This window comes from Ptychodera flava, unplaced genomic scaffold, assembly GCF_041260155.1.
Source record: "Ptychodera flava strain L36383 unplaced genomic scaffold, AS_Pfla_20210202 Scaffold_53__1_contigs__length_892398_pilon, whole genome shotgun sequence".
Lineage (NCBI taxonomy): Eukaryota > Metazoa > Hemichordata > Enteropneusta > Ptychoderidae > Ptychodera > Ptychodera flava.
In genome coordinates, this window is record NW_027248375.1 from 81,571 (window position 1) to 214,806 (window position 133,236).

General features: G+C 37.1%; 3 protein-coding genes and 1 long non-coding RNA gene across 8 annotated transcripts; all 4 read right to left on the minus strand.

Moving 5' to 3' along the window:
- Nucleotides 1-29,121: 29,121 nt before the first annotated feature.
- LOC139128437 (juvenile hormone acid O-methyltransferase-like) lies at nucleotides 29,122-86,994 on the minus strand. 4 transcript variants are annotated; one of them, XR_011551299.1, is made up of 6 exons: nucleotides 86,880-86,977; nucleotides 84,439-84,656; nucleotides 80,127-80,437; nucleotides 36,390-36,525; nucleotides 29,530-29,707; nucleotides 29,122-29,266 (listed from the first exon to the last, which is right to left on the minus strand). XR_011551299.1 is itself a non-coding variant. In XM_070694207.1 (5 exons), the coding sequence occupies exons 2-5, from the start codon at nucleotides 84,611-84,613 to the stop codon at nucleotides 29,613-29,615; spliced, it is 717 nt and encodes a 238-aa protein (XP_070550308.1). In that variant the 5' UTR covers nucleotides 84,614-84,656; nucleotides 86,880-86,977; the 3' UTR covers nucleotides 29,309-29,612. The 4 variants fall into 4 exon arrangements, 2 of the variants coding, with proteins under 2 accessions (XP_070550308.1, XP_070550307.1); XR_011551300.1 differs by having other exon boundaries at nucleotides 29,530-29,732; XM_070694207.1 differs by lacking the exon at nucleotides 29,122-29,266 and having other exon boundaries at nucleotides 29,309-29,707.
- Nucleotides 39,750-42,842, minus strand: LOC139128420 (uncharacterized). The gene is made up of 3 exons (XR_011551296.1): nucleotides 41,936-42,842; nucleotides 40,797-40,928; nucleotides 39,750-40,468 (listed from the first exon to the last, which is right to left on the minus strand). It is a non-coding gene; the product is annotated as an uncharacterized lncRNA (long non-coding RNA).
- LOC139128430 (juvenile hormone acid O-methyltransferase-like) lies at nucleotides 56,175-68,757 on the minus strand. Of its 2 annotated transcripts, none has more exons than XM_070694199.1 (3): nucleotides 68,665-68,757; nucleotides 62,013-62,213; nucleotides 56,175-57,016 (listed from the first exon to the last, which is right to left on the minus strand). In XM_070694199.1, exons 2-3 carry the CDS (start codon nucleotides 62,185-62,187, stop codon nucleotides 56,649-56,651), a joined length of 543 nt encoding a protein of 180 aa, XP_070550300.1. In that variant the 5' UTR covers nucleotides 62,188-62,213; nucleotides 68,665-68,757; the 3' UTR covers nucleotides 56,175-56,648. The 2 variants fall into 2 exon arrangements, with proteins under 2 accessions (XP_070550300.1, XP_070550299.1); XM_070694198.1 differs by having other exon boundaries at nucleotides 62,013-62,230.
- An 11,345-nt stretch (nucleotides 86,995-98,339) lies between the features above and the next one.
- LOC139128423 (juvenile hormone acid O-methyltransferase-like) lies at nucleotides 98,340-109,007 on the minus strand. The gene is made up of 4 exons (XM_070694193.1): nucleotides 108,833-109,007; nucleotides 106,302-106,612; nucleotides 102,344-102,479; nucleotides 98,340-98,500 (listed from the first exon to the last, which is right to left on the minus strand). Exons 1-4 carry the CDS (start codon nucleotides 109,005-109,007, stop codon nucleotides 98,340-98,342), a joined length of 783 nt encoding a protein of 260 aa, XP_070550294.1.
- Between the last annotated feature and the right edge of the window lie 24,229 nt (nucleotides 109,008-133,236).

Below are 133,236 nucleotides of genomic sequence, written 5' to 3' on the forward strand. Positions count from 1 at the left end.
ATATGGCTACCTTTGCCCATATTTCCATCCTGGGGTGTAATTGATGAAAACTACCTGCTTTAGAGGGGGCGCTGTATGTGTTGCTTTATTTCACATGTGTCCGGGCCGAATTTCAGCCGTATTGGCCACCTTTGCCCATATTTCCGTCCTGGAGTGTAATTGATGAAAACTACCTGCTTTAGAGGGGGCACTGTATGTGTTGCTTTATTTCACATGTGTCCGGGCCGAATTTCAGCCGTATTAGCCACCTTTGCCCATATTTCAATCCTGGGATGTAATTGATGAAAAGTACCTTCTTTAGAGGGGGCGCTGTATGTGTTGCTTTATTTAACATGTGTCTTGGCCAAATTTCAGCCCTATATGGCCACCTTTGCCCATATTTCCATCCTGGTGTGTAATTAATGAAAACAACCTGCTTTAGAGGGGGCGCTGTATGTGTTGCTTTACTTGACATGTGTCCGGGCCGAATTTCAGCCGTATATGGCGACCTTTGCCCATATTTCCGTCCTTGGGTGTAATTGATGAAAAATACCTTCTTTAGAGGGGGCGCTGTATGTGTTACTTTATTTCACATGTGTCCGGGACGAATTTCAGCCGTATAAGGCCACCTTTGCCCATATTTCCGTCCTTGGGTGTAATTGATGAAAACCACCTGCTTTATAGGGGGCGCTGTATGTGTTGCTTTATTTCACGTTTGTGTGGGCGTAATATCAACCGTATATGGCCACCTTGCCCTGTGTGTTTATTGTTTGAAGATATGTCCCTTTGCTTAGAGGGAAATGTAATTAGATATATGCACATATAAAGCCTTGGTAAAGCAGTGAATTATCAGAGTAAACATAGATATTTACATATACTGTGACGCTGATATCGAATGCGCATGCGGAAATTTGTGAGCTGTGTCATCCATGTCAAAGGTCTGTGTCAGGCGCATATGTGAACAAAGATTTAGGAAGTATGATGTCGTCAAACTTGGAAAGTTGACTACCTTTACCTTTAGGTACTTTACCTACCCGTTCAAATCTGCTTTTTGGTAGAGTGTCCGGAGAGATGTCAAAGGCTATTTTATTAAAAAATCCTGATAGATATAGTTTGAGAGATATTCAGATAATTAGATCGTCAAACAAACAGATAGACAAAATTTTTGAATTACTCTTAAACTCAGAGTACTTTCTTCTCAACTTCATCTTGGATTTTAATGTATGATTATTCCAGTTCTGTTTACATCATTGATATTTTATCTAATTTTTTTCGACACCTATTTTATCCAATATTCCTTATCTAGGTTGTATTTTCATATGTTTTTTTCATTAGTGTAACCCTACATTAATAGAATCTCACACCCCAAGGACGAGTTGGGGATATTTTGTCTCACACGAGCCGCATGCGAGTGTGAGACAAAATATCCCCAACGAGTGTGAGAAATCTGATCCCAGGTCCTTGGTGTGTGAGATTCTTTTTCTCACATGACCGCAAAATGCATTAAATTCACATTAGACATGTACAACTTTGTCCAAAATCGTGACAAGTCTGTCGTCTGCCACTGTACTTTGACCTGCTTACTTTGTAGTTCTGGTCTGTCTGTTACTCGTCATGCCATTAGATAACATTTTGCGCGTGGAACAATACAGACTTTTTATCATCCAATCAGAGCTCGTGTAATATTTACTGCAGAGTGTGGGACGGTTTCTGAGAGTGTGGAATCGATTTTTCCCCACACTGTCCATCCCGCACTCCCAGCGGCCAGGAATGTGAGAAAGTAATTATCAACATGACTTCCGAGGCTATATAGTTTCTTCCCTCAAGTTTTTCAAGTCCATCTCTCAAGTTTCACGCCCACTCAAGAGGAGTATGTGACGCAGCATGTAGTATGATATGTGAAAGTGTCCAAAATTATCTGTCATAGGCACATTCATTTTGATGAACTATAGTCTCTTTGCATTCTTTAAAAGAGTGCATAGGCAGCCTGAGCGAGATTCAACCTGTACAGCAATGCGTAGATCGCTGGTTCACAGAAATAGCAACAGCTAACCAATACCCATAATCCAAATTCAGTATAGCCTAAATGATTCGTGACATCATGTTTATTTATTTATGTATTTCACCAGATACAAATGATGCGAAAGTTACAAATGCAGTTAACATGAGAAAAACACAAAATAATGCAAACATGATACAAATACAATATTAGCATCCGAGCAATGAAACTAGTAATAATAAATTAGACATGCGAAATCCGATGAAAATCAAAAAGGTAGTTCTTCAAGAACTAATTACTCCTTGGCGCAGACAACAAATTAAATCACAAATAGAGTACAACAGTCTGAATATATACAAGAAGAACATAAACTAGAAATGAAGGCTATGGTAGATTAATAGATATAAAATTGACATAAATAGATTCAGTACAAAACAAACACAATCACTCAGCAAAAAGAGTATTAGACTCTGCCAAGTAAGAATCTATTAAGGGCCAGCTTAAAATATTTTCTAGACCTGACGGACTAAATGAAAACCAGTACATCATTCCAGTCTTTCGCCAGCTAGCTAAGGCTGAAACTAATAAATGTAAGCAGTTTTACTGCAGTTCACTGCAGTAGCTTCGCTGTCTTATACTGAAAATGGTTGTATTATGAATATATAACCACAATGTATACTAATGAGACCGCCAAGTCATCGTTGGGTGTGCTGGACAGTGGTTGACACTCTGTTGACAATGATCGACATGAAATTTGGAAAACTGACAGACGTAGATATGTATAAATTGATTGCAAAAGGCATAGCAGGATGCGTGTAAGTAACTCTGGCTTGTGGTTTTAAAACATTGCGATGTACAAAGTAATGAATGATGACGTCATCACTCAGTTCTGGAAAAAAAATCAGAGAACGAATGATTTCAAAATTTGAAATATGATATGCAACGATCTGGCAACATGGCTTAAAAATGAGACGCTTGACGAGATGGAAACAATGGCATGAGATCTATTCCAGCCCCCTTCCCGGTATTTTTGAAAGTACCTTTTCAAAAGATATTTTCGCTATTTCAAACAGGACAAAATGGTTTACTTTTGTAAAGTTTCTTCCTTCATTATTTCCTAACGACAGCGTAAATAAGAGGCCCTGCTGTCACGAGTCCTTGCTCGTTTCTAGGGCAGTATCCCACAAATATTTGAGCGCATCTTCAACATATTCGCCCCTTCTATCTTCTGGAATTCTTTCGAGCTGACCCATAAAGTTTGGGAAAAAGTCTGCAATTGAGATCAAAGTTACCTTCTGTAAATCATAATTATTATTATTATTATTATTATTATTATTATTATTATTAAAGTTTATTTCAGACAATGTGTCCATATCAGCATTACACAAACAAAAGGAACATTAAATTGAAATGATCAAAAACAAGAAAAAACGCAGAAGAACAGAGAGAATGAGAAACACTTGCGAAAGAAAGACTTAAATTGTGTACAACTGCTTCCTCCAGAGACGGAAAATCTTACTGTGGCAATTCCAGTCTGAATTACATATAACAGAAATCAAAAAATGCTTTTGAAGATCTATCAATTCTGCATTTACAGTTGTAAATACTTTGTCGGATAACTTCCCGAGAGACATAATATTGTTATACACAAACATATTTGAAGCACTGCTACTGAACATGCTTTACAAATTTCTGCTGTAATCCAAGATAACAATCATTATGTATCGTGACTTTCATTCATGGCAGTTGCATGTAATGACATTTGCGTAATCAATAGATATTAGACACTTGCAATGGAGTAAAATGCGTTTCATCAAAAGTGCTAGGAAATCTGTCAGTCTTTTGCTTCGAACTTTTTAATCTCCACGGCAATGTATTAAGTATCAGTTACACGCCAACAAAGTTTTTTTTTTGAAATCTGATATAGGAAAGAGAGTGTTCAATTGTTGACCACTGTTTTTGAAATATCGTCAGCTTCATCAACGATACCAGCGTTCCATTTATGCATCGATCAAAGTGAGAAAATATGAGTAAAAGCCCGTTCTGGTATTTCCCCCTTTCCATACACCCGACGACTTTTTGTCCGGTTGTGGGCTAGTGATAAAGATACGATTACCACAATACATGTGTTTGCGAAGCCTCTTGCTAGGAGACTATTTGCCAATGAACCATGGGCCATCATCAAGCGCGAAGCCCATGTATTCCAAAATAATTGGTCCATAATTATATATTATAATACATCTAGACCTTCCATCGAGAAAGATAGAATTTTCAAATCGTCAGAATATTGCTCGATAGCGGCACAAGAAATTAAAACCGGTGCTGCTGTTGTTGTTGTTGTTCCTTTATTACTCCTCAACTTTTGAGAAGAGTTACATCAACACATTAAATTACAGAGGTATTAAGGGAAGAAAGTTACCCAAAAACCCAAAAAAAACCACTAAATTATACAAGTAAGCTTCTGACAGAAAGCAGTTCACGGTACTAAGTTCAGTTCTCAAGGCACATTTGCACAAAGTCTAGCACAATTTCTTGAAGAGTTGCTTGTTCACCAGACTGCTGGTAGTTAATCGTGAAAATACTTTCTCCTAAAATATTACTAATGAAGTCAAGGTCATTGAAGTTGTAAAGTGTTGCAGAAACAGTAATGCTCATTTTGTCGAAAAGACAGTTCCAAAGAGAGTCTCTTGCTATTGTTGTATGACAACAGGAAGTTACCAAATGAGTCAAAACATCATCAACTGAATTTTGACACTTTAAAACAGACTTCATTTCTAGGAAAAGTGAGAAGTTTCATAATACTGTAAACAGTTTCATGGCGCTCAGAAAAATTGCGTAAATATGTGTACAAGTGAAATGGAGCTAACTTAGTGTGCAATCGAGAGTAAACCAGCATATCATCTCTACTTTCCAATCTTTGTCTCCAGCAATTGTTTTCATTCTCATGATTGCATCATTCACAATTGTTTTCCAAATAGGTTTCGGTGGGAAATAGCCAGTGGTGCAAAATTCATCAAGAAAGCATGTCAGATCGTAATTTGAAATGATCTTAACAGTATCAGCAATAAATCCTAAAGATTTCTCTGTAGAAGACAGTTTGAATGCAAAAAGACGATGTAAAAAAATACATTTTCTTGTTGAAAGAATATTACAGTTGCAAAGATTTCAAAAAAATAACAGTTTACATTTGTCAATGTAGGCTTCAATTGAAATTAGACCTAAAGCACTTAAAGCGAAGTCAGTGGCAGTTCTGATGGGGAAACCCTGTATGATTTAAGCAGCATAACGCTGACTTTTCTCAAGCATAATCAGCTCAGTTTTGTGAAAGACCAACGCTAACATCCATGAAAAGCAGCTGGAAGGCACACACGTTTCCAGACTTCACAGCTAAGAATTGGATTTAGACCATGCGGTCCAATACCCACACTGCGAAGCGAGTTTATCAATCTCCTGGTTTTTTTACAGTCAGATAATGTGCGATCTATCGAAGATAGTGTATTTGTAATTTGCATGCCAACAATAGTGATAGAGTCAACTTCTGTGACAGGAGAATTATGTAACAAAAGATTGTGTTGGTGGTGGCGTTCTCGCTTTGTTTCTCCGAAAACTAAAAGTTTACTCTTTGATGGAGAAAGTTGCAGTCTCCAATTTGAACAATAAGCACAAACTATATCAAGTAATTTCTGGCAAGTAGCGCGAGTTGGCGCTAAAATTGAAATATCATCCGCTAAGGAGGGCGGGCTACAAACGAGGAGCCAATATAACAACCCACATTACTGTTTTCCAGTTCTTTGAAAAGGTCATGTACATAAAGTAGGAATAAAGAAGTGGAGAGAACACTTCCCTGACGCACACCTTGTTGAAAACAGGGTATTTGTGTGAAACATACATTCCCAAGGCAATTTGACATTCTTGGCCATAGAACATGGTTCACAGAATCCTCCAAACTTTTGAGTTAAGGTCATCAGAATACAATTTATGAAAAAGTCCGTTCCACCATACTGAATCGAATGCTTTATGAACATCTAAACTACACAGAAAAATTTGCTGCGTCTTTCTACATGGTAATAAATTGTTTCTAGTATGCAGAAAGCTGTCGTGATATTGCTTTGACGGCTTGTAAGGGATGCGGAATTTGTTTTTTCTGGAAGCCAGGGCTGTAAACGCTGTGAAATGCAAAGTTCAAAAAGTTTCTGCAGTGAAGAAAGCAAGGAAATGCCTCTATAATTTGAAGCAACGAAACGATTTTTGTCACCACCCTTGAAAATTGGAACAAGGAAAGCAGTTTTGAACGACAAGGGAACATATTCAACGGTGATGATTGAATTGAACAGGTGTAACAAAGAATTCACGAGTGAAGGCCCTCCAAAGATAATATGCTCATACGTTAAATTATCAGGGCCATCTGCCTTACCACGTTTTAGTTTCCCTATAGCACGCGTGATTTCATCAGCTGACAAAGGTTTACAAAGAATGGTGTCAGTATTACGTTGACTGCCGTTAACCAATTTACGAATTTCGTTATCGATCTGGTATTTAAAACGAGCTGAGAACACTTCATCTTCAGACGGTTCATAAAGTTGCTTGAAGTGGTGTGCGAATGCATTTACAACACAGTCGGGATCAGAAATTTTCACGCCATTAACTTTCAGAACTGGGAAAGCGTCAGATTTGTTTTTTCTGCGAAGGTTGATGCTACGCCAAAAGAGAGACTGATCAAGTTCTAAACAGTTTTCAATTAAGTCATACTTTTCCCTTTTAGCTTGGCGTTGTCGTTTTCTTAATTCTCTCCTAAATTCACGTTTAGAATCTTTGTACTTGCGAAAGGATTCATGTTGTAGGCCACGAGGTCTCCCTGCTTGAATCCACTTATTTCTAAGCTCCCAAGCTTGTTTGTGAAATTGTTTGATATCCTTCCAATAGGGCTTCAAATAGGTTTAAACGAGAAGCTGGAATACATTGCTGTGCAGTATCGCTCATAACATTGACCAGTTTATCTGTGAAGCGATCAATGTCGGGGGGGGGGGACAAGAAAGCATCTCTCTGTTAGCTGCGTTAAGGGCAAGCCGATCTAAATTTTCAGAGAGCGACTTGGTATATGAATCTTTGATACGGTCAGGGTCGAGTTTCGACCAAGCCAGACGTGTTTTATGTGAAATAATGGGCTGACTGTGCGAAATTTGCAGAGTCAAGTTGCATAGAATAGGAAAGTGGTCTGAAAGGTTTAAAGCAGAGTCATCGAGAACTCGGCATGACTTTATCCCTTCTGCAAGATTTGACGGTACAAGTATACAGTCTATTGTTGACATACTCTGTCCACTGAACGACCAAAATGATTCTATCGGACCTGTGCAAACATTCAGTAAATTTGTTGGCAGAAGATCGCATGAAGTAACAAACTGTTGAAGAGCTTTATCTCGTGTTGAAGTTGGAAGACCAGGGCGGCGAGGCCCGAATAAATTTGCAGTGAAGTCGCCAAGAAAAATAAATGACGTCACCATCAGGCGAGTACGTTGAATAGAGGTCATCTAGAAAGGTAATGTAATCTATATAATCATCAACTGCATAATTAACAGTTGGCAAGTAAACAGCAAAAATAAAAGCACATTTAGCAGGCGCGTAATCAATTTTGATGCAAATAACTCGGTCATCACCCAGATCTAAAAAGTCAACACATGAAAGTAAGGTTTTTCTTACGAGGAAGGCAACTCCCCCTTGTCCCCGAAGAGAAACAATATTGCGTTGTCTTCCAACGCTCTATCAACAACACCAAATGAGGTGAAGTTGAGGTCGATAGAATTTAGAAAATTAATTGAATGCGGAACAACCAATGCTCACTTATAGCTAGAATATCAATGTTGTGAAGCATTGTCGTCAAGTATGGAACAGTAGACATCACCCCACAAACATTCCAACAGCCAACCCGTAATGTGTTACATTCAGAATGAGAATGCATTAAAGATGAAAAACAGAGTATAGCAAACGCAAAGGTAAGATAACTAGTCATCTGTGCTTTGAATGTTAGGTTGTTGTCCTGCTTGTGTATTTTGATTTCGTCTAAAACTCGAATGTTCTGAAAATTTTTGTTCTCCCAACCACCTTCTGCAAAATACATTGCGGGGCCAAAGTTTGTGGTAAGGAGAGCATCTACATACTTTAAACGTACATTAATCTTAGCCGCCACGGCTCCTATACGTTTGCTAGCAATAATTCTTACCATCATAAATTCGATATTGTGTTTCTTTAAATGATTCTCAATTTGCTCACGGGAGGTGCCGGCTTTGATGCTGCCAACGTACATTCTCTGTGTTCGAGGCCTTTGAGAAATACCTTCAAAACCAAAGTCAGTGTCACTACGAGAGTTAGCAATTGCTGAGTGATATGGATAATTACCAGATTGCAATTTCTCTGGGATCGGCTCCTGCGTCAACTGCGCTGTATCAAGTGCGGGCTGCAGATTTTCAAATACATCAGATGTAGCGGCTGAAGTCGATATCACGGATGGAGTTGTAACTCGTCGTGTTACAACACTTGAAATGCTTGACTGTTCTCCAGTCTTTTGTGGCAACGTGGTTTTTTGTTCCAAATACCTGAAATAGACTTTGGGTCTTCGGAATGCGTATCTCGTTCTCTTGTATTAATTCGAGGCACTGTATTGGTAGAAACTGGTTCATCCTGGACAAGCACACTGTCATCTTCATTATCGTAGTTTTATCTGGCAACTCATAATTCTTACCATGCTCGCAGGTCAAAGCGACGTCACGATAGGATGGCTTGGGAAATGGCACTGTATGATTGGTATTTCGCGCGGTGAATACATGTTGACCAGAAGGGCGTTTATTCATTTTCTTTTCGAGGATATTCGGATATTCAGCTTTGACAACAGTTGACCATTCCTGTCGGATTGGTTCTCCAAATTAGACAGTATCCCCTTTACTTGCTGATTCAAGAGTTTTAACTGAGATTTCGAATTGGCTTCAAAAGCCACAGTTTCACTTCGTACTGCATCTACAGTTTTCACAAACTGTTGATTTCGTGTTCTCCAAATCTGCAATAGTTTTAGAGGATGACTTTTTAAGAATTTCTATTTCTTTGCGCAGACTACTACGTCAGATTCATGTTCCTCTTTCATGGCAAGGATATCAGCCATTATGGATGCCACGTTGTCTTTCAAAGACATGTCCGTGTGGTTCGCGATGGTATTTTGAAGTTCGACATCCTCTTCATTTTCATCGAGCAGAATATAGGAGATTCATAGTGTGACTGTTAGAGAAGTATCCTTGCTTCAACAGCGGTGTAATAATTGAAGGATTTTTTTCGTCAATAAACCTGCAAAGTTCATAGCAGTCTTCCAACAGCTTTTCACCAACTGATGCTCTCGCGTTTCTACGATTTAGTCTGCGCGCCAAAACACCATCTGGACAGACAGGTATTTGCTTCGCTAACTTGAAAAGTTCATTATGTAATCGATGGATTTCATTAATGTCATCATTTGTTTTTGAACGTATTTCAGCAATCCAGTTATCTCTTGGCAATTTATCAAATTTTTCAAGTGAGATTTTCGTATACGGTGTCTCATGCCTGTCTTGATTCAATGCCATAACATGTTCGTCGTCTCGATCTTCGTCTGACAAAGAATCAGAATCTCCACTCACCGCAATATGCCCAGCCTTGTCAGGAATTGTGATGCAAATGAATGCAGTTACCATTCATGAAGCTTGGGTCTCGAACTTAGTCGAAAATGTTCAAAAAAAAATCTTTGAGCTGACATGAAATCTCCATAAAGAGGAGATGGTCCGTACCTCTAACACTTCACAGTGCCTTCAGCAAAAAGGGTAGACTGCAGAAAGTTATTACAGGCAGGTAGGGAGGAAAACCATGGAGCGAATAGAACACGCTTGCACGAAGTTCACACATGTATGCAATCATATTTACCTAATCAATTAATATTAGGCACTCGGGGTACAATGCATGTCATCAAAGGTGTCAGTGCAAAAATTGTCCAGAAATCTGTCAGTTTTTTGCTTCGAACTTTTTTATCTCCACAGCAATGTATCATGTATAATTTACACGCCGACAAAGTTTTTTTCAAATCTGATGTAGTAAATAGAGCGTTCAATTGTTGACCACTGATTTTGAAATATCGTCAGCTCCATCAACGACACCAATGTTCCATTTATGCATTGGTCAAAGTGAGAAAATATGAGTAAAAGCATGTATGGTATTTTCCCCTTTCCAAACACCGAAGACTTTTTTCCGGTTGTGGGCTAGTGATAAAGATACGATTACCACAATACATGTGTTTGCGAAGCCTCTTGCTAGGAGACTATTTGTCAATGAACCATGGGCAATCATCAAGCGCGAAGCCCATGTATTCCAAAAATAATTGGTCCATAATTATATATTATAATACATCTAGACCTTCATCAAGAAAGATAGAATTTTCAAATTGTCAGAATATTGCTCGATAGCGGCACAAGAAATTAAAACCGGTGCAGAGTGCCCAAAAAGTGATTAAGTTCGGTTCCGTCAACGGGCACGTATCTTCATTTCTCTGGTGCCCCATCCATGGTTTGCAGTATTATCGTAAAAATCTCATGATACTATCTCCTACAATATTGGGACTCATGGATGATCGTTTATAAATAAATTCACTGGACACTAAGTCGCAAAGTACAAGTTAAGGCTTTCAGTTCTAAAATGACTTTACTGCTGAATGGAAAGCTATCAATGTGGACTATTCATATGTTACCTTTTGCCTCTTCATATTTGATCGGATACCGGGCAATTTTCTGTGTACATTCGATATCCTTAAAACCAATACTAGTCAGCATTTGTTTGTAATCATCAATACTTCCCTTGAAAGGGTAGTAGGCAGGCTCATAACCCTATAAAATTAAGCAAAACAAACGTATGTGAATGCTTGTGCGTGTGTGCAAACAAACCCGTGCTATTATTTTGCCATATAATATCATGTAAATCCAAATCATACGGCGTGAATTGGAAGTAGAGGCCTGGAAGATCGCATTCAACTCTCGCGCTTTGCAGAAGGTAATCAGGTTGCGTTTTTAAATGCAATGCTGCAATCAACATTGAGTTGCAGTTGTAAGCCTCTTCCTTGCCGATTAACGACTTTTGAACGCGATCTCATGGCAGTACTAGCTCAAATGTAGTGAGGCGATTAGCAGCTAATGAAAACGGCAAAGATTGAAACGTCAAAATATCTACATCTGACTTAATCATTGGACATTTATCGAATCCATCAACTCGTGGCGATAAACGTGCCATGTGGCCCAAGTATCACTGGTTTTGGACAGGATTTTCACTAACAAGAACGTAAAATGTATTCATTAAATCGTCATCTGTCAAAATACATGCCTTTTTGCATCAATATCGCTCTTTGTGCATTTTGTGCATGATAAAACAACAGAAAAAAGTAAAAAAATAAAGCTATTGCCAAGTGCTGATGAACTCAGTAAACCCACTGTTGAACAACAAAGGTCTCTCCATTGAACTTCAACTTTTATAGCCTCAGTACCAGTGTCCCGAAATATTTCCAACAATGGTCAAGCAACAACCTTTCAAGGTCTCCAACAGTCTACCAACACTTATGAAATTTGATCCGAAGGTATTTGCCTAATTTACAAGTCAAGTCAACTTGAGTATAGCTAAAGTTGGCCTTCTCTGATTTTTCAAATCACAGTTACTTGTCCTTAGTATTGTTGCGCTCGTAGTTAGGGGAATTACGAGTTGAGAGGTACCAGCCTGGATCGTAATGCTTTCAGTAACTGAAGCCGACACACCAAGATATAGATTTAACACAACCTTGTACTTTATTGCAAGATGGCGACCGTGTCGTTCACTGTCAACGGTCTGATCTCAAGTCTCCGTCTAAACTCTCTACAAAGTTAAATACATCTTCAAACTTACATAATTACAAAAGTTATCACGTGGTAATTTTCCCGCCAGTCTTTGATTGTTTCTTAAGATTAAATAAGATCACACCATGGAATATCCCATTCTCGATTGTTCTCAATGAAATCTTAACCAATAATTAATTAAACTATCACACTATCTCTTATCTGCTTCTCGTACGATCTGAGTCAATGAACTTCACACGCCTTGGCCACGTGAGGGACGCTTCAAGATACAATCTCTACAGGGAGGGGCGTTACACTCTCCCACCTTTTTTATAACCAGCGTCCTCGCTGGTCAAAACGAGTGACGAAGCATGGCGATAGTTGACAATTGCAATCTACTTAAAATAAGAAAAATACATTAATCGTAAGGCAGTGTGGTTAAAATACGCATAAATCACATATTTTACAAGTTAGCATAAAGTCATTATTCGTGCACCTACAAAATTACAGACTAACATTAACGCATCTAAAATACTTACAAAATACTAATAAAATCACTAAAATACATCCAACTACAAACTCAAAGTTCAACTATTCTACATAAAATACAGAAAATCGACGAAAATCATTCGAAAATCGTAACATGTATCAATGATAATTTTTTTTTAATTTGTGTGCAAGGGTGGGTTAGCTGGAAGGGGGTGGACATTGAGAAGGATGACGTAATTTTGATTGGTGTATTCTGATATCATGGTCAAAGGTTCAGGATAACCATAGTAACGACCGTTAGGCATCACTAGACTGTAGCAAATAGCAACTCCTGTGCCAATATTCGGGGCTCTTTCTATCTCCAAAAATCTTCATAAAACATAAAACAACAAAACATCAACACAAAACCTCCACAACAACGTCAAAAACTCAAAAAAACGCGATAAACCTCACTATCGCTCTATCTCCAAAAACTCAATTCCTCAGGCCATCGGTCAAAACTAAGGACCATTGTATCACTTACGGATCACTAGCACTGGCATTCCTAGCCAACTGAGGGGAGATACACAACAAAACATCCACAACTCCTTACACTTACTTCTTCAACAACAACATAACTTCAACTTCATCAAACAAAACAAAACAACACTTCAAAAAGAAAGACGACTCGTTTACGTACAAGTCCAGAGTATTATCCTAATAAAAGAGTGGTTTTCAATATACCAGAAAATTCACCAAAAACAAAAAAAATCATGCATGCTTATTTGCGTTGCTGTCGGACCTTATAAGTGGGTTTACCTATAGTGGGGACTGGATTTGACTTCAAACTTTCCAAAGCTGCGTCATTCAGATTCTCCTCCGGTTCCCATGTGTTATGTTTCGCGTCGTATCCATGCCATTTTATCAAATATTCGCGTTTCCATTTCGATATCTACATTTTTCAATTTTCTCTATACCAAAGTACTTATTCTTATTATTATCATCACACTCATCATCAGTTTGTGATACAGAAAGCTAACTTAATCGTTCTTCGGCGCGCTCACAAATTTCGTGGCGACATTGTTTGTTTCTTTGATGATTATCAGATGACTCAAGGGGCGTTTCACTGGCACTAAAGTAAATGTCGGTATCTGACTCTAAGTGGTAATCTACAGTTGCTGGGTGTGGCCTGTTGTGTACGTCGTCGTTTGTCTCACTATCATCAGCGCTGTACTGACTCGATTGCGAATCTAACAGTCGGCGTGGTCTCAGATGGGCGTGTTTCAATCGATTAACGTGAACAACATTTTTGTACTGCTTTACATTTCCTATTGGTTGTAAACGGTACTTTACTGGGGATACTTGTGCGCTGATTGTGTATGGGCCTCATAGGGATGGGCGAACTTTGGACTTTTTCCGACTGCCACTGCTGGATAGTGTAAATAGACTGTATTGCCTACTTTAAACTTGACAATCTTGCCCAATTTTCTGTCGTGTCTTTCCTTCATAACATTTTGCGCTCTGTGTATGTTTTCTTTGGCTAACCAACCGCTATGTTTCGTTTCTGCGCAATGTCTTTCAAATGGAAATCTATATTTCTTGATCTTGACTGTTGTGGTAAAATTTCTACATCCACCGGAAGTTTCGCTTCATATCCGAACATTGCCATGAAAGGACTGACACCAGTCGTCTCATGCGGACTTGATCGATACGCAAACATCACGGAAGCTAATATTGATCCCAATCATCTTCTCTTTCAGACACATACATAGACAACATACTCAGAAGACTCTGATTCATACGTTCCATGGCCCCATTTGAGCTCGGGTGATAAGGACTGGTAAAACGTTTTGTAATTTCAAAATAACGACAAACTTCTTTAACAATTTGTGACGTAAATGCTGGTCCTTGATCTGAGATTAAAATACTGGGGAAACCGAACATACAAAGGATTTGCTCAAACATAATCTTAGCAACTGTCTCAGCCTTCATATCAGGGGTTGCAAATGCCCAACTAAATTTCGTCAAATATTCCGTAAACAACAAAACGTACTTATTGCCTTGTTTTGTTTCTTTCAAGGGACCTAGAAAATCAACTCCAACTCGTTGCATAACTGAGGACACGGGGATGGGGAGCAAAGGGGCTTTACCTCGAGGACCGCGCTTACGCGAGTGACATACGGATAGTTTTCAATCGTATTAGACATTTCACACATGAATGTACGTAATCAGTAACATCCTTGATCATTGTTTTCCAGAAATAACGCAATCTTATAGTCTCCAAAGTATGGCGTACGCTTGATGACCAGCTGTAATATCATCATGCAATCTCTGAAGGATATAAAGTTGCAATGATTGGGGAACCACAACCTGTCTAATGCATTTCTCTTTATTTGCAGCCTTACCTGTTGCATTCCAGTAATGATATAACACACCGTCAATGATTGCATAGTTATCACTATCACATGTCACGTATCGCGCCAATTATCATCATTCGGTAATTCGCCTTTCTCGATAAAATTAAACCAATGTTTTAACTGACTATCTTTTCTCTGCAAATTCTTAATCCGTGTCAACGCCTCATCTTCCTCTACTATTTGATCAGTACTACTCGAGTCACGGCGACTAATCTCTAGATTGCCATCGTCAACATCATCACTAGATTGTAATTCCGTGCCTGTTTTAGATTCAGTCTCCGTATACAATTGTCGTACATCCGTTACAACATCATCATCGGAGGGGATACCTATTTTATTTACTGGGACCACCGATTCGCTACTTTGAATTTCCGTAGACATACCTGTATCATTACCTTCATGTGATTTTGTCGCGTCGAAATCAATATCTACTTCCGATTTCTCATCATCAATAAAATCTCTACCGCTGAAATCGGAACTATTGTCACAAACTTCCGAGTATTTCCTATGAGACAATCCGTCCGCATGCGCAATAGACTTCCCATGTTTATGAACAATTTCAAAATCATAACCCTGTACTTTAAGTATTCAACGAGCGATTCTACCTGAAGATTTCTTAATTCTGAACAAATACGGGAGATTTGCGTGATCTGTAATAATTTGAAATTTCGTTGAACGTAAGTAAGGGTCGCATTGGGCCAGACCATGTATAACCGCGATAGCCTCTCTCTCTGTAGTTGTGTATTGCTGTTGCGCTGCGCTGAGGGAACGCCCACCATAAACGATAGGTCTCTCTACTCCGTCTTGCTCTTGTGTCAATACAAAACAACGCTATAGGCCGATGCATCTGTGTATAATTTGAAAGGTTCGCCGAAACGTGGAAATCCTAGAACTGGGGCAGTAATAAGGGCTTGTTTAAGAGTATCAAATGCTTCCTGACACTTATCATTCCAATAAAATTTAACCTCCTTCTTCAACAATTTATAAAGGGGACCAGCAATCTTTGCAAAATCTTTGATAAAACGACGATAAAAGCCAACACATCCTAAAAATGCACGTAATTCGGAAACATTCCTGGGGACAGGGAAATCTCGAACAGCACTCACCTTTTTCGAATCAACAGAAATTCCATCTTTGTTGAGGATATGACCAAGAAATTTCACCTGTTTCTTACCAAAAGAACACTTCTGAGGACGAAGTTTCAATCCAGCCTCACGGAGGCGAGACAAAACCGCGTCGAGATGTTGTAAGTGTTCTTCAAACGTCCTTGAGAAGACAATCAAATCATCAATATACACCAACACATAATGCCATAACATATTCCTGAAAATAAACTGCATAGTACGTTGAAAAGAATTAGCTGAATTTCTCATACCTTGGGGAAGTCGATTAAATTCATACAAACCATCATGACAGACAAAGGCCGTTTTGTGGGTGTCTCGTTCGTCAATGGCAATTTGCCAAAAACCGGACATCATGTCTAAAGTCGAAAAGTACTGGGGATTTTGATCACCGATCATTTCAAGAGACTCTGTAAGGTTTGGGATAGGAAATACATTCGGTTTAGTAAGAGAATTTACTCGTCTATAATCTAAACAGAATCTATATTCGTTCGATGATGATGATTTCTTCACGAGCACGACCGGGGAAGAGAACTGAGAAGTGCTTGGGGAAATTATACCTTGGGCCAGCAAATTATCAACTTCCTTCTCAATGACCTTGCGCTTTTCTGGGTCAACTCTATAGGGCGGCATTTTAACAGGTTGAGCCCCCGGGACTAATTCAATTCTATGCTTTATGACATCACAGTAACCCAACTTCTTATCATCACCAACAAATGCTTGTCGATTTTTCCATAATATTTCTTGCAAACTCTTTCTTTGTTGATCACTCAAAAATGAATCACTAAAATCAAACTGACTCAGAAATCGTTGACGGGCGGTTTCATTTACTTGCTCATTCACATTCGTACCAACATCAATATCCAAATTATGAACAGTGGCACCCCCGGGAAGAAAACGGATAACCCCAGTTTTGTCCCCTTTCTTATGTATACATCCCTTTCGGTCGTATTAACTAATCTTACCGGAACTTCGTTCGTCTTTGTCATCGATAAAACACGTGCTGCCACGACTCCCAAATGGCTCAAAGTTTTGGTGTTTTCTGTATGTCCCAGAATTCCATCGGGCATATGACCATTAAATTTACCGGAAATTTCTAATTCTGATCGAGGTGGAACAGTGAAGCCCTCGGTAGCCTTGACAACCAAAGCCGAACGAAGCTTTAATCTCTTACTAGCAATATCAATTACAGCTCTATACTTTGTAAGAAAATCAACACCAATAATTAACTTTTGTTTCAAATTTTCAACTAAATGAATCGACATCATAACTTTCTTACCAGCAATATTAACACGTGCATTTACAACACCCTTAATTGCAATTTAACGATCATCTGCTAATTTGATTGCGTTGTAATTTGACTTGTGAATTCTTTGATTATGCAGTTTGGGAATTTCAGATAACAAACTCACTGGAGCAACCGTAATGGCAGCACCTGTATCAACAATTGCTGGGACACTCTGATTCGTTATACTTACATTGATAACACTAATACCTTGTACACAATTATCATCAATATTCAAATTACACACGCTCTTAACATTAGCAAATATCCCCTTATCTGGCCATTCACAGGTACCATCCCCTTGATTTCCCAAGATTTCCTCTGGCTGTGAGTTAAACCAACACTCAGCCTCATCAGTCAGTAGCAAACCAAAGACATCACGGATATTGTTTGGCTGTAATTGTCTCAAGTGTACGTACAGTTCAAACTTCCTCATCCATTTCTGAGGGCAGTCGCTCTCTCGCCCAGTGAACCTAGGCTGCATGATATTTGCACTAATAGTCAATTGTCAACGTGCCTACCTAGAGCATCCATTTCGGCTTGTCGGGCTTCTTGCCCTCGGTCTCGCAAACCCTGCACCTGTTGAAGTATCTCTCCGATGCGCTGCTGGAGGTTGTCATATCGCTCATCCTGCTGCTGGTTCAGTGGTACAGCTACTGGTATTTCTGCTTGTTCTGCCATGTCTGGTTCTTGTCGCCTGATGATTCTACCAGATCTAAGAATCATATATTCGTCCTGCTTCAGTATACCCGGATTCTCCACCAAATTGTTGCGCTCGTAGTTAGGGGAATTACGAGTTGAGAGGTACCAGTCTGGATCGTAATGCTTTCAGTAACTGAAGCTGACACACCAAGATGTAGATTTAACACAACCTTGTACTTTATTGCAAGATGGCGACCGTGTCGTTCACTGTCAACGGTCTGATCTCAAGTCTCCGTCTAAACTCTCTACAAAGTTAAATACATCTTCAAACTTACATAATTACAAAAGTTATCACGTGGAATTTTCCCGCCAGCCTTTGATTGTTTCTTAAGATTAAATAAGATCACACCATGGAATATCCCATTCTCGATTGTTCTCAATGAAATCTTAACCAATAATTAATTAAACTATCACACTATCTCTTATCTGCTTCTCGTACGATCTGAGTCAATGAACTTCACACGCCTTGGCCACGTGAGGGACGCTTCAAGATACAATCTCTACAGGGAGGGGCGTTACACTATGGCATATCATCACTTTTATTTATTCTTTATATTTTACAAGTCCGATAATCGACATGTAAATGAGTGGCTAATTTTATTAAAGGGCCAGTATTGCTAACTTTTGATGATTCTTTTTCTTATTTGTATTCATTATGTCAACAGCAACTTCTTATTCTCCCCCAAAAAGAATGTTGAAACACCTACTATTTGGCTTATCAACATAGCGTCTATATGTGTGAAATACATTGTTATTGTTCAACACTTTATTCTAGTCCAGACCAGAATTCACTTTTTTCAACAACTGCAATGCAGTTTACACATGCACTGGCTGAGTTGCCCAGCTGACTACTGTGCATCTCAACGTGCCTTTGAGAGTAGAACAATAAATTATTGTTGACATCAAGACGAAAATGGTGAAATTATCAAAAGTTAATCTTTACAGTCCTGATACGGCTTTGCGGCCCGAGGTCGTACGGCGGAAGGGCCCAAGCGTGCGAGGACCCGTACGCCGTACGACCAAGGGCCGCAAAAGCCGTATCAGGGCCGTAAAGGTTTTATCATATACCTTATGGAATGATAAATATGTAGTTTACATAATATTCAACATTGTTTTGGAGATAAAAATGCGTGCGATATCAAAATTCATCGCCATTTGTGTCAGTTTTTCATAAATACGATGGCCGCATTCCGTCGCGGATTGACATACATAATGACGTCATTTGTTTACCTGCAGAATTCTAGAATGCGCAAAGCAATATGCGTACTATTACGTGATCAACAGAGATCAAGGCTGAAATCGAGGTGTAAGAAGGACAAAAGTGTGATGTCAGTTTCTTGTAATTTATACTGAACAGGCACGCACTTAGTACCAGTGTTCGAAATAACGCCTGTCCGGCAGTCCGAGACTGGCTATTTTTCCACCGGACTGGTAAAATAAAAAAGTTACCAGTCCGTCGGACAGGCAGAATTCAGCGTGGGGTCGACAATTAACCTTTGGCGATCATACTTCATAGACCGTGATGTGACACTGGCCGTCCTAGATAGCGCCACCAGCGGTATCTTTTGGCTCCTCCTCATTCATGTATTGCAGTAAGGAACACGCCGATTCGACAGAGTGACGCATGACCTTGATAATCAACCAATCATAGTAGATTTTGCATGAGTTTCAAAGTACTGAGTCAATCAACAATAACACGGAATTGTGCGGTGGTGGGTTTTGAAGAATTATGCTCCGCAATTCTCGACCTACAAACTCTCTCGGCTAAACGAAGAACACTGGAGGAAACCTTACGGGCAAACAGGGAGTATGATGCCACTAAACATAAGAGAACAACTGTTCAGGCATGGAATATTGAATTAAAAGATTGGTTAGTCACCGACGATAGTGCCCGCGAGCAGAAGTTGCACTGCAAATTATGCAGAACTGTGTACACGCCCATTGCCTAAAAACAACAACATGCTGGCAAGTACAAAAATACTCGAATGGTTCATTCGTGAGAGGCTCTACAGATCTCAGACACAAAACTCTGAAAACACATGAAACTTCAGAGGGTCATAAATATGCCATGCAATATCATAGGGGATTCGATCTCCGATGATGACGATGATGATGATGATTAAATATTTGAAAATGAAGAAAAATAAAAATATATTTGGACTCAGTAAATTTGTTGTCGTTGTTATTGTTGTTGTTGATAGTATTTGCAGAAAAGAACAAAGTATGCACTGCAAATTCAATACAGCCAAACTATACACATGCACTGCAATTTGTGCAAAATTCAATACAGCCTTTATACTATATACACATGCGCTCCAAATTCAGTACAGCTGTATTGAATTTGGAGCGCATGTGTATAGCATGGAGGTAGCTTACCTCCATGTGTACAGTGAGGCTGTATTGAATTTTGCAGCACATAATTTGTCCTTTTCTGCAAATACTATCAACTACAACAACAACAATAACAACAACAACAACAACTTTACTGAGTCCAAATATATTTTTATTTTTCTTCATTTTTAAATGTTTAATCATCATCATCGTCATCATAGGAGATCGAATCCCCTATGGCAATATATGCAAAAAATATGCAAAATGCTGCTCCAGGTGACTCAGTAGCGTAAAGGACACTGCAGTCGATGAACACTGCAACATTTGATAAGCTGTGTAAACTATTCAGAAACGCTCATGCTCATGAATAACTGTGTACATTGTGTACCTGTTTTCTCCCAGACTCATGACTTTAAATATATGATTGTATTCTGTTATACATGGAAACTGACAGTACGCATTGTGAATACAAAGTAAAGTACTCACGTATTGTGCAGTATATGTACCTTGCAATTTATGTTCGTTTACAAATAAAGGTTATTTAAAGAGAAAGATGATTCCATCCCATCTCCATTTGTTCACAGACAAGGTAATAGCCTATTACAGTATGGGTAACTCTTAGGTGTACTTGATTACTTTTAATTGCAAGGCATAATATCAGGACTGGGAAGTTTTTGGCAGGACAGGCAACTTTTTAAAGTTACCAGTCCTGTTGACTGGTTGATATTTTCCACGAATTTCGAACACTGCTTAGTACACACAGGATTTCACTAGAATTTAGAAATAAAAGCCGATGTTACCGGCGCGGCTCCACTGTCGCCACGCGCAACTACGATCTGAGCGAGCAGACGTTTTCCAAATCTCGCGCTGGCTTTGTGTACGAAAGGAACGTTTGCGTATAGCAACGCGCGTAGTAACCAGAATCGAGATAGTGCAGAAATGCACGCGATTGCCCATATTTGGGCATCGGCCGGGCGTGATACGTAAAAAATGCATGGATCTGAGGGCGCTTTCCCCCATAGCTTTACACAGGCACGTGAATGTAGGTATATGATAATAGCATTTCTAGCCCTTTAATCCGCGGTTCTGCCTTAATGTTATTTTGATGCACATTATTATGTATATTAATAATCGACACATTCACCACTTTTGACCTGTTTTGGTACTGGCGTTCTTAAAATACATAAAAACATGTAGCTGCAAACAAGGTATTACCTTCAGGAAAGTTTCCCACTTTGGACTCGTGTAGTTGCTGAGAACTGTGAACGTGTCATTTACGACAGGATTATCCTGCCCCGTATTCATGAACACTGACCACCTGGTTTCAAACTCTGGTATATACCTTCCAAGGCAGTCTTGGAATCCTTCATCAAGTGTAAGACAAGGTGTGTGACGGCTTTGTCAAACGAATTTCTGTACTCTTCATATGTGGACAGCTTTGTAGCATCACCGAATTTGTAGGTTATGTTCTCAGCTTTGGAGATTTCCTTGGCTTCTTCGATCATCTCAGGGGAGATGTCAAAGGCTTTATATAAAAATCCAGATAGACAGTTTGACAGTCAGTTAGATAGATCAGATAGATAGATAGATAGATAGATAGATAGATAGATAGATAGATAAGGGGTATGGATAAATATGCAGATAGGTAAGCAGCAGACAGGAAGGCAGGCAGTTAGTGGGTTTGGTAGGTAGGAAGGTAGCCTACTAGGTTAATACACATATCCATTAACACAGATACATAGAGACATACAGACCTGCCTACCTACCTACTTACATAAACACATACATGCGTGAGTACACTATCCACATGGACGAGTAAAATCACACGGCGTTATTATTAAGGTCACGTAAAACAATAAATAAAAGAAAGCAACAGGATTACTTTGTGCTCTATCACATTTGCTTAAATTTATTTGTGGCTAAACACGTAGCCACTGTTTTGATAAGTGTTTCTTGAAAAACATATTTTTGTCGTCCACGCTAGTGACCTTTACCGCTCAATTCAACATGCATTTTTATATACTAACTTTGGTCACTCCCAGTCAGTAGGGTTGCAACAAGGGGTCTTAAAACCATTCCCGTGCCACGGCTGTGTGAATACTAGTTTCCATACAAAGTGAAATATCTACATGGATTCTTCTAGTAGAATGCACAAAAAATACATTTTTGTACCTAAAAATGGATATGATTATCACGATATTCATCTCCTTATAATTATAGGGACATTAGCTGTAACTTTTGACTAATTTTTCACTTCTCTGTTTCAATTTTTCAACTACAGAATCTTACTATAATCCGATCATCATGACCAATGCCCAGTGTCCTGCTTGCCAACACAGCCTGTGTATGTGAAATGATAATCTTTACGGCCCTGATAGGGGTTTTGCGGACCGAGGTTGTACAGCGGAAGGGCCCGAGCGTGCGAGGGCCCGTACGCCGTACGACCGAGGTCCGCAAAACCCGTATCTGGCCGTAAAGGTTTTATCATATACCTTATTGAACGGTTGTGATATGTTTCAGTATTTATCAATAAAATTTTGTTAAAGTTATGGGCGTAAATTAAAAAAAACATGAGCCACGCAACTTTGCGGATTAATATGTACTATGTTGTCATTTGTTCTGTTGTGGAACGCGTCGCGAGCTTGTTCTATGCGAACGCCAATGTCACTACAGAATGAGCACAGATGAGTAGTTGATCCTGCTCGTTAAAATACACTTTCTCAGCAAAACATTGAAAGGAGACTATCAAGCACTTGTTTTAAACCAATTTTGATCGGAATAAGATTCGAACTGTCTACATTTGCTTCAAAACTACGAGCGAAGCGCCGAGAAACGGGTTCGAATCTCGCGCTGACGTGCTTTCGATTGGAATGTACGTGGATAGCAACGCGCGTAGCAACGACCACGAAATAGTTCGAAAATGCGCGCACACTAACTTATTTGGGCAAAGTGTGCCTGGGCGTGATACGGCAACTTATTACACACCTGTAAGAGCGCCTTTTCCCATAGGTTTACATGGATACATGAATCTAGGTATATGATAACCATTGTTATTGTTGATAAATGTATTCTAGTCCGGACCTGAATACAAAATTTAAACAATAACAATGCAGATTACTCTCACATCAGGTATATTTATAAGCTGAATATTAGGAATTTCTCCATGATTCAGGGATACAAACCAGAACTGCAGATGATACACAGAACAAAAAAAATTAAAAAATGACGAAAGTTACAGCTAAAGAATCTTTAAGGTACAATTTGTAATTGATTACACAAACCCTGGCTATAGCTCAGTGTGACCCAATCTACTTCACATCTCTTATGTAAACATCGATTATTTTGTCGATGAAAACCCAAGATCAATATTCAATTTTACCTGTTACTCTTCCGACACGCTTCGACAAAAGTATTGTGAGTGCGCCTAACTCACAACCAACGTCTACCAAATCATCAGACAGATCCAATGGCAGCAAATTAGAGATTTTTCCACATAACGCACGGCATCTTTACTTGTCCTAGGAGAATACGTCTTCAACAAGTTAAATTCATCGTGTCAGTCGCATGTCCGTGATGCCACGTAACTTGGTGTCTTCTGTCTGAATTGCCAGTAATAAACAGGGAAAGCGAAGAAACACGAAAAAGCCAATCAAAACTCAAATTGTGTTTAAATTGACGGGTATTAAGATAAACAACGTCTCCAATAATAAACCATCCATAACTTGATCTAACAGTTGTACGCACCACAATTATTATCAAGAGTTACTAAAATAATAAGTGGTACTACTCCGCCGTTTATTGAAATGATTTATCGTTTATTTATTTGTGTATCCGGTAAATCAAGCTAACTTTACATAACTTTTAAATTAATTGATAACAATTTTCATCAACAATACAAACAACTACTTAAAAGCATAAAATGGAAATGTTAAAAGAACAAAACAAATGAAGGAGGCTGCAAACCAGCAAACTGCATTGGGAGATGGATTTCTTTTACAAGGCTTACACAATGCGCCTAATGGAACTCTACGTTTTCTTTGCCGACCGATTTACTGCAATTATTATAAGTTACAGTTTGTTATTATTCACGTCTGGATGGCGATACATTTGGCTCCTACTTAAAAACATATTCATAATTGGAAAACCTGCCGTAAAACGCTATGAACATTTTACCGACACAGCACTCTCGTAGACTAGCCGTCAACCAGCGGTGAGAGTGTTCGAAACTATGTATTCAAAGCACATAGAGGCAATTTGTTGAAATCTCATTCGGTTTCGAATTCACAACATACAGCACCAAATCACCTTGCGAAGACAGTCAAAACCGCTCGGCTAAATCATCACAATTAAAAACTACTGGTTCAAGAAGAGAAGCGACGTTGTTACAATTGTCTGACCGATAATTTGAGAAATGTCCTGCCAGAATATAGCCGGAAGACTGGCAGGGCTAAAGGTCACAGCAAGTTTTCTAGGCTTCAAAAGTTGTACTTGTATGTGAAGACTTGAAGCTGTGAACATAACTGAGATTGCCCACCTTTGGGGTTTCTGTACGTTCTGAGGACTGGAACGTTACCGTCGATTTCTGTTGAGCTTTTAACGCCGTAAAGGTTTATGACATACCCGGGACTTTACGTCCGGGTCTTTTAGGCATTACGTGGAACTAGTGTCATTAGGGTTGACCTGGATAAAGGCTATATGGAACACAGTTGCTAGAGGGCGCTGTTCAAATGACATTTTATCTCTGTGACTACATTGTCTCTACAACTTTGTTGCCTTACTTGGTTTTACACCAATCACTTTGCTTGAATCGTGGGGTATGATCATCTTTACATGGAATAAATTAAGAATATCGGTGTAGACAAGTAATTATCACGGATTAAAGACTCAAGTAAACTTTGCAAGCAGAACTCGTTACAGAGTGTACAGAGAAAAAAAGAAAATCAGACACATCTCTATCCGATACACTTGGTTACACAATGAAGAATGAAGTATACATATCATTGAGAATTGAACGCCACTAAAACGAAATGTACTGAAAACGACGATGAGAGAAGGAAGGCTCGGCATTACTAGTTTTTGTGGACACAAAATGGTAATGTCTACGTTGAGACAGCTCAAGGTACTACATCCGTTCTTAACCATAATGAAACAGACTTGATCACCTGATTGTACGTATCTGTTTTTGGCACTATGAACATTCACTTTGGGACCTAAACACTTCCCAAAGGCGTCTAAACTCAAGATCTTCAATAGCAAGATTATTAAACTGAGTTAAGCTGTATGAAGAATATGATTAGTATAATCAAATCGCATAATAAAAGGGTAATCACCGGAGATCAACGTAAGGATCAACCAGCTGACCGTAATTGCCGGAACAAGTCTACACGTGCCCCTTGAAGGGTAACTTGTCAAGTTATGCAATAGTTTCGTAACGACAAATACAGCAATAGGACAGAATTTCACAGTTTGTACGGAACTTAAAAAACAAGGACAGAGTCTTTGATAACTTGTGGTATATTATTGCACAGTCCGGGACTGTGATTATTGACAAGGCATCGAGTTACCCTAACAAAAGCAAGAGATGCAATCTTTGTATATCAGAAAAGCTGCACATTATCAATGCTGATAATTCTACGTTATTAAACAAACGCTCTGAGTTGGTTTAAAAATGTCGCCACCAAAAGAAATATTATCTATCAAATTTAAGCACCATTTAGTATGTCCTAAACATAAAAATGAGAGTGTAGAGCTAAGAATCATTTGACTGCCGTCTGAAAATTGTAGGAAACATGAAACAAATATTACTATTTTGTACTTGGAACTAATTTGTATATATATATATATATATATATATATATATATATATATATATATATATATATATATATATATATATATATATATATATATATATATATGTGTGTGTGTGTGTGTGTGTGTCTGTGTCTGTGTCTGTGTCTGTGTCTCTGTGTGTGTCTGTGTGTGTGTGTGTGTTATTTTGTACGTTTTAAATATTGTCAATTTTTTGTTTTAATGAAATTTTTGACATATCAACTGTAAGATAGGAATTTCAAAATTTCAAAAACATAATGACCCCCGTCACCAAATTCATAAACAGGGTGAACCACATGAATCCACCGCTACCGCCACCCCCTCAACGAAAAAAAACTGACCTTTACCAGAGACACATATTTTTTAATAATACTTTTTCATTGTTAGATTTTACTGATTAATATTGAACTAAGGGCAACACTCTTTCACTTTCGCACATCAATACCAGGTTGCTTAACAACAACTTTTAGAAATTTAAATAGTTTTTTAGACTTCATTGAGAACAACTTTAAGTTGATTGCCTTCAGAGAAATTTTGCAAGTCAAAAACAAAGACATAGTTATTATATTAGATTACTCACTAGAAATTATCTGTAGAGAATGTGCTAAAGTGGGGTGCTGTAAGTGTTTAGAAGTCTATGTGGTACAATATTCTCAGTAATATCAGTATACCAAATGCAGAGACAATTTGGCTTGATTTAGGAGAAAGGACACATCTTCTGTTGTAAACATTATTTACAGACCTCCGAATACATATGAAAGGGTTTCGATAGAAGAGCTTGACTTGAAGATGCTTTAAATTATATCAATAACAATCATTATGGTTGCATCTTAGTTAGTGATTTTAACACAGACCTGAAGAAGCTTTCCAATATTTCTCGAGCTTAAAGATTGGTCTTTCCGGCTCTAATTTGGAGCAAATTTTAAAAAATCAAAAGCGTATTGAAACTTCTTCGACTCTAATTGATCACAGCTTCACAAATTATGTGATAAGCACGTCGACTCTGGTGTTGTCCTTGCTGACATCTCTGATGGTGACGTACAAAAATTATTGATGCAGTTTTTCATTTTTTCAATAATTTTCGTACGTCACCATCGGACACTTTGCGTTTTCTTTCCAGGAATTACTTAAATTAAAAGAAAGAGCATTTCATAATTTACCTCAAGCAGAAATATTAAGTGACGTTGTGGACAGCCGAGAGGATGTAACTCTTGCGGACAGAAATTGTAGTAAAAAATTTATCGATATTTCCTCAAATATGCATCGATTCTAACTACAACTCAAGTTTAGGATCGACAGAAACAAGGCACAGTGGCGACCGGTACAAATCCAAATATGGTTAAATTTGTTTAAACTACTAAAGATTAGAACTATTGGGTGGTTGACTAAAAACTAATTTTCTTTTTCGTAATGAAATGCTAACAAGTTATTTGGTCAGGGCGATAAAACCGTCTGCAGATATACAAATCAGAGAAGAGGATTAGAGAGGGTAATTGGTAGATATAGACTGTTTTCTTTGAAATACTCTACAGACATAGCAAGGATAAAGTTATGACAACTCACACGACACGAGAAGGCTTGTATAATAAAAATAGTGAAATATGTATTTATTTATCGTAGCTCCTAGCCTGCAATGCCCTGAGGTATGGTTATAAAGTTAAATCGCACACATTACCTACCTTCTATGTGCTAACTTGACTGGCGATTCCTTTACGGAACACAGTATATAGTACAGCTTGAATTTCGCCCAAAGCAACACTATTGTGCACTGCGAGAGATCATTTTAGTTCGACTCATTCGAGTGTTGATATACCGGTCAAAGAGGTCACCGATCTTTACAAGTGTTAATTTGTCTAGCAATTACTTCTTGTATATACCTACACTTTGATTTTCTTCAACACTTTGATTTTCTTCAAAATAACGAAACATAATGATTTTATTTTTATTTGAAGCGATTTGAGAGAACAAGCTGTAAAAATTGCAGTGGACAGGGTCAGGGAGGGGAGGATAATTTTGGTGACATCATTGAAGAAATGGGGTTCTAGTGTGGATTGTTTCATAACGAAAGATCTTCAATTTCAGGTTAAGTTAATGAGCTATGACACAATTTAAGATGCAATAACAAGATGACTTTATAACAAATCAAATTTTAAGGTAATGCCATCCAGGTTTTCCATATTATATAACCCACTCTTTGTTTGAATGTGCTGACAATCTTGCTGAGCCATAGCTAGTAATTCAGCCGGCTGATATAAGAGTTGCATGTTGATGAGCGAGGAAGTGAAGAACCTCAACATGAAATATATTTAGCTGTTAGCGATGGCGAGAAGTTGGAACGGGAAAAGCTTGAAGTTGTGAAGGAAATTTGAAAGAAACCATAAAAGCATTTGATGTTCCAGGACTATCCAACGTATTTTAAAATAGTATGGTGCCATTGTGGCTAATAAGAAACAGCATTATTACATTCATCCGACTAATGAGGATTTTTGAAGTAATACTTTATTAGTATGAACAGTTGTTGACTTATTCTTTGTCTCGGCAAAGAATTATATCTTAAAGTTCTAAAAAGTTGTCATCCATCGTGGATTTACTGAAAGGATTCCAGTTACATTTTATGATAATTTCCTTATTTTGTCATTTTACAATTAATAACATTAGAAAATTCACATAAACGTAATAAAGAATGCAGAGAAAAATTATAACATTCATGTCAGGAAGATTTCTTACATTACAAGTTTCTATTTACGACCCAAAATCCGCATAGCTAAATAGCAACCTTCAAAATGATGCATTGAAATATACAAAAAAACATGTGCGAGGATATAACAATGGATCAAAGATATCCTTATGAATACTTGGGAAGCTTCCCAAACTTTGAAGAAACTAGACTTACTACCGAAAACAATATACATTATGAACTTGTCATTAGCGGAAATGTTTACGTGTAGATGTAGAATTCCATAGATAAATAAGTAGGCGAGAATATCACAATTGGTATATTCAAAGTGACATCCTTTATTTGGCAAACGTATGTTAGAATTTAAGATGAAGATATAACCACGCTGTACATTAAAAGGACCGCCAAGCCATCGTTATGTATGCAGGACAGTGGTGGAGACTCTGCTGACAATGATCGACATCAAATTTGAATAATTGACAGCGTAGACATGTGTAAATTTATTGCAAAAGGCATATCAGGGTGTGTGTCAGTAACGCCGGTTTGTAGTTTGAAATCATTGCGATGTAATGAAAGGTGATGTCATCACTCAGTTCTGGAAACAAAATCAGACAATGAATAATTTGAAATTTGATTTGCAACTATCAGGTCATAGGGCTTTGATACGAGTGACGAGATGGAAACGATGGAATGAGATAACTATTGCAGCGCCCTTCACGGCATGTGTTGAAAGTTACCTTTTCAAAGAAATATTTTCGACAAAACGTAAAAACTATGGTAGACAAATCAATGATCGTAAAAACATGAAAATAATTGAATCCACGGTTTGCCTATTTCAAATAGGAGGAGACGGTTTACCTTTGTTTAGGAAGTTTTTACTTCGTTATTTCCTTACGACCGCGAAAATAAGAGTCCCTGTGACCAAATATCTTTGATCGTCTCTAGGGCCAGTATCCCACAAGCACCTCTTCTACGTATTCGTCCCTTCTATCTTCTGGAATTCTTCCCAGCTGGCCCATAAAGTTTGGGTAATAGTCTGCAATCGAGATCACAGTTACCTCCTGTAAATTAGCATAAATATGTTTGTAATGGCTTTGATTTTCAATTCAGTACACATTTCAGTTAATCCAAGATAAAAATAGTTTTGTATGGCGACTTTCATTCATGGTAGTTGCATTTAATCACATTTGCCTAATCAATTAATATTAGACACTCGTGGTAAAATGCATTTCATCAAAAGTGTTAGTGCAAAAAATGTTCGGAAATCTGTCAGTCTTTTACTTCGAACTTGTTACCTTCACGGCAATGTATCAGGTATCAGTAAGACGCTGACAAGATTTTTTTGAAATCTGATGTAGGAAAGAGCGTTCAATTTTGACCAATGTTTTTGAAAAATCGTCAGCTTCATCAACGACACCTATGTTCCATTTATGCATTCATCAAAGTGAGGAAATATAAGTAAAAGCATGTTCGGGTATTTCCCCCTTTCCATACCCCGACGACTTTTTCCGGTTGTGGGCTAGTGATAGAAATACGATTACCTGACATGTGTTGGCTAACCCTCGTAGCAGGAGAATATTTGCCAATGAACACCGGACATGGGTCATCTGTTCTCTGGCGTGAAACCCATGTATTCCGAAATAGGTCAATAATCATATATTATAGTTCATATAGACCTTCCATCGAGCATGATAGAATTTTCAAATTGTCAGAATATTTCTCAATAGCTGCACTCAGGATATCAAAACTGGTGGAGAGCGCACATGAATTGATTAAGCCTACCTTCCGGTTCTGTCCGCTGGTGTGAGTAGTAAAGGAAATGTGTATATTTGGGATACATGTAAAAAATTTCCCCGAAATGGTTAAAACCTCCCCTCCTTCCTCAAAATACCGCTATCACACCTCTGTAGGCAATGGCGCAACTCAAAATGGCTACATGACGTGTTGCGACAGCCCTCCGGCACATCTGCTGCATTGTGCGCATGTCACGTATGAAGTGATATTGCGAAATGGCTATACTGATACAGCTGAGAGGTTAGCTCTCATTTTTCCCACGCTGGCTGTAAAAGACGGACTATACATGCCTGGCTGCAAGAGACTACTAACTGTAAGTATTAACCTGCCGTGTTAGTACCGTACCTCGTTTCTCCTCCACCACGCATAGATTATATTCGTCTAGCTGCCCTATGCATACATGAATTCTTGCTTGCGCACTTGCGCAAAAGGCTTGCATAATAGTGACCTAGGTTCAGGCTCTCCTGGGCACTCCGTTCGATCTGCATCGGCCACACCACTTCTCAGTTTTCTCAAATTCTCGTTCTGAATTCTGTAAAGCGTTATTTTTGTTCTCTCCTTTTTATTTTTGTAGAGATCATGATAACATTCAATAAAGTGGTAGTTACTCAAATCGAGAAGTATCTGCTCCTCAATTTTTAAAACCATGCGCTTGATTAAATTTTTTTCAACATTTTGAACTTCTCGGTTATTTTTTTTATTTTTATTACTACAGGATCAAAAACCAAATAAAAGTATACAGAATTAAAACTACTCCGCTTTCAAACTTTGGACACCGTATGTAGAGCATCTCACCTGGCTGTGCCTGACTTGGATTGTGAGTTACCACATGATGGGTCCTTTCTGCGTTTGTTCCCTGTGGTTTTCGGCTGATGTAAATTGGTCAATGATCCAGCATACGACATTTTATTTTTCGTATCTTGTATATAGTAAGTCAGAAGAAAAAACTCGCATCTCTACATAAATATGTCTATCTGACTGAAATATAAAGGGCTTACCCGTGATGCGAATAAGTCGAGGAACCGAATATTCTTCGAGGTGATGAACCTCCAGATTATCTTTGAATCCTGGAATATAGCTCTGAATTATAGACGCCTAAAGCAGTTAGTCTTTTGGCATTCCTTGATGAAAGCTAACATGTTATGATAGAGGATATCATCTTTGAGTCTAATACCTGGATTTGCCCTAAGGACATGACGATTCACCCGCCGGAGTTTACACCATTCCAATTCGACAGAGAAACCAAAGAGGTCTTTATTTTTAGAAAGAAACTTTGCAATATACGTTTCGCCAAACATGATGGAGGGGCCGCACTGTCGTATATTAATACATTATTTCATTTATCATGACTAATGTTAAACCTGTCAAAAATATCCATAGTTGTTCTCCAATGAATCCAACCACGGATGCTGTTTTTATAGAAAACTGACAAGGGAGCCGACTAGGCCCAGTATTGTACGTGACAACACTTTTCGCGGCAAGGGTTTTTAACCATTCGCCAAACTGCTTTACAATTTTCTTGGCCTTTGTATATACTTTGCGTGGGCCTGAGCCTGCTGACCCCATTCCTGTGGAGCCACCAGCCGATCACCTCCTTTCGTCACAGCCAGGGCAATCGTTGATATTTTCATGCTAAGGGCTGTCAGTAATAATGCAGCGATTGCTATACCATTCGCATTCCAGTTGAATAACTCAGCTTGAGTGTCAAGTCTTGATCAGAAGTTACATCACGAAGAGACCTAGTCGGTGCCAGTCTTTCACATGCCTCATTGATCGTATCATGTTCATTTTCATTTTGATAGTTAAATTTAGCTTTTCTTGTTTTCAGTTCAGCCAATAGTTTTTCGGCTTTTCCTTTTTCTTTGGTGTCAGTTTCAGGAATTTCCTCTAACTGTTTTTTTCACTTCTCTTTCGTCTAGCATTATTTTAACTCTTTCACTGTTAACGCTCATTAAGAGGGATATCTGCAATCCTTACTTCATCAACAAAACTTTTATAGTTGGGTTTAGATTGTTCCATTCATCGATCCTATTTTCGATAGCTTGTATGTCATGTGCATTACCCCTAGCATCATGTCGTAAGAGTGTTAGTTTATCTCTGAGTCGTCCCATGTCACTAGGTGTCAGCTCCTCGACCCGTCCATCTTCAGAACTCCCACAGTCGGGCTCTGCCACCCCCCCCCCCCCCCTCCAACTGATTCATAAGCTCCCGGACTTTTTTAATATGGTTATCGCTAAAAATCCACCTCCTCTAGCTTTTGACAGCCTGAAGTTTTTATAATACACAGGGTTTTACATGACGCGCATTTCTGCGTCCTTTACGCATAAAACCGGACGCAGGACCCCTCAAAAACTAAACCACGCGTCCCTTGGGACGCAGCAATATCTGTTGCTGGTGTACACCTCGCGAAGCTGCTGAACACGTAAAACACATCCCAGTAAACCTTACTGACCCCGTACTTTAATGGAATGCTCCATAGTGCATTGGCCTCCACTGTTTCATAACCAATGGTAACCGCGGAAACAAATTCTATTGCTGTAAAAAGTTACTTTCAAAATGTAAACTGATTCTTAATTGGTCGATTTCTTGTTTGTGTTGATTAACACATGTTTATGCATCAGGGCGGGTCGTGTCAAAACAGGCCGATCTGCGAAAGTTTTTCGGCGGCCGCAGCAACCAGCACCATGCAGGTTTGGTCGAGGCCGAAATGGCAGCTACGCCATGCGATACTGATAATCAGGTCCCCCGGCCAAGTCAGCAAAATTACGAACATTCAACAGAAGTTGACTCAATAGATTTACTATAAATGGCTTCGATATTCTGAAGAGCGAAACGTCATGGAGTGCGGTGTATGTTTGAAAGCAAATGTTACATGCCCGTTCATGGAAGGTTTTTGTAATTTTCAACATTCAACTCTCACTCGTCATCAGGACTCGAAAAGTCGTCTCACAAGCGTTAAAATCCTAAGCATGAGGACCGGCAGTTGCAGGGTAAGAGCACAGTTACGAGTGGAGTGATACGTAGCGGTAAGAGTAACGAACTCGAGGCGTACGCTGCACAATTACGTACTGTTTACCTGATCGCTAAACGTGACCTTCCATGCGATGTATTCACTGACATCATTCATCTGCAGAATCTGAACGGCTTAGACATTGAATATTACAAACGTCCTCAGATAGTTATGGAGTTTGAAGAGTGTATTCAACGTGCGATCGAGAAGTCCCTGATTGATAGCATACATGCAAGTGACGTCATCGGTATAATGTTGGATGAGACTTGTGTTGTGACATTTCATTCATAAGAAACTTGCAATATATGTTCGATATATTCAGAATGGCGAGGCGAATGTTTCTTTCCTCTGTAACCAGTAAATTACAGATGCCACTGCTGCAGAGATCGAAAACGCCTTGATTGAATTTTTGACTAGGAAAGAAATCTGTGACGAGCCGTGAACAAAATATGGACTAGGAACAGACGGGGTGGCCGTAATGACCGGCCGTTTGAACGGGGTGGGTGCTGCACCGTGCAAAATTAAAAGCCAGAAATCCCAACCTTGTTCAAGTGCATTGTGTTGCACATCGATTGAATCTTGCTGCTTCCCAAGCAGGCAGAGATATTGAATATTGCAAAGAATATCATAATATAATCCATTCATTGTATAAATACTTCATTGACTCTAGTGTGAGATATGACAAACTTAGGGAAATTCAAACTCTGTTGAATGGGAAAGCAAAACGAATTACTGAGGCTACATCTGTTCGCTGGCTGTCGGTCGAATCAGCTGTCAAGATGGTTTTCATCAGTTTTGAGCCAATTGCCTTGGCACTTGCAAGTGACAAAAAAGGGGGAAAGGCTAATGAGCTGTTGAAATTTATCTCTAATTCATTGTGTCTGCTATTCACTGCCTTATTGATTGATGTTCTTACTGTCATTGGAATTTTGAGCCTTACATTTCAGAAAGATTCTGTCACCTCTTATATCAAAAAAAGTGTTCAGTCTACTAGGGACACATTGAATAGAATGACTAATGATTCACACACTGTCAGAGACGTCTTTAATGATTTGGGTGATGTTCCTGTGAACTAGAATTTTCATGTAGGAATTATTTTAAGAAATATGCAACTATTTGCTGTGTGTTTTAATACTAATTGAACACAGTGAAGACCATGGCATTGATAAACTATAAAATATTTTTGTTAAATAAATTGGGACCCCCATATTTTGATGTAGGACTCCCATTTTCTAACACCAGGAGTCCCAGGGACTCTCAAAAGTAAAAAGTGATGTAAAACCCTGTAATACAGCTTTCCATCCTCCTAATCTTAGCATTCCTAATCATTTCTCCTCGTGCTGCGGGATTAGTTATATTATTCTCCTCTAAGAATTGGACAGCCATTTGCGTTGTGAGTTCTACTCTCTGTCCAGTCAAATGATCTACCGCGGGCTATCGCATGAGCTGTCAGCCTGGAAAGGGTCGGCTTCTGCAGGGGAATTATTGATTAAGGATGTTTCAGCAACATCAGTATCATCATCCAAATTAGTTTTAAATTCGTCGAGTTCCTGGAGTGGTATATCTTCTCCTCTTCCTCCTTCTGCCATATTGTGTCTCTATATTAATTCAATTACTTTTTATCATCCCTTAAATACACGGTAGAAAAATGCACATCTCAGTCATCATAAGTGTTGAACAGTTGGCTGACTACATTGAAAGAACTATTGCTGCGTATCGGCGCAGTTGTAAATTGATGGCCGAATTGATATGGGTCTCAATATAACTAAGGGAATTCTTGTAGTTCTGCTGTCACAGCAGCCCTTTTGACAGTTCCAGTACTGATAGCCTTAACTCCTATACCAGGTGTTATCAATGATATAATACAAGGAAAAAACAGGCGTAGCAAAGAGAAGAGAGACGTATAAACATTACTATGTTCGATATAAACAATTGCTTACACTAATACAAGAAAAAGCCACAACAACAGATAACGCTTCAGACTTTATTAAGGACATATTTCATCAGGCTCTAGAAATTCAAAAACAGGAAGGATTTAGTCCCCCTCTCGAGCTTTACTTGAGGCTTTATGGATTAAATGGTTATGAAAGTTGAATTTTTTGAGCTCAGGGAAAATTTCTAAAATTGCTGCATAGTGTTAAACCTATGTCATGATGTCACAGGTCGCTATTGTGCAAGCGGCTATCGCACAAACGAGGTTACTGGTGATACAGGTACACCTGCTATTGCGCAAGCAACTATGGCATAAGCGAGTAGAGAGTTGACACGAATAGAGTGCCTATAGGGGAACCTGAACTTAGGTCATTATCCTGCAAGCCTATTCCGCAAGCACGCAAGCGAGATCTAATGTACGCACATAGACAAATATAATCTATGCACAGTGGAGAAAAAACTAGCGATATATATTACAGTTAGTAGTTCGTCTCTTGCAGCCAGACATGTATAGTCCATCTTTTACAGCCAACCTGGGACAAATGAGAGCTTACCTCTCACAATATAACCATTTTGCAATATCACTTCATACGTGACACGTCGCACAATGCAGCAGATGTGCCAGAGGGCTGTCGCAACATGTCATGTAGCCATTTTGGGTTGCGCAATAGCCTACAGAGGTGTGATAGCGGTATTTTGAGGGAGAGGGAGGTTTTTGTATCCATTTCGGGGAAATTTTTGACATGTATCCCAAATATAAACATTTCCTTTACTACTGGCGTGCATCTTTATTTCTGTGGTGTCCCTGCTTGTGCATATTTTGCAGTACTCATAATACTATCTCCTACAATATTGAGACTCATGGGATGATTGGTTATTAATAAATTCACTGGACACTATGACCAAGTTAAAGCTTTCAGTTCTAAATTGTCCTTAATGTTTGAAGGAAAGTTATCAATATGGACTATTATAAATACGTTACCTTTTGCCTCTTCATATGTGAATGGATACCGGGCAATTTCCTGTGTACATTCGATATCCTTAAAACCAATACTAGTCAGCATTTGTTTGTAATCATCAATACTTCCCTTGAAAGGGTAGTAGGCAGGCTCATAACCCTGTAAAATTAAGCAAAACAAACGTATTGATTGCGTGACTGTGTGAGTGCACACGAACCGTTGCTATTATTTTGTCATATAATATCATGTGAATCCAAATCATACTGTGTGAATTGGAAGTAGAGGCCTGGAAGATCACGTTCAAATCCCGCACTCTGCCTAAGCCGATCAGATCGCGTTTTTATACAATGTTGCAATTAGTGGCAGTTGTAAGCCTCTTTCTGGGCGATTTGGAAGTTTTGAATCCGATCTCCTGGCAGTACTGGCTCCGATGTAGCGAGGCGACTAGCAGCTAACAAAAACAGCAAGGATTAAGATTGAAACGTTTTTTTTTTTCAATTTCGGGGTGTAAACCACACAACCTCTGTCTTCCCGTCATTAAGAGCCAACTTATTGGACATCATCCAATTACGAATTTCATCTACGCATGCCTCTATGCGCTCAACAATGGTGGAGCTGGCATGGATGTCACAAGCAATGTACAATCCAGAATCATCTGCATATATAACGGAATATAAGCCATGACATGTGATGATATCCTCAATCGGAGTCATGTACAAAGCAAACAAGACAGGACCCAATACTGAACCCTGAGGTACACCATACTTTAAAATGCATTTGTTAGATAACATCGACTTGACAGAGACCTGTTGTGTTCTACTTTCAGAAAGGATTCAGACCATTTTAAAGCAACCTTACCCCTTGAATGCCAAAACGTAACCTCCCGTACGAAAGCTACCAGGTTGTGACAAGATAATGGTGCAAGTTTGCAACATTATTTGTCTTACAACTTTGTTACCAGGAGGTTACTAGGATGGTATTCAAGGTTGGTATTCATTGTTGACATGGGAATGGCTAGAACTGGGGCCAACTTTGTAAGAAGCTTGTAGACTTTACCTTGTCTGAACCTTGGAGACTCCCCTTATCACTTATGGCAATCTTTGTACAGAGATTGGATAATGTTACATAACAGTTCTACATATCCTCCTTCCCCCCCCCCTCCCCTTTCCATTATGTTACGTGCAGAGAAAACGAACAAAAGGGTGAACTCAGCAGTTAACGTTTAAACAAAATTTATTACGAAAATAAAACTAATTGCTAAGTCAGGGATAGAGTACAAGCTTTAAAAGTGTACAGACTACTTATCTCAGCTGGGACGGCAAAGCTCCAGTCTCAGAGTTGTAACAGTCAGTTGGATGAATGAACAGTCCTTGCAGGCTTGAAGCTGCACAAAGTCCACAGTATAAATCCAGCGTTGGCAGTGAAGGTCTTGAAAAGTCTTGAGAATGACTACTGCTGGAGTTTAGTAACACACAAGAGACACGATTCCAAAAGTCTGACTGGAGCTGTGCACGTCCCTTTTATAAAGGCATATAAGAACAATCTAGAACTTTTATTGACATGCTAATTACTGTTCTAAAATTATCTCCCTTACACAACTAATCAACTTTCCAGAACATTCCAAACATGACTAATTGAATTCAAGGTTGTGAGGTCATCAAGGGCAGTGACCTTGAGAATGTTCTAGACTAATTGAACTCAGGTCATGATGAGTGTGGGGGGAATGACCTACATAACACACCCCCTCTTCAAAAAAGAAAATTTTTCAAAGAAAAATCTTTCTTTTACAAATGTAATCTTGAAAAGGATTTAAGTACTCAAATTTTGTTTTACTCTAAAGTAAAGTTTCTTGAAAGTGAACAACAATAAAATTTCTTGAAAGTGAACAACAATAAACTCTAAATACGAGAGAGACAGTCTGCAATTAAATTGTCTCTGCCTTTGATATGTCTAATGTCAAGATTAAACTCCTGTAACATTAAACTCCATCTTAGCAATCTCTGATTTTTGCCTTTAAATTTCTGCAGAAAAACAAGAGGGTTGTGATCAAGGTCATCCATAAATTCGTCTGGCTTAAATTCCGCCATGATTGAATTTCGCTGAGTTCACAGTGTAAAGTAGTTTTGAAAAGGTAGGCAAAATGTTGTCAAACGGCTCAAAATATTCGTACTCCCGGACGAGCCCCCAATTTTGTTACGTGCAGAGAAAACGAACAAAAGGGTGAACTCAGCAGTTAACGTTTAAACAAAATTTATTACGAAAATAAAACTAATTGCTAAGTCAGGGATAGAGTACAAGCTTTAAAAGTGTACAGACTACTTATCTCAGCTGGGACGGCAAAGCTCCAGTCTCAGAGTTGTAACAGTCAGTTGGATGAATGAACAGTCCTTGCAGGCTTGAAGCTGCACAAAGTCCACAGTATAAATCCAGCGTTGGCAGTGAAGGTCTTGAAAAGTCTTGAGAATGACTACTGCTGGAGTTTAGTAACACACAAGAGACACGATCCCAAAAGTCTGACGGAAGCTGTGCACGTCCCTTTTATAAAGGCATATAAGAACAATCTAGAACTTTATTGACATGCTAATTACTGTTCTAAAATTATCTCCCTTACACAACTAATCAACTTTCCAGAACATTCCAAACATGACTAATTGAATTCAAGGTTGTGAGGTCATCAAGGGCAGTGACCTTGAGAATGTTCTAGACTAATTGAACTCAGGTCATGATGAGTGTGGGGGGAATGACCTACATAACAATTAATTTGGGGATAATACCAATATTCCTGCAGGCATTTTAGCAGTATCTTGAACCATCACAAGTGCATCCTCATCTTCTTTCCTTTACAAAACTGTAGTGATAGTTATACTTGCACATTAATACTGCACAGGTGTATGCATAAGTATGTTTGAAAACTCTTACCACTTAGGGACAGTGTCACTCATACATTCCACAACAGTCAAGTACAAGTTCTTAATCATGAACCAGATAAGACCTAATGTAGGATGAAAGAACTTATTTATTGCTAAAATGAAAAGGAATAGCAGTGTAAGTGAATAACACTACAAAAATGAGAGACAAAGCTTATATTGAAACTTGAAATAACTTTTGTCAATTGTCCACCCTTACAATATGCTCAAAAGTGAAGGGTATTCAGGACCAACTTGTCAATACATGAAAAAACCTGACATACTTTCCTTTTACACATGATAAATATATATGTATGAATGCAGTACATTATAAAGTGAAGGATAGGTTTATATTGATTACATCATGGAAATGTAAAAATTATTGTTAATAGGAAAGGTTAATCATACTCATCTCGTTTTTGAAACACGAGTTGGTAACAGCAATTACATTTTGTGAATGTAAAATGCCCAATGTATAAAAATTATGAAGCCTTCTTCATCATAAAATTTCTATCATTTAGATATTTGTTGCATGCACTTGTTTCTATGTTCCTGGAAAAATTTGAGATGCCTCTATTTCATAATTATATTAATTTTAGAAATTAAACTCAGAATTCTAACTATCAATGTCATACAGTTATCAACATTAGGTTGAAGTAATTATATTAGGTTGGTGTTTGGATCAATTCTTAATATCTTACTATCATATCATTGTCAGCTACAAAAATATTTCTTCATGTAAACTATGCAACTGCAATATCAAAATTTGTGGCAGTATGACTCGTAATGTAAATTACCTTTGCAAATAAAAAAATGAATACAAAGCATAAAAACAGTGCTTTTCTCGTTAGTTAAAAAACCTATCATTACAAAGCAACTTAGTAAGCTAGAAGTTATAATGACAGCACAAAATTGTAGACAAAATCTGTGAATTATGCAAAGCTTTCATTTTATGCCAGTGATGTAGCTTGTCATGATTGAAGTCAAATTGACTGAAATAAAACACTCGGTACAGTAGCGTCAAAAGTCCCATAGATCTACAAATTACTGAAATTTTTCCTCAGTGGAATTATGGCTCACCAATTTATATGTTTTTCTCTTTCTGCATTGTCTTGCTTGAGCACATTAATCGTTGATGACATCGTTGAAATTTGGTACACTGAGTCTGTCAGTTTGATATTTTTTGTGACTGAAAGCTGAAACGACAGAAATTTGGAACGTATATGATGAGTAATAAAACCTTTGTCCAGTGCAGGAGTACACGGAACAACCTCTGCTTTTTCATCTTGACTAAAGCCACTGTTTGTTTAAAATTTGAAAATAGTAAGTTGAACTTACTATGCCTATTAATATTCATACATTGATTTAGAACCCCACAAAATTGGTCCCCTATCTAGATCTACGTACATGTACAATCATTGTATGAGCTGCAGTATTTCTTTCAAAGGCATTTGCGATGTGGTGATTTGCACTGTTTCTTGGGCTTCATGATTTTACTTTGGCCTTTAGCACTCCATTTCTTACCAGTTTTCACAGGCAGTGTGATTCCTTGATTGGTGTAAGACTGGTTTGGTTTTGGTGACCTTCGACCTCTGCCCATGTGTGACATTGATTCATTGCTATTTGAGGTTGCCTCATTCAGAGTTTTCCTGTCTCCTGAAAAAAAATGAAATCATGCATGAAACATAAACCCTTGATAATTTAAAAAAAACAGTATTCAAGTGTCAGAGTCCTAAAATTTTTTGCAGTTGAAAGAATTTACAATACAACTGGCAGTCCCCATGGTAATTAAATGAGCACAATTTTTTGGTCAGGTTTTCACAAACAACCATGCATATTTAAACAACCTTCCCTCTAGGTCTTCATAGTGTTGCAATAATATACACAGTCTGAAAGATTTGTATTACTACCAAGATTACTTATTTTCAAAATTCATCATGGCTCAATTGGTTTTTGATTAAAAAATAAAGAAAGAGCATTTTTCACAAGTTAACAAAAATGATAAATAGAAATCTTTTTTCTTTGAAGTTTACAATAGTAAGCTGACAGTCTTTTCACTTCACAACCGTAGACGAGCAGTCATAAATGCAAGGTTAGTTTGTAGGTGACTGTTACATAATACCAGGTGGATATGTGTTCTCAGATTTGGAAGGAGATAATATTCCTCAGCTCACAAAGTGCAATGGTATAAATTACGTTGAGAAATACATAATTCACTAATGACTTGCAGAAAGTTTTCTGCATAATGAAATTTTGGAAGACACACAGTATGAATTCTCAACCATACTGATTAACGCAACATTCAGAAAATATGAATGAAATGATCATGCTTGAAATGTGGAGAATTGTAAGCTGACCTTCACAATGATCTGATGTTACTGAAGCCCTACAACCACTGTCAATAGGTGAAAATGTACTTGGGATTTTATTCCCGTTCATTATCGAGTGTAATGTATTTAACACAAGACTGCACTGCTCTTGCTCTGCCAACCTGACGTTTTCGGAAATACTGGGCACAGAATATGATTATAGAGACACTGATCACTGATGGGGTCAATTGTTGTTTCATTTGATTAAATGTGTAAACAGTTCTCCAAAACCCAGCCGATACTGCAACCTTAAAGCTATCTCTATAAAGGGAAATTGCAGAAGACAACACTTACCTGATTTCTTTGCTATGGCGCGAAAATAACGCTGATTAAATTACCACCAAATTTCCATGCGATGCTGTACCGGTATTTTTCCCCGACCTTTATACATTTGTCCTCAGTGACAACGATGAAAGAAACAGTCTGAATACTCCATGTTTCTTCAATTCACCAATACACGACAGCAAACTTGTTCGAAGCCAAATAAATATCAGTCAACGAGAAAATATTATCAAATTATAACAATGAAGTAGTATTTAACGCAGCAGAGCCTAGAAGCAGATGTAGTATATTTCAACGGTAACTTTGTTCAGTTCAGATATTTGATTTGCCACCAAAGATAACAGAGCACATCACGTGTTTGATTTGGACCAATCAGTAAGAAACATTCATATGATTGCTGATGTCATCCAGATTGATCAGGTTGATTGTAGTTGTTTTGTTCATGTAGTTGATTTGGCACAAGAGATAACAGGCATATCACATGTTTCATTCGGGCCAATCAGAGACATTAACATAATGTATGACATCATCGGACCACTGGACTTATAGTCTTAGATTTGATGTAAACAATAATGGCAGTCTGCAGGTCTCATGTGGTAGAAGTTGCTTTGGTCAGGTGTGGTGTTTTTCTTCCAGTATCTTCAAATTACTGTGACAAGTGTAATATTGATCAGAATGTAGCTGTAAAATGTAAACTTTGCTGTGGTTAAATACATTTGTTATTCCCGTCAGTGGTATAAGGGAAAAGTGTATGTTTATTATATGTAAGCAGGTGCAGATGAGCCCCTGGCTTTGAAGTAAATTTCCAAATACATGTGAAAGGGACTAGGACAGCCAAGTTTTGTAAAACTAATGAATCTGTATTGTAGGTGGCAATGCACCTACTATTAACATTTATCATCTGAATGGAGTTTAAATGCCTTAACATATGGTTCAGTATTAAAATACCCCTGTTCAAAATATAACAAAAACATCTCAAAATATTTCTGTAGCAATTTTATGTTTCTGAAAAAAATACATTTTTTGATAAAAATAATTTGCTGCAACTATAGGTTCATGAATATCACTGGATGAAAAGTGAACAATTACTTCGTAATAAGTCTTTTTTTTTGCTTAAAATGTAAGTGTGTTTGTTACAAAAGACAGAATATTTCAAGAAATTAGAAAAAACTACAAACAATTGTTTTCCAACTGAAATATCTCAGTATCAATGTTTTCATGATCTAACATTTTGCCAGCTCACTGGTAATCTTATATTATGGACTTACTACAAGGCTCACACATCCTTATGTAATCTCTAGACGCCCTGCCTGAATATCATACAAGCAAGATGGACTTTGTACAAGGATTGCACAAGGTAGCCAGATTCTTGTAGATATCGTGTGAGGGTTGTTACAAAGATGGGCAACTTCTAAGTCAGTATCAGGCAAGTTTGTCAAGGATGTCACAAAGTCTACACTACGTTGCAGTTTGTTGGGGCAACCTTGTAACTTTCGTACGGGCTATACCCAGGAGAATGTTATGGTCAATGGTGTCAAATGCCGCTGACAAATCTAAAAGAACCAGGACGATATGATGGTGTTTATCGAGAGCAAGCATGACATCGTTCAACATGCATATAAGTGCAGTTTCGGCTTCATGCCCCTCGCGATAAGCAGATTGAAAACGACCGTACAGAGAATTTTCGAACAGATAACGATTTAAACGAAAGAAGGCACACTTCTCCAAAAACTTGTAATAGGCTTATTAACCGTGTCTGGGCCGCCTATGCCAAGACTTATGAAATTTGATCCGAAGGTATTTGCCAAATTTAAAAGTCAAGTCAACTTCAATAAAGCTGAAGTTGGCCGCCTTAAATATCTGATTTTTAGAATCACAGTTGCTTTTTCCTTAGCATGGCGTATAGTCACTTTTATTTATTCTTCCTAGTTTACAAGTCGACACATAAATTAATGACTAATTTACATTTATCCGGTGTCTGCCTTAGTGTTATATTTGATGCACATAATGATGTATATTAATAATCGACAAATTCACCTCTTAAAGAGCAGAAGATATGTATTTTCAAACAAGGTATTACCTTCAGGAATATTTCCCACTTTGGACTTGTGTAATTGCTGAGAATTACGAAAGTGTCAATTACTTCAAGATTTTGTTGTGCTGTACCCATGAAACACTGACCACCTGGTTTCAAACTCTGGTATATACCTTCCAAGGCAGTGTTAGAATCCTTCAACCAGTGCAAGGTTAAGTGTGCTACGACTTTGTCGAACGAATTTCTGTACTCTTCATATGTTGACAGCTTTGTAGCATCGCCAAGACTGTAGGTTATATTCTCAGCTACGGAGATTTTCTCGGCTTCTTCGATCATCTCTCGGGAGATGTCGAAGGCTTTTTTATGAAAAAAATCCAGATAGATAGTTTGATAGATAGTTAGATAATTAGATCGTCAACCAAACAGATACATAAACAGACAGACAGACAGACAGACAGACAGATAGATAGATAGATAGATAGATAGATAGATAGATACCTACCTACCTACCTACCTACCTACCTACCTACCTACCTACCTACATACATACATACATACATACATACATACATACATACATACATACATACATACATACATAAGTACATAATTATCTACGGTACCTACATATACCTATACTAGACATACATGCATGAGTATACAGATGCGCACATGGACGAGTAAAATCACACGTTGTTAAGGTCGCGTAGAACAATCAATAAAAAAGACGTATACCTTTTGCTCTGTCACATTTGCAATGTATTTGTGTCTGAACACTACTGTTTCCATTACAGTTTTGCTGAAAACATATTTATGAGCCATGGAATGAGAAAAGGGCCCTCTCGGCTAAAATATCACTTTTTGAGTTTTTATTAATATTATACTATGACGCTTAAATGTTCATTTGATCAAGTTTTTAGGGTCAGTCAGGCCTAATTTGCATATTTATGCATAATTTGCATATGTAATGAGTCAGCTTGGCTTCAGTAATGTTGATTACAAATACTTATATACAGCTAATTATTCAGGTTTTCCTGCAATTGCATAAGTTGTTTTCAATATTGAATATAATGTTTTGTATTTCTGTCATATTGCAGGGCTTTCTTTTTCAAAATTAGACTTATTAAAATAAACAAACAATATTGAAAAGGGTGGAACATTGCCAGCAACTGCAATATTTTAAAGACAAACTGAGAAACTAAGAAAAATATAACCAAGTCTCTCTAAAAAGGACAGTAGCTTTTTCTTTTGATAGTTTTCCAGTATCTTTGTTCTTTATATCAAATATTTTTTCTCATTCTAATTTTCAAAGTATGTTAAAACATTAAAATTTGTCAAGCTGCATTAGGTAAAACACATGACTGTAAGCCCGGACTGAAATTCATGCTGGCGACAGGATTACACATTTTGTGTGCTTTCACTACAGCGTGTCTATGTGTGATTCTTGAAATCTTAACAAGTCATCACATCAAAGACAGTACAACAAACGCTGTGAGATTTAATATTGAAACATTCACCGACCATTTCATCATTTGTAATCTCTGTCTCGGTAATATTACTGTTGACTAAGGTTTCTTCGAGTCCGTGTATTCATTGTCATGGCTTACACTTGCATTTCCGCTGCCAGCAGTACTCATACTGATACTGAATTCGTCTGCACTGTTCAACACAGCCGTCAACACTCATCGATAGAAAGATATTTATGTGCAATGTCCACGAAATAATCCAGGCCAGGCGTTTTGTCCAGAACTAATAACAGAGTCGCATTTTTAGGTGATAATACCTGCCTCTGTTAGACTCATTGGAGAAATACGACGCTCAATGCTGGCGACGACAACGTCGACTGTACCACGCTCACACATGTAAACAACGTTCAAAATGGCGGCTAAAGTACAGCGTTGATAACTTACCCTGTTCTAAGAGGTCATATAATTACCCACAAGTCATCTGAGTGGGCAAAATACGGGATAAATTCCATTAGACACCGCAATGCATGAGTGGAAATTAGTTGTTTTCATGCGGGAACTTTAAACGCGTTTTTCTATTATTATGCAAATTTGCCGAGAGGGCCCTTTTCTCATTCAACTGGGAGTGACCAAAAGTTAATAAATGAAAATTCATGTTGGATTGAACGGTAAAAGTCGCTGGTGCGGACTTTTACCGTTCAATCCAACATGAATTTTCATTTATTAACTTTTGGTCACTCCCAGTCCTTGGGGTTGCGGTAAAGGGCCTTAAAACCACTCCCCTGCCACAACTGTGTGAATATTAGTTTCCATAGAAAGTGAAATATCATCAACGATTCTTCGACAAGAATGCTCAGAAGAATACATTTTTGGCATCCCTCCAAAAATGGATTATGATAATCACGATATTCCTATGCTTTAATTAAGCTACCACTTGTAATTGATTACACAAACCTGGGATATAGCTCAGTGTGACCCACTCGTTTTCAGTCATGTTTCTTGGGCAAACATCGATTATTTTATTGACAAAAGGCCCAAGATAAATAATTCACTCTCACCAGTTACTCTTCCAACACTCTTCGACAAAAGTATTGTGAGGGTGCCTGTCCTACACCCAACGTCTAATAAATCATCTGTCAGATCAAATTGTAGTGCATTAGAGATTATTGCCATAAACCGTACGGCATCTTTATTTGCCCAGGGAGAATACGTCTTCAAACGACTTAAATTCATCGTGTCAGTCGCATATCCGTGATGCCTCGTACCGTAGTGTCTCCTATCTGAATTACCCAGTATGAACAGAGAAAGAGAAGGTACATGAACAAACCGATCAAAAATCCAGGGTGTTTAACTGACGGGTGTGAAGGATAAACCCGTCATAACTTGATCTAACAGTTGTACCACCACAGCTATTATCAAGATTTACGAAAATAATAATATAAATAATACCACTCCGCTTTTTATTGAGATGTCTTATCATTCTTCATGCTCTACTTAATTTGTTTATTCATTTGTCTATCCGTAACTCGAGCTCACTTTATATAAGTTTTAAGAACGATTGATAAAATTTGTCATCAACAATACAAACAACTACTTAAAAGCATAAAACGGACATTTTAAAAGAGCAAAACAAATGGAAGGAGGCTGCAAACCAGCAAACTGCATTGGGAGATGGCTTTCTTTTACAAGGCTTACACAATACGCCTTATCTACATTCTTTGCCGACTGATTATTTGGCAATTCGAAGTTACAGTTTTTGATTCATGTCCGGATGGCAGAGACATTCAGCTTTGAATTGTAAATATATTCTTAATTGGATAACCTGCTGTAAAATGCTGTGAACATTTTACCAACAGAGTACCCTGGTAGACTAGCCGTCAACCAGCGGTGAGAGTGTTCAGTGTAAATCTACCATTGAAACTCTGTATTCAAAGCACGTAGAGGTAATTAGTTGAAATCTTCTTCGGATTCGAATTCACACCATACAGCACCAAGTCACCTTGCGAAGACAGTCAAAATTACTCAGCTAAATCACCATAATTAGAAAATAGTGGTTCAAGAAGAGAGCTGCGTTGTTACAATTTTCTGACAGATCATTTCAGGAATGTCCTGTCAGCATATGCCAAATGACTGGCAGGGCTACAAGCAGGTCACAGCAAGTTTTCTAGGCTACAAGGTTGTACTTGTATGCAAAAAGCTGTGAACATAAAAGCTGTGAACATAATTGAGATTGCTAACCTTTGAGGTTTCTGTACGTTCTGTGGAATGTATTGTTACTGATGATTTCTGTTTAGCTTTAAATGCTGTCAAGGTTTAACGTCCAGGTTCTTAACGCATTACGTGACACCTGTGTCATCCTAGGGTTGACCGGAATAAAAGTTATGTGGAACACAGATATCAGAGGGCGATGTTCCAATGGGCATTTTATCTTCGCCTCTACCTCGTCTCTGCAACTTTGTTTCGTTGCTTGGTTTTTCACCAATCATTTTACTCTAATTGTGGAGTATCATCTATGCACGGAATCGATTAATACTATTGGTCTATACAAGTTAATCGTCACGGATGAAAGAATTCATTAATGTAGCAGAAGAGAGAACTTTGACACTCATGGGATACCAGAAACTGCAAATGAAAACACTGGTAATAGACCAAGAGATAAATTTCAATGATTTCAATGCGGCGCATAGAATTTGTAGCCGAGATGAAAGAGATAGAATAATCAGACACCGACCAATCATAATAAAATTTGCAAGCAGAAGTCGTGACAGAGTGTACAGAGAAAACAAAGAAAATCAGACACATCTCTGGATACATTTGGTTACAAGACGGAGAATAAAGTATACAATGAGAATGTGAACGCCACCAAAACGAAATGTACTGAAAAGGACAAACGAGTGAAGGAAGGCTCTGCGTTACTAGTTTCTGTAAGTTTCTGTAAATAGATTTGGAAAAAGCTTATGACCGAATTGATCATTGTACACTTTTTATAAGCTTTAAGAAGTGGTTTGAATGGTAAGATGTTAAGGGTTTTGAAATCTATGTATGACAATGTTAAATGGTGCGTAAATACACCTCATGGCATTACTGACCTCTTCCATTGTACTTATGGGGTCCAACAAGGTTCAATACTACCCCCTTTATTGTTTAACCTTTTCGTAAATGATATAGAGGAATCTTTATAGTCTAATTTATATAGTGGTATCTATATTGGTGTGCTTTAACTAGCGCTCGAGTCATTGGGGTCATCGCCAGAGTCCCAATGACCCCAATGACCGCCACAAGTACCGCTGCAATATCACAGCTAGTGTATTTGTTACTTGTCGATGATCTTTGTCTTACCAGTGATTGTATCATCGGTTAACAGAGGCACCTAGGTAAACTAAACACTTTTCTAAGAAATGGAAACTGAAAATTAATATGAATAAGTATGAAATTGTTGTATTTGGAAAAGCGGGAAGACTTAAAAGTTATGAAAAGTGGTCCCTGGAAGGTACTCGTATCGAAACTGTTTCTTTTTTTGATTATCTTCGAAGATTTTTATTACAAGATTTTACCTATACTAATGTATGGCTGTGAAGTTTGGAGGTTTCACAAAGCTTGTGACATTGAAAGAATTCACACCTTACACACTTTATTCTGTAAATATATACTTCGAGTATGCAATGCAGCACGTAATTCTGCTGTACTTGGAACTCGGTAGGCATCCTTTACGTATAGATTTCATCGGATTATCAAATATTGGCTTAAACTCTTAAATGGTAGTGACCATACATTTGTTAAACAGTGTTATACTCACCAGTTTGAAATGGAGAAAAGGGATACGACTGCTGGGCATTGAATTTTAAAAATCTTTTGTACAGCTATGGCTTTGGTGTCGTTTGGGGAACTCAGAATGCAGGAGATGAAAATCAATTATCAATTTTTAAGCAAAGTCATTTGATATTGGATGTCAGCAGCGGTCAGCTAGTCTTACTGAATTTTCTTTGCTAGATACCTACCGTTTATACAAAAATAGTTTATGCTAATGCTGATAAATATTTGACTGCAATTGGTATACAAAAAATTAGAAGAGCTCTATGTTGAGAATATCTAGCCACAAACTGCGGTAGAATATGGTAGATGTGAAAAGATAATATGTAGAGAGAGAGGAATATGTCAATTATGTAACACAGAACAAGTTGAAGATGAATTTCATTACAATCTTGTAGGTCCTGTATATAAAGATTCCAAAAAGAAGTTCCTTCAATCTTACTGTCATGAATTCCAATCAAAGATAACATTTTCATCGCTTTTAAAGTCTTAAAACTCATTTACTTTACATTTATCTTCTACGGTTTCAAACTAAGAGAACAATTGTTAAAAATGGTTAAATTTCTATGATTTTTCGTACTACTAGACTTTGCTATTTGTACAACTCTACCCCCGCCCCATTAATCTACGTTTATTCTTTAAATGTATAAGAGGCTGGAGGCCTAGTATACCGAATAAACAATATTAATTAGTTTCTGTGGACACATAATGCTAATACCTACGTTGAGACAGCTCAAGGTACTTCATTCGTCGTTATCCGTAAATGCCACAAATTGTTACAAATAAAACAATAGATATAGTGGTTGAAATTTTAGAGAGTAACCTCATTTGAGTTGGTATTTTTGCGGTGGGTGGTGATATCAACCTGGTGAACTCTCAGCATGGAAGCAGAAATTTCACTCGGCTTCCTCTCGTGAAATTTCTGCCATCATGCCTCGAAAATGAATATTTGTCGGTTCGGTCGTGATATTGCCTCTCGGCTCTGCCTCAAGACAATATCATGACCTACCTTCAAAAAAAACCGCAGACATAACTACAAAATGTAACATTCAGACATCTCTTTATTCAATTATTTAAATGTCTATTTATGGATATTGAAAATACAATCGTTTTAACAACACAAGATTTGACATGGCTGGGCTTGGAGTTGTGTGGTTGCTTTTGGTCGCAGCTCGACAATCAAGATGTCCCTTATACTCTTCTGTTGTTCCTGGCTCGAACGTTTGTAATTACGAACACCTTGAAATGTAAACGGTAAAGCAGCAATGAGCAAGACTAAACTTTTTGTTTGTGTTCAATCTCTTCTCACAATATATTTAAATTGTTGACATTTATTATTGACATATGAAAGTTTGCCTTTCTTTTCGAATGAAATATGTCGCACGAAGATTTGTTTTTATGAAAAGCAAGTATCTTTCACCTTTAAAATTGACAATTTTTTATAACTATTTCGATGACCATCAGCAATATGTACAATCCCTCTAATCGATATTGGACATTTGATAATTGGCCCTTCGTAATATAGATCATAAAATCCATATGCTTATGACATACTCGCCCTCCACTTTAACGATGGTGTCCTGTGCGTTCCATAGTCAACTATTCATCCCCCCCCCCCCCCTCCCATTTGATGGGCACAGCGAAACGTACTTTTTACAGGTGGCCGGACATGAATTCTCGCTGGATTACGGTATTTGCATGTTTCACTTCCTTGTAATGTACTTTCATGTAAGCTTTTGGAAACAATTGTGTGAATAAGACCTCTGGGGAAATGTTCACCTAGTTGTTTCATTTTCCACAGTAAATCGATTTGCTCAGTAGATATTGCCTCACCCTGTTCCCTTTTTGTTCCAATACCAATGCTAGACAGTCTCTTCATCTCTGCATAAAAGACCTGACGGAAACCAACGAATTTTGTCACCAAGAAAATTTATCCGAGTTTTGTCTTTCGAAACAAACATAACTTTGCAAGCCTATTATCAATGAGAGTAAAGTGTTTAGTGGGTAAGGGTGTCAGTCGATTTTTCTCGCCTCTAGTATACAAACTTGCTCAGCCAATACTGCAAATCGTCTGTGGATATCGTTTCTGAGCAGAGTTATCTTCACTCTCTCATCAGTTGACGATTCAACGCGGGTATTATTTCAGGCCATGGCCTATTCGTTGAAAATCCATAGCGCTAACATATTACGTCGTTGATTCTGTGGGATGCATTTTTTGCGATGACCTGTACAGATAGGAATCTGACACTGGGTTAGCAAACCGCCCTCTGGAATATCCTTTAATGAAATAAAAATATGCAGTAATTATACATTCTCACTTGCATGTTCAATGACAAGGAAGATATAAAAATGGTGGAAATGGCTGAAATGACGAATTAAAGACTCGCCTGCAGAGGGATGCTGGTCACTGCTACATCAATGTTTTAAAAGTCAGCTTCGTTCAAATATTCTGCTGCTTTTGAGTAAAGTAACGCTTCTCCGGAGATATCGGAAAAATCTGGATACACCTCTCGCACTATGCTGCAACTCTGACACTTTCACGTCAAAAAGTCAAATGTGCCTCGTGGTCGTGCATTTATACTAGTCCATATGTCACTGTAGGTGTGTAAAATATGCATATCCAATAAACTTGGAAAAGATTGCGTGTGACCTCATAACTGAGTGATGATTTGTTAAGTTAAGTAATATATACGTCCTAGGTGCAAAACGTTGAATAATCAATACTTCTGAAATAGGACGATACCATATTCAAAGTTAGGCCGATGAGAGTCGAGACAAAAGATTTTCAAACACTGTATTGTTGTTTCGGGGGTGTTTGGATGTACAGGGGCTTGTACCACTTACGCGATGCACACCCGTGCATTTCGATCAAAATTCCTTAACTTTCTCATGATCAAATGATAATCCATTGTAAAACAAGGTACTTCAAAATGAGTGAAATCAAGCGATTTCAGTGATACTTATGAAGGATTTTGGAATCTTATGCAGTTCACTCCAACTTCCACCATTTTCGCCACGCTCCTGAAGACTGCAAATAACTGTCTTAGGTAGGGCCCCCTCGCGAGATGTTCGCGTTCGATTGTTCATTTGTCGTTTCTCCAACCAAGTTATATCATCTTGGACGTACGAAACGCATGTGGGACATTAGAATTTTATTGCCGGGGTGGACAACTGGTGGTCTGACTGACTGATTTGCATAGGCACTCCATCTTCTATACATATTGAAGTGTCTGGTTCACCAGAGTACCGGGCACTAGACTGTGTGCCATGATGCAAAATTGATACATAGATATATACAAGGTACAGCAGCTAATAAAACCTTACCATGCGCAAAAATAACTTCCTACATACCAATACTAACATTTGAAACATTTTACAACATCTCCAAAGTATTGAAACATGTACTGTAATCTGTAAAACAATTCACTGTGAGTACACACAAAAAAATTACACACTGAAATTATCACACACTGTTTATGTTCAATAAATGGAACATCACACAGAAAATCTCTTTGATAGAAGAAAGTGTACAACTTCCCTGAAATGTGACCGCTGACACAATTTAGCAACGTTTTATAAACCCTATTCGTTGCTCACAAGGGTCACTCGTGCATGGCCTCAGGTCAACAGGCTTATGACCTTTGTCCTAGAATGTTATTGTACACCAGTGTATACATCGTCAGAGCAAAGCATGGCTTAATACGGCAAAGGAGTCAACAGACACGTGAAACGTTACATCATCTTTGCCAAAAGAGCGACATGAGAGTAATAACATTCATTTATGCTACATGTCCACATATATATATATATATATATATATATATATATATATATATATATATATATATATATATATATATATATATATATATATATATATATATATATATATATATATATATATATATATATATATATATATATATATATACACAAAATGTATACAATGTGCCCTCCCGGTTATCACCATAATGGCTTTATGGCAACCTCTGAACTTGGGCACAGAGCGTACATATATATATATATATATATATATATATATATATATATATATATATATATATATATATATATATATATATATATATATATATATATATATATATATATATATTATATATATATATATATATATATATATATATATATATATACATCTATTTATGACGTAGCTAGATATGAACTGAAAATGCTCACGTGTTTCAGTCTTGCAGTTTTCTGTAAATTTAAACTTTTGATGTGGGTTTGCCACAAGAAAGTGTTATGATCAACATCACGAATTAATATTTACTACCTATTAATTCTGAAGGTCATTAAATATTCAAATATGTCATTAATTGAAATAAAGATGCTTAATTTTTTTGACTGCTGTCATTTTGATTTCGAGCAGGAAAGAAACATTAAGGTAAAGGGCGACGAATTCGGACGCGCACACGCTTTAGAACGTTTCTGCGCAGATTTAACTCCAGCCTGTCGCAAATGGGTTACTTTGTAGCGCATGTATTTAACATCACCTGTCATTGTTGAAATTGCGCTTTTACCTAATTTTTTGACCCAGTCTCTTAGAAATACATGTGACCTATAACCTTGTCATATTTTGACCCCCTAGGAAGCTGGTTTTTATTCAATATGAGCGAAAAATTAACATTTCTCTCCCATTTACATGGCGCATATTACCCATTCACCTGGAGATATTGTAAAAAGTAGCGTGGTGACACCCTTTTATTAAAAGTGTAAACTAAATGGTATTATGTCAGGATTTTATTCGCCAAGTTGGTCAAATGACACCATTCAAAGCGACAGGAAGAAAGTTCGAAAATTACGTAGTGATATAATTCGATATCGTCATTTTATAATCGATGCTTATGTAAAACTTTCTTTACAACATCATGAAAACTATACATTCAATAGATATGGATATTAAGTCTTGGTATTTATTAAAATTAACTCATTTGCTAAGCTTTTTATAATTGCTTTCTTTAGTTTAAGTGAATTATATCATTTTTATTTATTTCTAACGACGCCATTTTAACGTCCGTTTCCATGGAAACGAGCGTGGTGACCCCATTTTTATTTTATTTTTGCACTTGCACAACTTCCAAGAATATTTGTGCAAAGTTTCAAGAAAATGACACCACAACTTAATTTTGACGTAATTCGTAGTACTTCACCTTAAGTACCGTTTAAATCAGCTGAAACACCCGTAGTTTAGCAATTCATTGACAGGACACTTGTATATTTCTCAGTATAGGCCATATGTCTGTCACCATCGAATATTAAGTGAGTATATTCAGATCTGGACAGTAATTTTGCTTCATATTAGTAATTACAAAACGTCATTAAATATGCAGATAAGCCGTTAATTGTCACGGCTAAACGTTTCACAGAGTAAGATATCAGTCAGAGCAGCTTGGTAAAATAGATTGGGAGTCAAATTCCTTATTCCAAAAATTCATGACATATGCAAATGAAACATTTCTTAATGTGACACTGCTCAATGATTCACAGTAAAATCAGACAACTACCAAATCAATATCTGTAGCCACTTTCATCAAATTTGGTGTGTAATTTCGTAGGTATATATCACTATTAAAATACATGCAAAGGAACCATGCATTAAGTTGACAGTGCTAAATGCTTCACAGAACTGTCAATATCTTAAGCAGGTTTCATCAAATTTGCTGTATTTTCAGAGGTATATTACTACCTACAAAGTTTATCAAGAGCCATCAATTAACTTGATACTGCTAATTGCTTAACAGAAAGTCAGATATCTGGCAGATCAATATCTGTAGAAAGCTTAATCAACTTTCGCACAATACTTTCGGAGTTAAATCACTAATTATAACATTTTATTGAATAGTCGCGCCAGCGGCTTACTGATTACGTATGCGCAGATTCTTAATATACTAGGCTTGTAACTGGAAGTGTACCAGCCATGTTTTTGAGTGCTCGTAAATAAACAAATACAAAACGTGCAAAGTATTATTTTATAACACTCACAGTATCATCATAATGTTATAAGATTGCCATTAGTGTCCAGTTTCATGAAACATTGTTCAGTATTTCCTGATATATGTCGACACTGTCATTATTGTCTTCATTGGAAACGAGTATATGGAAACAATGATATTTCATATCCAGGCGCTCTTCTTCTGTCAGCGTGTACACACACAAACAGACAGACAGACAGGCAGACAGACAGACAGATATCGCTACAACATTAGCTCACGTCTACACATCATGAGTCAATGTAACTTTGAATTCAGCGATTGACTGCTGCAACTACATTGTGCTCTGCCACAAATTCTACATCTCATAGTAATGCTGAGATATTCTTTGCAGAGGAAGACATTGTACTCGAATTCCTCATCAACAAGATATTTGTTAAATCTTAAGGACACGTTTTCCAGTTGTGAAAGGAACTCCTTTGGATACAAATTTTGCCCCTTTGCTTGCTGACTTAATTCTTTATTCATACGAAGCAAACGTCCCCCAGAACTTAGTCAAAGAAAAGTTTTCAGATACATTGATGATGTCATTTCTCTGAATAACTATCTCTCTATGATTTGTCATCCTAAATTGGAGATTTAGTAACTATTAAACAAGCTTCTTCAGCTTCGTATGTTGATATTTTTTCTCTAGATTCACTCTGGTGGTAATCTATCTACAAGACTGTACGACAAGAGAGATGATTTGAACTTTACTGTCAATTTCGAATTCCCTCATCTAAACACCAACATTGCACTGCCGTGTATATATATATATATATATATATAATATATATTGAGGTTGCCATAAAGCCATTATGGTGATAACCGGAGGGCACATGGTATACATTTTGTGTATATATATATATATATATATATATATATATATATATATATATATATATATATATATATATATATATATATATATATATCAGCTTATTCGTCAAGCGAGAGCATGCAGCTCATATTGTAATTTTGCAGCGAGATATTGCCGCCTGTCTTGTTTATACCTCGAGTTGTTTAAACTATAGACAAAGGCGTGTCTCGTGTTTTTGACAGGTATCAAAGGCTTGACGATAAGTAGGATATGTCTCTCAGACCGGTGATCACTATGGCATCAGTGACACCAGTCTGTAGATCGTTAACCATTCCAATTTGGCTAACAATATTGTTATAAGGCGGATGCCACATGTAGAGCAGGATTCAATTACCCTGTCGAAAAACTTGACATCACGTCTTGGTTGTTTTAGAGGACTTCAGTATATCTTTCTTTCATGACTTTGACTATGGTATGTGTACGGCTACTCTGGTCATAGTCGGTGCTGTACTGTCTTGTCCTGTGTTTGTTATATACAATAACTATGTAAAATGACTTTTGACCCATGATTGTTTGACAACTTGTGAGTATGGTCACTACTAATTCAGTATGCATCACCTAAAGTGACCTTAATGTGCATAATACACACAGTTGATGTTACCTTCATGAATGTTTCCCACTTCGGACTGGAGTAGCTGTTGAGAACTATCATAGTGTCAAGTAAGTTTGGTTTCTGTTGTGACATATTCATGAAACACTGACCACCTGGTTTCAAACTCTGATATATGCCTTCCAAGGCAGTCTTGTAATCTTTCATCCAGTGTAAGGCAAAGTGTGCGACGACTTTGTCGAACGAATTTCTGTACTCCTCATAGGTGGACAGCTTTGTAGCATCGCCAAGACTGTAGGTTATGTTCTTAGCTTTGGAGATTTCCTTGGCTTCTTTGATCATTTCAGGGGAGATATCAAAGGCTGTATGATGAAACAAAATCAAAACATGAATGAATGAATGAATGAATGAATGAATGAATGAATGAATGAATGAATGAATGAATGAATGAATGAATGAATGAATGCATGAATGAATGAACGAACGAACGAACGAACGAACGAACGAACGAACGAACGAACGAACGAACGAACGAACGAACGAACGAATGAATGAATGAATGAATGAATGAATGAATGAATGAATGCTTTATTTCACCAGATGCGTCACAGTATATAATGAAAATGAAAAGAAAGGGTGTCTTACTTAAGTTGTACAAATTCAAAAAAGAGAGAGCATTGTAGTATTGTATAATCTGGTGGGGACCATGAAAGTTGGACTAGTCGAGTTCATGGCCCTGAGTATACTAATATTATTCAGTACAAGCGTAAGTGTGATGGAGAGTGGAAACATACACAGTTTTAATGCAGATTCAGTTAATAATGTTTCAATGCAGACTTGGAAACCGGTCTACTTGACAATTGTTTTAGATAGCCAGGCAGGGAATTTTAGTTTTTCACAGCTGCATACCTAATATTATGTTGTAACCAGATATGAACTGAAAATGCCTACGTGTTTCATTATTTATTGCAGTTATGTGTAATTTTTACCTTTCCCACATGTTTGCAACTTCATTGAAAGTATTATGATCAACATAATGAACAATAATCACCGCCGATTAGGTCATGAAGTATACAAATATGTAATTAGCTGAAATAAAAATATTAAGTTCTTTGACTGCTGTCATTGTATCACCACTTTATATAGCAAGTGTAATTACCGTTGGCCAAGTCCTTCAAGCCATATATGCCGAGCTGTGAAAGCTCATTAGACATGCAAATTATAAATTAGCTGACATGAAAATGTGAAATGACTTTTGATATTGTTTTAACCTGGTATAATCATCAATGTACATAGCATGTTTTGCCAACTTTGATCAAGTAAATCCCAGTGTGTATCCCTAATAAGCAAAGTTCATTAAATATGTAAATTAGGAATTGGCTTAAGTAAAAATGCTTGATGATTTCAGTGTTGTATCATGGTATCTGCAATATATGTAGCAAGTTGTCAAGTCGATTCAGATATATATCTGTAATTAGGAAAGTTCATTAAATATGCAAATTAGGAATTGGCTGAAGAGAAAATGCTTAATGACTTTCAATAATATTGTGTTATAGTGTCTTTAATGTACATAGCAAGTTTCATCAAGTCAATTTAGATAGATATCCCTAATTATGAAAATTCATTTAATATGCAAATGAGGAATTGGCTGAAGTAAAAATTGTCTTTTGACTTTCAATAATGTTATATCACAGTATCTTTGATGTATATAGCAAGTTTCAACAACTACAATCAAGTTAATTCAGATATATATCCCTAATTGGGAAAGTTTATTAAATATGCAAATTCGAAATTGGCTGAAGTAAAATTCTTAATGACTTTCAAAAGTGTTGTATCATAGTAGCTGTAATACACGTAGCAAGTTTCATCAACTTTGGTCCAGTCAATTCAAATATATATCCCTAATTGGCAACGATCATTAAATATGCAAATTAGGAATTGGCTGCAGTTAAAACGCTTAATGACTTTCAATAATGTTAAATCATAGTATCTTTAATATACATACCAAGTTTGGTCGATTTTGATCAAATCAAACCAGACATATATCCCTAATTAGGAAAGTTCATTAAATATGCAAATTAGCAACTATCTTTCATGTCAACCCTTAATGGTTCCCACTGCTGATATATCTTGGTGTGATCAACATTTGTAGTAAATCTCATCAAATTGTGTGTAGTCGTTTTTAATGTATATCCGTTTTTTCTAAAATCATTAATTATGCAAATAAGCAAAAAGTATGCAAGCCACACCCAACAAAAACTTAATGTTCTTGCGATTTGCTAACTGAATCTATGTACCAGATTTGATTCTGATCTGATAAGCCGTTTTTGAGATATCGGACCACCAGACAGAGAGACAGACAGAGAGACAGACAGACAGACAGACATCGCTGCGACATATGCTTACGTGTGTAAACCATGTGAGCAAAAAATCTCAAATTTGAGCGTGGGATACGAAAATTTTCAACTTGTGTTAAACGCGTTGGATACGAGTGCTTTGGAATCTCATCATACTTTTCAACTGTATGAGGAACATTGCTATTTTTCAAATCATAGACAAACATACGGAATGAGCAATGAAATGAGAAAAGGTTATTGAGCAAACAATCCAATTCTTAAGGAGAAAAATTGGCTCTAAGTAGCTGGAAAAATTGTGTCCGCCGACTTCCAAACAGTACATTATATGAGGTGAAATGAACGCATTATATAGTTGAAAGAGAATGGATTTTGGAACGTTTATAGTGTCGTAGTCGTGTAATAATACCAAATTTTGGGTGCAATTACTTCAGCAACCTTCCTGATACGATATTTCAATGACAAAGATTAGTCTATTGTAACCCCTAAATAACTTGTTCTATGGTATCATTCCAAATTGACAGATTTCCTTCAATGTGGTGTTTCTCTGAAGTGTCTTTATGATCATATAATTAGTTTAGCTTTGAATCAATGACATACATACATACATACATACATACATACATACATACATACATACATACATACATACATACATACATACATACATACATACATACATACATACATACATACGCACACACAAATCGTAACCTTGACAACCAGCAACTAAGTATGTATTCAGGGAAACGTGGAAACCAATTTTTAAGAGTATATTTACATTTACCCTCACACAATTATTTCAAATTCGGAATCAAAGCATGTTAGCGCTTATATCTAGGCTTTCAGAAAATATACACTTCGATTTTTCTATGAGCTCAGTTGTTTGTAGACGCGAATAATAATAATAATAATGTTTATTTCTTATAGAGCGCATTACATTTTAAAAATCTCAATGCGCTTTACACAACACTAAAAAAGAGGTAAATTATAAATAAAAATTGCAAGAAAACACCAATAAAATGCAAGGAGATAAAATTTAAAAAATGTCTAGGAATAAAATGATCTGAAAAGATAAGTTTTTAACTGACTTCTAAAATTGTTCTAAGAATTAGCAATCCTTATCACAAATGGTAAAGCATTCCACAAATGGGGAGCACATACAGAAAAGGCTCTATTGCCATAAAAAGCCGTGTTGCAAACAGGCTGATGTAAAATGATCACACCACTTGACTGGGACCTAAGTGTACGACCAGTAAGACGTACTGTAAGCATTTCTGCTAGATAGTCAGGGGCTTGGCCTGTAATGATTTTGTAAGTGAAACAAAGAATTTTAAAATCAATTCGTTTCTGGACTGGAAGCCAATGTAAATTTTGTAGTACTGGTGTTATGTGGTCCCTTTTCTTCTTTCTGCTAACAAGCCGAGCGGCTGAATTTGAATAGCCTGGAGTTTACGTATTTCAAAGTTCGGAAGACCAAAAGAAGACTGTTGCAATAATCTAAACGTGATGTAATGAAGGCATGAACAAGTTTCTCCGTGGTACGTTGGTCAAGAAGATCACGAATCTTTCCTAACCTCCAAATCGCATGTGATGCTGATCTACAAACATTTGTAACATGGTCTGACATGGTGCAGGCAGAGTCCATTGTAACACCTAGATTGCGAACTGATTCAGATGGATATACACTGACATCACCAATCCGAAAATTACGAGGGACAGTTCCCACAATCCCAAATTTCGAGGAAAAATGTACAACCTCTGTCTTACCGTCATTGAGTGCAAGCATATTGACCCTCATCCATCCCCGAATCTCGTCTAAACATGACTCGATCGTGGCAATGGGAACCTGGTTACCATCGCACGTAATATAGGATTGGGTGTCGTCAGCATACATCATGGAATCCAAACCATATTTGTTAATAATGTCCTCCAGGGGTGCCACATAGAGACTAAAGAGAATTGGTCCAAGGACAGAACCCTGAGGAACACCACAAAACAACGACTGTTCTTCCGACAGGATTGACTTGACGCAAACAGACTGTGTACGCCCCGTAATGTAAGAATTGAACCAGTCAAAAACAACACCTGTGATGCCAAACCGATGACGCAGCCTGTGTAACAGAATGGCATGGTCAATCGTATCGAAAGCAGAAGAAAGGTCGAGTAAAATCAAAATTACATCTTTACGTTTATCTAAAGAGCGTAGTATGTCATTCTGCACTCTAATGAGAAGATTGATTTTCTTGACGTGCTCAATACTTGTCCTAATCACTCGTTTTTATTCGATATCTCTGTACACAATATTTAATAACACACAACAAATATACAGCTTTTTATCACATTGAGGACTACAATGCAATATTTGTGCCTTCCTCTTCTTTCATAGTGCCTCTTTTGCCCAAGCTACCAGATAGATAAATTTCACCTTGAAAAGGCTTCGAGCGCCAAAAGATACCTATGAAGAAGCTTAGTCGCAATACTGACAAACGCTCTTATGATTTCTCACAGTCTCTGACATACTCAAATAAAACATTGCACATTACATATAGCATGTGACTTTTTGGGATAGCTGGCTAGCAATCTAGTTGACGACCTTTTCAATTTGAAGGGGCGATTTCGTGTTGCAATTGTCTTAGGACATGTTGTAAATCCAACCGGCATGCTGTTGTTTTTGTGGGAGATTGAAAATTTATGTTTTTAACTGAAGATTTTGCTGTGGCATCAATGTGAGATGACTGTCAACTAATTTTAAACCTGAAATCTGTTTTACGATAAACTTTATCGAAATTAGCTAATTGCTACCATGTTATCACTGTAACAATCATTGATTTCTCGATGTTGATGTAAGGAGCGCGCAAACCATTCTACGTTCACTTTTCCCAACGGGGGCAATTCTTAATAATCCCTCTAATACCTCCACTTAACGATGCACTAGGATGTAAATCCTTGTACTTTGTAAAACAACTTTTATTATCTAGCCTGGTCTAGCCTTGACTCTTACCTGTTACTCTTGCAACTCGTTTCGACAAAAGTGCTGTCAGAGAGCCTACCCCACAGCCAACGTCAAGTAAAACATCTGTCCGATTCAATTGCATTACCTGGGAAACCCCTTCCATGAACTGCGAGGCATATGCATGCGACATGGGCGAAAACGTCTTCAACCGACTGAAATTCATCGTGTTTATTGCATACCCGTGGTGCCCTGCATCTCAATCGTTACTGAGGAATATGAGAAAGAAAGGTAGAAATAATGAACAATCGGTGGAAGTTGTGTATCGTAAATTATTTATCTGCTTTAACCCTTTTAGTAGTCGATTTTTGTTCATTCACCACTATATCCAATTATTGATTCATTAAGTTATGTATTTATTTATTTTTTAGGTAAATTAGGCTATTATACTTATTCAAGTAACTTTTAAAACAAAAATCTGAAACACAAGTCTATTGCAGGCAAACATTCGCATTAGTTTTGGTTGCAGCGAAAGTTTTAAATTCATTGCATTTTGATTATTAGTTCATTTACATATTTAATGAACTCCTCTAATTAGCTGTATGTATCAAAACTTCATGCAGTGGATTTGATCGATCGTGTAAGATAAACTAGTATTGGTCATACTTGTGTTACAGTGATGACGAATGTTTGATAACCATGGATATTTACTGGCCTCTATCAAAATTAAATACATACAATTAGATGAAACTTCATGGGTAAATTGGTCTCACTTAGATTTAGATATTCTGTAGGTTTCATTTGATTTAACAAACTGCCAAGGGAGCGTTCAGTTATTATGGCCGGGGGTGGGCCGGCAAATTCTTCCTGCGCATCAGTCAAAATAAGTGAACCCCCCTACCCATTGTACCAAAAAATGATGACCCCCTTTCAAGATGACAAAAATTTCATGACCCCCCCCCCCCACATTGCTTGAGTAAAGCTGCACACACAAACACCTCGGGGATATGGAGCAATAGAATCCCCCAAAAAGAGCTTAGATTTTTTCAAATGACCTTCCTTACAAAACTCAAAAGGTGTTAATGATCAGATTTCCCCTTCTGACTTGCTATAATTTTGAAATTACCCCTCAAAGGGGTTGGACAGAAATTACTGGTGGATCGCAATATTTTTGCGCAAGCGTGTGTGTACAAAATTTTGATATTTGGATTTAATTAAAAATCAGCTGTTGATAATGTTGATTTGCCATACATGGTATACATATATTTTCTCATACATGTATGAGAAATCTATGTAATACTTTTTCAATGCAAAACTATATCTGTGCATTTATAGATATTTGATAATTTACATAAATGTACTTAAATGAAATAGGGTTGTTACAACTGGCATGCGGACAAAAAGTTTGACCTTAGAATTTCACCAAAAATGTTCATCCACTATACATGGGAGTCAATGATAAAATTGTGAATAATTTTTTTCCAATGAAAAACTTGGTATACTTGTGCATATACAGATGTTCAATAATTAACATTATTTTACTTGATTAGAATATGATGGTTAAAGGTGCATATTATGTGTACAAGAAATCTGATTATGGAACTTCACTGAAAATGTTCATCCACTATACATGGGAGTCTATGAGGAAAGTATGAATAATTTTTTTCCAATACAAAAATAGGTAAACCCATGTATTTATGTACTCTCGATTATTGATATCAATGTACTTGATTAGATTAGGGTGGTAACAAATGGATGTGTTCGCCAGAAATTGGATTTTGGAATTATACCAAAATGTAGATTCACTGTACAAGGGAGTCTATGAGGAAAATGAATAATTTTTTTCAATACAAAACTATCAAAATCTGTGTATTTATAGACATTTGATAATTCATTTTAAAGTACTTAGTTAGCCTAGGATGGTTAAAGGTTGATATGTGTGCAAGAAATTGGATTTTGGAATTTCACCGAAATGTTGATTCACTATACATTGGAGTCTATGAGAAAACTAAGAATATTTTTTTTAAATGCTAAACTAAATTAATTTGTGCTTTTATAGGTGTTTGATAATTGATACAAATGTACTTGATTCAAATAGGGTATTTAAAAGTTCAGATGTGGACAACAATTATGATATTGGAATTTCACCTAAAAGTATTATTTAACTTTTCATGGTACTAGTAGTCTCAGTACAGGTAACTGTTAAATAATTTCCCTGACAAAACTTGCTATATCTCTAATATGTAAGTAATAGGAATTGTTCATCGCCCTCAGTGCAGTGAGCTGATTTACAATAAGACAAGCCTCAGAGTTGTCATGTCAAGATGTTCATGTGACAGCTAATTATACTTTTGTTCAGATTTACAGGTGAATAACTTCAGAGAATGAAATCATGCATGAATCATTTTTATCTTCCAGAATATTTCTGAACACTGAAACTGCTTTTTGACGGGACGGATACTTATGAAAATTAAGTGACACCCCCCCCCCCTCTGAGCTGTTTGAAATATATGACCCCCCCCCCCCTTTGAAGTTTTCAAATTTGAGGTGACCCCCTCCTGGATTTTGCCGGCCCAACCCCGGCCATAATAACTTAACGCTCCCCAATGTGTATTGGTCATACTTAGCTTTTAGTGATACCGAAAGTTTGAAAAGGATTGAATACTGACAACCAGCTCATTTGCATATTTTTTACTGACGTTTTGTTATATTTGAGGCCAAATATCAATCTGAAAGCACTGAATATTACTAGACTTTCCAAATACAATGTTCATACTCATTAATGATCATGCCAAACGCTTGATGAGCACCATATACTGATTATAGCTTAGGTTTAGTCAGACTGAAAGTTTGAATAGCGTGGTACATGTATCATTAATCGATTGCATATTTCATTAACTTCTGTAATTAGGCTAGGTATCAAAACTGAAAGCATTCAACCTGATCCGACCTTTGGCCTGAACAAGGTTTAATTATGCTATCACTTTGATTTCCATGACGTATTCATTATTGAATTATTTGCATGGTTACAAACTTCCGTAATTTCCCTATATATACCTATGGATTAAATTTTGTTCAACTTCTGAGGTACATTTGTATTTAAGCAATAACCCCCGCCGCAGGAGGGTATACACGAGATTTTGGTACAATGCGCGACATATAGCACGAGCCGATAGGCGAGTGCTATATGGAGCGAATTGTACCAAAATCGAGTGTATACCCGACTGCGAAGGGGGTTATTGCTATTATATTATATCAACTTGTGTGTCTTTGTCGTCTTGGTCCGGCATTTTCGTCAGTTTCAGCCCAAAATGCAGAAAACGGACGTCTGAGAGATCGAACGTCGGAAAATCATCGCCCGAGACCGAGCATTTTTATAAGTTTGGATTACGTTGACAACACACGAACAATATCCTACGATAACATACGCATTTATTACGTTCATCAAAATTTCATTAATATTTACATGCAACACGAACTGCTTCAGACACAGAAATGGGTCAAGAGTTCAAAGCAAAAGAAAAAGTAACAATTTTTTTCGTAAATTTACATAAAAACAATAGCGCTGGCTTTTTTTGGCGTAGTACACTAAAAATAGATTTGTCTCATTCACTGTCAGTCCGGTGTGCGCCAACCGTCGTAACACATTCAGACAGAGGAGGTGGTGCAGTGGGGTTACAGGTTCTATTTTTGATGGATATTTTGGATGGATAATTTGTGCCAGAAAACGTTCAGTTTTGAAATAATCCAGACATGGATTACGGCGACTGTATGAACAGTTGTAATATGCGAGCAGAGTGTGTTGCCCGATTCAGCGAGAGCTGGACGCTGACACAGCGATTTTCGTCGCAGTCGCCAGGAATGGTCGCATTGTTATTTTGAACTTCTTCAAGTTCTTGGGCTACATCGTTAGAACACCCTGGTCTGTTACAGCCCAAACTCTAGGAAGGAATATCTGACGTACCGTTACTGTGAGGAAGTTTCAATTTATTTGTGTATGAACGAATACTGTAGTAGTAGCTTCGTTTTAAAGAGCGGTATGTCGCGTGTCGACTCCTGCTGAATCGATCAAGCAAACTACACAGTGCGCTGTTACCCTATACAATTTTGTACATCATCATACCAAAATAAATGTGTTGCTTCGGAGATTTCTTTCATCATAGACCGCTTATTTTCACCAAGAGGTGAGTTACAGAACCATACTTTATCTCTGTATCGAAATTCGAACTCGGTCTTTGAAACAAAGCGGACTGTTTCGGATAAGTTCAGAGCCACATCGTTCAAATACACCGACCGGCAATTTTCAAAAATGCTGGTTTAGGGGCCCGTTTTACCACCGCTATCAGTGCTAAAACAATATATTTTAGCATCGCTCTCGTCCAATCAGAATGGCGCATGGTAGCATGATATAATATAATACTTGGTTTTAGGTATAATGATTGTTTGAAGAGGGCGGCATATTATTATGAACTCATGTGTATACTCATGGAAGGCCACTTTAACCCCTTGACTACCTATGGCGCCGGATATATCCGGCGCCATATTGAATTACCATATACCTGAGTGCCGGAAATATCCGGCACAGTTAAATAGGTGTATTTGCTTCGTTTTTGTCGCTGAAAATCCTGTTATTTCGGCATCGGCACACAGCACAACTAAGATTGATGTATTCCAATCAGGCCTGGATGTGATTGCGCCTCGTACGTCCGAGTATGGCCAAAATCCGGAAGCAAATGTCGTGACCCATGACCTCGACCCTAAAAGGTCAGGCTGATCACAGAAGCATCGCGCTGATTGTTTACAGTTTTCAGAAGTACGGACGATCGCGAAGATGTTCATGTTTTTTTTTAAAGAAATGAAATGTTATTTATTGAAAACAAATGATTTATATGTAAATATGTTCTATTAACAGCAATATTCATGAATGAAACTAGAGGAAATACAATTTTTTACTATAAGCCAGTGAAATTATAGCAGCCATATTATCAATATGACTGGTCACATGACTGGTCATGTGTTTGGTCATGTGATATGTTGTTCCCTAAATGTATTTTTAAATATTGTGAATTATTTTTTGATAAATCATAACCATTTTTGGATGCATGTTTCTGCAAGGAAGACATAAAGCAGATGTTTACAAATATAAAATGTGTTGATTTTCAAATACAGAATCATGTCAGATGCTGATGTTTGTGGTTCATTACTCTGCCTTTTGTGAGAAAAATCTTAAATAGGTACATCTATAAATAAAGTAAAGGGTAGTTATTATTATATATATGTTAAGACAATGCCATGAAAATTGCAAATGTATTCAAAATTGCGTCATTTTATGGATTCAAAACACGTCCTGATGCTTCAAATATTCATATTCTTTGCCAACTCTGGTCACATGATGTGTCATGTGATCAGTCACGTGACCTTGAAATACAAAACTAATGCATGAAAAAGTGGGAAATTTCATGTTGATTCAAAAAATATATGGTTTATTGGTACTTACTTAATTTTTACTCTAAGCAGTGTTCATGCAATGACCACACCCAAGATTTTATCAATATTTACATAAGGGGCCTGGTATATAGGAATACATTGGCCTTGGTAGTCAAGGGGTGACCCCTGCATGACCTCCGCCATCTAAATTACGATTGTGCTGATAGTTCCGGTCCGTCATATTCACACTGAAATGTGCCGTACAAATGTAATGTTCAAAATTGCTAGAATATATCATCAAAGTAAAACGGGTTGCCTTTCTATATACCGCTTATCTAATTAAACAGAAAATGTCGACGGGTCATACGAGGTCATGAAATAAGCTAATTCGCCAATCAGGTCATATTTCAAAACTTTATCTACACCATTTGCGAAATCAATAGTTTAAGGGCTTAGCACACTCATGATAAACTCATTTGTTTAAATTAGTGGCATTTTAAATCATACAATGTACATAAACTCTGAGTGCGATGTTATTCAGGTGATGACACTGTACTATGAAGTTTTAAAGTTTTAGTCGTAGGCCATTTAAGTCTTACTTCGATTGATATTGTGTCATATGATTAACAGCAACAGCACATTCACTTGTAAGTTATAGGTAAACCCTCAAGGAAGCTTGGGTCCATGCTTTGCTACAGTTTCCTGTCCCTTTTTTCTAGGGTCTATGGTTATAATCACAACCGTTCACGAACGGGCAATTCAAAGCATCTACTATAGCAATGTACACGGTTTTCTATCCTTTTACCAGTTGCACATTTTGTATACTCGGTTGTGGCCAGCATGTAAGTTTAAAGGCATTAGTTAATGTGGTGCACCTTAACCATTAGATTATGTATGTAGATATAATCAATTTTTCTATCTTTTCACCATAATTTAATTTTGTAACTGAATTTTCATACTATTGCCTATTTGACTATTATATGGACGCTCAAGTCCGAAATAAAGATATAATAATAATAATAATAATAATAATTAACGATCAATTCGTCGCCTCTTTCAGTCGGATATTTAACATTAGTTACTATTTTGACTTGTACATATCTAGTTTTGAGTCGCTGTGTGACCCTGCCACTTCCGGGAGTGTCTTATTCTGCCTGACAGCAAAGATGCGTGCGACTGGTAGCGTTACGGATCATGACAAGTGTACGTTTTTAGGTGGTTTGTGTAATACTAGTATTACAAGCCATTGTTATGCTATGAACAGTAGATCACCCACCTTCCGAATTTTCTAATTAGTTGAGTTTACCGTTGCTGTCGATGTCAGCTGCCTTCTTTACAACAGTAAAGCCTTGTGTCATATGACTTTACCTCGGGGTCGTATTCTCTTTACACCACGTGACATTATTGCTAGTTCGGGGTTAAGTGGGTCATAGTTGAACACATATATTCACGCTTATTGACTTTTCATAGAGCTGTCTATCTTTCCACTCGTGAATATGTATGTTGTTAATACTACCTTATCATTTTACAACAATTTTAATAGCCTTAAAAATGTACCGTAAACAAATACTTGAATTAATGACAGAGAGTCGGGGATACTAAAACAGTGGACATAAACTGCAGTACTGTTCGGAATATAGCATTTCGTTACAAAGAGGGCCTCCCTTTTCTTAGTTCAGGCAAAGTAGACACAAGCACTGCCTTTTACAAGAAAGGAAATTGTGTTGTCATAAGTTGTTCACTAAAAGAGCCGTTAAGTCAGGGACTTGCCATTTGGTAATTTGCATCTCCTCACATATTCACATTCACCACTCAGACAAACCTCAAGCATTGGTAATACAAAAAATGATCATATAGTCTTGTGCTTTCGCCGTTTTGCGGGCTTCATTCAGATCTTATATATATATATATATAATATATATATATATATATATATATATATATATATATATATATATATATATATATATATATTATATATATATATATATATATATATATATCCCCTGCAAACGCTGTCAATGCTGGACAAGGCCCCTCATCACTGGTGGTGATGCTGTGCCCCGGCCAGCTACAACACCAGCAAAATTAAGGAATACCCAACTCATGTCTTTGTGGGAGAAATGGGCCACCAAATGGGTGACCATTTAATGAGAAACTGTAACTGTAAAATACATCAAACAGGCCACTAATTGATGGCACGCAAACATAGTACAAAACGTGTGACCTTACAATAACTAACCTACTGACACTTGTGATAAATTAAAGTTGCAAAGATGAGATACATCAATTAGGCCACAAAATTGGTGACCAATAAACTGACACACAAACAAATTTCCTTACAATGATTAACATGCTGATAACTGTGAAATACATAAAGTGGGCCACAAAAAGGTGACCAATTAACAGTCTAACAAAGAATTCACCTACATAGGTAACTCATTTAATCTTGCCCCAATCTTGTGGGACCCAAACACAAATCCATACATGGTAAAATGTGGTGGAAAGGGGAGGAGGAGGGCGTTGTTAAAGTTCAGATGAGGTCCAGCTGCCGAAATGGCAGTCTTGCCTGGAGGACGTCTCAGGGCAAAAGAGGATAGTACAAGCCCACACGATGACCTCTTGACCCCCGCCACTGGCGATGCTGTATGAACGTTTGCAGGAGATAAAATTCCTTACTTTTGTAACTTCTTTATCCCCTGCAAACGCTGTCAATGCTGGACAAGGCCCCTCATCACTGGTGGTGATGCTGTTCCCCGGCCAGCTACAACACCAGCAAAATTAAGGAATACCCAACTCATGTCTTTGTGGGAGAAATGGGCCACCAAATGGTGACCATTTAATGAGAAACTGTAACTGTAAAATACATCAAACAGGCCACTAATTGATGACACGCAAACATAATACAAAACGTGTGACCTTTTTTTTTTTATATTTAAGGAATTTTATTGGGTATTTTCCTTATAATGTTACAATTCTTTGCTAGTGTACTAGTTTTTCTCTGTAAATACATCAATTATCGCACAAATAATAATATAGGAGACCACTTTTCCAAGTGCACTGTCATCTTGTTATTCTTTTTTGCAATGAAGTTCTCTATCTGATATATCCGTCGTATGAAAGACACCAATCCTGCGAAACTTTCATTTTACAGTAATAGGTGTGTTTTCTCGCAAGTAAACTAATAAAGTTAACTAACAGAGATTCTTTTGGATCTGAAATAACCAAGCAGAGTTTGCTTGGTGGTGAGCTCAACTCTAGAGCGTCTCCCCAATAAAGTAATAGATTCCTCCAAAGGGACACTGAAAATGAGCATGCATAAAATAAATGTTCATAGCTTTCAACTTCGTTCATGCAGAATGTACACAGAGGGGTTGGAAATTTATTGGGATTTAGTTTGTGAAGTTTTTCATTGGTATAAAGAATATTATGTAGTAATTTAAATTGGAATTCCTCATTTTGCTGTCGATGGTCATCTTCAGCATTAATTTATACATTTTTTCCAATCCAGAGTACCTGAATTCAAAACTTCTTCCAGTTTGCTTGGCTCGCCGGTGCGGTAAAGATCCTGCTTGTCAATTCATTCTTAATAATGTGTCTTGATAGGCCCTCTAATACATTTGGTGTCTCGTTTATCAGAATGTGAATATCGTCTACTCCATTTTCTTTTTGTTTAAGATCGCCTGGAATGGCGGAGATTAGACCGATCCACTTAAGTTTGTGTAACAAGGAGAAATGTGCCCCTTCAATTATGGCCATGGTTTTGCTTTGTCCATATCGAAGAGATCAGAGATTCTCAAAATTCCTTCGAAGCAAATTCTCTGAAATAGACTGATTTACCCCTAAGAGTATATTTTTGTTGTTCCACACAATCTGATTTTTTCTTCATTTTGCGTAGCAGTTTCCTCGGACCAAGCATCAAGACATTCTGTGACAAAATCTGTAAACCGCACCGGTAGCCTATGTGTGTTAAAGTTACATTTAAATAAGAGATTTCCTCCCAAGTCTTCCAATTTCTTTTCTATGAAAAGCTTCCATGGGTGTGAAATCTCTGGGTTGATAAAACGTTGTATCCATGTGATTCTTTGTTGTCTTTTCATTAAATTTAGATTTGCATGTTTAAGCCACCTTGGCCCACGGACCCTATCATTGTTTTTCTTGCTATCTTATCTTTTCCATTCCATAGAAAGTCATATATTATTTTGTAAAACGTGTGACCTTACAATAACTAACCTACTGACACTTGTGATAAATTAAAGTTGCAAAGATGAGATACATCAATTAGGCCACAAAATGGTGACCCATAAACTGACACACAAATGATTTCCTTACAATGATTAACATGCTGATATTAACTGTGAAATACATAAAGTGGGCCACAAAATGGGTGACCAATTAACAGTCTAACAAAGAATTCACCTACATAGGTAACTCATTTAATCTTGCTCCAATCTTGTGTAGCCCAAGCACGCCACAAGACACACCTTGTGTCGGCCCACAAGAAGAAAGTCCACGTCACTGCAGCCCCTGCGAACAGTGACTTGTCTTTATTGCTACGTACGTTGACCCGTGCCGTGTTGATAAACTGGCATATGAACTCTGACTCATGCATGTTTCACAGATGTATGCAAAATTTATACTGGCACAGCACCAGTGTCTAACTAGCAATAACTTAGCCATCCTACTTATATAATGTGCTTGGCTACGCTACTACCTTCTGTTTTATTGCAGCAATAGAGGTAAATCCATAACAATTGTAAAGTCTGTAAACTACGTTTTGTACTTTATCTACAAACGAGTCTTGTTGACCCCCTCTTTGTATTACTACCTTGGGAAACGAGTCTGGTTGACCCCCCTCTTCTTATTTATTACTACCTTGGGAAACAAGGAACAAAACTCGAATTGAGTTACTGTATTCCTACTGTGGCTAAACACAAACCAAAGAGAGACTTGCTCTAAAAACAGAGATTAAAAAACCCTGTTGGAGGGAAAAATTCTCTCTGAAAAAGCCTAGTTAATCATATGGAATCACAAATCGTGGAATGCAAAGATAGCAAAAATAATTGTTAGCAATGTGAAATGGAATCTGCTAGTCTGGAGGAAGCGCATAGTGTGAACCTAAAAACTTCCTGTACTTTATAAACATATTTCTAACCAGCTTCCTCCCCACCCTACAAAGCATACTTGCTCCTTATATGTTGTCACTTGAACATTTTTCGGGACATCAGATAATAAGCCAGAATGGCACAACTTACTGCAGCCCCTACGAACAGTTACTATGTTAAACTTGGCCTTAAACTGATGACCTATATACTAGTATATACTTGTTTCATAACTTAACTGATTGTACCAAACGGTAATTTAGGCAAATCGATTTCATACGTCCAAAACCTCTGGATGATTGCTGGAGAGCCTGTTTTTAAAGTAGCAGTAATGCACTCATATTGATAAAGGAAGGTTAAAAAATTGTCACACTGCCAAACCAGAAAACACAGCTGATTTCCCGATAAATTGACTCTACTTGAAAGGGGAAGCTGGCTTACAACATTTGACTCTGTACCACGCAAGGCGCACAGTTGCTGTACTAAATCTGGGTCTTCAACTGGCAAGTAGATTCCAAACATCTGAAACCTCTGATTGGTTATTGGAAGGCTTGCCTTTGTAAATATATGTGCAAGACATAGCAAGATAGATGAGCCATTACTATAACTTTGAAGTCTTATGTACAATAATACAGCTTCATATTGATCTAGAGAGGATAAACTTATATATCCTAAAGAATAACTGAAAACAAAATTATATGTCCATTTTGTAAAGTTGATGTTGTTGATTGTTGCCTTGTAGCCCTAGTGTCTGATGCAGGATTTGAATATGCTGAGTGGCAATGAGGTTCGCTGCCTTCTTTTGTACATTTTTTTTTTCATGAGCCATGCCTGTTAGTGAAAACAAAGGGAGAACTAGGCAGAAAAAGAATTCGACAGAGTCTCAATAATGTGGTTGCATTATACCTATTACATAGCAAATAGGTTGAGTGGCAGACAGAATCAAACATTGGAAAACCAATAAAGGAGCCCGGGCAGTAACATGCTGACACTGCCTCCCACATATGACAAGCGGATAAAATGACACTGCTGCTGACCCAGCCGATCCAACAATGTGGGGGAAAAACACAGCTGGGAAACAAATTCCACAAAGGGAAGACGCTGTACCCACAGCAACACCCTACATATTGGACCAGCACAGCCAAATCCAACCATGAGGGAAGTTCCACAAGGGAAAAATGCAAAGCTGAACATACAGCAACACCCAACATAGTGGACCAGCACAGCCGAATCCAACCATGAGGGGAAAACCCAGCTGAAAAACACACTAAATTCCACAAAGGGAAAAAGTGAAAATGCTGTAAACACAGCACACCCCACATTGAGAACCTGTAATATAATGGGCTGTAAGCCCAGCAAAATCCAGCTTAATGGGAAGCAATAAGCAGGGCTGCCAAACATAATTCGCATGACTCAGTCTGACGCCACTTTGTTGCAGCAAAAGTTCGACCACAGCAATGAAATGTACAGCTAGCAAACTTTATGAAGTACAATCTTGGCAAATGTGAACTGGCTGATCTTGAACACATAACTAGTAATGATAATGAAAAAGCACACTAGTTGTAACCCAATGTTGGGCGACAAGTCTCTCGCGGACATGACGTCCACCGCGAATTTATGATATCTCTACTACTACTGCTCTCATAAATTTGAGCTGACAGAAATTACTTCGCGTAGAACCCCTCAGACTGACAGCATATAAATGCTCCAAAAGAAGTGCATACGTCATTTGCCTTAACAAACTGTTTTTCCTGTAGGTGAAAACAGGTATCATATACTTACTTTAGCTCCATTTGTGGATAAGGTAATTGTTACCTACATGGAGTGATGTCAGCGTGACTCTACATCTGCCTTTTGATAAAGGGACCGTGCTATGGATAGTGTTCTGCAGATGTGCCTATTGTTGATGCTGTGGTATCTCAAGTAGGCTGTTTCGAATGTGAAGAAGGTGAGTTGAAGCCCTTGCCACTGTTGTAGAAGCTGATGACAATGATGCTGTTAACTGTCTGCTGCTGAAGACAACTACCATTGGCAGGAACCATACCTGTAACTGCTCTTTTACTTGAGGCACTGGAGCTAGCTGCCTTCTTCTGTGCTACCTTTTTGCTTTGAGCCATGGCCATGAGCTAAGAAAAGGAAAACTAGGCAGCAAAAGGAAATTACCTGAGTTCCACTGAATAGTTTACAATAAACCAAACCGTTCCAAACTTACGACAGCTGGTCACATGCTAAACTACTGCAAATCTAACACAGAAAACTGAAATTGCAACGCTCCCTCAATTGGACATGTGCACGACTACAGGTGATAAGGAAAATAAAAGCTCTGATTGAGTGGTAGCAAGATCCAAGGCATGGAGAATCCACTCAGGGACGCTGCCCTGAAAATACATCCACCCCTTCCGCAGCCAAAATGTCAAAGTTGCATGCCCAGCCAGTCCCGACAATGAAGGGGCCCTACAATTGAGGGAAAAAAAAGCTGAAGAACACAGCTGAATCCAACAATGTGGAAAAAACAACAGCGCTACAAGAGCAGCTGACATTCCACCGAAGTGGAAATGAACAAGCTGTAAAAAACAGCAACAACCGACATTGGGGACCTGTAATGGGCTGTAAGCACAGCAACAAGCCGCGTGGGGAGTAGTATGTAGCAAGATTATTCACACACATGATTCCCATGTCCTGGTTTGATGCCACTCTGTCGACACTACGACCACAGCTAAAACTTAAAAAAAAATTAAAAAGATGCCAATGCTCGACCATGTATAATGTTGTGTTCGTGGCCCTTTTTGAAGGTCACCTATAATAAACGGGATGACCCTGCCTCATTCCGCCAAGCCCCTGTGTCGTGTGTTTTCTATTCAATAGTTGATTACCCATAAAGCAATTACTCGGCTAGGGTTTCACATAAATTAGTTTTTGTACATTGTGAAAGATTTATCTTATTGTACGTAGTTATGTATGTGAAACCGTGTCACTATGATAAAATACCAACTACGTAACTATAAACAAGAATTTCGCCTGGTTAAAGAAAACATTTCAGTTATTATTTCCTGGCAACAGCCCTGATAATAGGAATCGTCATGCCATATTCTCCCTGGAAAGTATGAAATGCAAATGTAAGCGCATCCTTTATATATTCTTCTCTTCTATCTTCTGGAAACCTTTCGAGCTGACCCATAAAGGTTGGGAGTACCACTACAAGAAAAAGGATAAAACGTTCAGAATGGGTTTTCCTAATTTTATCACAAACTTGCTATGGCTGCTATTTCATGATATAAGCCGTCCTGTAGTCGACCATGTCTGTCACGTCATCTTTCATTCCTCTAAAACGGTTTAATAGGTGGTCTGAAGTAAATTTTATGTAAAGTATCTGCAAACATAATTGACTGTCATTTGACTATAAATTGTCTTTTGTACTACTATCGAGTATCTTTCATCATTCGTTAAAGTGGTAAAAGTTTACAGAAATCTGTCGACAGATACCGCTAATTAGCACTGAACATTTTGTATAATAGAGGCCATTTAATTGATATATGATTCAAAACAATCATATGCCTGAAATCTACAGTCTGTTTCCCTACTCAACACTAACGTTGGTTGCACAGTTCTTACAAATACAACCATTTTCATTATTAGACAGCGAAGCCACCGCAGTGAACTGCAATAAAACTGCTCACACTAATTAGTTTCAGCTGTAGCCAGCTGGCAAAGTCGACAACATAGTATGTCCCATGAAGACAGTTTGTCTGGGGAAGTTGAAATAAGAAAGATTTGTACATGGACCAGTGCATGGTAATGTTACATTGTATCTTAATCTGTAACACTGGGTGCCAATCGTAAACTCTCATTTACAACCCAAGCCCCAGACAGAGCTAGTTTTGCCTTCGAACAAGCAGAATTTTTGTCTGTATCAAGTAGCCTTGATCAACACTAAAGTGGCCACGGCTACAGCTGAAACTAATTAGTGTAAGCAGTTTTATTGCAGTTCACTGCAGTAGCTTCGCTGTCTTATACTGAAAATGGTTGTAGAGTAGGAAAAGGGTCATTTTGTATATAGCCATTATTGGAGAGTACAGTTATTTGACAGTATAAATATAACGTTTCGGTGAGAGTCAACAAAGAGTCAACAAAGTTTTAACAGTGCAACCCAATAACTGCATATTTTAAGCCCAACTAGGCCCCTATCCCTCGGCGAGGCTTCCCTCAAACATTGTATGTACAGCGTTTCAAGACTGAGCATCAGATCTACAATAGAAAGTAGCATTTGTTTCACGTTATCTTCCACCGCACACTCTTTTTGAGTTTACACAGTTACGGACTTTGTTTTCCAAAATTATTCTTTTTTCAACTTCAGATACTATTGCTCCGCACAGTTTATGTTTTGCATTTTTTCTTTTTAATTCAAAGTATGTGAATTATTAACAAATTGTAAGGGTAACAAAATGGTCGTTTGCCCCCTCCCCCACCTTTTTTATTTTGATTGCCCTCCTCAAATATCTACCGCACGAGTCATGTTGGTATTTAACTGAGGAGGCACAGTTAGAACGCACGTTGCAGCCCGCGGTTAAATGGACAGGTAAAAATGTAGTTTACAGAGCATGCGTATTGATCGCAGTCTATGAAATGACATGACTTCCATTTCAAATTCAAAATCAGTCGATTAAAAATATTCATTTCAAACAAGCAATTTTACGATAAATTACGAGCAGTTAGTCAAAAGGCCTTACTGCCAGATAGAAAGAATACTGTAAGACCTGTGAATGGCTTACCTTTTGCTTCATCATTTTTGAAGGGGACCTTAGATATATCCTGTATACAATCGATGTCTTTAAAACCAATACAAGCGAGCATATGTTTAAATTCATCATCACTTCCTTTGAAAGGGTAGTAGTGATGTTCATAACCCTGGAATATACCAAAGTGTGTATATTATATATATACAATTTTCATACTGAGAAGTTACAGTCACTAAGGTTTCAAGTAAATCTCTACCATTAAAGGACAAGTTTCAGCATCTGCCTTCGGGACCCCGCCTACTTGTGCAAAGGGCTAGGAAAAATCTTTTTAAAAAGTCATTTATACCGTTAGTAGTTTTAAATGTGAATATGACTGATTGCGTCCGGAAAACCAGAGCAACAACAACTTTCGTTAGGAACTTTTAATCTGACTTGACTTCGCTCAGCTGTACATGTCGAGGTTAACTTCGAGCACGCCGAAGCTGCTCCCATCGATAATTAGCGTCTCTCGTAGGGCTTTTTTCTGTGCGAATCAAGCGGATTCAGTAAAGATTAAGCGGATCAGCAGATTTCATCAAATAAGGTGGAGTTATTTCGGTGTTATATGACTAATAACAAAACTTCATTAAATATGCAAAGGAACCCTTAATTACCTTGACACTGCTCAGTGCTTCACACGACAATTAGATATTTATCACATCAATATCTGTAGCAGGTTTCACAAAATTTGGTGCCATGATTTCAGAGCTTTATCACTAATTACAAAGTTCAATAACTTTACACTACTAAATACTTCACAACACAGTAAGATATCTATCGGATCAGTATCTGCAGCAGATTTCATCAAATAACGTGGAGTTATTTTGGTGTTATATTACTAATAACAAAACTTCACTAACTTTGCAAATGAGCTGTTTATTAACTTGACACTGCTCAATGCTTTTCAGTGCAATTTGCTATATCAGATCAATATTTGTAGCAGGTATAATCAAATTTGTGTAGGTATTTCGGAGTTATATAACTAATTACAAAAGTTCGTTAAATATGCAAATGAGCAGATACTTGACAAGACACTCACAGTATCATCATAATGTTCTGAAATTGCCATCAGTGAACAGTTTCATGAAATACTGTTAGGTATTTCTTGATATATGTCGTTACTGTCATTATTGTCTCCATTGGAAAAGATTCTATGGAAACAATGATATTTCATATCCAGGCGCTCTTCTGTCAGCGTTTAAACAGACACACACACAGACACAGACATATGTCGCTACGACATTAGCTCACGTGTACACATCGTGAGTCTATGTAACTGCAACTATATTGTGCTCTGCCACGAATTCTGCATCTCATAGTAATGCTGAGATATTCTTTGCAGAGGAAGACATTGTTAATTACTCGAATTCCTCATCGACAACATATTTGTGAATCTTAAGGACACATTTTCCGGTTGATTTTCCGGTTGTGACAGGAACTCCTTTGGATACAAATTTTGTCCCTTTGCTTGCTGACTTAATTCTGTACTTACAGGTAGCAAACGTCTCCCAGAACTTAGTCAAAAAAAGTTATCTTTAGCTAAAGTTTTTCCCCTTAACATTCAGATACATTGATGATGTCATTTCTCTGAATAACTATCTCCCTGTGATTTGTCATCCTAAAATTGAGATTCAGTAACTATTGAATAAGCTTCTTCAGCTTCGTATGTAGATATTTTGTCTCGAGTTTCACTCTGATGGTAAGCTTTCCACTAGACTGTACGACAAGAGAGATGATTTTAACTTTACTGTCAATTTCGAATTCGCTCATCTAGACACCAACATTGCACTCTCGGCAGCCTATGGAGTACTCAAATCTCACCTTATTCGTCATGCGAGAGCATACAGCTCATATTGTGATATTGCAGCGAGACATTGCCACCTGTCTCGCTTATAACTCTCGACGAGTTGTTTAAACTATAGACAACGGCGTGTCTCGCGTTTTTGGCAAGTATCAAAGGCTTGACGATAAGTAGGATATGTCTCTCAGACCAGTGATCACTATGGCATCAGTGACACCAGTCTGTAGATCGATTCCAATTTTGGCTTACAATATATATTATAGCCCAAACATGGGATTATGTGCCCGAGGGTAGATGACCATTTGCCCGACGTAAGGAGGGCAAATGGTCTCCTGCCCCGAGGGTACATAGTCCAATGTTTGGGCTATAATGTTTTATTACATGCCTCTCTTACTCAGTTTGCACCAAAAATATTTACGTTTATTGGCAAAATATAGTCAAATGCTTTATTTTCATTTTAGACGAAAAACGGTTAAAAATAGAACGATTTTCATCATCGAATGGCGCATTGATATATTTAAACTACTGTTATGCGGTCTATCAATATTTTTATGCGAAATTTTCCAAAAACCGGATTCTCTGTGCAAAACATGAAATTTCAAGACTTTTGCATCCAACAGAGTTCAAGTTGAAAATAGTTCGGGTTCACTTTCAGTCCAGTGATGACTATGCAGCCCGCGACATCATCGGCGAGTTACCATTGAATCCTATGGAGCGCGCGACGTTCGATATACGAGGCATGTAATAATATTAGTATAAGGCGAATGCCATATGTAAGGCAGGATGCAATTACCCTTTCTAAAACTTGACATCACGTCTTGGTTGTTTTAGAGGACTTCCATATTTCTTTCATGACTATGACTATGGTATGTGTACGGCTACTCTGGTCATAGTCGGTGCTGTACTGTCTTGTCCTGTGTTTGTTACATACAATAACTATGTAAAACGACTTTTGACCCATGATTGTTTGACAACTTGTGGGTATAGTCACTAAAAATTCAGTATGCACCAGTTAATATGGCCCGGTGCATAGTAAACACAGTTGTAAATGAGATGTTACCTTCATGAATGCTTCCCACTTCGGACTTGTGTAGCTGTTGAGAACTATCACAATGTCAAGTACGTTTGGATTCTGTTGTGACATATTCATGAAACACTGGCCACCTGGTTTCAAACTCTGGTATATACCTTCCAAGGCAGTCTTGTAATCTTTCATCCAGTGTAAGGCAAAGTTTGCGACGACTTTGTCGAAAGAATTTCTGTACTCTTGATATGTGGACAGCTTTGTAGCATCGCTGACACTGTAGGTTATGTTCTTAGCTTTGGAGATTTGCTTGGCTTCTTTGATCATCTCCGGGGAGATATCAAAGGCTGCATGATTATACAAAATCCAAACATGAATAAATGAATTAATGAATCAATGCTTTATTTCACCAGATGCTTCACAGTATATACAATAATGAAAATGAAAAGAAACGATGTCTTGCTAAAGTTGTACAAAATTCAAAACAGAAAGAACATTGCAGCATTATATAATCTGGTGGGGACAATGAAAATAGTCTAATAGGACTAGTCGAGTTCATGGCCCCTGAGTATACTAATAATTATTCAGTACAAGCTTAAGTGTGATGGAGAATGGAAATATACACAGTTTTAATGCAAGTTCAGTAAATGATTTTTCAATGCGGACTTGAAAACTTGTCTACTTGACAATTGATTGAGATAGCTAGGCAGTGAATTCCAGTTGTCAAAGCTGCATACCTAATATTATGTAGTGAAAAGTCAAATTTGAGCTGGGACACGAAAATTTCAACTTGTGTTAAACGTGTTGGATACGAGTGCTTTGAAATCTTATAACAGTGTGAGGAAACTTTTATCGCATTGAGGACTAGAATGCAATATTTGTCCCTTCTCTTCTGTCATAGTGAACTTTTGAAGTCGTGATCGTGCGGAAACAAGACCAGAAAGGGTAATTTTTCTCTCCAAAATAGTAAAAGGTTTTAGATTTTGAAGCATCTGTATAATTATCCTTTGAAATTAATTGTATTGTACTTTGAAATAGCTTAACTACGTGAAGAAACCTTTTTTTCTTTCAGTGGCTGGTATACCAACAACTAGCTGTGAATACGCAGTGGTACTTTTGGCCATGGCCTATCGATCGATCTCTCTCGGGTCAAGGGTCATCGGAACACACTGTAGCGATAACCCTTGACCTGAGCGCGATCGATACGCCTTGCATAGTACCGCTGCGTAATCACAGCTAACACATGTCTTTTAGTAGAGACAATCACACGTAAAACATCAATTAAATATTATCGTAGATTATACAATGTATTGTTTCAGCATATGAGAGTTTGGCTTTTTTATTTTAATCAGTTGATGACAAGAATAAGCAAATATTTTGTAACAGTATTGAAAAGAGGCTCCCCTTTTCCTTATCCTAATCAGCCCCTTGTCTTTCATAGAAAGTCTCATCTCGCAATATTACCTATTATTGCATTATTTTCAGGATATAAAAAAATGGACTTAGCTGAAAATCGAAGAGTTGTTACAGAAGAGGTAGCTGTCTGGAACCAAGCTTGAGAACCCCAATTCATCTCTAATGTAGATTTAAACTTTCAAGGGTCAGTAACTGAATTTTGATAAGTTTCTGTATTTGTGTTCTTAATTAATCTAAGCTTTGGTAGCATGCTATGATCAACTATATGTTGCCGGAGAATAAGCTTTCACAGATGTGTAGTCTCCCTCATCAGATGCAAGGGTGGAATGAAAAAATTAAGGTTGAAAGCGACAGAAAATTCAGAGTAAAAATGTTCTCTCTGAATTACTGAATTTTCTTAAATTTTCACTCTGAATTTTCTGTCACTTTCTGCTTCAATTTTTCATTCCCCTTGCATCTGATGAAGGATACTTCACGTTATTGAAAGCTTATGCCCCTGTAACATTTAGTTGATCGTAGCCTGCTATCAAACCTAAGATTATAATTATTTTGTATTGTAGCTCAACGCGTTTCTTGTTCATAGCAACTGGATTTTAGCTTTGCTGTCATCTAAATAGGTGGATGTGTAGCATTGTACTCAAATTTGTACATAACAAGGTTTTTCTTCAAAACAGCCTGTACGATTCATTTAATATTTGGATTACAGGTTCCCCGGGATTACCCTAATCAGATATATTTAAATTATGATGAAATATGCAAATTTATGTTTTTGAGGCTGATTTTGTTATTTTTTTTTGTAAAATATTCTTCTCTTTTACTGACGTCTTCATTATTTGGTAAACATGTCCCTACTAATGACCTTAGTCAAAATTGTGCTAATTGTGATTAAATATTCGAATTTTTATATGTCACGGCAATTTTTGTCATTTTTGTCAAAAAATCTTTAAAAAATCTTCTTCAAACTGCTAATTTAACAGCTTTGATATTTAGGACATAGATCTGTACTGATAGCCTTTTTCAAATTGTTCAAATTATGGAGAAATTTGCAACTTTGTATTTTTAAGATATTAAAGACATTTCAGATATTTTAAGATATTAGGGATGACCAGAATGTGATATATTCAAGTTATGATGAAATCAACGTTTTCTTTTATTTTAAGGGCGATTTTTACCATTTTTTGTAAAAAACAGTTGTATAAAAATTAATAGCAGGGTACACGAGAATTTAAAGGTCTTTACGAATATGTTTTAATTTCTGAAAAGTAGATTTTTGAAATGTCACCGATTTATTTCAGGGTTTATTTAAAGATATTACAAACAAACAAACCTTTTGTTTATGAAGGACTTCGTTGGACAAGGAAATAGGTTTTATCCTGCCAAGGACCCACTTTCCCCACTTTCTGCATGTTGTGCCTTACTGTGACACTTTGACAACTTGACATGTTGTGTTTACTTTATTGTGGACAACTATATACCATGTGCACTAGAGAAGCCTTGACTAACTTTTTTTCTTCAAAATTTACAATTGTCTACACAAGAGGAAATGTCTTTAAGAAGCCATCTTACAAAAATGGAGTATGCATTTCATACATATACGTGTTTTCAACACAATAAGTAAGCCAAATTGTGAGCTTTTTCAGATGAGTTTTGTACCTTTAAACAAGTATGAACATAAAACGTAATCCACAATATTTAAGTAAAACCAGTTTTGTCATTACTTTGTTCATATTTTTTAAAACGATCTACAGTGTTTATGGGGATTTTTTATTGCTTATGTTTTGATAGGAGGGTGTTAACACCGTTGGTAGTTTCCTCTGACAAACTTTACATACAAAGTAGCAATGTTTATTTGCCGTTTTTATAGTAAATTATTGTATTTTACCGTATAAATGTTTTGTGCATTTTAGAATAAAATAATTTTACTGAATATCAGTGGTCTGTAATATTATTTCAAGGCTTGAACACCCCCTGAACGCCCAAAATTAAAGGTGTTCAACAAGCGCGCATCATGTGTTCTAGCCTTTAACACACTTATCGTTGAACGGCGTCCATGCGTTCAAAAAGTGTTACAGCCCTTTGAACGCGTAAATGCGTTCAATTTTTGAACCATTTCATATGCAACGAGTGTTCTGATATGGAACACCATTGTGTTCAATATAATGTCTGATGAACACGTAGCGTTCAAAATCTGCACACGTGTGTTCAAAAATTGAACGTTGGTTGAACACGTAGTGTTAAATTTCTGAACCTCTAGACGCGTTCAAAAAGTGTTACAAAAAGGCGTTTAACTGGTGTTCTATCCTTTAACACTTAACTTTACAGTGTAGACAGATAAATTTCACCTTGAAAAGGCTTCGAGCGCCAAAGATACCTATGAACAAACCAAGTCGCAATGCTGACAAACGCTCTTATGTTTTCTCACAGTCCTTAACGTACACAAATAAGACTTTGCACATCACATAAGCATGTGACTTTTTTTGTCGAGCTGGCCAGCAATCGAGTTGACGACCTTGTGACGACATCAGGTGGGTGGCGTAAGCGTCTTTTGCAATTTGAAGAGGCAATTTCTTGTTGCAATGGTCTTAGGACTTGTTGTAAATCCAACCGGCAAGCTGTTGTTTTGTGGGAGATGAAAATTTATGTGTTTAACTATCAATTTGAGATGAATATCAACTATTTTCAAACATGAAATCTGTTTTACGATCAACTTTATCAAAATTAGCTCATTGCTACCATGTTATCACTTTAACAATCATTGGTTTCTCGATGCTGATGTAAGGAGCGCGCAAACCATTCTACGTTCACTTTTCCCAACGGGTGCAATCCTTAATAATCCCTCTAATACCTCCACTTTACGATGCACTCGGATGTAAATCCTTGTACTTTGTAAATAACCTTTTATTATCTAGCCTGGTCTAGAGTTGACTCTTACCTGTTACTCTTGCAACTCGTTTCGACAAAAGTGCTGTCAGAGCGCCTACCCCACAGCCAACGTCTAGCAAAACATCTGTCCGATTCAATTGCATTGCCTGGGAAACCCCTTCCATGAACTTCGAGGCATGTGCAACCGACATGGGAGAAAATGTCTTCACCCGGCTGAAATTCATCGTGTTTATTGCGTACCCGTGGTGTCCTGTATCTCAATCGTTACTGAGGAATATGCGAAAGAAAGGTAGAAATAATGAACAATAGGTGGAAGTTTTGTATCTTAAATGATTAATTTATCTGCTTTACCCCATCAGTAGTCATTTTTTGTTCATTCACCACTATATCGAATTATTGATTCATTAAGTTAAGTATTTATTAATTTGTTTAGGTAAATCAGTGTGTTAGACTTATTCAAGTAACTTGTAAAACAAAGATCTGAAACACGAGTCTATTGCAGGCAAACATTCACATTAGTTTTGGTGTCAGTGAGAGTTTTGAAAACGTTGCAATTTGATTATTAGCTCATTCATATATTTAATGAACGTCTGTAATCAAAACTTGATGCAGTGGATTTAGTCGATCGTGTAAGATATACTAGTATTGGTCATACTTGTGTTATAGTGATGCCGAAAGTTTCAGAAACGTGCATATTTACTGGCTTATATTAAAATTAAATACACACAATTCGATGAAACATCATTGGTAAATTGCTCTTACTTAGAGTTAGATATCGTGTAAGTTTCATCGGCGTAATAAACGATAATTAGCTAATTTGATTTAACGAACTGGCAAGGCTAATTGGTCATACTTAATTTTCAATGATACCTAAAGTTTGGGAAGGATTAAATACTGGCTATCAACTCATTTGCATATTTATTTATTTTTTGTTATATTAAAGGCCAAATATCACAACTGAATGCACTGAATATTACCAGACTTCCCAAATATGTTGTTTATACTCATTGATGATTATGCCAAACGCTTGATGAGCACCATATACTGATTATTGGTTGATCTGCGTATTGAATGAATTTCTACAATTATGCCATGTATCAAAACTGTAGTTATTATATTCGATCAAACTTCCGAAGTACATTGGTCATGCTTAGATATAGTCAGGCTGAAAGTTTGACGAGGATGGTACATTTATCATTAAATTGATTGCATATTTCATGAACTTATGTAATTAGGCCATGCATCAAAATTGAAAGCATTAAATCTGATCCGACCTCTGGTCTGACTAAGGTTTGGTCATACTGTCACATTGATGACCGTGACGTAGTCATTATTTAATCATTTGTATAGTTAAAAACTTCCGTAATTTCCCTATATATCACCGGGACAGCTGAATGCACTAAATTTTGTCGTACTGGTGACGTACATTTGTATTGCTTGGGTTTAGTTATAATGATAGTTTGAAGAGGGCGACATATTATTATGGACTCGTGTGTATATTCCATGAAAGGCCACTTTCATGACCCCTGCATGACCTCCGCCATCTTAATTACGATTGCTGCTGATAGTTCCGGTCCGTCATATGATTTTCAGCTACACACAAGAGAACTGTGCCATACAAATGTTGTTCTCAAAATTGCTATGACATATCATCAAAAAAGAACGGGGTGCATTTCTATAGACTGAATATCTAAGCAAGCAGAAAATTTAGACGGGGTCATACGAGGGTCATGGAAACGGGCTAATTCGCTAAACGGGCCATATTTCAAAACTGTATTTACGCCATTTGCTATAAAACCAATAGTTTAAGGGCTTAGTACACTTATGATAAACTCATTTGCGTAAATTAGTAGCAATTGAAATCATACAATGTACATCAACACTGAGTGCGATACTATTCAGGTGATGACAATGTACGTACTATGAAGTTTTCAAATGTTCAATCATAGGCCACTTAAGTCTTACTTCGATTGATATAGTGTCATATGATTAACAGTAACAGCAAATTCACTTGTTAGTTATAGGTAAACCCTCAAGGAAGCATGCTTGGGTCCATGCTTTGCAACAGTTTCCTTTCCGTTTTTTCGAGGGTCTATGCTTATAATCACAACCGTTCACGAACGGGCAATTCAAAGCATCTACTAAAGCAATGTACAGGGTCTTCTATCCTTTTACCAGTTGCACATTTTGTATCCTCGGTTGTGGCCAGCATGTAAGTGTAAAGTCATTAGTTAATGTGGTGTACTTAAACGATCATATCGTCGTCTCTTTCAGTCGGATATTTAACATTAGTTACGATATTGACTTGAACATATCTAGTTTTGAGTCGCTGTGTGACCCTGCCACTTCCTGGAGTGTCTTATTCTGCCTGACAGCAAAGAGGCGTGGGACAGGTAGCGCCACGGATCGTGGCAAGTGTACGTTTTTAGGTGCTTTGGGTAATATTAGTATTACGAGTCATTCTGATGCTATGAACAGTAGATTACCCACCTTCTGAATTTTCTATTTTGTTGAGTTTACCGTTGCTGTCGATGTCAGCTGCCTTCTTTCAAAACAGTAAAGCCTTGTGTCATATGACCTTACCTCGGGGTCGTATTCTCTTTACACCACGTGACATTATTGCTAGTTCAGGGTTAAGTGGGTCAAAGTTGAACACATCGCTCATTGACTTTTCTGTCTATCTTTTCACTCTTGAATATATGTATGTTGTTAATACTACCTTATCATTTTACAAAAATTTTAATAGCCTTCAAAATGTACCGTAAACAAATACTTGAATTAATGACAGAGAGTCGGGGATAATAAAACAGTGGACATAAACTACAGTACTGTTTGGAATATAGCATTTCGTTACAAAGAGGGCCTCCCTTTCAGGCAAAGTAGACACAAGCACTGCCTTTTAAAAGAAAGGAAATTGTGTTGGAAATAAGTTGTTCACTAAGGAAGAGTTCAGTTATTATGGCCGGGGGTGGGATGGCAAATTCTTCCTGTGCATCAGTCAAAATAAGTGAACACCCTACCCAATGCACCAAAAATTGATAACCCCCTTTTAAGATGACAAAAAATTCATGACCCCCTCCCCCACATTGCTTGCACACACTTACACCTCTGGAGAGGGGTATATTCCCCAAAAAAGAGATTCTCAGATTTTTTTCAAATGACCTTCCTTACAAACTCACAAGGTGTTAATGTTCAAATTTCCCTTCTGACGTGCTATAATTTTGAAATTGCTCCTCAAAGGTACTGTACAGAAATTACAGGTGGATCGCAATATTTTTGCACAAGCGTGTGTGTACAAAATTTTAATATTTGGATTGAATTGATAATCAGCTGTTATTGATAATGTTGATTTACTATACATGGTAGTCTATGAAAGCTATGTATTACTTTTTTCAATAAAAAAACTATATCTAAGCATTTATGGATATTTGGTAATTGACATAGAAGTACTAATTGGAATAGGGTTGTTACGACTGGTATGTGGACAAAAAATTCACCAAAAATGTTCATCCACTATACACGGGAGCTATGATAAAATTGTGAATAATTTTTTTCCAATGAAAAACTTGCTATACTTGTGCATATACAGACGTTGAATAATTAACATAATTGTACTTGATTAGAATATGATGGTTAAAGATGTTCAAGAAATCTGATTGATTTTTGAATTTCACTGAAAATGTCCATCCACCAGACATAAAATCTATGAGGTTATCTATGAATAATTTTTTTCAAATACAAAAATAGGTGAATCTGTGTATTTATGTATTCTCGATTATTAATATTAATGTACTTGATTAGACTAGGGTGGTTACAAATGGATATGTGTGCAAGAAATTGGATTTTAGAATATCACCGAAATGTTGATTCACCATACATAGTAGTCTATGAGGAAACTATGAATAATTTTTTCCAATTCAAAACTATCTAAATCTGTGTATTTATGGACGTTTGATAATTCATTTTAAAGTACTTAGTTAGACTAGGATGGTTAAAGGTTGATATGTGTGCAAGAAATTGGATTTTGGAATTTCACCAAAATGTTGATTCACTATACATTGGAGTCTATGAGAAAACTATGAATAATTTTTTACAATGCTAGACTAAATTAATTTGTGCTTTTATAGGTGTTTGATAATTGATACAAATATACTTGATTCAAATAGGGTATTTGAAAGTTCAGATATTGACAACAATTATGATATTGGAATTTCACCTAAAAGTATAATTTCACTTTTCATAGTACTAGTAGTCTACAGGTAACTGTTAAATAATGTCCCTGACAAAACTTGCTATATCTCTAATATGTAAGTAATAGGAATTGTTCATTGCCCTCCGTGAGCTCGATTTACAATAAGACAAGCCTCAGAGTTGCCTGGTCAAGATGTTCATGTGACAGATAATTATACTTTTGTTCAGCTTTACAGTTAAATGACTTTAGAGAATGAAATCATGCAGCGAATCAGTTTTATCTCCTAAAATATTTCTGAACACTGAAACTTCTTTTTGACTGGACGGATACTTATGAAAATTAAGTGACCCCTCTGAGCTGTTTGAAAAATACATGAACCCCTTTGCAGTTTTCAAATTTAAGGTGAACCCCCTCCCCCCCGGATTTTGCCGGCCCATCCCGGCCGTAATAACTGAACGCTCCCTAAAAGAGTCGTTAAGACAGAGACTTGCCATTTGGTAATGTTGCATCTCCGCTCATATTCACAGTGACCACTCAGAGTGGTAATAAATGATATAGACGATTCTAGTGATGCCAAACCTCAAACACTGGTAATACAAACATGATCGTATAGTCTTGTGCTTTCGCCGTTTCGCGGGGGCTTCATTCAGATCGTTTTCCTTATATATATATATATATATATATATATATATATATATATATATATATATATATATATATATATATATATATATATATATATATATATATATATATATATATATATATATAACATAATCTTAGAGTTTTGATGGTCTCAACAAAACACAACTTATGGTTCTAACAGTGACAAACTTTCGCCTTGTTCACAAGGCATGTCAGGTCCAACTGATAGAATCCAGGGGTAAAATACAACTAACGGGAAAGTACAGATGTGAAAAAAGGAGTTCACTGTTATGAGCAGATGACAGGAACAATAGTAAAATAAGATTGAACTGGGATTGTCGGAACTTGATCGTGTCAATTACACGGTGTTTAGTCCATAGGGGAATGATGTGCGTAGTTTCTTGATCCAAAACGTTTCTCTGGCATCTACGTTGACCGGGTCTTTGTTGGTTATTTGTTCGATCGCAACAACTGTAAAGTTATCTTCTGAGTGTCCAGGACTATTATAATGGGGTGCAACCAGTGGGCTTGTAATATAATGCTGTCTTCTGATACAGCTACGATGACCACTGATGCGCTGTTTGAGGATATTAGTTGTCTGTCCGACGTACATTTGTTTACATTTACTACATATTATGCAATAAACTAATCATGATGACTTGCAGGTGAGATCGCCTCTAATTTTGAGGTGTTCTCCAGAGGTAGTGCTGGTGATGGTGTCCGTAGTTAATATGAATTTGCAATTGACGCATCGCGTAGCGTTGCATGGATGGGACGTGTTTAATCGATGACTTACTTTCTGTTCGTTGTGTACAAGGAGATCACGGAGGTTTTTACATCGTCTGTATGAAATCAATGGAATTGTAGGCATGGCGTCCTTTATAGTATCTGACTGCATAAGTATGTGATGATGATCAGAGACAATCTTTTAACATCGGGAGCCAATGGATTGTAATTGGTGACATATGTCAGTCTGGTTTCTGGTGATTTTGTTTAATACTGCAGTAAGTCTCTGCGGCTAAGTGTGCGAACTTTGTTAATTATCGGGGGATGTGCTTCTTCTTGTATCCAGATTTAGCAAGTTACCTGGCGAACGTATCAAGTCGATGTTCCATCCAAGTATCTTACGAACATATCGGATACGGATAGCTCCATTATACGGTACTGAGCGGAATATGTGGGGTGGATGACATGAAGTCGGGGAGATGTAGGATCCGGAATCTGTTGGTTTGATGTGTAGGTCATGTTTTTAGTCTATCCCTGTGTCGTATGATGATTACATCAAGGAATGTTCTGCTAGATTTGCTATATTCGACATCGAACTTGATTGTAGGATGGACACTGTTGATATGCTGTACATATTGTTGCAATTCGACTTCGGTGATAGTGAATAGTTCAATTAAGTCAGCAACAAGTCTTCTGTGGCACATAGAATAAACTGATGTACTGAATAGAAACGACTTACGAAACCAAGTCATATAGATATTGACATATCTGACAGCAAATGGGATCCCCGTTGCGATGCCCGTGACGACGAAAATACCCATCCTTAAACCAGAAATAGAAACATTCCCGACTTTGACTTATTACAGTGATTCATATCCTGTATCTTTTCATACAATATTTAGACAATTTTGGGACCAATCCTGACGGGTGTAGCATGCTAGCAGGGTACGCTTACCCATTCCGGACACATGGTACCACCACTAATTATCAGTGGTTCAGGATGGTCCTACTTAAATGTGTAATCACAATTATCCCATGGACCTGGTAATATATTACCTTGAATGGAAATGATTATTGGGCCAGTTTAATGTCATATTATTTGTCAAGACAAAACAACAAGTTTTATAATGTCTTTAATTTGTGTCATGGTGTATCGTGAATGAAGGCGTAGAGCAGTTTCCATTGCGACGAAACCTTCTTGGTGTGGTATGTTGGTATACAGACTGCGTAAATCAATAATAGTAAATCTCTCGGTAGTTGGGCATGTGTATTGTTAAAGTGGTTAAGATGGGCAAGGAATTCTGTAGAATCTTGCACAAGTTCGCCCCTGCAGTAATCAGCTTCTGTGGCTGTTAAGATGAAGTCTAACCAAAGAGCAGCTGGTCTACATTGACTATTTATATGGCTACAAATAGATCTACCAGGTGGAATAATATGGTTATCTAGTTGTTCTTGTGACAGCTTATGGATCTTCGGTAGAATGTAGAAGTATGCTTCCTCCGAATCGTCGATCGAATGTAGCTTCACTAATAACGTCATGGCGATAAAGAATGTTACAGTGTTCTTTCAATGATTTGATGACGGTTACAGTGACATCTGAATCTTCTCTTTCATAAAAAATCGTGTCATTCAGTTGTCGTCGGCATTCTTGATCGTAGTCGATTTTATTAAGCAGGACCAGAAATCCTACTTTGTCAGCTTTGGTGATAACTATGCTTTCGTTATCTTTGAGTTCATTAAGGCTGCGTTCAAAAATGGTGGGGCGGCTGGGGCTGGGGCTGGAGGAATCGTAATTGAAATCTGAGATCAAAAATTGTTAAGTCCCCCCAATTATCATATTGCCGTATATTTATTAGGAATGCACGCGGTATAAAAATAAATTGCGTAGTTCAGCACGCAGATGTTCAACACTACTTCTTATCAGCTGGTTGGAGAGCCATATACCAAGGGCAAGTTCTTAAATTGATTCATTTTTAATGCACAATGAACCCTTTGGGTTTATCAGTCTAAGCTGACTTGAGTTATCCAACTCCGGCCAGGTTAATGGCACCAGCTGAAAAACACGCAAAATGACAATCATGAGAGAGTATGAAAATGGTGTATTCCTGGCTACATTTTACCGAATTGTGAAAAACTGAGCACAGTGACCTACCGAAATTTTTTCTTTTTCAAAAGTACAAGACATATACAACTTAGATGCTACTTATAAGTGTTTTACAAAATTGACTATACTGGAAGGCCATCAAATTAATGTTTAATATCAGAAATTTCGGGTGTAATAATGGCAAATTGGTAAAAAGTAAATGGTTCCATCTAGCCACACATTTTCATTTAAATTCGAGTCTTTACTGTTAAAAGTTTTACTTTTGTGTTATTGTACGATGAGATGTGAAAATTTTTTATATGGTTTTATATATTGAGTTTATGTGATTTTAGCAAAACTGGACTTTTCCTCGTACATTTGTATAAATCAAGCATGGTTACCCATCTTTTTTCTCGAATATTTGATGTTGCTCATATGACAGAAATCAAAAATGCATCGTAACTGTTAGTCCCTAGTCTTCTATGTGTTGCTGTCTGGCCGAATCATGTGTACATGTATGTTTCACTGTCAAATTAAGTGTCCTATGACCGAAACTCTTCTTGAATTACATCAGAGTCAGAGCTATCACTGTCACTGCCAGTATGTAGTAGCGGGGCAGTAGCTGCATTTACTTTGAACACGATTGGAACTAATTTGGGAAAATGGATGAGAGTAATTATTAGGAAAATGTAACGAAATCGAAAATTTTACGGCTGAATTTTACAAAATGATAGAATAGTGTAAATTTGAAATATTGTTCTCATCGAACAAAACAACGAAAACACAACGATTATTGCATACCTCTTTCATCGGATTCATTTTCATGAAAAAAAAGTTCATTTTTGTTTAAATGTACTAAAGAAACAAGACAAAATGCTTAAAATTTCTCTAATTGACGACTTTTGAGTCAGGGCACTTTTGAAATGCCCCTGACTTTTTCGTGAATTTAAGGCTTCATAAACATTAAATTGAGTCAGGGCATTTAAAATAGTCGCTGAGGACGTTGGTTGACATTGTACAGGCGAAATGATACTTAGGGAAATGCGCGAAAGTACGCAAGTTGGGCACAACCGATCTGTTACTCAATCTTGATATTTGTACTTTAGATATATTTGCTGGTGACCAAAAGGTATGTGTATCAGACAATACTGTTACTAAAGTGGAAAGGAAAATGCAAAATGATGTTTTACCTGTGTCTGCATGGGTTTCAAATAATGTATGTCTATTAAGACCACTAAGACAAAATTTATGATTGCCGATTCACGTCCTAACGTCAATCATTTGCCCGACCTAAGTATTACTCTTAATACTCAGATTAATGTCATAATATATCCACTTTTTCTACCCTTCTTGGGATTGAAATCGATAATACCCTCCCTTGCTTTGCTCATATAGACATTTTGTGTAAGAAACTGTTAATGCGCATTGGAATTCTTAGGAAAATGAGACCCTTGACGCCATTAAATTATTGTGTTAGTGTATGATGCTACTTTTCTTCCTGCACTTGATTATTGTTGCACTGTATGGGCAACACCTCGAAGGCAAATCTACAAACGACTTTACAAACTCCAAAAGAGAGATGGTAGGGTTATATTGGGAGCAGATGTTGCAGTTTTGACAAACATTAAAATCCCCGGGGATTGTCTTGACGCAGACAACAAATTTAATCATAAATAGAGTGAAACAGTTTGAATACGTACTAGAAGTAGATAAACTAGAAATGACGGCTATGGTAAATTAATAGATATAAAACTGATATAAATAGATTCAGTAAAAAAAATCACAATCACTCAGCAAAAAGAGTATTAGACTCTGCAAAGTAAGAAACTATTTAAGGCCCGCTCAAAAGATTTTCTAAACCTGCCGGACTTTATGAAAACCGGCATATCATTCCAGTATTTCGCTATAGAATATGTAATGCTGTTTTTTGCTGTATAAGTTTACTTTTGGGTATAAAAAATTTCTATTCAATGTGAATGAGAAGAAGAGGCTTACCGATCAATTCAATGTGCATGGTGATGATTATTATACAAATCAAAATAAATTTACACGTCCGACATTTGCTTAATTTATTGATATTAAGAATACCAAGTCGATTAAATAAAGGTGCACTAAGTTCACAGAACTTCGAAATGTAAGTAAACGTACAATCTTCTGTTGAAGTTTTAGAAGTGGGGCAACCAAGTTTATGAAAGAATTGCCTCCAATTTCAATACAATAACTCATATAAGGTAGTAGTAAAGTGTTGGACATTAATATCATGACGGATTTTGGTAAAAGTGTCGGAAATGTGCAAAATATACCACCTTTTGGGCTGATTTTGTTAACAAACTAATTGATGTGGTGTTTCCATGAAAGAGAAGAACCGAGGGTGACACTGAGATACAGAGCATGAGGTGCCTGTTCAATCGGTATACAGTCAATAGACAAGTCACCTTCAGCGGAAATATGTTTATGTGGCGATTTAAAAACAAAGTAGATAGTTTTGTGAATATTTATGGTTAGTTTATTGGCTTTACACCAATCATAAACTTCATTAATTTCGTTGGTAAAAGAATTTAAGTTAAGGCATGTAGATTTAACTGAATAAAAAACACGTGTGTCATCAGCAAATAATCTAAACGGAACATAGTGGAAGATTTGTGGATATCTTTAATATAGATTAGAAAAAGAACTGGCCAAAATATAGAGCCTTTGAGGACACTACATAAAATACGATGTATATCTTAGGATGTTAATAAAATAATCGAATCAATTGGTCAAGCTGCCTTCTCTCCACATCATTAAAGTTCTAAAATGGACATAAAATATTTTCCACTCTGTAAACAATAACAATACCTGTTTAGGCTTCACATATCGTCATGTCACAGTCGTTGGGAATCAAGGTACAGAAAGCGAAATCGTATTATTGCTTTATTTTTGCCAAAGGTCAAAGATAATGTCAAGGACCACAAACCGATGAATTCTTTGTCATATCTGTGCCCATAGTTAAATACTGTTCTAATAAGCTACTGCTTCATTCCAAAGTTAATTAAACGTTGACTAAATTGACGTAGCCATGTCATTGTCACAACTTATTGTTTTAACTTAAGTACCCATTTAAATACCAGCATCATTGTCAATGTCAGTAAACGTCTCATGTCCAGACTTAATAAAAGGTAAAGTCGTTGATTGTTTCCTAGTCTCATTTTACTCGAAAACTGGTAGCTGCATTGTGTGGTAATGAACATACTGATAATGATACTTGAGTTAATTAAAGAAGCAGTGGTTAATATGTTTGAGTTAATGAAAGAGAGCTTCCGCGTTTGACCGTCTACAACTGTTTGTATTTTTGCCCACTTGGTAGAATGTTCGTCATAGAATTATAAATAAACTGTATGCGGACTTTGCTTGTAAGAAATAAGAATCACAACGTCCCAATTTTGAAATAAATACTTCATGTTTTTATAATAATTGTAACCATTGTCTTAAAAATAAAACAACAACAAAACTTGAAAGCTTATCATTAAATGTAAAATACAATACAGTAGGGGTAAAATGTCAAATTATGTAATAATCTATCTATACCGTCATCACAACACAGTGAGTTCGTTTGAAAATAAAATTTATACCTTAATAAGCATTCAAAAGTGGTAAAATGTCAAACTATGTAACAATCTATCTATACCATCAAAGCACGTTGAGTTCGTTTCAAAATACAATTAATACCTTAATAAGCATTCAAAAGTGGTAAAATGTCAAATTATGTAATAATCTATCTATACCATCATCAAAGCACATTGAGTTCGTTTGAAAATACAATTTATACCTTAATAAGCATTCAAAATCTGACATTCAAAATCTGGAAAATTGTGAAATTGTAAAGTGTTAATTTTACCTATTAAACCCTCAAAAAGATCAACAAATATTAAAATAAACACTATTTTCTCACGGAGGAGTACCATAGTCAATGAAATATTCGTGCTCTTCATTAAAGTATCCGTATTATCATTCTTTGAATCCTCTGCCTTATCATCCTTGACATTGGCCCTAAAAATGCTGAAACATCTTTCATGAATGTTGTATCCTAGTATCTCCAATATACAGCAAATTTCGCCATCTTTGACCAAGCACAGCCACATATATATTTATGAGAAATCACGTAAAATTCGTTCAATATGCAAATCAAATTTTGATTAAGTCTATTTAGATTAAGTCTATTTAGATTTACTCCATGTAAGAAAAGTTCATTAATTTTGAAATAAGTATATACTTGTATATATTTATAACAGCTTTCATGAATGTTGTGTCATGACATATTCAATATATACAGCAAGTTTCGTCAACTATGTTAAAGTCAATTTACATAAATATCCCTAAATAGGAAACTTCGTTAATTATGCAAATTAGTAATAACCTGAAGTGGTGCTTCAAGACTTCGACAATATTTTAACTCAGTATATTCGATGTACAAAGCACGTATTGTGAATTTGATCAAGTCTATTTACATACAAGTCGAATAAGAAAAGTTCATTGAATATGCAAATTAGACATTACTTTATCTAAAAGTGCCATAACAACTTTCATAAATGTTGTATCATAGTATCCCTTATATACACGTCAAGTCCACATGGTAACAGGACATTTACCCCCGAGACATTTAGTCCCCGGACATTTGCCACCTACCATTCCCCCACCCCCACCCCATGCTATTTACCACCGGACACTTACCACTCGGACACTTTCCACTAAAATACATTTACCACCCGGACAATTACCCAATCTCTTATAAAAATTAATTTTAAAGGATATCAGATTCATTATCTTTATTTTCAAACAGTTTCAACTTTGATTTGACATGGTATAGACCCTGTTTATGATTCAAACAGCCTTATGGAGTGTATTTTATATGTTGGTGATGAAGGAATTAGTAAATATTTTATGAAACATCTAACACACATTCTACCAGTAAAAAATGAAAATGAAAATTATGTGTGTAATATGACATTAAACTGGTCCAATAATCATTTTCATTCAAGGTGATACATTACCAGGTCCATGGGACATTTGACATTTACAAATTTAAGTAGGACCATCCTGAACCACTGATAGTTAGTGGTGGTACCAGGTGTCCGGAATGGTGTAAGCGTACCCTGCTAGCATGCTACACCCGCAACCCGTTTTTGACTATAAAAGACAAGAACGGAAAAAGAGACAAATATTGTTAGTTGCCCAGTGTTTGGGTCAAGGTTAGATTTAGGGTAAGCCAATAAAATTATTCGTATAGAGACATTACTTCAGTCCGTTAATAACATACAGTTGTTATTTTAATGTCATTTATAGTATTCATTTAGTATATAATGCGTTGTTAGACATACAGTGCCAAGTTCAAGATTAACATTTCAACTGACAGTAGGGTAAAATTTAGAATGTATAATACACACTTGCGAGGGTAAATCATGTGGCACCCAGCGGGAGACAGTACTAGAACAGATGCATACGCAGTATTCGCGATTGTTCGGGAACATTCCTTTTTTATCATTTCCCATTGGACATCATTTTCGACAAAACAAAATTGTCGTTATAAATAGTGTTGGGGGTAAATATCCCGGTGGTAAATGTCTTAAGTGGTGAATGTCTTGGTTGTTAATGATTGGTGGTAATTAGCCAGGGGTAAGTGTCTGGTGATGCGATGATTGTCCAAGGGGTATTTGTCTGGGTGGTAACTGTCCTAGAACCGTCCACATATGTATACGTATTAGGAAAATTCGTTACATATGCATATTAGCAATTAGGTGATATAAAAATTATAAACTGACTTCGCGTATAATATATCATGGTACCAGGTCAATCTAGATATACATGCAAATCCATAGGTAGGAAATTTCGTTAAATATGCAATTCAGTAATTGGCTGAATTAAAAATGCTTAATGACTTTCAATAATGTTTCAACCTAGTATCTTAATGTCCATCACACGTTTCGTCAATTTTCATCTATTTAATCCAGATGTATCCCTAATAAGGAAAATTTATGAAATATGCAAATTAGATGGTGTAAAAATGCCAAATGACTTCTAATTCTAATAAAGGTTTAGTTTGGTATTTTCAATGGACAAAGCCATATTGGCTAGAGGTGTTCAAGAATAGTTGTTTGCCTTCGTATTTTAGGCAGCTATAATCGAAAAGGAAAGGCAAGCACAGTTGGGCATTGAAGGCCGTTCTTCACTTTGAATTTTGAACTTCCAATTTTTTACTCCACAAGTTCTGTCTTCGCAGGACTTTCAGAAACATCATTTGGTTAAAATACGTTTCCCTCTTTGTGTATTATTTTCCAGCGATAGCGTAAATGAGAGAACATGATATAAAATGGTCTTGGTTATCTTTGTAGTCAGTGTCCAACGCGTACTTCACGGCCTCTTCCATGTATTCTTCTCTGCAATCTTCTGGAAATCTTTCCAGCTGACCCATTGAGTTTGGGTAAAATTCTACAATACAAAATAAGGTTGCGTATTTTGAATTTGGTGTAAAATAATTTACGATCGTTGGGAGTTTAAACTTTAGCATACATTTCTGGCTTATCCTCTGTAAAAACTGTTATATAGTCATCCGTATATATGATGCCCAATCTCGCTCAGATCAACATTAGGGCGACATTTTCTATTTTTCTGTTTCTCATCTCCCGACCGACCGTAAATTTCAGCTTCGACATAGAAATAAAGAACTGTTTTATTTGCGCCGCCTCTGAGGTGATCATCCTAGCAACAGCACCACCATCATCAAATTGTGAGATTGCAGCGACTCAGACTGAAAGGACAGAGAGTACAGAACACTGAACTGAAAGACAAGAAATTTTAGTGACAGTGAATGGACAGAACATTAACCTGAAACAAATCCATTTTTGTACTTAAAATTGTAGAGACTAAATGGACAGAACATTGAGCTGAAACAAATACAGGTTTTTTTTGTGTTTTTTGGTACTTGATTTTTTTTATTTCGACCGCCTGCCCTGCCCGAGTATTCCTCTGGAGATGAGAAACAAAAAAATAAAAGGGTCAACCTTATTCGACAGGTCGTATTTAAGTGCATTTACAAACAAGTGCCTGACAGGTGAGAGTCATTTGTTTCTTCTGATCTCCACATTTATGTCAAAGTTATAAATCATACTAAAGGTAGAGCAGATATATTATGGCATTCAAAGAGGTGCAATAACCTGTATCATTTAAGGTAAGCAGATTAACAGGCCCAGAAAGAAATGGATAAATGACAATGACAACAGGGTGATGGTAGCGCGTCCAGCCTGATTGCGGTTCCCTGCTTGAGTGCAACAACATCAATATTCATTGACAGAAATTTGCCGCAAGCCAAGAGAAAGTTGTTTCCACATCCGGTTTAGATTACGTACGATTAAATTGTTACTTTCACATAAGAAAAATCACGGGCTTAATCTGCTACACTTTGTTATGAATAGATAATAAAAACAAATAAACAACTTATCCAAGTTTTCCCTTCAGTCATTGCTGTATTCATCATCTTCTTGGTAGCCGAGACGAAAATGTATAACTTATAAATCTTGCAAGTGCATGTTTTGGTCCACTAATATTACACTCTAATGGAATTTACGGTGACAAAATTGAGCCACGGTGTACACGATATTTTTTCTCTCAAAGCACTCGACAAAGTGCGTTAACGTCGAGGTGCTCATCGTATGTATGTATGTATGTATGTATGTATGTATGTATGTATGTATGTATGTATGTATGTATTTACTAGTATGTATATGTATGTATGTACTAGTATGTATGTATGTATGTATGTATGTATGTATGTATGTATGTATGATGTATGTATGTATGTATGTATGTATGTATGTATGTATGTATGTAGGCAGGCGGGAATGCACATTGGTTGGAAGGTAGGAAGGAAGGAAGGTAGGTAGGTAGGTAGGTAGGTACATGTAGGTAGGTAGGTAGGGTAGGTAGGTAGGTAGGTAGGTAGGTAGGTAGGTAGGTAGGTAGGTGGGGAGGAAGGAAGGAAGGTAGGTAGGTAGGTGGGAAGAAAGGTAGGTAGGTAGGTATGACTGTACGTGTCCCTGTGTGAGTCTGTGTCAATTTTTTCTTTCACCCCTAACTCACAAAGGTCATTAGCATAAACAATGAAATTTTATACCTCGTACGTTCAAGTAGGTTCTAGCTAGATCCGACTTGTTTCTGATGGATGAGAATAATAGACTGATTATCAACTCATTTGTATATTTGATGAATGTATGAAATCATATCATCTTTCTGGCTCGCGCTCAGCGTGCAGTCCACGTCCGATAGTACGATACACTGCAGTGTGCAGTACTATGTTGATGACATGATGGCTCGCTCCGTTGATAAAAATATTAAACAGAACTCAGTACGCTTGCAAACTCTACTTCTAAATGATGCTAGGTTGGTACATGGCATATTGTGTACTTCGAACCAGCCAGCAACGGGCAAACAACGCATCTGTCATCAACCTTGACCGGTAGAGTCTGCGAAAATGACTCCAGAGCGATTCAAAGTCTCTGCCGAAGGTCAGCTACATGTACGACCAACATGACGACTATGGACTTTCCGTTGATCTAATATCTCAGCTACCCAGTTCAGATGCACATGCTGTAATCGGTGACAATTTTCACCATTGGGTTTTCTCCTTGTCTGTGGTCTCGACCAGTTCCATACAAAGACCTTCCGGTACGTTTGTCAACTGTACCATTCAAGCACCCGATAAATGTTGAGTTTTCCCGTTCGTCAAAATACAATAGCGCTTCTCAAAAAGTCATCGAAAATTGAATTCATGAATTTAAACATTTGAATATAATTGTTGAACTCTGTTGATATTGTTTGCAATGGAATGTTGTACTAGTTCCGGCATACATGTATACTGATCATATCGGTCAGCTGTTACCCGGCAGTTCGCTTCAGCAGGCATTGATGTCGATGCATGAAAAATCCGTTTTCTTTATACCAGGTATTTCACGTGTTTCAAATGCAATGATATTGAAAGTTGATGTTTCAAGTTCGATATAGATGTAAGGGAAGCAATTTCTGTTCATTTCCTTCGACAATACATCGTTTTGTTTTTTGTTTTTATTTCAAAATCGAACCATGAGTGTACTACTCATTTTATTGTGTCTTGAACGTCCGTGTAAATGTATACAGTGTACAGATTCAGGGCCGATCATGCCAGACGATGCTCACAGGCTTCAAACTCAGTTTAAACTGCTTTTTTTATTCGTTTTGTATAGTAAAGACTCACTGGCATTGCCAAAACTATAAAACAATAGCGATAATGTACCCCACCCGGTCAATAATGTACCCAAGCAAACTTTGCACTCCATGATATACTCACCTGCGACTCGTACAAAATGTCGTGCAAAGTTTGCTTTCGGCCATTATGGACCGGGAGGGGGTATCGCTTAAATATTGGTTGGAGTGGCTCATATATCCGTCATTCATTTGCAAATTTAGTTAACCTTTGAATTGAGAAACTTATATGAAGGGTGTTATTCAGATGGAGTTTTTACACTTAGATTACTGAAGCCATATTTTTATTCCGTCTACAGGTATGTAATAGAGACACACAGGTGTGCAAACATTTGCAGCAGGAGATCATTGCCCCTACTTTGACCCCTTCCCCTCCCGTGACGTAATTCAAGTGGCCACCCACTCTCAGGCGTGATATCAATGTATTCAAACAATATATAATATTATTACACCTCACTCATTCAGCGTGCACTGCCATTGGTTAAACACGACTCACGTGACATGTAAAAGAACGTGATGATGCCCTCTGCGAATGTGATGATGCCCTCTGCGAACTTGATGATGCCCTCTGCATTTGATATTACATGGATGACGTCATTTTACTTACTGCGCATCCTCTCTGCGCAAAACAAATTGTCGTTCGCTTGTTGTACTTTGCAGTTGGCAACTTATGGCTGCGAAACGTCATGCAGAGCTGTCACCGGCACAGTTAGACGATATTTTGATGCAGGTAAACAGCAAACGAACAAAAATGGCAACAAGGAATGCAATTTCTGTGTTCAGCGACTATGCTAGCAACAAATTTGGATACGCCACCGAGGAGATCGGCAAACTTTAGCAGCAACCCTAGACTCGGCACTGACATTTTACGCTGAGGTCCGGACTCAGAAGGCGAACTGTACTCGAAGAAGTCTTTGTGTTTTTGTTTCTTTGCATGTTTGCTTGTTCGGTGTAATAAAAATAATAACACATGAGAGCTTGGGCAATATCACGATTTTTTGCGTTAAATGGCAAATATGCAGTCTGTTAAAATGTTACCTTTTGCTTCATCGTACTTCAAGGGTATTTTGATTGCGGTCTGCTTACAATCGATATCTTTAAAACCAATACCAGCCAGCATTTGCTTGTAGTCATCATCAGTCCCTTCGAAAGTGTAGTAGGCGTGCTCATATCCCTGCAAAATAAAAACATCATTTACGGCTCTATGTGCATTTTAAGTCCTATTAGCTGTATCGCTTTTGCAATTTACTTAAAGAATAATACGACAAAGTTTTCGGAGAGATGTTTTGGATTTCCGATATTATGTGTATAACCCTATTATTATACACCTCCCTCCATTAATCGTCCGTATAAACTAATTCTATGGTAAATTTTGAGGGCTGCGGCACGCGCAATATGAGTGGAACTCGCGCGATTACTGCTCCGTAGTACATGTAGTACAAGTCCCTTGCGTTGGCACGAAGTCAAATAATTTTCAGTGCAGTACAAGCAAACTTCGCGGAATGTTTTCAATGTAATTAGTTTTTTAAATAAAAAGTTTGTTTACATCCGATAATCGCTAGGTCAAAGGTCAAACAGGCGCGTCGCGCGTCTCCCGTATTCGGGACTCCGCGTACTATACAAAATACGGAAAGTTATTAGACGGTCAAACTCCCATAGGTTACGGCAGTAGGTGTATAATAATTCGCCATATTTTGTTTGAAAATGTCACTATATCAAATCTTGTTGACAGATTTGCTCGATTTCATCATAGACAAGTGCTCCATTCCGTCTGATTTAATTTTGGCACTAAAGCGCATGTTTTCGATGGGCTTTCGAGAGGGCTCATAGACCAAGAGTTGTATAGAATTACAGTCAAAGCAACTTTCATGTTTTTGACATTCGCATCCGAATTATACAACCTAACGACACTGACAGTTAGAATATTGCATCATCTGCAACAGATATGGTTAACCATACAATAATAAACACCTATTCCCCGAGGCCGTAGGCCGAGGGGTATGGCGTTGTGTTTCTGGTAACACACGGCCACGAGGGGTAATAGGCGAGCGTTATAGCCCGAATAAAGACCAGGCTATAGGTGTTTCATAACACACCACATGCTCATGTTGTAAATGTAATATAGTTTTAATGTATATTTGCACCGCAACTATCCATTGTGACAAGTTTACTGGGCGATGTTTCCGCAGCGGTTCAGTTGTACCACTTTCTTTCAAAAATATTCTAAGCATACCTAGCGACATCCTTAGCTGCACCTTATCTTTTCCGTCGATGACCTGTTCAAGTTCCTACTCTGTTGGAATATTGGAAATGTTGGAATATCTGTTTTACAGAATGTGTCGTCACCTATCCCGGACGCACTTCACGTTCTAGTCACCCGCCATTGTTACAAAGCTGCAGACGACACTACGGTCACGTGACCGGGCACTTTTCCAAATTTGGTCAGAACCATTTCCCTAGGGAAATAGCTTTTCAAAAAACACCCTCTGACGTCACTTTTGTCGACCGGCGGGGACTAGACGTATCTATTTTCTCGTCACGTGACGTATTCTGTCCAATCGCGACACCGAATGAGCATGTGGCGTGTTATAACATGAAATAAAAATTCCACGAAAGGGCAGTAAATGGATAATGCATGAACTTTCATTACACTCAAAGACAAGAATTTAATTAATTTGATGAAAATTAACATCGTTTCAAATTCTCGAGGACCTTATATGCTGAAAAACAAGAAATCAGAAAAGTGATCAGTATGGGTGTAGGATTTCGTTCTATATATATGGGTAATAATAAGCAATTTCGCATCAACTACATGCAAGGTTAAACAATGGAAACTATATGAATAGGTATGATACTCATCCTTTAGATAGTTGAAACTCCAGCAACCTATTTTGGAATCAATTTATCTTCTTTAGGGGCATTTCAATTTATAATTTTAAACTTAGATTTTCGCCCTCCCAAACCTTCAGGGTTTTCGGTCAAAGCTGAGTTTTGTTCGTCGTCCCCCCCCCCCCCCCCGTTTTCTAAAGTATCCATCCTACATAAGGGGCCATCAATCATTGTCGTGAAAGCTACAGAAACGATATTGATCAGATTCTTTTACATCAAAATCCTTGTCTCTGATCTGATAGTCAAACAGGCAAAAATATGATACCAGACAGGTAGTGCAGGACTATGTACAAGTCTGATGAACTAATGAATAATGTCTCGTGTAATTACAAAACGTTACAAAGTGAAAAAAGAGGACGACCGTTTATGTTATACTTTAGCGACATCAATCAAAAATACAATTGGTATCATACACACAATCACCATATGATATATACGACCAAAATAAGGCTTCGATAAAGTGACCATACACATCCTTAACTATGTAGGGTAACTTCGCAAAACTCAGAATGAACCAGGGGGCTTTCTTCCGCACGAACTTTACATCGACACATACGTCTATTTCTTCTTTATTATTATTACCTCAGAATAAATTTGATAATGTCAGTTCTTTTTCAACCCAATGCACTGTTCATCTCCTACCGCAGCCCTGCAATATTGTTACATTAACAACATCCGCAGAAATATCGAGTATTGAGACAGTCCAAGGAAACAGTTTGCAGTTGGTCAACGGTCGTCACATCGAATGATGTTATCAAATTTGCGCTTATGGCAAACTTTGAAAACCGGAGAAATCACCTAGAAAATCAACTCCAGCCGAATTTTCAAATGTTGACGCTACATTCAACGGTTTAATTTAGCAATTATCCTGCGCAGACCCATTAAAATATTCATTCAACGCCTCATGGTGCAAAATCTCATGGGAATGATCAGCGCCATCACCGTCAGAGCGAACACAACTATAATTAATATTCGTGGCAATTTTACGAGATTTAAAAATTAAAATCGCCAAAGTACAATGAGTAATTCCGGGGAACTTATTTATAATTCATTTTCACAGGCGTGAATTAATTGCACAATATAATTTGATATCAAATGTGATGCATTAGTTCATGTATGTAGGAATAAGTATTAATGACGCATGGTAAGAGTCCTATATACATCAACATAAAAGACTTTACATGCATTCTTTATTACAAATTATCAGTAATTATTTACGCTACGTCGTCAAGTAAATAAAAATAATGTTCTCAGCATAGTCCCTCTATCACGCTGAGACCTATAGTACTGACAGAATCACGACTACTTATGATTGTGAGTAATATCATGATAAAACAAAAATCATATTTCTTGCAATTGCTTTTGGCAATCTCCTTGTGACAAAAATTACTTGGAGGAAACCTGACCCCCTCCACCCTTGTATGCTTGTCATAGGCGATAAGGATTATTTTGTCAAGCAGATCTAAAGAAAAATAAGCCCCAGCGTCCTATTCTTTAGGCACCTATCTTTGCATTTCACTTCCTCTTAATGCAATTTACATACCCCTTTCGATAGGTTATAATCCCTTCACAAAATGGTTCTGCGGACTTTTTCATTAAATGCATTAAATATATGTAGGAATTTCACTTCCCATCACTTTTATTGATAATATGCTGAAAGCTTCCCTATAAATTGTTGTAAATTTGCAAATTTAGCTAGATCATTGATTTTGAATGTTACTTTAATACTCTTTGCAAAGTTTGGCAAACGTCCGGCTGCATGGTTCCAGGTGTGATACAATTACATAATGCAATTTTAAAATCGGTCGATCTCTTTTTAGCTGTCTATCCAGGCTGTGTGATATTTAGTCCAACGATATTTTGACTGTAAGGTAGAATGCTCCTCGGAACACGGGCTCTCGAGATTTTACATTTTGTTTCTATACTACCACTTGCATGGGCTAGTTTGGAAGCTCTTTGAGAAGACAAAATATTCATCTTCTTATATTTGTTAAAATAGGACATTTTCTTATTTTAAGAGAGTTAGGACATGATGGCGGCCCCTTTGAATTTCAAATATTGGGATGTTTGGGGCAAAGAAAACATGTAGTTACACACAAGGCGTTACCTTCATAAATGTTTCCCACTTTGGACTTGTGTAGCAGTTGAGAAGTTGAGTGGTGTTGATTATGTGCGGGTTTTGATGTGCCATATTCATGAAACACTGACCACCTGGCTTCAAACTCTGGTATATACCTTCCAAGGCAGTCTTGAAATCCTTCATCCAGTGCAAGGTACAGTGTGCGACGACTTTGTCGAACGAATTTCTGTACTCTTCATATGTTGACAGCTTTGTAGCATCGCCGACTTTGTAGGTTATGTTCTCAGCTTTGGAGATTTCCTTGGCTTCTTCGATCATCTCAGGGGAGTTGTCAACGGCTGATTCGTGACAAAATCCAAATATACAGAGAATTTTCCAAAATATGCAACAATGTTCTATTTATCAGAGTGAATATCACCAAAACTCCATTCATCAGATATTTTAAAAAAGGGTTCCCAATCATTCACAATCTACTATCTAAAATTGTTTATCAGACGTCCACTGTAAATCAAGTGTGGCTCCCACTGTTCTATTCGAACCATTCTGTTGCCTCACGCATGGTTTCGTTTTCTCTTTTGTTTAGGGTAAGGAAGAGTATGGCAGATTGCAGCTTGTTCTTTGTATCAATTGCATGATCTTAATAGCATTTTAATTATAAACCATACTGAAACTCCAATTATTGTATTCAACCTTACGATCACACCTGTACAATAATTTATGTTTATTTTCTTGGTGACAAGCGAAAGGGACAGAAGCTGCAGAAAAAATATTTTTGACCAAAAATAACAAACAATAGTCTAAAAAATAGAAATTGTATATACATCTCGTAAAAAAGTGTTCTGACTGAATTTTCCTTTCTTTAACCTCATTCCAATATTTTCGACGCCAACATTTTTAGTTTCATAAATTCACACCCCAACTTTAGGATGCACCTGCAGCTCAAATACTGAGTAATTAGTTCGTAAGTTTTCGATGTGGACGGTTATAGAAATTAAAAATGTACGACCGTACGAACATACCCACACACATACATACCCCACATACATATATGCATACCCCACATACATACATACATACATACATACATACATACATACATACATACATACATACATACATACATACATACAGACAGACAGACAGACAGACAGACAGACAGACAGACAGACAGACAGACAGACAGACAGACAGACACACAGAGAGACAAAAACACACCTAAGATCATCCGAAAAATACAGAAAAACAGAATAACTTGGTTAGCTGATATTTTAAATCAAAAAAGATCACTCGTCTGCTTTAAATATTTGGCATAAAAGTAAACGTGTAATTTATATGTCAAGAAAATTGTTTACTGTAAAGTACAAACGTAGGCAGATGAGCGTTAAAATTTGCTAGTCTCATTCCTAGTTGCTGAAGCATAACGACCAATGTTTACGTCGAGAAAGCAAATCCATTGAAAAGGGCCATTTGTTTGTTTACTTTGTTAACTTTCTTATTGCCAATTCCCTTTGGGAAAATCCTAAACTGTTAATGTTTATCTTGCATATCTTGACGTTTACCGTAACATATCCAAGCTGATATTTTTTCTGTGAACATTACAACGTGGTATAATCTGGGCATGTGTAGAAGATAATGCGATCGTACGGTGTGACATGTATCTGTATTTGTTATCTACAGCAAATCCGTGCAGTCCTTTGGATCCTTGCACGGGGTCTCAAACTATTCCAATCCCATGCATAGGTATGTACTCAGAAAGTCTACTACTCAAGTGTTTGAATATTCATTTCCGTGAGATCTTAAAAAAACTGATAAAAAAATATCGTAGGACATGAAGTTTGAGAAAAATATACATTTTGTGGTATAACTCAAAAATAGATACAATAGGACAGTCTTTAGCCGTTTCTTTTAAGATGTCATTTGTCATCAGTAAATAATTACATGCCCCATACTATGGGTCATAATGTCCCACTCTATTTCAGGTTCGTCTATTGTGATATGACAAATATCGATTATTGTTTTTACACTAATACATAACATATTATGAGGTTATTACGAAAATACCGCAAAGGATGCACGAGGACATTGACGCAGCGGAGGGCGATGCGCGGCGCCAATGTCCTCGTGCATCCTTTGCAGTATTTTCGTAATAACCTTATTATTATACATCTTACATTCCTGACTGGGGCATCAAATTGTCAGAGTAGTGACCGTTTTCGTGCAATGTCAACAATTTTTCTTCCGATTTTATCGCGCCAGTGTGGAACGCTATCTCGGACGCGCTTCTGCAAGTTTTGGAGTGTGTGCACTACACACGTACGTACGTACAGAGCGCGCGCGAGACTTGTTCTGGCACTCGTCCAAAGGGTCCCTTGAAACCGTTCTAAAATGAACGCGCAGATACAGCCGCAGGAAATGGGGCGCCTTGAAACCGTACGTGTTACGGAACGGGCGTTCCGTACGGCTTTTTTAGCGCACGCAAAATTCTATTGTTCTCGATGGTAGATGTATAATATTTATGAATATTCATAATTTATTAGAGGTTTAGGACTGACTCTTACCCTTTACTTTTCCAACACGCTTCGATAAAAGTAATGCTAAAGTGCCCGGCCCACAGCCAACGTCTAGCAAAACATCTTTCTGATTCAATGGCATTGCTTGGGAGATGTCTTCCACGTACCGCAGATTAAGTTTATACGACACGGGAGAATATGTCTTGACCCGACTGAAATTCATCGTGTTTATTGCGTACCACTGGTATCTTGTATCTCAATCGTTACTGAGGAATATAAGAAAGAAAGAAAGAAAGAAAATGAATGAGTGGTATATGATTTAATACACCTATAGCTATCATTAGCGGTCAACTCTTATTCATTACCATTCATTTATCTATTGATTACTTCCCGAGTCTGTATAAAAACGCTAGAACTACGCTCACAATGCACTTTGCTCTTATTAGCGGTCAACTTCTTTTCACCACTGTATATAATATATATATATATATATATATATATATATATATATATATATATATAATCCCATGATATTTTTCTCTTTTTGACGTCATCGAGTGTTTTGTGTTGTGGGTCCGCGAAAAATGCGAGTATACGATGACGTCAACCAAAGAAAAATACTATTTGGATTATATATTTATCACATGAACAGTCGTCTTGTTTTCTTTTGACGTAGATTGATCAAAATTATTGTGACATATTGCATGAATTTCGCCGCAATTTGTGTTTTACTTACGCGAATTACTTTCATTTAATGAGTAAAGCGGCCCGTCACCCAGGAGATACTTTGATTCATAAATCCCATCAAGCTGAAATTTTGATACATCGAATGGTATCTCCACCAACCAGTCGTACGGATTTGGTCACGTGAACGTGTCAATCATCGTCTGGCGCTGTACCAATGCCAAGGCAAGTCGGGTATCGACGGATGGTCATAGTATTCAGAGTTAATTAGAATATTTACAAATAGATTTGTGAAGTAAATGCAACGACACGATCGAAACAGCAATTCTTAATCTCAGAGATGCCGTGACTTTTGAAAATATTACACAAGCTTACGACCTTGGCGAGCGCGAAAGATTTCCGTTCGATGATACACAGAGTGTACCTCATTGCATGTTTGACCCAACGATGCCGTCACCGGTCTCTGCCAGTGTCACCTCTGCAATCCCGATCTCAGCCGTCCATGTTTTCGTCTTACGGACTTTGATGTTTGCAGTGACACATATCTTGCCCGTAGATACATCATAATTTTACTTGACGTAAACTCTGTTCTGTCGTGAGTGTAGTCTGAATCATTTTCGAAGTACATCGAATTCCACAGCGCTGCACCTAAGGGCTGAGTTAAGACTATACAGCTCGACAGCTTATGACTTCTCTACAACCTTACGCCGCGCTGCATGTTTGATTCCGAGCGACAATTTACGGAATTTTTCGTGTGATGAAGGAAATTTATCGTTGTTAGTCGAATGACTTTATGCTTGAGCCTCCTATGTCGCATTCCCGAAGATTATACGGTTCTCATTTATTTAGTTGAATTTACGTTTAGGTGTAGGTTTCGGGTTTATATATATATATATATATATATATATATATATATATATATATATATATATATATATATATATATATATATATATATATATATATATATATATTGATTCAACTGTATATATATATATATATATATATATATATGTGTGTGTGTGTGTGTGTGTGTGTGTGTGTATTAAAAAACTAAAAACTACTCATTACATATAATAATCAATGCCCGAAATGCATTATAACATTTTGATACTATTAGATACTAAAGTTATGCTATGCAACAATTTAGTGACAACGCGATAAGATGATAGCATACAATGCCTACATGACTTTAAGTGCCAGCATGACACCGTGATGTAAATTCCAACGCAAAAACTTTTCAACGATGAACTGGTTCTTTTTTGTTATTCTATGACGATACAAAGTACAATAAATTATCACAATTCAGTTTGATTTGTACACACGACATTTAAATTTTTATAACCTTTTCAGTACTGCCTGAAAGCAATAATATAAAACCTCTAGTTGATATAACCTCTAATTGATTAATTATATCAATTGAAAGTACGTTTAGATATTTCAGTATAAATTTCAAAGAAACCATTAAATAACCATACAAGTCACATCCTGCAGGTACTACAAATGCCATACTTTTTTCAGCAAGTTATGACAAACTGAAGGGGTCATTCTCTTTCTCTGGTAAAACTTAGCATGCAAATTTCTTTTGTCTTTCTTTCATAAAACAGGTGCAACTAGTCTCCCTACTTTCCATTACATTATTCTGTATGACTGAAGACACAATCAGTTGAAAATTTGACCTCTCTCAATCAAGCGTACTTTTCTACTTCATTTAAAATGAGAATGAGAAGAATGGTGTACGATTTCAGAATTTAAAAAACTAGTCTGTGAAATCGTCTACACATCAGAGACATGGTAGACTTCAGTGAGGAGTTTCAGTGTGTACAAATCATAAAGAATTATGAGAAATCTCTAGTACTCTGCGAAATGAAGTGCTGAGATGACGATGTAACTAGACGACTTAAAGCTTCTACTTACAATACGATCATTTTATCTGTGATTCAACGATAATTTATATCGAACAGCCTAGGGAGTACAGACTACCCTCAATATATCGGTATCAGATACGTAATTTTACCACATACATGACGGGGAGAGGTTTACGTACGAAATTGATCGCATGGCTTCTATTATTCCAAAATTTATACAGGGCCTGATGTTCGGACAACTCATATGATACACACTGTTAGTACAGGGTCTGAACAAAGATAATAGAGTATTAAAGTAGGGATTGCGCCCCTTCCACAATTCAAGCGGGATCTTGGATGTATGAAATGGAGTATTTTCGTTTTTGGATATTCACAGTCCGTGTTGGGTATCACTGCAATTGTGTAATTTATTGTTACCTATTCGATTTTTGACCTCGACTGGTCAGAGTCCATACGCTGTAAAGTTCATAGGACAATCTTATTATGATTGCTGGCCATTGTGCATTCCATACAAATAACTTTATCTTACATCGCACTTGCAAACCAATTAAAAATCAATACAGCTAAACTAGTTTCCAGAAAGCCTTCTGACAACAAATGTGTGCATATATGCAAACTTGATCTAGGTTCGGGTAGTTATGAAATTTGAAGGTTGTACGAGGCGCCTAATGTAAAACAATGGATTTACACAATCACGGTTATTAAAGTGGCACTCCCACTTGGTAGCATTTTTAAATCACATTTTTTAATGCCAACGGTCGATATTTGACGTGGCGACTGCGCGCGGATCACGAGATATCGATAAAAACATGTCCTCAAAAAAGTAAAAGTTTGAATTCCGGTGGCCCGACTAAATTCAACTTCCGAACGTCGAACGTTCGGCACTGGGGCCATTGTCAACTAAGCTATGGAGTACGAGTCTACGCTAACGCTGCTGTACGCCACAGTACCACTCGCGTCGGTGATCGGTCATGCTCCCCGGGGGAAAGCCGAGTCTTACTGACTCTGATAAAAAACGGAAAACAAAGTTTGATTCCACCAGAATTCGCATAGGTGACTAGCAGTTACGTGCGGTTGATACATAGCGGCCGCCGAGTGGTATGCATAGACGCATACCACGCGCGCGGCGTACTGTGTGGCAGACGACAAAATGTAGTCATCAGAGGTGGCTAATATTTGACAAGTAAAAACTGATGTTTATGTGGTATTGGTTAAAAATATAGTACAACTGATTTAGAACAATGAAAACGACAAAAACTAAGGAGAAGTTTTAAAAAACTTACCTGAGGTAATGGCATAATGCTGTATATAAAGTCTTTGCAGTGGGAAGTAAATTAATTGCGTCGTTCGAACTTATTGTAGACTCCCGAGAATATCGTCAATCACCACAACAACAAACCTTCGGGGGATTTCGGGTCATAATCAGAAACGATCGTAAAACGTCGGGATGTGAAAAATACGCTCGGGAAATGACATGTTTTTATCGATATCTCGCGATCCGCGCGCAGTCGCCACGTCAAATATCGACCGTTGGCATTAATAAAATGTGTTTTAAAAATGTTACCAAGTGGGAGTGCCTCTTTAAGAGATAACATAGGGATAACCGAGGAAGTCGAGGGGGTTGAAAGTTTTGCTCTGGCTATGGGAAGGGGGGACCTGAAAATATTTTGGCTCCCATTATTTTGGTGTTGTCCAATGGTTCTAATGTTAATAATAATTGAAAAAAATTTAGAACGGTTTTATCGCATTTATGACTTTAATCTCGACAAAATCTAAAAAATGTATGAATGCGATTACATTTTCGTAAAAAAGGACAAGTTGGCCTTGTAATGGGGAAGGAGCTGCAACTGTTTATAATATTTTCAATATTTCTACGCAATGTATCAAATACAGTTTCTTGGTGTCTTTCTACAGCATACTGAAAAACACAATATTCAGTTTGTCAACAAAGCCCGTTTGTCTAAATATTACTGATAGTTGAATTAGAGTTTTAGACTGAAAGTTATTTGTCAAAGATATAAATGCACGGTATATACAAGTAGGCTGTGTTGGCAAACTGGATGTAGGGAGTAGAACAAGAACGCAGTTGCATAAACTGAATAAAAATATTGTCAAAATACAAAGTTAATACAACTACTGCTAACGGGTCAGTGTCACTGCATACCGGCAGTGACAGTGATAGCTCTGACTCTGATGCAGTTTAAGAAGAGTTTGGGTTATAGGAAACTCAATTGACAGTGAAACATATATCTACTTGTACACAAGATCCAACCAGAGAGCAACACATAGAAGACTAGGAGACTTAACAGTTACCATGGATTTTTGAATTCTGCATATGAGAATAATCAAATATTAGAGAAACCAGATGTGAACTGAATGTGCTAACGTGGTTTACAACAGGTTTATTACATAGTAGTTGTATGCTTCACAGAACGATCAGATATCTGTCAGATCATTATTTAGAGCAGGTTTTATCAACTTTAGCACAGTACTTTCGAAGTTAAATCACTAATACAAAACTTCATTTAATATGCGAATGAGATGTTTAATAACTTGACACTGCTTAATGCTTCATTAGAAAATTAGATATTTAAGCTTATCAGACCACACCTGTACTTGAGTTGACTTGTCAGACTTGTTAAAGGGATACAGTCACCTGTAATCTAAAATATGCCCATATATGGTCAAAGGGGCGGTCATTGGTATTCAAAATGCCCATGTGAGGGCGCTGTTTTCAAAAGCGGCCACCTACTTAAAATCTGTGATTGGTTAGATTTTCCATGGTAACTGTGGCAAAATTGGAACAGATGACAGTATACCTTTAAATTTTACAAACAAAATGATACAACTTAGACCTACATTTATGCAGGTACAAATACAACTGTTTTTAGCATTTTGTTCATTGATACCTGCAAATATTGATCGTGACAGTTTTATAATTTAAAATATACATACAATACAACAATTAGATATTCCTTGGAGGAAACTATAAGTGACGAAATGACCGTGTCACCACGCGTCAGAGAGAGATACATATTGGAAAAATTTAATACACAGTCAACCTGATGTTTCTACATATAGAACAATGAAAAACAATATTTACTTAAATTACAAAGATTACAAATGCAGTGTAATTTGAAAAGCCAGAGAACCGAATTAAATCTTACACATGAGGAAGCTTCATGTATACATTAGGTGTGACTAGAATGACAGTCGTGCTGACTGGGAATAAGAACGTGATCCAATGTTAACCATTTTGCTGTACGGTGACATGTTTAAGTCTTTACTGTGTAAGATAATGTCACAATATACAGCTTTAATACTTGGCTGCATATTTTTACAGGCGTACAAAGGAGTCAATAAATATAAGAACGATCTTTTGTACCATTTTGAATACTGATATAAATTTGTCTGAAAACATATATAAGTTTCATCAAAGCCTGTAAAAATTGAATTTAACTTTTGTAACTGACGGCACTGAACGAAAATTACGCAAACAAAGTAGAAGGAAATCATTAAAAAAACATTATTTATAAAAAAAATACTGAAAACAAAGGGTTTCAATTGTATTTGGAAATGATTAGAATTCCACATTTAATGGGAAAATGATGCGGCGATGCATGTTTTTATTTTCGTTTTCTTAGCTCATAAGATCCTGCTGCAGACATGGAAAAATAAATCAGGAGTGTCTACAAATGCAACGATAATGATGACACGCGGCATGACGAGAATGATAACTGAACTCTTCAGAAATGTACATTATATGTGTTTGGTGAGCCTATGAACCACTTAGTGTAAATAATCGATGACACTCATCATATGTAAACAAAACACTTTATTGTTAATTATTTGCGAACAAATATTTATTGAAGACGTTCTGCCAGAGTACTTTTATTGTCTACATATAATATAAGGGGATTAAATTTTAACAAATAAAGTGTATGCATTATTTCATTTCTTTTATGTTAATTTGTATTTTACTTTTTTGTATCTGATTAAAAAGTATATGGGTTTTATGTGAAGAAACTTGTAATTTGATTGTTTTGTAATACGTTTTGATATAGCTTAAAAGTAATTAATTTAGAATATGAAACTTGGATAAATAATAATACACAAACTGTACCAAATGCCAACAAACATGGATTCCAATTCCCATGAAGAGTCGAATCTGTTTATTTTTAATATTTCATAAATCGTCTATGCATTGCCGCAACTGTAACAACTTGTTCTTTTTTTATAAAATTCAACTTGTTTCGAACGCCCATCATCAAAACTACGCCGCTACAGTTCACAGTATTGAAAAAAGTTGACTGGTCCTAGGTAATTCAGACCACGAAAAAACTCCACAGTCAAAATGCTAAAGGAAGCCCACAACGTCGGAAAAATTGTTGGGTCAGAGCTGGAAAAAATATCACCGAACGGTATTACTTAAGTATCTCTCAAGGCTAATTCTCTACGATTGAGGACGCAAATATCACACCTTGGTACATGAATCTTGCTTCACTTGCCGGAAATAGAGTTCGCATGAATGAAATTGGGGACGACATGATATGGTGGCTGAAACAGAAAGACCACTTCCGACGCACCGGCATCCCTCTTAAATCTGGTTCAACAATACAGAGCTGTGGTGTCGTGAAATGCCAAGTAGTCCCCGATCGCACCGAATATGCAAAATTAGTCACTGGACTGAAATCTGTGATTATTGCAAATCCTAGCCACCTATACACATTAGGAGTCAAATTATAGGGGAAACGAAAATGTTTTGTGTAATGGTCATAGCCTATACTTTCAGAACTGGATCGACTCAGATATCTTCCTTGTAAATGATATCCTAGGCAGATATCTTCCTTGTAAATGATATCCTAGGCAGAGATACAGGTTCTATCGATGCAGATTAATATTTTAGGGAAGTTGAAGGATATAAAAATTTAGATTTCTGAATGACTATCGCTAAAAAAAACATACTTTCCGACAGAAAGAGAACTCTTGTAGGAACAAGGGTTGCGTCTATTCCTTGTTCTTATTATTTCTGTAATATTAAACGACCAAAATTTATTACGGTACAGCAAGGCGGATGGGTCGCACTTTTTTCCTACAGACGTGCTAGCTTAGATTTTACGACTAGGCTCATTAAGCGGGCCTTTTAGTTGTTACACTGGTGTGCTCGTAAAGGCGACGGTGGACTGTACGGGAACCATCTACAAGAATATGGCATCATTCTCCCCTTCAAAACAAATATGTTGGGTGACATGCCATCCTCACTGTTTTAAATTCGGACTTGAAACAAACTCTCTCGGACTTTGGAATCTCAAATGTATAGGTTATTGTTTTCTCAGATGTTTTCTTGTAGCAAAGAATGTGATTTGTAGCTTGAATACATTTCAGAGAAAGATATTTCGACCTTGTTCAATCTGACTCGATGTTCTGTCTAGCGGCCGGCACTTTTGATTTGAGTTTCGGGGTGAGGGTGGGGGTGGAGGGTTTTAAAAATAATTGTTTATGGTCATTTCTAGGAAAAAATTCTATGCCCGGTGAGCAGGGAAACAAATTGCTTCAACGAAGCTGTAAAATAATTTGTTGCCATGATTCATTACGATTAATTGGTAGACAATGACTCCCATGTGTAGACAATTCATAAACTAGTTGTAAAAAATTCTGAAAACATACTTTCAAGCACATCATTCTTCTCTATTCCTATTTCAAATGATTTGGAAAATTATGCTCGATTAAGAGGGAAGATCGTATTTTTGTAAACGTTTCCACAGACTACGTCCACGGGAATACAAAATAATGTAATGGAAAAGCAGGAAGACTAGTTGCACTGTATTATGAAAAAAAGAAAATTGATACTTTTCCAATAGCAATGACAAAATAAAGTTACTTGCCGACTTTTCTCAGAGAATGGCACATACAGTTTGTTATAACTTACTTCCCAAAGGTACCTGCGAAATCACATTGTCATTAATGATATTTTAGCAGTTGTCTCTTGTACACAACATTTAAACAGCAAAAGTATTTATTGTAAAAGCTATTTATTCCCATGTACACAGAACACTACAAGTTTTAACAAGTATAGACTTGAACTAGTGCCATGTAAGTAGAATGAACCGCACATTGAATAATTGGTATCAAATGGGTCTACCCTAATGCTCACGGTCCTCTAATGAGGCCCTCGATGGAGTTTCGTAGGGACATCTGCTCAATCCCCATCCAATCCCCGAGAGAAAGACAAATTTTCTTGAACCTTTTCAAAACATTGGCAACTGTTAATGCCATGAGAGATTTTTCCTTTCTAACTGGTCAACTGAGTTTTCCATACAACTGCAACCAAAGCTGAATTATTTTAGACAGGGCATTTGCATCGATGGTGCCATTTTCACTGGGTTGTGACCTTAATGACTGATTTACCACCGTCGCAGTAAAATAAATTGATGAATGAGCAAGTGAAAATGAGGTCATGAAAAGTGATTCTCAGCGAAAAAAGCCATAAAAACGATAAAAATACTCCCTGTTACCACAGTTTACCTAAAAATAGTCATGATGCAAACTGCTTTATGAAGGCAATATTTGATCTCCCCTCGGAATAGATCCTGTGCTTGATTATCCGAGGGCGTCTCCTTGAGAACAGATCAATTATTTGCTCACCTATAGATATCTGTAGATTTCCTTATCGTTGTATTTGGTTGGCAATATGTGAGTCAATGTAATAAATGACTTCGCACCATCATTTGCATTTGCCGATTTCGACTATTATTTTATAATAACATAAAATGTTCAGATTTATTCTCACTTGATTTATTATGCAAACGTTATAGAAGTACTCAATTACTTGGGCAACACTATATAACTGATTATTTACTACCAGTGAGCAATGTAGAAGGGGCACATTTTGTCCCACGGACGTGCTGGCTTAGATTTCTTTGTTTCACTGGTGTGCAGAGGTGAAATGCGCCCCTTCCCCTACCTTATACTGGTAAGAAAACCCTCCTGTCGCATGAAAATAAATTAAAACACGGCCCAACCGTTATTTAGATTACTCACCTTTTGAATGCTCAGTTTATTTTGTAGAGTCTGACGTTATTGTTGTCGATTTCAGATGGCTTCTTTACCTATTGAAAGGGTATGGCTTCTTTACCTATTGAAAGGGTATGGCAGACTGTGAGGGGGCTATCTGTAAAATGACGTCATTTCCTCATTCAAAACAAAAATGACGCGTGGCATGCCATCCTGGATAATCATTGTTCAAAATACGAACTTGAAGCAGACTCTCCATGATTTAGGGATCGCAAATTACAGTTTATTGTTTTCTGAGATGTTTACTTCGGCCGAACAAAAAAAAATATGCTGTTCCGATAATTCCACCTAACCTATTTTTTACTTGCCGACCCTAAACTTTTTAGAGCTAAGTATAGACACAGAATAAAAAAAAAACGAAACAAAAAAAAAACCGTAAAACCACGCGTTTGTTACTTACTTGGATTTGATTTTTGCTAGAACGAGGATGTCTGTTATGTTGTTTTTCTTTATATGTATGATACATTTTTCTGGAAATTTGGCCAGTGTTTGACCGCCCTCAACCCCTTAAAAATGCATATTTAAAAATAAAAATATTTTGGGAAAAAAAATTCCTGCCGACCTACTTACCCTATTTTTAAAAACCATGTTATCGGAACAGCACAATTTTTTTTTGGCCTTTGTATAAAGCGATGAAATTTATTTACAGCTTGTATCTACACAATTTCGAAAAGTAAATCTGGATCCACATAGATTGTTACTTTCTTATACCTACAGCGTTTTATTTCATAACTTTTTGTAAAAGCACTGCCTATGAAGCGACAACATTTTCATCACTGTCTCACATATTTACCAAATTTTTATCAGTCAGTCTACAGCCTTGGTCTGAATATTTTGGGAGTGAAATGACAGAGTAGCGCGCTTAACTCCAAATTTTTAAAATAAAACGAGCGAAGCCAGTGATACTGAAGTGCTGTTTTTAGCTCCCATATATGCATATGTATATATGCAAATTGGAGATAGTCTTATAAGGTGGCAAAATGGCGTGTGTGTATGTATGTATGTATGTCTGCTAGTCTGTCAAGATCAAAAACTCCTAAACCACAATGGCTACAGTCTTAGTATTGGTATACAGGTGCACCTAGGATTGGAGATGTGAATCTGTTCAAATAAACATGTCAGTGTCAAAAATTTGCAAATGAGGAGGAAAAAAGAAAAATCCTGCAAATGGCTAAAACTCAGTAAGCATTGGTCAGATTTGGTTGAAACTTAGTATGCAGATTTTTTTAGGTATTCTGAATTATGTTTGCAGAAATTGGGGTGAAATTTGCATGTTTGTATTTTTGGGGTATTTTTCCGTTTTTAGTCAAAAATCTTTTTCTCTGAAATTAATCGTCTGATCGCTCTGAAATTTAATATTCATGTTCCCCTCGATGACCTCAGTCACGTTTTTACAAATTGCATTGATATTAATTACTTTGGGGCAATTTTCCCAGTTTTTGGTCAAAAACCTTTTTATCCAAAAACTACTGATCTGATAGCTTTGATATTTGGTATACAGGTATTAAAGATTTATCTCGATATAATGTATTGGAGTTAGGTTGAAACTGGCAATATTTATATTTTGGGGCATTTTTGCCTTTTTTGGTCAAACAATTTTTCTTCTAAAACTACTGATATCGTAGCTTTGATATTTAGTGTACAGGTTCTTAGGGTTTATGTCAATAAGATATATTGAAATTAGGATGAAATCTGCAATTTTGTATTTTGGGGGCAATTTTTCTCATTTTGGGCCAAGAAATTTGTTTCTCAAAATTTACTAGTCTTATTGCTTTGCTATTTAGTAAACAGGTTCTTAGGGTTCATGATATATCGAAATAAGGTTGAAATCTGAAATTTTGATTTTTTAGGCAACTTTCTGAAACTGTTAATTTTACAGTGATATCTTTCAATGAATTTTTAAGGGTTTTTTTCGTAATTTTATACTTACTAGAACTAAAAGTATATAATATGGTGACTTAGTTAGCATTTGATATGGTAAACTGTATTTGGTGTTGAATTGCGGTAAAAATGTCAGTAAAAAACATAGCTTAGGTGATTTTAGCAGGTTTGGTTTCCAACAAGTATATTCAAAAAAATTTTCAATGTTTAAGAGTATCAAGGTTGTAAATAGTTAACACACTTCCTGCCATCTGGTCCTTGTATATCTCTTGCAAAGATGGTCAATAAAAAGGGGTGGACCATTTGATATCCTGGAGGTTTCTTTGCAGATTTAAAAAAAATTCCATACAAATGTCAATAAAAAAATCAGCCAGAAAAAAGAAAAAGTGGGAGAGTGGAAAAAAGGATGTACAATGGATCAGATAAAGAAGATAATGTACCTCGTCACTCTTCTAGACACCCCCTTTACCAAATGGTCCGCCCCTGATGTATTTTTGCGCGCAATTAACCATGCAGTGTATTTTAGTTTAAGGTGTCAAGTTAGGTAGGGATTTGAAGGAACAGTCAAGTTCGCCAAAGTTAAATTTCTTAACTTTATCTCTTGTGTCATCATCCTTGTGTAATTGGTTAAGTTTGAAAGTTTTTCCCAGATGTGGATGCACCAGTTATTCTAGAAAAAAACAATGTTTACTTTTCCCTGCAGGGTTTCTGAGTTAATGACTGTATTTTGAAATCTCTCTGTGTATATGGTGTATGGGCAAAATGTAAACATTGGTTGCATGGTTTGTATTTCAGTCTACATGTTTGTCAAATATTGTAAATGAAAAATCAAGAACAGTTTGCTGTATGTTTGTAAAAGATAACATATTTGTCAATACATTAACTGCCTTTCAGATTGATTGTCTTAAAAATTATCACAAAAGTAGAAAAGGAAAAGAAATTCATCAAATTGCTGTAACATATTCACCCTGTAGGCCTATATTTAACTATTTTATCATTACATTCAGCTTTATGTTATATCTTTATTACTCTCCATGGGCCAAGGCACACTTGAGCGCCAATGTCATCACTCTGTGCCAGTCTGTGCATATCAGTCTGTCTGTGTGTATGTCCATGTTTCATACAATTGTTGGCTTGTTTTGATAACTATATTGGAGCGAACAGTGACATTGTCACTATTTTTACAATTTTAATTTTCCTTTGTTGTAATCCCGAAGAATGTATAAAGGTCAGTAACGAATTGTCCTTCATCTTGAGCAAATTATTTTGTCAGGGACATTTAATGAATTTGTGTCATTGACACCTTATTCCCACATAAAGACCCCGGGAAAAGTACACAAGAAAATATATGCCATGGTTATTATGTTTCATATATTTGACGCCAAATGAGAAAAAAATGACTAGTTTATTTCCAATGAGAGAATAATTGAATTACTCTTGACCAATCAAGGGTTATTAGTTCATTGAGTGAGTGGACTATTAGTCAAATTGCTTGAAACCGATTGGAACTAAATTGGGATAATTGGATTGGCAGAATTTCTCAAGAATTTTAGAAATTTCTCTAATTTTACACCATATTGCTTACCATCTTTAAAATTTATACATAATTTGCGATGCTGTTGAAATCTTATGAGTAAGAATCAGCGCATGATAGTATCTAATGCAATTTTGTTCAAAACATATGAACAATATTCACATTTGGATGAAAATATGAGAGTTTGTCTGTAGTTTCTTCATTACTGAAACACTAGTAATAATGTCAGTTTGTCATTTTTCCTCGACCAAAATGAAGCTTTTCGATTGATTTACAGTTAAGTCAGTCAGGGTCTTTTAAAATGTGCCCTGACTCAATTTTATGTTTATGAAGCCTTAAATTCATGAAAAAGTCAGGGGCATTTCAAAAGTGCCCTGACTCAAAATTCGTCAATTAGAGAAATTTTAAGCATTTTGCCTCGTTTCTTCAGTACATTTACACAAAAATGAACTTATTTTCATAAAAATGAATCCGATGAAAGAGGTAGCAATAATCGTTGTGTTTTCGTTGTTTTGTCCGATGAGAACAATATTTCAAGTTTTACACTGTTCTATCATTTTGTAAAATTTCAGCTGTAAAAATTTCGATTTTGTTACATTTTCGTAATAATTACTCTCATCCAATTTTCCCAAATTAGTTCCAATCGTGTTTTGATCTAAATACAATGTAACCATTCTTTTAAAATGAGAGGAACACAGTCTATCCTAAGGTGGGTATCTCTGATATGTAATCTTGCACTTCAGCAATACATCAAAGTCGATTGATATTCACATACTTTGCAAGTCTCGTCTCTATTCAAACTGTTCGAAAAGGAGCGCCTTTAGTAATTACAGTGGATGGGTCGGGGATGCCGTGCTCACCTGTACCGTAAAATGTGATCCTCGATATTAGCTAATTTACATAACAATACTGCGCAAAGCACGAGCAATCACTACTGACGTAAAGCATCCTTTGTATTCCTCATTTGAATTATTGCCTTCAGGAAGGAGATTTCGCTGCTTGAAATGTAACAAATTAAGGTTCAGCAAGAGCTCTGTTCCAACAGCCATCAAGAGACTCAATCTCTGAAATTTATTTTTTCGTGTGTTTGCTGACTTAGTCTGTGTTTTGTTTTGTTTTGTTTTTTTATATGTCTGTCTGGTTGTTATTTCTATCCTCTGAGCTGTAAGGTGATTATCCTTTTTTTAGGACAATCAAGTATAATAATAATAATACTTGGTTTAACTGTTATTTAAGTTAGGGACATACATTACAGGGGAAGGGCTGGTGTTTTTGGAGGGAGGGTCACAATTTATCATGCAAAAATTTTTGAAGGATCATACATTTACGGGAGGGTCACCACATTATGCACAACTAAAAGAGGCAAGATGTGGCTGGTATAGTGTTTTACCCAAAATATACAAAATCACAATACATGGGAGTCTATCAAGCAAACTATTGACAAATTTCCCCTGCAAAACAAGCTATATCTGTACATATATGTTTGATGATAAATGTAATGGACTTTGCTTGAAGTGGGAAATAAAACGTGCATGTATGTACCAGAAATTGGATTTTGGAATATCACTGAAATGTTGATTCACTACACATGGCAGCCTATAGGAAGCTATGAATATTTATTCCCAATAAGAAAACTAGGTAAATCTGAGCATTAAGTACGCTTGATTATTGATATTAATGTACTTGATCAGACTAGGGTGGTTACAAGTTGGATGTGTGTGCAAAACATTGGATTTTGGAATTTCACACGCTGTTAGTTGATGTTGATTCACTCTACATGGTAGTCTATGAGGAAACTATGAAAGATACTTTTCCCATACAAAACTAGGTAAATCTGTGTATTTATGTACGCTTGATTATTGACATTGATGTACTTGATTAGACTAGGGTGGTTACAAGTCGGATGTGTGTACCAAAAATTAGATCTTTGAATCTCACAGAAATGCTGATTCACTCTTCATGGTAGTCTATGAGGAAACTATGAATAACATTTTTCCAGTGCAAAATTAGGTAAATCTGGTGTATTGATTAGACTAGAGTGGTTACATGTGGATGTGTGTGCACAAAATTGCATTTTGGAATCTCACCGAAATGTTGATTCAGTATACATGGTAGTCTATGACAGAACTGTGAACAATTTGTTTTCCACTATAAAACATAAAATTAAGGATATTTGTGCATTTATAGAAGTTTGGTAATTTATACACACTTTGCTAACATTCCAATATGTTTATGTCTCTTGTCTTTCATCAGTTTTAAACTGTTCAAGTTGTTTAAAGTAGGATACCACTGCATCTTTTTTGCTTTTGAAGCTTGTCGATAATGTGTGTATTTTAAAGAATCAATGACTTGGTTAATGATTTCCTTTTGAGGAAATATCACATGGACAATCGAAGGTTTGGTCGTAAAATCACGTTCTGTTTAAAGTGACCCTCCTTAAAAGTTAGCGTTATAAAAATGGTCGCCCCTTGGACAGTTTTCCAAATAAGGACCCTCCCCCATTCCCCCGGACCATCCTCATCGGTAATTACTGAAGGGCCCCTTAATTAATCCAACATACCTCCGAGAATGAGACTGAGTTCGTTTACTGTGCTATATCATGAATTTTCTGGGTCTTCGATCCTTTTTTGTCTAGCTCTGAAAGTTTGTATCCGTAGCTTAAGTGCGGCGCATTGAAGCGTTTTGTCACTATGACCTTGTTGAACAATAATTCTGAAAAGACAAGCTGTGATTTGACAGAATTTTACCTCCATGGTTTCCCGAACCAAACATCCTATGTTGACATTGAATGAAAAACCAAAAATCACTCATTTTTGAGTTACTGCCATACATGGGAAGGGAAGGATAGTTTGTACGTCCGAGAAAAATCCATAGACGATAAGTGCAAAGTCGGAGCCTTAAAAGTGAACTGCCGTGCAAATCACTTAAATGTTCGATGTTTTGTCGTGTAATCTCCAAGCTTGCCACTATACAGATATGCTGATCACATGATCTTGTCAGGTTACTGTACTGTTCATTACTATGCAGTCACAATTCTGACTAAAATTGCGGCCCACGTGTAGCCCATACCTGACCATATTTTTGAGCAGTGCAAAGGATCAGACCACTCATGCTCCCGGTCTCATTTGAATCGAATTCGTTCAGAATGGGACACATTTCTTTTCGGCTGTCGCTCTAATCACATCCTTGTCTCACTCTCAGCGACACTAGTGACCCTGTCGATGTCATGGCACTTCCCTTGCAACGAGGGAAGACTTTAGGGTACCGTCCTCCTGTCTGGTGTACTCCAACCATCAATGTCAAGATAAGCAAAATGAGCGCTGCAGACAAAAAAGAGTGAAACCGTCCGTCCAAATCGAAAATCGACAAACCAAATACTATTTTTGTCAATCATTAATGATTTTGTAAAAATCATTCTGTCAAATTGCTTTTATCGAGAAATAATAAACGAAGAGAACTAGTAAATACTAATGCCTTGCTGCATATCAGTAGATCAAATATAAATGAAAGCAGGAATGATATTCTGTGACTAATATTTCAGTAAATACACCTTTAATGTGATACTCACTGCACATACCTGCTGGAACTACTTCATTTCTTAACAAAGATTTGATGTTATACTTCATTTGTAACTTAAGTTGGACCTCGTGAATGCTTTAAAATGATGAGGCAGCGGCTTACGGCAGTGTCATGTGTCAGTCCCTGAAAAATAGATTTTTGTCGACCGCGCTAGTGACTTTTACCGGTCAATTCAAGATGAATCGTCATTTATTAAATGTTGGTCACTCCCAGTCAGTGGGTTGCGGGAAGGGGCCTTAACAACTTTCCCGTGCCACGACTGTGTGAATATTTTTTTCCACAGAAAGTGAAATAACTACATCGATTCTTCTAGGAGAATGCTCAGAAAAATACATTTTTGTTGTACTCAAAAATGGATATGATAATTCATCTGCTTTTATTAAGGTACAATTTGTAATTGATTACACAAACCCTGGCTCACGTCTCTTATGCAAACATAGATCATTTTGTTGACTGGAGACCCAAAATCAAAGATCCAATCTTACCTGTCACTCTCCTGACACGCATCGACAAAAGTATTGTTAGAGTGCCTACCACACCCAATGTCTAACAAATCATCAGACAGTTCCAATTGTAGCATACTAGAGATTTTTTCCAAATACCGCACGGCATCTTCACTTGCCCAGGGAGAATACGTCTTCAAACGACTTAAATTCATCGTGTCAGTTGCATATCCGTGATGCTTTGTACCGTGGTGTCTCCTATCTGAATTGCCACTAATGAACAGGAAAAGAGAAAAAACATGAACAAGCGATCAAAACTCAGGGATGTTTAAACTGACGGGTGTAGATACAAAAGGTCTCCAATAATAAACCCGTCATAACTTGATTTAACAGTTGTACGCACCACAGCTATTATCATGAGCTGCGAAAATATTAAGTGACACTACACCGCTGATTATTGGGATGATTTATCGTCCATTCTTTGCCAGCTTTAACAGCCATATTTCATTCATGCTGTACTTAATTTGTTTATTTATATTTGTCTATCAGGTAATTCAAGCTATATGTATATAACTTGTAAACAAGATTAAGGTAGATAAATACCAATCGGTAAACAATTGCTTGCAACATCACAAACTACTACTCAAAATCATAAAATGGACACGTGAAAAGAGCAAAACAATGGAAGGTGGCTGCAAACGAGCATACTACATTCCGAAAGGCAATCTCAAAACCCAGGCATAGTTGAGCCTAGCCTAGTCTAGCCGAATCCTTTATTATAAGTTGGCTATAAAAAACAAACTCATTTCCATAAAAAACCTGGTCCTTTATCAAACTGAGTAACAAAGCGCGCATATACTAGGCCTACTTTGACTTCACTGCTGCAACCAATAGTCCAATTACTGGCCAGGTTATTTTTATTTGAGTTATCAAAAAGATTTTAATACGTCTTATTAAATCTGAGATTTTTTTACATCACAGAAGCCAATAAAGTATTGAACAGTAATCATACATTATCTCCTCATGTGTCGTGCCTGTTGTGCATGGGTCCCGGTGGATATTAGAACTGTAATTTCCCACTGCCTATTATGTGCAAACATTTTCTCCTTTCTAAAGGCAATGTGAAACTCAGTTTTTTGTACAGAGTTTACAAATCTTTTGTATGCTATAAAGCTGGGTAGTTCCTTTTTACTACGACAGGTATAAATGCACCTTTTACCAATAAGAATTAGGAAATTCACAATAACAGAAAGTTTGGGATCACTGGCCGGAATAAAGGTGACGCTAGATCTAATTATTCAACCAGACAGAGTATCAGAGTATCGCGTATGGCTTCGCTACTTCAAGTTGTTTTCCCTTGCAGCAGCATTTGTGAATGGGTTCATGTGCAAAGAGAATGCGCCACGTACTACAACTTGTAGTAAAAGATGGCCAAGAATTATACTTATAATCCTCGCGTCTACAGCTCAGGCCGTTCAAATGAGATATTCACACTGCTATCTGCGCTGAAGACGTATGTATGCGGTTTGCTTTTGCTTCTAATACAGTGCAACACGGAAGTTCATATATAACGTACATAATAGACGCAAAATTAATCTATATGCATTAGACAAAATACAGCTGTATAGCTCGTGTGGACGTTTTCATGGCTAACCTAGAGGGTACGGCTTGGCTAGGCTAGGCTAGGCTAAGCTGAACTAGACTCGACTCAGCGGGCGTGGGTTTGGAGTATGCCATTGCAAGTGATTGCAAGGGCTTCTTTCACAAGGGTTACTCAATGTGCCTCATGAAGCTCTACGTTTTTTTTGCCGACCGATTAATTCGCAATTATAAGTTACAGTTTGTGATTAATCGTGTTTGGGAGTCAGGAACAGGATGGCAGAGACATTCGGTTTCTAATTACGAATATATCCTTATTTGGATAATCTGCCGTAAAATGCAGTGAACATTTTAACGACACAGTACTCTCGTACACTATCCGTCAACCAGCGGTGAAAGTGCTCAGTGTAAATCTACCACTGAAAGTCTGTATTCAAAGCACGTAGGGGTAATTCGTTGAAATCTCCTTCTGATTCGAATTCACAACATACAGCACCAAATCACCTAACAAAGATAGTCAAAACCACTCGGCTAAATCACCACAATTAAAAAATATTGGTTCAAGAAGGGAGCTATACGCTGTCACAATTTTCTGATCGATCATTTAAAGAATGTTCTGTCAGCATATAGCTGAATGACTGGCAGGGCTACAGGTCACGGCAAATTTTCTGGGCTCCAGAAGTTGTACTTGTATGATTGTAAAGACCTGAAGCTGTGAACATAATTGTGATTGCTCACCTTTGAAGTTTCTCTACGTTCTAAGGACTGTGCTGTTACTGTCGATTTCTGTTCAGCTTTTTTACGCTGTAAAGGTTTAGAACATGCCAGGGACTTGACCCCGGGTGGTTTTTTTTACGCATTACGCGACACCAGTGTCACCAAAGAGTTGTCTTTGATAAACTCTATGTGGAACAGAGGTGGAATAGGGCGCTGTTCCGATTGGCATTTTATCTCCGCGACTACATCGTCTCTATAACTTTGTTTAGTTGCTTGGATTTACACCACTCATTTTGCTTTCAATCCTAGAGTATCCTGTCGCTAAAATATAAGGAATGGATAAAGACTATTTGTCTGGACAAGTAACTTGTCACGGATGAAAGACTCAAAGATTTCTGGCGACACACTTCGACAAATGTGCTGTCAGAGTACTAACCCCACAACCAACCTATAGTAAAACATCTTTAAGATTCAATTGCAGTTACTCGGCAACTGCGAGCCAAATGCAACAGCAAAGGGAGAAAGCGTCTTCACCTGACTGAAATTCATCATTCAATATTTACTGAGGAATATGAGAAAGAAAAGGAGAAACAGTGAACAATCGGTGAAAGTTGTGTATCTTAATGAGTTAATTTATCTGCTTTACCCCTTTGAGCTGTCAATTTTTATTCATCCCGTTTTGCGTTTATTTTTTTATTCCTTAATTAATTAATTAATTGATTTATTGATTTATTTATTTATTATCCACACGTATGCAGTCATTTAATTCGTTCACTTCCGAAAGAGAGTGTTTATGGGTAGATCATCTGAAATTTGAAAACTTCAAGGGGGAGGGGTACATCATTTTTTTCCTAACAGCACAAGGGTCACTTGATTTTGAAAAATGTCCACCCTGTTAAAAAAACCTTGTTTTAGTGTACAAAAAACTCACGAAAAATAATTGTGATGCTCCATGTATTTTCATTCACTGAATACAATTACATGTGTTTTCTGTGGTACGTGCAACCTCCATAAATATAATAATCTCCATTAATGTAATATCAACCACAATTGTAATAAAATCAACCACAAAGGTAATAAACAGCCCACCATTAATGAAACACCCGCAACCACAAATGTAATAAACAAATTAACCATAAATGTAATAAAACTTTACCATAAATGCAATAAACAGACAAAGTTAAAGGATCGTAGTGTTATAGAGTCTCCACTCTTCATTGAAAGGCAGATTGCAGCTGTGTCCCGCCGTGGCAGATCAGTTCATTTCCTTTATTACATAGATAAAAATTTATGGGCTAATTCTTCAATTGCGATGACAAAATAGATTTATTACATTTATGGTTGACAAGTATTATATTTATGGGTGATTTTTTTATTACATTTATGATTACCACTTATTACAATTATGGTTGGTGTTTTTATTAATTTTATGGTTAATTTTTGTTACATTTAACTTATGGGCGATATTATGTTTATGGGAGCATTTTATTACTATGATGGTTGATGTTACATTTATGGAGATTACTTATTTAGTGGTACAGTCCGCAGGTAATTTGCTTCTCAGATAACTTTGTTAAAACTGGCACCAAGTTCAATACACAGATACATGTTTTCGTTTGCCGACTTTATGAATCCGTTATAAGTAAATTAGAAACAGTGACAAACAACACAATGTTGATGGTAAATCGACACCAAAGTGCCAGCCTATCTACATAAGCTTGATTGTCAAAACGTCCAGGAAGACACCAGGCGGAGGTCTTCATAGACAAACCGGTACTTTAACGGTAGACACTTCTTATAATACCTGTTGTCTTCGATAGTGTTAAATTAATTTACAAGAATGCTCAGAAAATTTACTTAATTGATATTATCGTTTATTAAAATTTGTAACTCATGCCGGAAAATGCCGAGAGAGTTTGACCGGTTAAGAAGGGCTTGACTACGCAGTTTCTGCGTAGTGAAGCTTCATTACGTATTCATGGTGACCCCTTGCCAGCTGTCAATAACTTTGGGGGCTTTTGTCTTTTGGCCTGCTTTGCATATGCGTCGTTGGACACGACCTGCCAATCACCCAGGTAGTCAATTAAACTATTAGTTGACTGTTTACCGACCCAATTAACACTATCCAGCAGTATCAGTCATATTTTAATCGCGTGGCCCGGGTGGGCACAACGTAGGAACGCGTGTATTTCTATGTGTACGTTTCACTTGTGGTGTTGTTTGTACCATGGAGGTAGGAATGTTTGTACCATCGTGCGTTTGAAGTAAGCTTACTTGTTTCACCTACAGCATTACCTTCAAGGTGACAGGCTAACTATTAATGTTCAGTATCATTGCACCGAGTTCTGCCCACGGTGAAAACCACCTGTTTTGCCACGGTCCCTCTGTGGAGGGACCGTGGTTTTGCCTACTAATTACTGCCCGTCGCTGCCCGTCCTGAATGTAGCCTATCTATAGCTACAGTAATCAGTCAATATATAATACCCCGCGCCTTATAATTTTTATATAAACCACAGTCTCTCTATCCACGAGGGACTGTGTATAAACTTATAAAATCATAGTCCGTGCCGTAAAATTGTTGACTTTCGATGCGATATAGAGGTTGATCGTTGAATCGCACCGGCGCATCCATATTTACTTGCCCCATAAGCTTTACTACTCTGTAAAGGGTGAGTAGATGGAATTCCTGGGTAAAAAATGAACACCGGGGCGAAACTTTTTGTGAACCCATGGGAAAACATAAATCATTTATCAGTTTTGATATATACTCCTAAATTGTAAGTTTGATCATGGAGGTACCTCCATGGTTTGATCAAAATCGAGACCACATTCAAGGGCTATGCAGACTGTCCATGTACGCACACACAGTGACAAGAAGGCGGCAAACACCTACTTACCAAGCACATCGAATCGGCGAAAAGAAGCATAAAAAGCTATAGGCTCATCGCCAAAACAAACGCGCCAAGCGCTAACAAAAACCCATACCAAGCGGCCCTTTTCAGGGCCACCAAACACTCCAAAAAGAGAACTACCCAAAAAAACCATAAAATGACATAGAACACACAAACACTTAAAAGAAATAACAAAAATCGTACACATAAAATAACGTGACAGAAAAAATGGCCGTGGAAATAAATCAGCTATTTCCAAAGAAAAGCCGACAACAACATGAAATTCAACAACAACCTATCATCGCTCAAACTATGAAACTCCGAAAAATAGTACTAGGCAAAGGCCTTAAAATTAATTCGGACGCCAACAAAACCAAACAGAATAAAACCACCTCAGGATTTCAACAAATAAAGTCGTAAAATGTGACTACGCTACATCGTGAGACACAAACAATCGCAACAACACAAATTCAAAGAAAAGTCAAATTGGGCTCCACAAACAACAAACACCAAAAACTTGAAAGCTATCTGAAGCTGCTAAACTCGCACTTCTAGAGATGCCCTTTCAAACAAGGAAACAAAACATGTCGCGTGCTAAAAGAATCGCGATAAACCAGCTTGCAAACAATAGACAAATTTCGGGAAAAAAAACCCTCGACAAGGGTCGGGTTTTCGTCATTGTCAACACAAACGATTACGTACTCGAATGCGAAAGGCAATTACGCAACACTCAGTATTATACACAACAAGCCAGAACAAACAGTAAACAAAGTAAACGAACTATGAATCAAAATGTACGAGAACAAGCACATCAACCAGGATACTTGTGAGTATCTTGATCCAATAAACATAAAATCCGTACCCCCAGTGGTACTTATTGCCTAAAAATTCACAAACCTCCGCAAAAATCTAAAAGACACACCAGTCAAAACAAAATTTACCGAAGTAAAGAAACATAGAACAAACAAACCGAACCACCAAACGGACTCACAACGTGACCAAAAATTAATATACTTGCCTCGCTAATCGAAAAGACCACTAAAATGCATTTAAATAAATTTTCACAAACACAAACTAAGGAAAGAATCTACACCGCGACTGATGAGAAGCCACACCCGGGTTTCGAAACGCAAGCATCAAAGGGCGACTCTATCAACTTTTGTAACAACATAGGTCCGGCTGCGTCTCGCCATAAGCTTTCCCCACACAAACAAAACATTACCGTACACACTAATCCAAACTTCTCTACAAATATCCAAAGCGAAACAAACATTTTTATTAACACACACAATCGGATAAGAATGTAGGAACACATTTTCGAAACGAATCAAACACAAACTCGACACAAAAACATTTAGGATAGTTAGATGGGAGCCTCTTTCACATTTTTTACATCTCGCTATACTGTCTATGATTCTAAAAATAAAGTCATCTGCCACTTTTTCTGTATACGCGGTTTGGCAAAACTCATCTCTTCAATCGAAAGTCGGGCGATTTCATGGTTCTTTGGGGTACGTCGAGCTTAAGGAATGTGGTTATATTCGCGATGTTTTATTCGAAATTATTTATTTCTTCTAGGGCAAATGCACGTAATTCATGCTGTTGGAAATACTGGCCGCTCATAAACAAGACAATAAACTCGATATCTGTGCATCTTTACTTTTATTGTCAAAGTACCATCGACACCCAAAAAAAACCAAATGGTTCAGTCCACGCGTGGGTTCAGTCCAGGTATTTGCAACGCAAGTCACCTAGGCGACGGTAATCCGCACCACTTATCACCATCGGGAAGGTACTCCTCCCCCTATACCACTGGCGATCCCACCCTCAAGGCACTGCGTCATTCGACCAAGCATTGTTATTGTAATTTCCTGCATAAAATTAACAGCGAGGTCAACCGGTCAAACTCTCTCGGCATTTTCTCTCATGTTGTTTGTATGATACACGTTTCACCTTGAGATATTATAATGGGTTAAGGTTCCAAGACAAGAAATTGACCATTTTAAACTAACAATTCTCTAGTGTTTAATAAGCTCAGAACCCCTGTAAATTGTATATTTTCGGAAAGCCTAGATATAGGGAAACATTTTGGTTACCATAGTGTCACCATTGTTTACATAACTATCACGTGACAGGTAATTTGCATAACCTTTCAAAAATCGGTTTTCCCTATGTTTTGTTT

Bases quoted from the DNA above. Each gene is read 5' to 3' on its own strand.
- LOC139128430 (XM_070694199.1), bottom strand. From the start codon at position 62,187: ATGAATTTCAGTCGGTTGAAGACGTTTTCGCCCATGTCGCATGCATAT. The intron at 57,017-62,012 runs GTAAGAGTCAAG...TTCATCATACAG, and splicing joins ACGAGTTGCAAGAGTAACAG to CCTTTGATATCTCCCCTGAA.
- LOC139128437 (XM_070694206.1), bottom strand. From the start codon at position 84,613: ATGAATTTCAGCCGGGTGAAGACATTTTCTCCCATGTCGGTTGCACAT. The intron at 80,438-84,438 runs GTAAGAGTCAAC...ATAATCATGCAG, and splicing joins ACGAGTTGCAAGAGTAACAG to CCTTTGATATCTCCCCGGAG. The intron at 77,396-80,126 runs GTAACATCTCAT...GGTATATTCCAG, and splicing joins AGTGGGAAGCATTCATGAAG to GGTTATGAACATCACTACTA.
- LOC139128423 (XM_070694193.1), bottom strand. From the start codon at position 109,007: ATGAATTTCAGTCGGGTCAAGACATATTCTCCCGTGTCGTATAAACTT. The intron at 106,613-108,832 runs GTAAGAGTCAGT...GTCACGAATCAG, and splicing joins GCGTGTTGGAAAAGTAAAGG to CCGTTGACAACTCCCCTGAG. The intron at 102,480-106,301 runs GTAACGCCTTGT...TTTATTTTGCAG, and splicing joins AGTGGGAAACATTTATGAAG to GGATATGAGCACGCCTACTA.